We start from the raw sequence: 122,448 nt of genomic DNA on the forward strand, positions 1-122,448 counted from the left end.
GAAAAAATACTTCCTCAGGTACCCTCTATACTTTGTTTTAACCCTTATATGCCCTTGGTTTTAGATTCCTCTGCTATGAGGAAAAGTTTCCTATCACCTCCATTATTGGTATTCCTTATAATTTTGTACTGTATATCTCTATCAGATTGCAAGGGAGGATATTATGAAGGGTGGATGGCATTGAAGAGAAAAGCATGTAGCAGGAAATTGCAGAGGAAATGCTTCCTTAACAGAGGGTCGGGGGAGACGTGTCAGATGGTGACATCATGTAGATGGTGGAAATATAAAGACACATGCTCAACTTGTCCTTTAGTACCACCTGCTGACGGTATTCTATAATGACACCCTGGCAAAATAAAAGGGAGAGTACAATAGTACTATTGATGTGAAATTGTGATCCAAACTTAATATAGCCCTTCTCTGAGGTCTTGATCTTCAGTACCCATTTTCTCAATCGACTGAGTGGTGGAATATGGTGACAAACTAAAACAAAAACAGAAATTCTGCAAGAATTTTTTGTCAAGTCAAGCAGCACTTGTGGGAAGAGAAAGTAGTTAACTTGCAAATGGAAGAGTGGAATTTTCAAAGAAGTTTCAGGGCAGGAGATGAATTTTATTATCAGTGTCTATCTTTATCAAGAGGTGATATCCAAAATAAGGGGAGAGCTACTGCAACTCGACTACAGGGCTTGGGTGACCTTGGTTCTGAGATGTAGTCTGAGTGGGCTGAAAAGCTTCCCATTAGTTCTGAAGATTATCTCTACTCACACCTCAATGATTCTTCAGGTCTGTAATAGCAACTCATGGCTCATACACCTATAGCCCCAGGAGAACCAGGAAAGGGAGGGTGAACTTAGCAGGGAATAGTAACAGTAGTGCGATCACTCAAGTCAAATAAAATGTTCTCCTAAGGGATTATCTATTGCTAGGTCAGGCCAATCCAGGATCCACATATTCAGAGATACTTGGGTGGATTCCCGTAATGGAGAATGCTGTGTGTGACTTTGTTTCACATGGGGAAGCTGATTCATGGGCAGCCATCTCATGGTGCTTAATAGGTCAGGGTCAGGTCCAGTGGCATGGAATGTAAGGTGTCTGGGGACTCTTCACTGCTTCAGTCTTCCTCCACCTTCACTGCCATTGTGACGTGTCATCATCTTCAGCCATCTCCACAGTTGAGGTCTTAGTTGGATCGCTCTTTGTCTGGAACCTCCTTCTTGACCTTACCACTATGGGTGACTCTATTAGGAGCTAAGCGCCAGATCGCCAGATGGCTAAACTCCAGATGGCATCTCTCTCGGATCTCAGGAACTCACAAGCCTTGCCACTACAACAAGGTGACAATCCTTGGAGAGGACCGGAGGTAGAAAGCAAATCAATGCTAAGATGAACAATTCAAAAACTTCTTCAATTCACATTCATATAATTGCTTCACACATGAAGGAAGCTGTTTAGCTTTTCAAATCTACATTGGATTGCTAACAAAGACAAAAGAAAGCAAGGCAATGGAAGCAGATCTAGGATACCTAGTGCAGTAGATCAGCCATGTTTTTGAATATGATTTCTATTTCTTATGTTCTTATTACAAAACTGCCCTTCCTTCAGTGAAACACACACACAATGCTGGAGGAACTCAGCAAGCCAGGCAGCATCTATGGAAAAGCGTACAGTCGATGTTTTGGGCCAAAACCCTTCGGCAGGACTTCCTTCAGAGATCTGGATTTCAATTGAGCCCAGAATATTGACAAATTGTCAGTTCTAAATAAGCCTTGCAATGCAACCTACCAGGAACAATTTTGAATCAGCCATGGTGACAGATTAACAGCTTTCCAAAGATGTGCAAGTTCAAAGTCTGGGCAACAAACTGCTATGATATTCTGAGTTTCAAAAGATCTCTGCAGTGGATTTGTGCAGTGATGAAGAAACAGTCAATATATCCATCAATGTACCAAAAAAAACTGTTGTAATGTGAACAAAGTCTACCAGAGAGACACTGAAGCTAATGGATATCAAAGTGGCTTGTTCAGCAGAAAAGAGCAGCAGGCATCATATGGAGACCCTCTTGGAGGAAGAGGCCTGTCCAATTCTATAGTACATGGCATTTTATATGTTAAAGATAAAAGGACAATTATATATTTACCATGTATCTACAATGCTTCCTTTGAATTACATATAATTTTCACACTCCCACACTCCAGACACCCAAAATTAATGTTAATCAGCATTGTCTGGTTTTCAATTAACTGCAGTCCACAGCTCCAGGAAACAGGGCTGCATTTTAAAGTCAATCTACAATCCACATTCAGGTCTAAAGATTGTTTGCTGAGGTTAATATTTTTCTACATAACCTAAAGCTAGAATACATCTCAACAAAACTATCAGCAAATTCAGCAACATCCAAGGAGCAGATGGTTAATGCTAAGAATCACTTGCTGAACACTTGATTACCTTCATTTTGCAGCAACCTGCTTTGTTTCATTTATATATTGAACATTTTATCTGAGATTTGCAGATAAGTCTTGGAGGGCATTTATGGATCAATTAACAAAATTTTGTTTCCAGTGGCATTGGTGGAAAATGTGGATTTAAGATAACCAAGACAGGGACAAAAAGGATTGTGTCTCTGGAACTCTCTTCCTCAAAGGGTAGTAAGATCAGAAATTTTGAGGCAGAGGTAAATAATAACTTGATATGCAAGAAAGTTTGCTGTGGACAATGAGAATGTGTAGTTGATTTTACAATCAGATCATTCATGATATTAAGTTGTGAAGCAGGTTCAAGGCACTGAGTGACCTGTTCCTGATCCTAATTCATATCCTGTACGTATGGCATCCTGCAATACCTATCCCATTCAAAAGACTACGGAACTTAATGCTGTTCCTAAATCTCATGTTCATATGTTGATATATCTTGATGCAGGGTTTTGACTCAGTGTCGACAATTTCTTTTCTCCCACTGGTGTTGCTTAACTCACTGAGTTCCTCCAACAGATTCTTTGTTGCTGCAGATTCCAGTATCTGCTGTCTCTTCTGTTGCCATATTGACTCCTTTGATTCAGTGTCAGATTACATCTAATAAATTGTTTGGGGTTCTAGGTTATTATATAGATACAATTATGAAGTATTCTGGAATTTCTAAATCATTGATGTATAATTTGATATGAAAATTTATTGTAACAATGAAATTTTCAGGAAGATGTTTCCTGCTTGGCATTGCTGCCTGCGACACCTTAGGTCACAGAGCACTACACTACAGCACAGAAACAGGCCCTTCAGCCCATCTAGCAGCAGGGTCATCAGCCAGGGACCATCATTCATTGATGTTTTGCTCCCTTAGCCCTGGTACACCTCCTGTTTGCTCCATGGACGCTTCCCTGCCTCCCACTGCAGCTTCCAATTTCAGAATTACATAAGACGTACTATGACTAGACCCCACCACAAAGGCTGAGAGGACAGCCTTTTCTGTCCTTCCTCTTCAGCCACAGCCATAAGCAACACCACCAGCAGAGGCAGATGAAGCCCTGGGGAATATGTAAATGAATGGTAGCATGGGAAGTATATAACCCCATAAAAATACTAACATAATTTGAAACTTATCTCTCCTTGTAATAAAGATTAGAGTCCTCAGAATGTCATCTTTAGAATCTTAAATCTTCCAATCATCCATCACCTTTTGCATGCTTCCAAGGCTTTGCAGGCAGTGTGGGTGGTGCAGGAATATGAAAAAGTTATATTAATGTGATGAATAACATTCTAGATACCCGTGCTTTATTAAACATTTAAATGAGAATCTAAACTGTCCTCTGAGCCTTTGTGGTGGAGTCTTACTTTATTCTGAAAGTTGTTTTTTTAGCAGCAGCACAATGCCAAGGTATTAAAATTACAACAGTTCACAGAATAAATAACAAATGCAGAAAAGGAGCAATGGGGTAGTGTTTATGGGCAGTTTTGAAATCTGATGACGGAGGGGAAGAAGCTGTTCCTCAATCTTTACGTATAAGTCTTTAGGCCTCTTCCCTGATGGTAATAATGAAAAGTGGGCATGTCCCATATGGATGCCACCTTCTTAAGGTACCACCTCTTGAAGCTGTCCTTGATGGTGGGGGGGGGGGGGGGTGGTTTGTAGCCATGATGGAGCTGTCTGATTCTAAACCCTTTGGAGCGCCTTTCATTCCTGTGCAATGAAGCCTCCTTACTAGGCTGTGATGGCACCAGTCAGGCTGCTCCTCACCAAACAACTTCAGAAATTTGCAAGAACTTTTGGTGATATACAAATGTCTTGAAATCCCAAATGAAGGAGACGCTCGAACTTCTAGTAATGGCTTCCCTCCCACCTTCACTATTCCACTTTCCACTCTCACCTTATCTCCTTACCTGTCCATCACCTCCCTTTGGTGCTCCTCCCCCTATTCTTTCCTCCATGGCCTTCTGTCCTATTAGATTCCCCCTTGTCCAGCCCTGTATCTCTTTCACCAATCAACTTCATCCCTTCCCCCCTCCAATTACTTGTCACCATGTGTTTCTTCCTCCCCCGCCTTGTACCTTCTTACTCTGACTCATTTTTTCCTCCAGTCCTGAAGAAGGGTCTTGGCCCAAAATGTCGACTGTTCTTTTTTCCATAGATGCTGCCTGGCCTGCTGAGTTCCTCCAGTGTTTTGTGTGTATTACCTGGATTTTCCAGCATCTGCAGATTTTCTCTTGTTTGTGTTGAGATACTAGTGTGTCAAAGAACACTGAGGCTGTCTACAAGAAGGGTCAGAGCCGTCTCTATTTCCTGAGGAGACTGAGGTCCTTTAACATCTGCCGGACGATGCTGAGGATGTTCTATGAGTCTGTGGTGGCCAGTGCGATCATGTTTGCTGTTGTGTGCTGGGGCAGCAGGCTGAGGGTAGCAGACACCAACAGAATCAACAAACACATTCGTAAGGCCAGTGATGTTGTGGGGATGGAACTGGACTCTCTCATGGTGGTGTCTGAAAAGAGGATGCTGTCTAAGTTACATGCCATCTTGGTCAATGTCTCCCATCCACTACATAATGTACTGGTTGGGCACAGGAGTACATTCAGCCAGAGACTCATTCCACCGAGATGCAGCACAGAGCGTCATAGGAAGTCATTCCTGCCTGTGGCCATCAAACTTTACAACTCCTCCCCTGGAGGGTCAGACACCCTGAGCCGTTAGGCTGGTCCTGGACTTATTTCATAATTTACTGGCATAACTTACATATTACTATTTAACTATTTATGGTTCTATTACTATTTATTATTTATGGTGCAACTGTAACAAAAACCAATTTCCCCCAGGATCAATAAAGTATGACTACTACTACTTTTTGTGATTGCATCAAAATGTTAGGCCCAGGACAAATCCTCTCAGATGTTGACAGCCAGAAGCACAAAATCACTCACTCTTTCCATCATTGACCGCTCAATGGGGACTGGTGTGTTCTCCCAACTTCAAAGTCCTGAAATCCCTAATCAATATGTTGGCCCTGCTGATGTTGAGCGTTTGCTTGTTGATGGGACACCATTCAAATAGATCTATCTCACTCCTGAATGCCTCCATGTTGCCATCTGAGGTTTTACCATCAACAGTGGCCGATGTCATCTGCAAATTTATAAAATAAGTTTGAAATGTGCTCAGCCTCTGTAATGGCTTGCCCTCTTGTTCTAGAATTTTCAACTCCCACATTCTTTTGTCAATGTACTATGTTTCTGTTCACTGACCAGATATGAATAAGGAAAGCAAAAGGATGTAATTCTGAGGCCTTGTAAGACATTGGTCAGACCGCACTTGGAGTAATGTAAGCAGTTTTGGGCTCCTTATCTAAGAAAAGATGTGCTGGCATTGGAGGGAGTCCAGAGGAGGTTCACAAAAGTGATTCTGGGAATGAAAGAGTTTATGTATGAAGAGCGCTTAATGGCTCTGGGTCTGTACTCGCTGGAGTTTAGAAGAATGAGGGGGATCGCACTGAAGCTCATCAAATATTGAAAGGGCTAGACAGAGTGGATGTGGAGGGTACGTTTCCTATAATAGATGAGTCTATGCACAGAGGACATAGCCTCAGGACATTCATTTAGAACAGAAATGAGGAGGAATTTCTTCAGCCAGTGGGTGGGGAATCTGTGCAATTCATTGCAACGGACAGCTGTGGAGGCCAAGTCATTGATAGGTCAGGGCATCAAAGGTTACAGGAAGAAGGCAGGAGAATGGGGTTGAGGGGGATAATAAATCAGTCATAATGGAATGGTGGAGCATACAAGATGGGCTGTGTAGCATAATTCTGCTCCTGTGTCTTATATCCTTGTTTACAGGTTATCTCTCTCAGAGACTACCTCCCTTTCCCATGTTCCCTGCAGTCTTACTACATTCTTTTGCCTCCTTTTACTTCTGGCAAAAAGATCTCCAATCTCAAACATTGACTCTGCTTTCTCTTCCTACAAATGTCTCCTGACCTGTTGGATATTTTCCAGCATTTTTGGGGGTTTTTTTCCGGATATGTTTGCTTTATTCCTACTTATAATCAATGTAAATAACATTTATTTTGCTTATTCTTAAAAAGAGTGGGCCAGAAATAGTGTATACAAGTGAATTAAGGAAAGGCAGCCAATATTTATGCTCCAATAACTTGTATTTCACAATATTCCTTAAGTGAAAAGCAGGATGTTCTTATCTTAATGCCCTAATCTTCTCACAGTAGCTAATGTCAATTCAGGAATTCTATTCATTGGGATAGCCAAGATGGATTATTTTCATGAGTCCTTTTTTTTTTGGTATTTAATTGTTTACCCTAGTTTTTCTTCTATAGCAAAGTTAAGTATAAATAATTTTCTAAAATAAAAAATGAATTAACTGAATTTGTATTTCTTAAGGGATGTGATCTTCACTTAGTCAGAATATCATTGCTCTTCCCTAGTTACACTTGAGAAGATGGTGGTAAAAAATCTTCCTGAACCATTGCAGTCCTTGAAGCGTGGGTGTATCCACAATGCTCTTTGCAGGAAGAGTTCCAAGAGTTTTGACCCAGTGACGTTGAAGGAACAGCGGTGTATTTTCAAGTCAATGACCACAGTAAATTGATCAAATAATGTGCACATACACACACACACACACACACACATCATGCATATACATGTTTTACTGAAAAATTCTGTAGCAGCTGCTCCTGTCAAATAGTCAATCAAGACTGCATGATGACAATAATGGAAAATTTACAACAGAATTAAAGTATTGCCAAAGATTAAGATAATTTCTCACTGAACTTAAACAATACAATGTTCGGTTATATTATTCCATTCTCAAATAATTCTTGGCTCATTATCAATCTACAACTGTTTCCAGAACACTAATTTCGGCAACTTGAAATGTTAACTGCTTATGTGTAAGTACAACTTTGGGGCAGTTGAGAAATGCTTAGCTGCTGTAAATACTGCAGCCTCAATTCAAATGAACAGTTCATTTCATACCATCCTTGAACAAATGAGATATTTTATCCACTTCTTTCTTTCAGCTGCAGAAGTCGCAAGTTTTATTCCTCAGAATAGTTTCTCAGTCAAGCAGCTACAACAATTGTTTCATCCGCTTGTCGGCCTTGTGGCTAAAATGAAGGGAAAAGTATAAAAAAGTTAAGAATTTGCACTGGAAGACTATTAGGGATCATTTTCTTTTGTTAGAAATTATCTTAAGAATTCTTTTCTGTGCGACTATTATTGAGTTTGCATTAATAAACTTTACCTCAGGTGTGAAATAGTTTAAAAGTGTTAAGTTTCAGCATACCTTTACAAAAATGTGTGTGGGCAGGAACCTGCGCAACAGCTGGGTGGAGACAGCAGGAAACCGGGGCAAGCTTATGTTGAGACCTGGCAGCTGTTGGTACCCAGCCATGAGGGGATAGAAGTTGTACAATAACTCCTGTTCGGTGTCTGGAAGAATTCTTAACCGGATCTTCGAAAGAAAGCAAAACAAGTTAGTTTTAAGAGTAATCCGCTTTAAGAACTAACACATAAAGCAAACACTGTTAGGATAACCACTTGATTTAACAATACAACAAACATCTGAACCATGTCCCTCTCCCTCAAACTTCAGCCCATTTAGGTAAAATGTATGAGTTATAATTTGTACCTGTTTAAGACCAGAAAACATGAATGCATCATTGGGCTCCACAAAAATCTCCACATCCTGCACTAGTTTGGTCCTATTTTGTAACCAATATCTGACTGGTAATGACTCACGGACTCTGCCAAATGAAGGAAGATCTTTAAAAGCAAGAAAGGAAAGGTTAGTAACAGGCTTTCAATTTTAATTTAAAAGGTAAGCACATATTTATTAGATCAAAATAATGCATGTTTAAAGTCATAGAGTGTTACAGCACGGAAACAGGCTCTTTGGCCCAACTCATCCATGCCAACCAGGGTGCCCACCCAAGCTAGTCTAATTTTTACTACATTTGGACCTCTTTGCTATAAACCTTTCCTAATCATATACTAATCCAAATGCTTTTTAAAAGTTGTCTTATAGGAGGAAATAACAAGGATGTAGGATTTATGTATAAAGTATTTATCATAGGCTATTCTGGTAAAATTTAAAGTGAATTTTTAAGTAGAGACAGAGAAATCAATAAATGACCTTTCAAGTCTCCACTCCACCACAACTGTTCACATTTTACTATTACCAGGAATAACTTGTTTTTTTTTGGGGGGGGGGGTCCCATTTCTGATACCTCTGCAGTAATAGCTTCTAAGTAATCAAGTAATCACGCTTGACCCAACTTATGCCTGCTCTACACCTCTTGTAGCATTCCGACAGTAATATTCCTCCTTTCTGATCTACCCATGAGCAAGTATGGCTAGACCAGTAGATCCTGAGACCAGGTATCTGGAATACTGGCTTTCAGACAGCTCATGCAATCGGATCTGTTCAAGTGTCTCAGATAATCAGAATAACATTTACGTAATATTACTTTCAAATAAATAATAAAGCGTTAAGTGTCATTTACCTTTGATTGAAGGCCAGAAACCCCGTTAATTGATTATTACTACTCTGGGTGTAACTGGTATGCCTGGTGCAAAGGTGGCAGGCCTGGCTGCGAATTATAGCCATGTTTTTGCTTTCTATAGTCAGGAATTGGTGCTGAGCTGAGCAGTATGGTGGGAGATGAGATGTGTGTGCAGCTCCATAGAGTTGGTTTACTTAGCACTGCGTAAAATGCACATAATTGTTGCAAATTTGCTTGCCAAATTTTAATTGAAAATAATAATGGCAGGGAAATTATTAAAGATCCTTAAGGATAGGGCATACTCACAAAAAAAACTGCTGGCAGAACTCAGTGGGTCAAACAGCATCTGTGGGAGGAAATTCCACAGCATCCCACAAATGCTGTTTGATTCACTGAATTCATCCAGCAAATTGTTTGTTGCTCCAGATTCCAGTATGTGCAGTCCCATGTGTTGCCCCTAGGATGTGTTCTCATCTGGAAAAGTATGCACTTATTAGGGATAGTCAGTAAATCTTTGTGCGGGAAAGTCATGTTTTACAAACTTGATTGAGTTTTCAGGAGATTAAGATGATCAATGAAGGTAGGGCAATTGATGGCTTCTACGTGGACTTTAGTAAACAGTCCCTCACAGTAGGATGATCCAACAGATCAAGGCACCTGGGATCCATTGGTTGACTGGATTCAAATTGACTTGGCGTAGAGGACAGAGGGAAATGGTAGAGGGAAGTTACTCTGACTGGAGGTCAGCAACCAGCAATCGGGGACTTCTTGTTTGTGACAGATAATTTGGAATATAAGTGGGGTGACTATCGAGGCTGCAGATGTTCAAACATTGGTGGAGTTGTGGATGGGATGAAGTTTCTACAGCAGGATATAGATCAGTTGGAAATTTGGGTGGACAAATAGCAGATGGAGTTTAATACAATCAAGTGTGAGGAGTTGTACTTTGGAAGGCCAAATGTAAGAGGCAAGTATATTGTAAATGGCAGGACCCTGAGAAGTACTGGCACATAGAGGGATCTTGTGCATATAAGTCCATTGCTCCTTGAAAGTGGCAAAAGTAATGAGCAGGGTGGTAAAGAAAATAGATGGCACAGTTGTCTTTATTAGTCAGGGTATTGAGTATAGATATTGGGAAGTTGTGTTGCAGCTTTATAAAACTTTGGTTAGACCACATTGATATATTCTGGTCACAAACAAGAGAAGATCTAAAGATGCTGGAAATCCAAGCAATACACATAAAATGCTGGAGGAACTCAGCAGGCCAGGCAGCAGCTATGGAAAAAAGTACAGTCGATGTTTTGGGCTGAAACCCCTCAACAGGACAGGTATATTCTGGTCATGCCATTACAAGAACAATATGGTGCCTTAGGAGAAGATGCAGATGAGGTTGACTAGGATGTTGCCTAGATTAGTGTGTATTAGCTAAAACAAGGACTGAAACAAATTTAGATTGTTTTCTCTAGAGCAATGGAGACTGAAGAGCTTCCTAACAGAAATTAAAAAATAAGGAGAGGCATAGTTAGTTAGTTTGTGACTTTTTCCCCAGGACAGAAATGTCATGTACTAGAGGGCATAGATTTAAAGTGGGGAGGAAAGGTTAAAGGAGATTTATAAGGAAGAGAGTGATAGGTGCCTGGGAGACACTGCCAGTGGAGCTGGGTAGAAGCAGATACAAGAGCAACATTTTAGTAGTATTTAGACAGGCATATGAACAACCAGGGAATGATCACATGGAGGCAGATGTGATTAGTTTGGAATGGCATCATGATCAGTACACACATCACAGGCTAAAGAGCCTGTTCCTGTGCTGTACTGTTTTAATAGCAATGACATTTACTTCATCCTTCAATAATACATCTGTGTTTTCTTTCACCTTTGGAAATTGTACTCTCGTTTAAAACTAGTCCATTTAGGCATTAGTTGTGGATTTGCTCCTGCATTCTACATTCAACTTTAAAGCATTGTTATTTTAAAAAATGTGTAATTCACTTCACCTGCATGAACATAGAGCGGAACTGCCTCCACAATCACATGTGGCAATGTAATCATCGTGTTGACAACAGGTACACTTTTAGCAGCAGAGGAGCTTTCAAAATACCAAAGGAAAAGGCATGTTAGTAATTGTTTAGGAACTGAGGTGTTGTGTTTCAATTTGGAATACGAACAATACAAATTTCCCATTACTAAATTGCATAAATCTTTCAGCATCAATATTTTATATAGTTATCAATATTTTAAAAATTGCTTTCAAAACTGGAAGCCCAAGCTGAAAGCACTGCTCTGAATAAATCCTCTTTACCGTTTCCAAGAGATGATATAATGCCCTGAGGCAACTCCACTCTGATTGATTGGTGCTGGTGGACACTGCAAACAGAAGCACTCGCTGGCACTTTCTCCCGTCTGTAAAACCACTGCACAAATAATTTTGTTTAAGTGGTCAGTAACATACTAAAACAACAAATCACAAGTAGATTTTTTTCATTTCCATTCACCAATGAGAAACTGTTATCCAGCTCCCTGTCATTTTCGAGTCAAAGTTAAAAACTTCAGGTTGAACAAGCAATCCTTTCTTAATAAACAGACTTTGTCAGTAATTGGCAACAATGCGTCCACCCCAAATCCTTCCCAAAAGGATGCCATGGTTTCCAGTGGAGCATGAGAATTATTTTTCGTGAGTTAGCATTTGGATCCACAGTCTTCCTCAGTTGTGCATAGACTTGCCGATCTGGCAGGAGATGCTATCTAGCAGATCATTCAGCATCTATGCAACAAATACAAGATGGTGGGTTCAAATTCCATGGCGAAGGGTTGAGCATGAAGTAAAACTCTAAGGTGAAATTTCCATGCAGTACTCAGTAAAACTAGAGATTCCATTTAACACGTCCTCTCTGCTGTCTAAGGCTACATCCACACTACGCCGGATAATTTTGAAAACGCCGGTTTCGAGTAAAAACGACAGGCGTCCACACTAAGCGTTTTTCAAAATATCTCTGTCCACGTTAGATGGATATTTGGGCAAATCTCCTCCTACTGGGCGTGCGAGGGACACGTAGAAAACAAGCGAAGAGGAAACGGTATACTTGGTGCGGGTTTGTCCAGTTCCAAATTCCCCTCGGGATTAATAAAGTATATCTATCAATCTATCTAGAGTAGAAAAACTTAAAAGGAATTGCTCTTGGCTCTCACGCAGGAGGACTTAAAACTAAAAAAGACAAATACTGGAGCGTATGGAGGCAACCGACAGGGAGTTCACGGACAGTATGATCCGGCTGACAACAAACATTGAAAAACTGACTAACACTGTTGCATTAATAAAGCACCTTGTTAAATGTATAAAACACATCTTCATCAGTGTTATCTTGTATTTCCATACAATGTTACATTAGGCTGTTACACATCTATTGTCAGAGAAGTACTTGCATAGATAGGTAAACCACCTTCATACGGGGGCGGGGGGAGAGAGAGAGAGGGGGAGAGGGGGAGAGGGAGAGAGGGAGAGAGGGAGGAGGAGGAGGAGGAGGAGGTGATGATGAAATGCTACGTCATGACAGCGGTTTTAAAAAGCTCCGGTTACTCCGTACAAACAGCAACGGATATTAGGCGTTTTCAGATTTATTCACTCTGGAGACCGTTTCTGAAAATCTCCGTTTTCGGGAGATGAAAATCTCCGTTTTCGGGAGATGAAAATCCTGTTTTAGTGTGGACAGAGGGTCAAAACGAACAGAAAAGGCTTTGGTTTCAAAATTATCCGGCGTAGTGGGACATAGCCTAAGTTGAATGCAAATGCAAAAATTCCATGATGCTATTTCAAAGAGGAACTGAGACTTATCTCATGGACAATCTTTATCTCTGATGCGATCCTTAAACATGAGCTAATTGGCCATTAACACATTGTTGCTTCTGGAAGCAGGAATGTGCAAGTTATCACCATATCACAATTACAGCACGGAAACAGGCCATCTCGGCCCTTCTAGTCTGTACCGAACTCTTACTCTCACCTAGTCCCACCGACCTGCCCTCAGCCCATAACCCTCCATTCCTTTCCTGTCCATATAACTATCCAATTTAACTTTAAACGACAACATCAAACCTGCCTCAACCACTTCTGCTGGAAGCTCGTTCCACACAGCTACGACTCCCTGAGTAAAGAAGTTCCCCCTCATGTTACCCCTAAACTTTTGCCCTTTAACTCTCAACTCATGTCCTCTTATTTGAATCTCCCCCATTCTCAATGGAAAAAGCCTATCCACGTCAACTCTATCAATCCCGCTCATAATTTTAAACACCTTTATCGTCCCCCCTCAACCTTCTACACTCCAAAGAATAAAGACCTGACTTGTTCAATCTTTCTCTGTAACTTAGGAGATGAAACCCAGGCAACATTTTAGTAAACTTCCTCTGTACTCTCTCAATTTTATTGACATCTTTCCTATAATTCAGTGACCAGAACTGTACACAATACTCCAAATTTGGCCTTACCAATGCCCTATACAATCTCAACATTACATCGCAACTCCCATACTCAATGCTCTGATTAATAAAGGCCAGCATACCAAAAGCTTTCTTCGCCACCCTATCCACATGAGATTCCACCTTCAGGGGACTATGCACCATTATTCCTAGATCCCTCTGTTCTACAGCATTCTTTAATGCCCTACCATTTACCACAGGGTCCCCAACCTTCTTTGCACTGCGGACCGGCCGACCCGGGGTGGGGGGGGAGGGGGTTGCCAACGGACAAGAGTAGAGCCAAATACGTTGTTTACACAGAGACTACAATGACCATGAAGCCTTGCGCAGGCACCAGCGCGCATGCGTGTACGTGCCGATTTTTTCTACAAATTGTTTTTGGTGATTCTGTTGGGGGGGGGGGTATTAATCACGACCGGAATATAGGTGATAAGTGGCTAATACACTCAATTTCGTTTCTAAAAGGGTTTATCTAACAAATTTAATATTAAACACACAGCGCATATTTTCCTGGCATGAATATAGCAATAAGTCAATTATCAGGGAAGGACAGGGGAGCTTGAAGTAAGTGTTGAATGAACTTCCAGTAGAAGTGGTAGAGGCAGGTTCGATATTATTTAAAGAAAAATTGGATAGGTATATGGACAGGAAAGGAACGGAGGGTTATGGGCTGAGTACAGGTCGGTGGGACTAGGTGAGAGTAGCGTTCAGCACAGACTAGAAGGGCAGAGATGGCCTGTTTCCGTGCTGTAATTGTTATATGGTTATATAAGTAAGTCAATAGCATCATAACATTTTAAGTAACGTTTGGATATTAAACACACAGCACATATTTTCCCCATATGAACATATAAAATCATTGCAACACACCAATATCGCTGAATCAGTGGGAGTCCTGGGCTGAATGCTTGTTTCCCTGCAACAAGATGGTCCCATCAAGGGGTGATGGGAGACAGCGATACTCGAACGGGGTTCCTTATGTCCAGTCTATTATGCAATTTGGTTTTCGTTGCATTCATTGCAGAGATATGTTGGAAATGGAAGCAACGTTTTCAGTGCTTTCGTGGCTACCTCAGGATATTTAGCCTTGACTTTGAGATCCAGAATGCCGGCAGAGATGTTATGTCAAAAATACTTTTCAGCCCGCCGTCATTTGCAAGCTCGAGGAGTTGATCTTCTTCCCGCACTGACATGGATGACGCGTGGGTAATTATGTCGCATGCGTAATGGCTCAACAGTGGGCATGACAAACATAGAAACATAGAAAATAGGTGCAGGAGTAGGCCATTCGGCCCTTCAAGCCTGCACCACCATTCAGTATGATCATGGCTGATCATCCAACTCAGAACCCTGCACCAGCCTTCCCTCCATACCCCCTGATCCCCGTAGCTACAAGGGCCATATCTAACTTCCTCTTAAATATAGCCAATGAACTGGCCTCAACTGTTTCCTGTGGCAGAGAATTCCACAGATTCACCACTCTCTGTGTGAAGAAGTTTTTCCTAACCTCAGTCCTAAAAGGCTTCCCCCCATCCTCAAACTGTGACCCCTCGTTCTGGACTTCCCCAACATCGGGAACGATCTTCCTACATCTAGCCTGTCCAATGCCTTTAGGATTTTATACGTTTCAATCAGATCCCCCCTCAATCTTCTAAATTCCAACGAGTATAAGCCTAGTTCATCCAGTCTTTCTTCATATGAAAGTCCTGCCATCCCAGGAATCAATCTGGTGAACCTTCTTTGTACTCCCTCTATGGCAAGGATGTCTTTCCTCAGATTAGGGGACCAAAACTGCACACAATACTCCAGGTGTGGTCTCACCAAGGCCTTGTACAACTGCAGTAGTACCTCCCTGCTCCTGTACTCGAATCCTCTCGCTATAAATGCCAGCATACCATTCGCCTTTTTCACCGCCTGCTGTACCTGCATGCCCACGTTCAATGACTGGTGTATAATGACACCCAGGTCTCGTTGCACCTCCCCTTTTCCTAATCGGCCACCATTCAGATAATAATCTGTTTTCCTATTTTTGCCACCAAAGTGGGTAACTTCACATTTATCCACATTAAATTGCATCTGCCATGAATTTGCCCACTCACCCAACCTATCCAAGTCACCCTGCATCCTCTTAGCTTCCTCCTCACAGCTAACACTGCCGCCCAGCTTCGTGTCATCCGCAAACTTGGAGATGCTGCATTTAATTCCCTCATCCAAGTCATTAATATATATTGTAAACAAATGGGGTCCCAGCACTGAGCCTTGCGGTACCCCACTAGTCACTGCCTGCCATTCTGAAAAGGTCCCGTTTATTCCCACTCTTTGCTTCCTGTCTGCTAACCAATTCTCTATCCACATCAATACCTTACCCCCAATACCGTGTGCTTTAAGTTTGCACACTAATCTCCTGTGTGGGACCTTGTCAAAAGCCTTTTGAAAATCCAAATATACCACATCCACTGGTTCTCCCCTATCCACTCTACTAGTTACATCCTCAAAAAATTCTATGAGATTCATCAGACATGATTTTCCTTTCACAAATCCATGCTGACTTTGTCCGATGATTTCACCACTTTCCAAATGTGCTGTTATCACATCTTTGATAACTGACTCCAGCAGTTTCCCCCCACCACCGACGTTAGGCTAACCGGTCTATAATTCCCTGGTTTCTCTCTCCCTCCTTTTTTAAAAAGTGCGGTTACATTAGCCACCCTCCAATCCTCAGGAACTAGTCCAGAATCTAACGAGTTTTGAAAAATTATCACTAATGCATCCACTATTTCTTAGGCTACTTCCTTAAGCACTCTGGGATGCAGACCATCTGGCCCTGGGGATTTATCTGCCTTCAATCCCTTCAATTTACCTAACACCACTTCCCTACTAACATGTATTTCGCTCAGTTCCTCCATCTCACTGGACCCTCTGTCCCCTACTATTTCTGGAAGATTATTTATGTCCTCCTTAGTGAAGACAGAACCAAAGTAATTATTCAATTGGTCTGCCATGTCCTTGCTCCCCATAATCAATTCACCTGTTTCTGTCTGTAGGGGACCTACATTTGTCTTTACCAGTCTTTTCCTTTTTACATATCTATAAAAGCTTTTACAGTCAGTTTTTATGTTCCTTGCCAGTTTTCTCTCATAATCTTTTTTCCCCTTCCTAATTAAGCCCTTTGTCTTCCTCTGCTGAACTCTGAATTTCTCCCAGTCCTCAGGTGAGCCACTTTTTCTGGCTAATTTGTATGCTTCTTCTTTGGAATTGATACTACCCCTAATTTCTCTTGTCAGCCACGGGTGCACTACCTTCCTTGATTTACTCTTTTGCCAAACTGGGATGAACAATTGTTGTAGTTCATCCATGCAATCTTTAAATGCTTCCCATTGCATATCCACCGTCAATCCTTTAAGTGTCATTTGCCAGTCTATCTTAGCTAATTCATGTCTCATACCTTCAAAGTTACCCCTCTTTAAGTTCAGAACCTTTGTTTCTGAATTAACTATGTCACTCTCCATCTTAATGAAGAATTCCACCATATTATGGTCACTCTTATCCAAGGGGCCTCTCACGACAAGATTGTTAATTAACCCTTCCTCATTGCTCAAAACCCAGTCTAGAATAGCCTGCTCTCTAGTTGGTTCCTTGACATGTTGGTTCAAAAAACCATCCCGCATACATTCCAAGAAATCCTCTTCCTCAGCATCTTTACCAATTTGGTTCACCCAATCTACACGTAGATTGAAGTCACCCATTATAACTGCTGTTCCTTTATTGTACACATTTCTAATTTCCTGTTTAATACCATCTCCGACCTCACTACTACTGTTAGGTGGCCTGTACACAACTCCCACTAGCGTTTTCTGCCCCTTAGTGTTATGCAGCTCTACCCATATCGATTCCACATCTTCCCGATTTATGTCCTTCCTTTCTATTGCATTAATCTCATCTTTAACCAGCAACGCCACCCCACCTCCTTTTCTTTCATGTCTATCCCTCCTGAATATTGAATATCCCTGAACGTTGAGCTCCCATCCTTGGTCACCCTGGAGCCATGTCTCTGTGATCCCAACTATATCATAATCATTACTAACAATCTGCACTTTCAATTCATCCACCTTGTTACGAATGCTCCTTGCATTGACACACAAAGCCTTCAGGCACTCTTTTACAACTCTCTTAGTCCTTATACAATTATGTTGAAAAGTGGCCCTTTTTGATGCCTGCCCTGGATTTGTCGGCCTGCCACTTTTACTTTTCTCCTTACTACTTTTTGCTTCTACCCTCACTTTACACCCCTCTGTCTCTCTGCACTGGTTCCCATCCCCCTGTTGTGAACTAACCTCCTCTCGCCTAGCCTCTTTAATTTGATTCCCACCCCCCAACCATTCTAGTTTAAAGTCACCTCAGTAGCCCTCGCTAATCTCCCTGCCAGGATATTGGTCCCCCTACGATTCAAGTGTAACCCGTCCTTTTTGTACAGGTCACGCCTGCGCCAAAAGAGGTCCCAATGATCCAAAAACTTGAATCCCTGCCTCCTGCTCCAATCCCTCAGCCAAGGAATGAGAAAAGGTGCAGCTGACTCCTATCGCCAAATCATATTGTTTTCTCGCGGCCTGGTAGCGCATGCTTTGCGGCCCGGTGGTTGGGGACTGCTGATTTACCATGTATGTCCTATTTTGATTAGTCCTATCAAAATGTAGCACCTCACATTTTTCAGCATTAAACTCCATCTGCCATCTTTCAGCCTAATCTTCTAACTGGCCTAAATCTCTCTGCAAGCTTTGAAAACCTTCCTCATCATCCACCACGCCACCTATCTTAGTATCATCTGCATACTTACTAATCCAAATTACCACCCCATCATCCAGACCATTAATATATTTGACAAACAACATTGGACCCAGTACAGATCCCTGAGGCACACCGCTACACACCGTCCTCCAATCTGACACACAGTTATCCACCACTACCCTCTGGCATCTCCCATCTAGCCACTGCTGAATCCATTTTACTACTTCCATATTAATGCCTAACGATTGAACCTTCCTAACTAACCTTCCGTGTGGAACCTTGTCAAAGGCCTTACTGAATTCCATATAGACAACATCCACCGCTTTACCCTCGTCAACTTTCCTAGTAACCTCATCAAAAAGTTCAATAAGATTTGTCAAACATGACCTTCCATGCACAAATCCATGTTGACTGTTCCTAATCAGACTCCATCTATCCAGATAATTATATATACCATCTCTAAGAATATTTTCCATCAATTTACCCACCATTGACGTCAAATTCACAGGCCGATAATTGCCAGGTTTACTCTTAGAACCCTTTTTAAACAATGGAACCACATGAGCAATAAGCCAATCCTCCAGCACCATCCCCGTTTCTAATGACATTTGAAATATTTTTGTCAGAGCGCCTGCTATTTCTACACTAACTTCCCTCAAGGTCCTAGGGAATATCTTGTCAAATGCGGCAGGCGAATCCAGATAAAGTCACTCAGAGACCATACAAGTCCAAACTCTTTATTCCAGGCTTACTCAGTTAGTCGCTCAAACAGGAACAGTCTGTCTGTGACTGTTTCTACCCGATCCACCAACAAACTCACAATTCCCCCTACGAATGGATATATTCATTCAGATAGCCCCCACACATACCAAGCAAGTGTCAGACTTATCCATTGGTTGATAGTACCGACAGACAAATTACAGAATAGGCATAATGGCCTAATGCACAAAACAGACTGGAGCCGTCCTATCTCTACGCATGACTGCACAAGGAGCAGAGCACCTTGAACCCCTAGCTGGCTACCTTCAGGAAGAAATATTGCTCAGCATTGAATAACAAAATTAGCACATCTGTTGATCATCAGCTTTTTTTTTACAGAAAAACAGGCTGCTACTGTTTAACCAAGTGTCAACCCTTTTACATACTTTATCATCAGTACCCATCTGTCACACTCACACTGGGAACACCATGCACAGTTCTCATCTCGGTATCCATCCATCACACTCACACTGGGAACACCATGTACAATTCCCATCTCTGTATCCATCCATCACACTCACACTCTTCAAGTTCAGTAACAATGCAATGCATTGCCCAAACTGCTCCACTGCTTATTAAACCCAATCGGAAGATCAGATTCTAAAGGACAAGCAGACAGTGTTTGGTCTCAATCTGAAACCAGTTTCATCCTCTATTAAAAAAAAAGATGATTTTAATTCAGCTCAAAAACATTTTATGGTAAAGTCTTGTAGAAGAGAAGACTTTGCAAAGAGAAATGGCTCAGGCAATGAAATGGATGAAGACTGTGGAGAAGTCCAGAATTTGTGTGGCATAAAAATTATTACAAACACAAAGATCTCAGGTAGGAAGAGCCACAATGCAGCCAAACGTGGAGGTTTTCAGTATTACATAACCCGCAGATGTTCTTTAACATGGGTAAGTGCATCACCATAACACAAATATTGTCAGAAGCTAGTTACACAGATGGTTGGAGAAGAGGCAGGAGTGAGGTGCATTGGGAGGCCCTGCATCTGAAATTGAAGGCCTTTGTTTGGGGAAGGCAAGTTGAAGGTGAACAGATGAAAACACAAAAAGGCTTGGCTTTTATCAAAGTAATCAAGCATTCCTTCAGCTTCCCAAGGCTAGATCAACTTGTTAAAATATAAAGTAATCCCATTTTCTGGAAATTGGCTAGGGTCAGATTCAAGATTTTTAAGACTTGACTCAATCCCAATCGTACGCATTTTGGGAACTTGCATTCACCACATACTTTGTCAGGGTGATCATGCAAGAATGCATTCTTTAAAGTGGGTTTTTTTTGTCTGGTTTGGTGTCTGGAGAGAGGACAAGGCTGTCTGAGAAGGAAAGAGGGGGTGGTGAAGGAAGTGATGAAATTATCCTGGCAAGACTTACAAAATGATGAATTATCCCAACCAAGTAGTTACTAATCAGAAATACTCTGAATATTAGTGTGGACATCCCTACTGACAACCAAGCCTTCAGGCTTCCCAAAGGTGCCATTCCGCAATCCATATGTCAATACACTGAGTCAGTGTATTTGAGGACATACTGAGCTCTGGTCAATGTGACTTGTGAACTCTTGCTTAAATGGTGTGAAAGCATGTCAGATTCAGAAAAACAAAAGAGTTCTAAAACAAAAAGCATTAATCTACAAGCCCCTCAATTTGTACCTTGTGCCAACTGCGACTCCATCTGGTCAACTGAAATCATGGAAGGTGCAAGTTCTAGCTTACTGGTCTCAATAGTGAGTGCCCATGGAGATGCGCTCAGAATGTCCATCATTAAAAGGAATGAGATATCTGCAAACACCCGATCCATGTGTTCAAACTGCAAAATATACATCCAAGCAAGAGGAGGATTGCATTTCAAATGTATGAAAAACAACTGGTGATTTACAATTATATTACCACAATAGAAGGAATATACACTTGTTTCAAAGGGAATAATTGGAACTAACTTTATCAATTATATTTGGCTATGCTATTGCAGAATTAGACAAAAAATCAAAGTTTCAATTTTCATGCATATATTTTGAAAATTGATATACTGTATTCATTTAAATTCTACTGTTGCTAACAGAAAGTACTCTGAATACATGATGGTAAAGATGCTAATTGGCCTACACTTTGTCTATCATACAATAATTCTGAAATGGTTAAGTCAGCTGTGCATGATTATGAGCAACAGCCTTAGTCCACTTTGAACCCGACAGGCTACTTTTGAAATACTATCTTTTGGATGAGGTCTTAACATAGGGGTTCCCAACCTTTTTTATGCCTTGGACCTTTACCATTACCCGAGAGATCTGTGGACCACAGGTTGGGAACCCCTGTGCTAAAATGTTTGTAGTAACTAGCAAGCCAGGTAGCTCAAGAACAACAAATACTGGCATAGTCACCCACATCCCAGAAAGTAGAGCAGCCTACTCAATATGAAGTCAGATGGGAAAAATTTTGATTCAGTGCCATTAATTCTTTTAGCATTTGCTGAAGTTTCTCTCAACACTTCACAATTCATTCTCATCAATTCTGGCTGCCAAATAAAGTTGTACATTTTAAATGTGCATCTATTTTTATGAATATTGTAAAGTATTTCCCTTCCAGAAAAATTAGCTGAACAGAAAAAAGACTACTAAAAAGTCAAGAGAAACACTATGGGATGAATGGGGCTTCCCGGGATTGATAAGCAGATCCTCAAAACCTTCAAAAGTCGCTTAAATCTTTTTTCCCCCACTTTAAAATCAAAACAAATAAAATTATCTGTTGTACTTACTTTTGTGGAAACAAACTTTGCAGTAACATCAAATGGGACCACTGTTTCAATAGTAATGGTTTCATCCTAAAAGGTAAAAAAAATTAAGAACATTTCTACACTATTACCAATTATTAGGCAGACATGGAATTAAATAATATTATGTACGAGATGTATTCTTTCTATTGCTTCACATCATTCTAGTTGTGGAACCAGAACCATACTTAATAATCAAGTGCAATCTAACCACTGTTTTGTACAGCTGCAACAAGACATCCCATCTCTTCTACCACATTACTTTTAGAATTTCCAGTTAAACATCCTGACTAATTCTAAGTATTGAATTAGCACCAAAACTGGGTAGGTTCATAAATTAAGCTCTGAGGTACATTGAATATCATACACAGAAACATAAAGAAAGCCTTAAAGTTAAACGCAGCTGTTCACGACTTCAAAGGGATTGCTGCCAATTATGTACAAACCCCATTTCCAGAAAAGTTGGGATATTTTCCAAAATGCAATAAAAACAAAAATCTGTGATATGTTAATTCACGTCAACCTTTATTTAACTGACAAAAGTACAAAGAAAAGATTTTCAATAGTTTTACTGACCAACTTAATTGTATTTTGTAAACATACACAAATTTAGAAGTTGATGGCTGTTGCTGTGTTTTGGGAGAATTAGGCTGTCAATTTGTGTGGAGTCCCATGAACAGAAAGACAATGTGCAGATAAGTCATGTTAGTAATGTTATTTGAAGGAAAAATATTGTACTGAAAAGTAACAAGAATATAACCTACATTCCTTGAAAATAGTGCCACCCAAGGTAGAATATTGGACATGTATGGTATGTAGTGCTGGGCCTTGGGACTCCAGGTTAGAATAACACATCTGCTGCTGTATTAAAAGTGTATTGCCCTTCAACAAGCTTATAGATTAACATGGAAAAGAAAAAAAGCCAATACAGGTACTGCTTCAGGAAGACTTAGAAGATCACCAACCTTATGACATTTGCAAATGATCTCCTTGCCTTCAACAACTGTAGTAACGACATAGGAAACATGAACCAAAAACACTCTTGTTCCAATCTGTGTGCATCTGATGTAAAGAGGTTTCTCCAACTAGGCAAGATTTAAACAATTGGTTTCAAGATTAAATACCTCAGTGATAAAGGTCATCCAAAGTAAAACAACTTGTGAAGGTAATGATTTTACTTAAAAATTCAACATTTGCAGAGGAAAATTTGTGGAGAACTTGGACAGCTGCTTGGAAATTCTACAAGCTTAATAAAATGACATCAGCATAGAGTCTTCAATGGAGAATATACTGTAAGCAGCACAGGAGGATAACCAACTGAAGAAGAATGGGATAGATGGGATTTCTTTCCCAGCAGAGAAATTCCAGCCTCATTTTCCTTCTCCTCACTTTCCTGAACCGCTTCAACTGAAGTCCACAAGCACACCTTTGCTATTTTGCCAAATACCAACACTGGCTACAAGGCACACTGACCAATGGACCAATCAGCACAGCTTTGGATTTAAGTAAATGCAGAGTTAGTCATCAGAATATAAAAAGAAACCAAAGGAACAATCAGATATATAAAAAAAACACTACAATGCCATGGTCAAAAGACTACCAGAAGAAAAAAAAAGATTACACAACCAATTATACCTAATAACCTACAGGCCTTGAGAAGTTGACCTTGGTGTATAATACCTGAGGGAGTTTGTACAAATGATAACAAACTAAATAAAGTGGTCAAAATGTACACTTGTTCAATAAGTAAATTCCTAATTCCTAAATTTCCAATTCTCTGCTTCCCTACATATTGTATATATTGTATTCCAATACCTGGGCATCAGCATCTCAGAGAATCTATTCTGGGCTCAACACACTGCTGCAACCACAGAGGTAGCACACCAGTGGCACTACTTTGTTAGGAACTTGAGGATATTTCATCAAAGCCTCCTTCAAATTTCTGTAGATGTACAGTGGAGAGCATACTGAGTGATTGTGTCAAGAGCCTGGTATGCAGGCTGCAATGCACAGGATTGCAAAAGGCTGCACAGGGGTACAGACTCAGCCACGTCTATTGGGGCACAATACACCCCACTCTAGAACACAGAACATAGAATAGTACAACACAGTACAGGCCCTTCAGCCCACAATGTTGTGCCAACCCTCAAACCCTGCCTCCCATATAACGCCCCCCCCAACCTTAAATTCCTCCATATACCTGTCTAGTAGTCTCTTAAATTTTAGTAGTGTATCTGCCTCCACCACTGACTCAGGCACTGCATTCCATGCACCAACCACTCTCTGAGTAAAAAACCTTCCTCTAATATCCCCCTTGAACTTCCCACCCCTTACCTTAAAGCCATGTCCTCTTGTACTGAGCAGTGGTGCCCTGGGGAAGAGGTGCTGGCTATCCACTCTATCTATTCCTCTTAATAGTTTATATACCTCTATCATGTCTCCTCTCATCCTTCTCTCCAGAGAGTAAAGCCCTAGCTCCCTTAATCTCTGATCATAATGCATACTCTCTAAACCAGGCAGCATCCTGGTAAATCTCCTTTCCAGTGCTTCCACATCCTTCCTATAGTGAGGTGACCAGAACTGGACACAGTACTCCAAGTGTGGCCTAACCAGAGTTTTATAGAGCTGTATCATTACCTCGTGACTCTTAAACTCTATCCCTCGACTTATGAAAGCTAACACCTCATAAGCTTTCTTAACTACCCTATCTACCTGTGAGGCAACTTTCAGGGATCTGTGGACATGTACCCCCAGATCCCTCTGCTCCTCCACACTACCAAGTATCCTGCCATTTACTTTGTACTCTGCCTTGGAGTTTGTCCTTCCAAAGTGTATCACCTCACACTTCTCCAGGTTGAAGTCCATCTGCCACTTCCCAGCCCACTTCTGCATCCTATCAATGTCTCTCTGCAATCTTCGACAATCCTCTACACTATCTACAACACCACCAACCTATCAAGGACATTTTCAAGAGGCAGTGCATTATGGAAGCGGCATCTATAATTAAGCATCCTCAACATCAGAGGATCCTCATGTTGTTACTATCACTGGTGAGGAGTCACAGGAGCCTGAAGACCCACGTTCAATTATTTAGGAACAGTTTCTTCCCCTTTGCTCTCAGTTCATTTATTCTTATACCCAGTTACTCTTATATTGCACTATTTATTTCTGTAATTTATAGTAATTTTATGTCTTTGTACTATACTGGCGCCAAAGACAAATTTCATGACATGGAAGTCTGTGATAATAAATCTGATTCTCTTTCTTTTGATGAATGTTACATGGAACAAATTTTACTAAGTAACAGGGCAATTTCTAAGAAGAAAATGGGTGAGCTGAAAGAATTGCAGATAACAGTGAACATGAGAAAGTGTTGAAATAAATGCCTGAACTTTGAAAAACATCAGACTAACACTGATTAATACATCCATGTTGTACGGATGAGTTGCTCTAAGTTACTTTCACGTTTATTACAATGAAGCGAGAAATCAATGAGCAAAGTGAAATTTGGTCAAAAAAGAAGTCATGCTGTTGATTTTTACTTAAAATTTTATTGCCAAAGATTCACAGCCCCAAGAGGCTCGTTGTCTATTGCATTTGTTTTACAATTGATCCTGCTCTCTTCACTGCTATCACTCCTGCCTGAGGAGCAGGTTTACCTTTTCCCCTGGGAGCAAGTCTCCAATAGGAATATCCGGAAGCAAAGCAGGGCAAGAATCATCACACATCTCTGTCCCATCAAGGGTTATATGAGTTGTCTGAGTCAGGTTGGCATCCTGGCCTGGAAATAACATAAGTTGTTACTGTTGCTTCACAGAAACCTGATAAGGTTCATGTAAAAAGCAGCCCTTTCACATAGAAGACTCCAACCATTAAAGCAAACGTGGCTATATTTATCACAGTGTACTCAATACAGGTAAGCCCATAGCTATTTCTACTTTAGTTACCAATATACAGTTCCTTATGATACAATTTGGAAGACAAGGCTTCAAATCCTAGCAGGCACAATAACATAGTATGAAAATAATCATCTGTATTTGATACAAATATTGTACCAGATAAATATCATCAAATGCAGTGTCAAATTAATAGATGCTGATATTTGGAGGGTTAAGGGCAATTAAAATTCAGGCTTGGAATGCAAATATCTTTGTTAAGCAATAATTCACTTCAGCTTAGTGGTCATTTTCATAACTTCTCCCATCTCGGACCCTGTTTCACTCTATTTGCTGTTGGCTATCTTGCCCGTACTTCCACCCAGCATTATTCGTAAATATAATTGCTTGCCATTCTCTGCTTAACCTACACTAAGTCATATTCCATGATCATCCCAGTGTGAAACAAATTTTGCATACCAACATGCTGCAAAGTATCAGGATGTGTAATGACATTTTTAAAAATGTGAAATAAATGGCAACACACACACACACAATGCTGGTGGAACACAGCAGGCCAGACAGCATCCATAGGGAAAAGCACAGTTGACGTTTCAGGCCGAGACCCTGCGCCAGGACTGTTTGCGTGTAATAAATGGCAGTTGTTGGTCTTCCCCCAACAAAAATTTAGTTTTAAAATTCTTGTCTATGTTTTCAAGTCTTATGCCTTTGAATATCTTTCAGCCCTACAAAATTTATTTGCTTCTTCAACTCTGGCCTCTTGCATATCTCTAAATTTAATTGTACCAATGAGCTCCAGCTGCCTATGACTTACTTCATCCGCTTTAGCATAGTAAATACCAAAAGACTGTATATCATCGTCATCTTGCAAAATATCACACTCAGCTACAAAGTTATGCAATCAAAGACTCAGCTGAAAAGTACATTGTAAAGGAGCATGTAATTGGAACAGCATTCGTGGGGAGAGTTTCAAGCAATATTGACTAGAAATAACTCCACTGTCAATTCCTTGTTAAGGACATGTATCGATATTAATATTTTAGGGAATAAAAAACTCTCCACATAAATTATGATTCAACTTCAGAGTTCTTAGAACTGACAAAAACTAGAAGTAAAAGTCACAGAAGTTTGAGGAGGAATTCAACACAAAGATCTAATAAATGGGATAAAAGGAAAGACTGACCGAAAAAAGTAAAGGAAAAATTATAGCTGGCCCGAGAAAGCAAAAAAAACAAGTACTAGCCCGGCTTTCCAGAGTTAGAAAGAAAAGTAGTGATGGAGATATAAACCTAACCTTGCTTACCTGAAACTGCCACACCGGACAGGGGACGAGAATTAAAATCTCAAAATTCAAGGCAATTCAAGAGTTAAATCAGGAAGTAATTTCCCGTACAATAGACTCAGGCTAATCGAGTCAGCTGCTTAATCAGCATAATTCTTAAAGAACAAAAACCAATCAAGAAAATAGCTGAAATTCCCTTCGTTTATTTGCGACACTATGTTGTTTAATTGGGACAGGATACTGTTGCCGAACAGTTTCTAATTAGCGTCTGTTGCATCAATTACGCAGCCGTTAGTCACTACACTGTGCTTAGAGCGAACAGCTTTTAAGTAGCATCAGTTATGTGTATTTGTGTTCAAAAAACAGTGTTTTTTGTCACTGACAGTTGGAGAGATATAAGCAGTAAGACAATTCAGAACTGTTTTACTCAGTGCGGTTTCAAGCGTTCAGACTTGGAGGGCCAGAAATGGCCGGGAAAGAAAATGAAATGATTTCATGACGTCAATTACAAAGAATTAGAAGGTACTGACAATCATTTAGAATGTTAGAATGAGAATGAAGATCTGGAGGATGCAATTTTTGAAAACAATGCATGAAGGCAGTCCATTATCTGCATTAGGTGTCTGCACTGATTTTGTTCATTTACAGCCAATCAAAAGTAGATGGCAGTGTACACTGCATGAATTCCTCCATCGATAACTATTAGAACTAACACAGTTTCATAGTACATTAGTACCATTCTAATTTGTTCTGTATTTCATTTAAATATATAAAAAAGACTGAGTAACAAATTATATCATTTTAACAATTTCCATGAAACTTTGGCTAATTGGGGCAGTGACTTAATTGGACCAAAATGTACTAGTCCTGATGTGTTCCAAAGAATCAGGGTGGTGGAAGCTGGTTTCAGTTAAGCTCAAATTCAAGGTAAACACATAAGGAATTTAAATATGGGTAACAAAAGTAGGTTGTGTGGTAAAGTTGGTGCCAGGACTATTGTTTCCTTTTCCTAACACAGTTCATTGATTTGGATTTAATGCAGAGTGGTCGAATGTGCAGTTCTTTTCAAGTTAGGAAGAACAGTGGGAATCAAATGAGGTGGACAAAATAATTAATTTAATATTGAATGAAACACATCAAATTCTGAAAAAGCTGAATATTACACTTGGGCATAATGATATCACTTGACAACATTTACAAGTTATCTTGCAGCAAATCATTCTGGATGAGGCAGCCCTAATTATCTCCAAAATACTTATTTTCAAGAATAGCAAATTCAAATGCTTCACATGTTTCAGTGCAATTTTAATGGCAATGCTGTGAAAAGGCATGCCAACTTGGATCATAACTTCCATGTTTAGCAAAATACTCAAAGAGCAATTGTCCAAGTAATTCATTCACAGACAGCAAACTGTTTAAACATCATTTTTACTCTCAATGGAAGTTTTACTTTCATATAATAATCAAATCCTAATGCCAACTCAATAGTAATGAACCAGTCTTATCAAAAGTTATTAATATGCGCCACCACATGCCTGGCGAATTACAGACTGTGATGATACTACATTGCTTGATCATATGCTTAGAGACCCGTACCTGGTTTTAAACCTGCTGTGAGCTTCATATCCCTTGCAGTAGTGACTTCTTCTGACTGAACAGTAATTGCTAAGCAATACATTTCATTGGTCAATGTCGGTGGTTCATGGCGTAGCTGTACCGATAATCTTGGAACTCGAGAAATCACCCTTCAGTTACAAAAAGAAAAATTCTGAAAACAATTTTCTGGCATAAGTGAAATTTTGAGAGTACAGAGTTTGTTAGTTCTTGTCAGAAAAAAAGGCAAGGAAATTTAACAATATGATTCAAACACTGTATGCTAATTCTTCAGCCCGGGTATGTGTGGGAGGAGGTTTCTCAGAGTTATTTGACATAGGATGGGGCACACGACAAGGGGACCCTTTGTCTCCTTTAATTTTTACTATATCTATTGAACTGCTTGCACATTTAATGAGAAACTCTCCTCAGATCTCCCCTATTATAATGGGTATAACTTCACATTCGATATCACTTTATGCGGATGACATGCTAGTTTATATGGCAAATGTTCAACAAACTCTCCCCTATGTTTTAAAAACACTGGAGCAATTTGGATTTCTTTCAGGATACAAAGTTAATTCGTCAAAATCAGCACTGATGCTGATTAATATGGATAAAAGTAAGGTGTCTCCCTCTCCCCAGATTAAGGTTATAGATGAAATCCTCTACTTGGGTATTAAAGTTAATACTTCCCTATCATCTGTGGCTAAAACAAATTACTCTTTAATTTTGAAAAAAATAGAAGAAGATATTAATAGATGGAGACACCTGCCAGCATCAGTTCCAGCCCATATATCAGTCATTAAAATTAACATCTTACCCCACATTAATTTTATCAGCTCAATGCACCTCCAGCAGGATATTGGCAAAAACTGAACTCCTTACTGCTCCTTACTACGATGCTATGTTTGGAACAGTAAACGACCCAATATAAAGTGGTCAGCTCTACAATTCAAAAAGTTGGATGAGGGATTGTCATGTCCAAATTTTAAATTGTATCACAGGACATTTATATTAAAAAGTCTTAGCTATTGGATGGAGGAGGATAAAGTTTCATCACGGAAAAATATAGAACAAGAGCTAATAGCACCAATAAGGTTGAAGGACTTTCTCCTTATAGGTATGTCTACTAAAAAATGTGATTTGTATTACGGTCCAATTTTAACCCATATACTACAAGTGTTTAGAGCAGCAGAAAAATTCCTAAAATTTAGAAGTGTATGGTGCAAATCGCCTCCATTATGGAACAATAATCATTTTCTATCTGGGGGGAAACAATTCACTAACAGAACTTGGGAGGATAAAGGTATTACTACTCTTCAAGATATTAATGGGGCAGCAAGTACTATCCTTAGCTTTCAAGAACTGATATCTCGATATAATATTGATAAACACTCTCTTTTCTTCTGCTTTAGAGTAAGATCAGCTTGTAAAGCCTACAGCGCTCCCTGGGGGTCAGATTTAAAGGACCATCCCATTTTAAGTTGGATACAGAGTGCTCCAGGACAGATAGTGTCATATATCTATGATAAATTAAAACTCCCAGAAGTATTTGCCCACATCAGGAATGAAAGCCTGGGATAGGGACATATCTGAATTGGGACAAGACTTAGACTGGGATGCGATTTGGGATAATGTGGCCGATGCTTCGAAAAACCCAAATCATCGATATATACACTTGAAATTTTGTCATAGAGCATAGTAAACACCGAGAATTTGACATCAAACGGGACTGGTTCCTGACCCATATTGCTCATTTTTCCCCCACGGAACCGTTGGCTCTTTTATACATGTTCTATGGGAATGTCCAGGGGTTTTTGGTTTGTGGGGGAAGGTTATCAATACTCTTATAGAACTAACAGGGGTACAATTACCAATGGACCCCGCTGTAATCTTCGAAATGATGACTCCCACCTTTCCCTTACAGAAAAAACATGCAAAGTTTGGCTGGCAGGCCTGACTGCAGCTAAGAAGATTGTAGTCCAGCGTTGGAAACCTCCCCATGATATTTCAAATACTCACTGGCTTCGATGCTTTTTGGACATTTCTTACCTGGAACTTTCATCAGCAAGGGTAAATGATGCACGACCAAACACAATCTTAATGTGGACAAATTTGACATCTAACTTAAAAGATCTTTTGTTAAAATAGGAATGCTTTGTCTGTGTAGGCACTACTATTCAGTTGGTTGGTGGAGGGGAGAGGGATGGGAGGGAGAGAGGGGTGGAGGGGGGATGGTGATGAAGGTTGGGGGGTGGCTGGGTTAAACAGTCAAAATGTAATTGGCAATTGGTTGTATTGAATGTAATTTGTTGGTGTAATAAAAAAAGAATAATAAATAAAAGAAAAAAAGGCAAGGACAGCAGGTTTAGGGGACCTTGGTTTTCGAGAGATGGTTAAGCCCTGGTCAAGAAGAAGGAGGTTCGTAGCAGGTGCAGGCAGGACGAAGCAAATGAGGCATGTGAGTATAAGAATCACAAGAGAACATTTAAGAAGGAAATGAGTTGGGCTAAAAAAAGGCATTGGATTACTCTAACAGACAAGATTGAAGGAGTATCCAACTTCAACAAATTATATTGAGCAAAAGGATAACAAGGGACACAATTGGTCCTCTTGAAGATCAGAGTAGCCATCTATGCATGACACTAAAAAAAGGGAAAGATCTCAAATAGATTTTTTGCAGCTTTATTTACTTGGGAGACAGACACAGAATCTATAGAAGTGAGGCAAAGCCGTAGTGAGGTCATGGACCGTATACAGATTACAGAGGTACTTGCTGTCTCAACGGAAATTAGGGTGGATAAATCTCCAGGGCTTGACAAGGTGTTCCCTCAGACCCTATGGAAAACTAGTGCAGATATTGCAGGGGCCCTAGCTGAGATATTTAAAACGTCCTTAGCCACAGGTGAGGTGCCAGAGGATTGGAAGATATCTAGTTTTGTTCCGTTGTTCAAGCAAGGCTTTAAGAATAAGCTGGAAGATTATAGGCTGGTGAGTGGGAAAGTAGTGGGAAAATTATTGGAAGGTATTCTAAGGGACTGGATATATATAATTATTTGGATAGACAGGGACTGATTTAGAGTTAGTCAGCATGACTTTGTGCATAGTAGGTCACGTCTAACCAATCATACAGAGCTTTTTGAGGAAGGTACTAGGAAAGTTGATGAAGGCAAGGCAGTGAATGTTGTGTACTTGGCCTTCAGCAAGGCCTCTGACAAGGTCCCACATGGGAGGCTGGTCAAGAAGGTTAAGTCGCTTGGCATTCAAGATGAGGTAGTAAACTGGATTAAACATTAGCTTTGTGAAAGAAGCCAGAGTGGTAGTAGACAGTTGACATACTGACTGGAGTCCTGTGACTAGTGGAGTTCCACAGGGATCAGTGCTGGGTCCATTGTTGTTTGTCATCGATATCAATGATCTGGATGATAACATGGAAACTGGATCAACAAGTTTGCGGATGACACCAAGAGCGGGGGTATAGTGGACAGTGAGGAAGCCCAAAGCTTGCAACAGGATCTGAACCAGCTGAAAAAAAATGGAATGAAGAATGACAGATGGAATTTAATGCAGATATGTGGAGTTGTTGCACTTGGGTGGACAAACCCAGGGAGCAGAAGGGCACCGCAGAGTGCAGTACAACAGAGGGATCTAGGGATCTGGGAATACGGGTCTATAATTCTTTGAAAGTGGTATCTCAAGTAGTTAGGATTATAAAGAAAGCTTTTGGTACAGTGGCCTTCAAAAAATCAAAGTAACGAGTAAAAGAGTTGGTATGTTATGTTGAAGATGTACAAGACATTTGTAAGGTCTAGTTTGGAGTACTATGTGCAATTTTGGTCTCCTACCTGCAGAAAAAATGCCAATAGAATTGAAACAGTGCAGAGAAAATTTACAAGATGTTGCCAGGACTTGAGGACCGGGACTTTATTTCCCGGAGCATAGGAGAAAGAGGGGAGATTTGATGGAGGTATGCAAAATTATGAGGGATATAGATAATGCAAATGCAAGTAGGTTTTTTTCCTACTGAGGTTCGGTGAGACTAGAGCTAAAGATCATGAGCCAAGGGTGACAGGTAAAATGTTTAAGGGGAAAACAAGAGACAACATCTTCACTAACAGGGTGGTGAGAGTGTGGAACGAGCTGCCAGCAGAAGTGGGGAATGTGAGTTTGAGTTCAACATTTAAGAGAAATTTGGATCGGTGCATGGATGGGAGGGATATGAAGTCCCATGGTCTGGGTGCAGGTCGATGAAACTAAGCCGATTAATAGTTCAGCACAGACTAGGTTGGTCGAATGGCCTGTTTCTGTGCTGAAGTGTTCTGTAATTCTAATTGTTTCTTTTGGCAGAAGGGAACAATTTAAGCTACAAATACTGAATTCAAAGCAGTAGTTCAACATAGAACACAGGTCACAGGGGTCAGAAATTTACTTATAAAATACAGTGGTTAATTTCTGCAAGGGAACTTACCCAACTTAACTGTCCAAAATAACCCCTTCCCCCACCCAAACAAAATAATCAGGAAATTGAGAAAATTGACTACTGCATCACTGAACTGTACAAGTGTACAAGTTGTACTACAGAAACAATTCATGCAACTCATCATTAAAAAAATGACTATATTAAAATGTCTTAAGCTCTGATATGGATTTAGTTAAGATGCAAGAGATTTGCCAGGTAAAACTACATAACATTTTCTACACACACAGCAAATGAATTAACAAAGTACAAAAAGTTTTGCCATTCCAACATTCAAGTTAACATTACTTACGACTGGAGTGATGAAGCATTTAGTTTGATGGGCCAACTTTGAGAGTAATTCATTTGACATCACCAGCAAAATTCTGCTAACTTGACAGGGATACTTAAGCAGATTTAGGGAAACACTCTAGTGCAGCTTCATGATGAAGAAGTTTGAAATACAGGCTGATATATGCACATGTAATTTTATTTCAACCTGAATGTATTGAGGAACTGTCAAGTCAGTAAGAAAGTTAACACCTTCTTTCCTTAAACAAATTCTTTAACATCAATTCTTCATTTTAGAATTACAATGCAACAGAAAGGAAGCGACTGTAGATTAACAGAAGTGCTCTTTCACTACGACACAGTAGCTTTTGCTGTAATAAACAAGACAACCCTTTCCTATACTCACATGGTGCTTGCTTGTATTGTAATACTGTCCCAGCATACTTCATTATCCGGCAGCTTTGGTCGTCGTTTAAAGGATCGACTAGCTTGCAAGGCCTCCTGGCATGATGCAGCATCGCCCCCACCACCCCTCCAATTCAGAATCACACACCTGCCAGTATCGGTACCGAGCACAAGGTCTACAGAGGTAATCTACGGAAAACAATGGCATAACCCCCTTAAAACTTTTAAGGTAACTTTGGTATTATTTGCACCAAAAATACAAAGCAATCATGGAACTTCTGAAATAATAAAATAATTGCATTTAATATCGTAATAAGAACAATTCAAAAGCAGGTTGTGAAGATTCATCATTAACTGAAAGACACAATTTCATTTCACACAAATCATTTTTTAAAAAATCAGACGTCTTCCAAACAGCCTGCCTGAAAATTTACCTCCACTTTCTTTCCAACATCTTCGGTCCGAGCAACAAATTTGAAAATGTACTGCCTGGTTTTACCAGGAACTAAGCACATGGTGCCCTGGGATGAGGCTTCCAGAATGTCCGATGTTTGATAAGTTTCCTCGACCACACAGTATTGGTTGTACTCCTTTAAGTAAAAGAAATATAATTGTCAATAGCAAAGTAAATGGAGACTGAAATTAGATCTGACAATCACATACAAGAGATCAGGCCTGTTTTGGTTAGCTAAACAACATACCAAACCCATGATTAAGAGTTTCGCTTAGAGTGGCTCACAGTTCAAAGAATTTTTTAGGTTGGAATGTGGAATTTTCTTCCACAAAGTGTGGTTGATGTGAAGTTTAGACACAGGAGGCAGCTGATAAGGTCACATATAATAGTTAAAGTCCAGGACATCTTCGAGAGGCAGTACCTCAAGGTGGTGATATTCATCATTAAGGACCCTCACCACTTAGGACATGCTCTTTTCATGTTACTATCATCAGGGATATGGTCTACACTCAATGATCTAGGATCAGTTCCTTCCCCTCTGCCATCAGATTTCTGAACCATCTATGAACCCATAAACAATACCTTTTTTTGCACTATTTATTTTGTAAGTTATATTAATGTTATGTCTGCACTGTACTATTGTCACAAAATAACAAATTTCACGTCATACAAGACATTGATAATCAAGATGATTCTGGAACTTTCAGTTGTTGAGCATTTTCAGGTCAAATCGCACGGGGTTTCTTGCCACTCTGAATCAAAGAATGCATAAAAAGGGAGGAGTAGATGACCAAACATCATATTACTATGACTAACCATTCTACTTATGTGAGTATGCAAAGCCAACCAAACACTGGGACAGAAACCTTGCCTTTATAGCAGATAAGACTTGCTTCAGAACATATCTTACCTGGTTGTTAAAACGGACACAGAGCTTTGAAATCCGGAATGGATGAGGGCAATCAGCACGCAGATACACATGAAGTTGTACAGGGTCATCAAGATGGAAACTTGGGGCCAAGAAACGAGCTTTACATTCAACTTCATGGACAATTGGGCAGAACAAGCAAAACAACAATTTAGTTTCTGATTTTATTTTTACTTACTGAACCTATCTTTTGCTTATCAGAATCAGTTTGGTAGACATAATAAAACACAAAATAACTGCATAAAATTATCTCATATCCTTGTGTTTCTTTAAAAATAAACATGGCATAATACAAATGTCTCACATTTCAAATGGTACATCAGCACACATAAGAAATAAATTTCACATGATCACTATAGCAAATCTGAAAATAATCTTAGAAGTCAATTATATAAATGGAAAAAATAGAACGCAGAATATTCTCTAAATGAAAATATAAATCAGAAAATACAGGGAAAACGACTGAATTACCTCAGATTTAAAGCATCTGCATTTCTTTGATTTTCATTAACTAAATGTATTGGATCAGGGAAGTGACAATATGCAGAGAGGCCTGGGTGTTCTTATGCACCAGTCAATGCAAGCAAGCATGTAGATGTAGCCGACAGTAAAGGTCGCAAATGTTATGTTGGCCTTCATAGCAAGGGGATTTGCGTACAGGAGCAGGATGTCTAACTACCATGCTATAGTACCTTGGTGAGACCACCCTTGAGAACTGCATGCTGCTTTAGTTTCGTTACCCAAGAAAGATATACTTGCCATTGAGGGAGTGCAGAGTGATGCTGGAGTGGCAAAAATGTCACACGAGATTAGGTTGACAAGGTTTGTATTCACTATACTCCAGAGCTTAGAACAACAAGAAGCTACCTCACTGAAACCTAATAATTGGACTCTGATCCAGGGAAGGATGTTTCTTCTAGCTGGGGTCACAAACTCTAGAGTATAGGACAAGTGATTTTAAACTGAAATGAAAAATTTCTTCAGAAGGAGGTGAACTTGTGAAATTTGCAAACAAAGAGGGCTATAGAGGATGATAAATGTATTTGAGAAAGTTAAACATAGGCATAAAAGTAAATTGCTAATTAAACAAATTTTGTTTGAAACTTTAAAACTTACCAAATGGAACATAATCTTGCATTTCAATGGTAAACACATTACTTCCCGCTAAAGAAATACGATCTGCCCACACTTTCTGAGCAGCTTTGATGGCCTTGGGATCACAGTCGGGCTCCGGAACTGGGGTCTCATTCTATTGTCATGAAAAAATAATCATTGTAATATCATTTATTTTGTCGTTTTAAAAAGATTTTAAAAGCTGTTTTCACAAATACTTACCATCAACACTTTAATCAGGTTCTTTTCTACACGGGATTTCTGTTCATCGCTTAGTGTGGATGCTGTCTTATCAGTAAAGGGCCAATCTTAGAAAAAAGAAACTTAGCCTACAGGGACTACAGGGAAATAACAATGGCTTCTATGAGACATACTTGTTAGCAGAAGCTGAGGAAACAAATAGGAACTAAGAAGTAGCCTCCAAACTCATTAATAAAAGTTAGAAAAGAGAAACAGTTTTGCCAGAATGTTACCTATAGCTTCTGATCAGAAATCAGTTTTTGGTGATATCATAATAAACTCACTTATCTCGGTTCACACATGGCAGCCAGATTGAAAGATCAAAGGGGTTCTAGTATTCACAGAATGAATCCTAACAAAATTACCAGTTCACAATAGAAAAGGTAAAAAAAAATTGGGTAAATCCTACGACAAAAGATTCAAGTATTTCTTAATAAGTTTACTGTTTCACTCAACATGAAAAATAAAAACACAAATTTCTGCAATAAAATAAATTTCTGAGAACACAAGTCAGTTTTGGCTTAGATTATAAGATATTAAAAGTGAGCGCAAACTAGACAAAGGTTTGTGCCAGTTAGAATCTGCATTAAAAGTGAAAAGGGCCACCAACTTCATAATCCCTGAAAAGTTCAGCTGATAGTTTGGAAACCACAATGACTTGGCCATCTCTTAACTGTAGCCTACATTGTATCAGAAAGATTTAAAAGGCAAGGAAAAGTTTAAATTATGGTCGTGCTGTTAGACAAAACTGCTATGAAAAGATGGTGAACATACACATATCCTGCAACATTAAAATATTTCAATAAACACTACAACTCAAATCTGATGGTCACAAACTATCTCCTTTTTGCAACAGCAAGGATACACCTCCCAAGCAGTTCCAGAGAATAGGTGATGTAATCTTTGATTTGACCCATTAGGTAAGCACATTTAAGAGCGGTACTCAAAATGAAGGTAAGCAGCTTCCACCAGCGCTCGCTGCGATAATCACACATCACGTAATCCAACAACCTATTTGTGGTGGGGGGTGGAAAAACATTCAAAATATTGAATTATAGGAGGGAATATATGCATTATTCTATATTCTCCTATTTTATTGACAACAAAATTAAACCTAGAAGGAGGAGCCAACACATTCTGAAATGCAGAATTCAATCAGGAAGAGCAGTAACTTATTTTGTTCTGTGTTACACAATGTAAAAACAAAACAGATTATGGCATTAATCCATCTTAAAAACCAATGACCCAAGTACTTGTATTGTACTTCAATATATCATTCATAAATTAGAAAGTACAAACTGTAAATAAATGTTTGCTATTTGTGTTCTAAATAAATGCAACTTGATTTTTTTTTAAACTTTGAAACAGTGGTTATCATATTTAACATAAAACCGTAAGATATAGGAGCAGAATTAGGCCATTTGGCCCATTGAGTCTGCTCCACCATTTTTCCTCTCAGCCCCAATCACCTGCCTTGCCCCCGTATCCCTTCATGCCCTGACCAATCAGGAATCTATCAACCTCTGCTTCAAATATACATGAAGACTTGCCCTCCACAGCTGCCTGGTTGGAATTAATTCCCCAGGTTCACCACTCTCTGGCTAAAGAAATTCTTCCTCATCTCCATTTTAAAAGGACACCCCTCTATTCTGAGTCTCTGTTCCCTGGTCTCAGACTCTCCCCCATAGAAAACATCCTCTCCACATCCACTCTATCAAGGCCTTTCACCATACCATAGTCACCCCTCATTCTTCTGAATTCTAGTGAGTACAGGTCCAGAACCATCAAACGCTCTTCATATGACAAGCCGTTCAATCCTGAAATAATTTTCGTGAACCTCCTTTGAACCCTCTCCAGTTTCAAATATCCTCTCTAAGGGGTCCAAAACTGTTCCAAAAGTGAGGCCTCAGCAGTGCTTTATAAAGTCTCAACATTACATCTTTGCTTTTATATTCTAGTACTCTTGAAATGAATGCTAACATCACATTTGCCTTCCTCATCACAGGCTCAAGCTGCAAATTAACTTCTAGGGAATCCTGCACAAGAACTCCCAAGTCCCTTTGCACCTCAGTTTTTTTGTATTTTCTCTCCATTTAGAAAATAGTCTACCCTTTCATTTCTTCTACCAAAGTGCATGACCATACACTTCCCAACACCTGTATTCCATCTGCCACTTCTTTGCCCATTCTTTTAATCTAAGTCCTTCTGTAGCCTCTCTACTTCATCAAAACTATCTGCCCTTCCAACCATCTCCATATTGTCTGTAAACGCTGCAATAAAGCCATCAATTCTGTTATCCGAATCATTGACATATAGCATAAAAAGAATCGGTCCCAACACAGATGAGTCACCAGCAGCCAATCAGCCACTGCTTTATCCAACCTATAATCTTCCTGGTAATATGATTTATTTGAATTCCATTTGTTTCTAATGTTAGATTTATATCTTCCAAATATATAAACAGTCTTCTATGCATTCATAACAACATCATATGTCCAGTTTGGAAGTGTATTAAGGAGAGTATTTTTCTTTGTATGTAATTTCAATAGTCAAAAAGCAGAACAATAACTGTCATGGTATGTGTGGAAAAAGTTGGCGGAGTATCTTCCACATAGTTCTGAATGGGAATAACTTGCAAATAGATGAAATCAAAACATTTAAATACATTATATAAATAATCCAAAGAAAATAGCTAAATATAAACTGTCTAAGCAGTATATTGATGTGTGTTTTCTTATAATTCGTAATTATTTTGACAGTGCTGAGAATGGAATTAAAACAGTCTGCTTTTTGAATAAAGTTGTATCAAAATTTTGGAAATACATTTTTGACGCAAAACATCAACCATCCATTTGCTTCCATAGATGTTGGCTGACCCACTGTTTCTTGTTCCAGGTTCTAGCATCTGCAGTCTGTGTCCTTTGATATTACACATCAGGACTGAAAATACCAAGGTACATAGAACAATACTGCTACTCAACAATGCAAAAATAGTTAAAGTGACTCCAAATATTTTAAGTCTCTGTTAATAATTTACATTTTAAATAGATAAAAGATACTCACTTCAATGCTTTGCTGTAATCCTTTGCATAATAATACTCTTCACCCATTTGAACCACTAAACAAAAGAAAGCATAGCAACAGAAAATGTTTAGAGAAGGACAAGTGCTCCTATTAAAAAGTATTCAAAAACACAAACATAATCAAGCTCTGACCATTAGAACAGTACAGGTGTCCCCCGCTTTTCGAACGTTCGCCTTACGAAACCTCACTGTTATGAAAGACCTACATTAGTATCCTGTTTTCGCTTTTGGAAGGTGTTTTCACTGTTACGGAAAAAAATCAGCGCACGATAAAAGGCAGCACGCCGCTCGCCCCAAGCAGCCGCTCTCCCCAGATTTGGAACTGCATTCTCGCCGGCATTGCTTAAACACGTGCCTGTGAGCAGCCGTTTGCAAGATGAGTTCTAAGGTATTGGAAAAGCCTGAAAAAGCTCGTAAGGGTATTACACTTAGCGTAAAACTAGACATAATTAAGCGTTTTGATCGTGGTGAATGAAGTAAGGACTAAGTGAGTTTGGCTTGTGGAAGTTGACGAACATGATGTTGAAGAGGTTTGGCATCCCATGACCAAGAACTGATAGATGAAGAGCTGATGCAACTGGAAGAGGAAAGGATAACAACCGAAACCGAATGCAGTAGCAAACAGACCGAAAGTGACTGCGTGAGATTTTCACTGCAATGATAAAGTACGACTTTAATTTTGAAAGGGTACGTAGGTTTAGGGGATATTTGCAGGATGGTTTGAATCCTTCCTTATAAAGAACTGTATGATAGAAAAATGCGCGAGGCTCAGCAGTCAAGCAAGCCTTCCGCATCAACTACAGCAGACGACGAACCTCGACCTTTGACATCGAGGCAGGCAGTCATAGGAGAAGATGAGCTGCCTGCTCTAATGGAAACGGACGACAAGATGACACCCCAGTGTCCAACCACCCTGCGATTCACAGAGAATGTAGCAGTAGCCGGGAGGCACACAGCACATCTTTAAGAAAAAAGCCGAAACAAACGTGCTAATTAATTAGGTGCCGCCCGACACGTAATTAATTAGCATGTTTATTTCGGCTTTCTTCTTAAAGGTCTGCTGGATGCCTCCCGGCTACCACTGCACCCTTGCATGCTTCGCGGTTCAGTATCTGTCGGCAGCCTGGGGGATGGGGGCCACTGCACCACCCAACCTGCAACGACTCAGTCTAACACACCATCATCAGTGTGCTCGGCGCTGAACCAATTCCGGTAAGTGATACCACACTGTACGTACATTATTTCTACTTTATATAGGCTGTGTATTTTTATGTGTTATTTGGTATGATTTGGCAGCTTCATAGCTTAAAGGTTACTGGAGAGTGCTTGCACCGTGTTTTTGCCAACAGTGCTTGCGTGAGATTTTCTGCCGACGGCACTTGTGTGAGATTTTCGCTACGGAGAACAGTTCGGTAATGATTGTGGAAAAGTATTCCTACTTTATATAGGCTGTGTATTTATCATATCATTCCTGCTTTTACTATATGTTACTGATATTTTAGGTTTTATGTGTTGTTTGGCATGATTTGGTAGGTTATTTTTGGGTCTGCGAACGCTCACAATTTTTTCCCATATAAATAAATGGTAATTGCTTCTTCGCTTGACAACATTTCGGCTTACGAACCGTTTCATAGAAACGCTCTACCTTCGGATGGCGGGGGAAACCAGTATTAATCTTAAAGTCATTACTTACTCAGATGGCTCTTCATTCGAGGGCATTTATATTTCTTGAACTGAGCCACTGCATTACTCAAGAGTGTAATTATCAGTTCCTGCAAAATGATAATACTCTCACAGTAAAGTGCTGATCTCAATTACAGGAGATTAAAATGTTAGTCAAAAAACATTGCTCATTGCGGTTACATTAGTGTACAGGTGTTCTTACTGGGTGGTCAACATCACGCTCTTTGAGCTGAAGTGCCAAAATGCCAACTTTCTCTTTTTCAGGGTCTGGTGGTTCAATACCTGAAAAAGAAAGTTTGTAATCCATTAAGTATGAACAAAAATCAACAAAATTGGAAACAAATTTTGAAGACAAACTGTGGAGTGGCCAATGGTTAACAATTTCACAAACAGCAAAAACTGAGCTTCAGTTATTACAGCAATTCAATTAAAACCGGTTGTTACCATTGTTGCCATGGGGACGGAATGTTTTCTTTTAAGGAATCTTTGGAGAGTTTCATACTCATTATTACCTTATGAATTCTACAGATAAAATGCACTTACTTAACCAACTATTATCAACGTAGAAGAAAAGTTAAATTGGACATGATCACCTGACTTTATATCCATTACATACTTTGAGCAAATTATACTCAGCGAATGGAATTCATGCCCTGCGACAAGATAACTTTTGTTTACAACACAAGCAAAAACTTCCAACTTGCTGAATTATTCCTATTGTTCCTTACTTTGATGACTTTGCCGCCAGGGTCTTTGCCCAAAAAAGTCCATTACTCCAGAAGTGGTCTCCAGTGGGTCAGGACTAGGATAGGTGACAGATGACTATGAAGAACAGAAATTAATGGAAGGTTAAATGCAGAAACTATCCAGGGAAGACATACTAACCCGAAGAAATTAATATTGTCAGACAAAGGTCAACATAACTCATCAAGGTGGATCAAAATGAAACTCCTGGCATACACAAAAGGCCTATGTTGAGAGAACAATTTATGGACCCTAGGCTGAAGATCCCACTTATGTAGAATAATGCACTATGCTTCGATTCCACTTAAATCATAAAAAACATTAATTGAAGCATTGTTCCAAAGAGGAATTATCTCATTAGTATTTGTCCATAACAGATTCCCTCAAAACCGAAAGGAAATCTTACAAACTAGTTAAACAAAGATTCTTAAACACAAGGAATTCTGCAGATGCTGGAAATTCAAGCAACACACATCAAATTTGCTGGTGAATGCAGCAGGCCAGGCAGCATCTCTAGGAAGAGGTACAGTCGATGTTTCGGGCTGAGACCCTTCGTCAGGACTAACTGAAGGAAGAGCTAGTAAGAGATTTGAAAGTGGGAGGGGGAGGGGGAGATCCAAAATGATAGAAGACAGGAGGGGGATGGATGGAGCCAAGAGCTGGACAGGTGATTGGCAAAAGGATATGAGAGGATCATGGGACAGGAGGCCCAGGGAGAAGGAAAAGCGGGGGGGGGGGAACCCAGAGGATGGGCAAGGGGTATAGCCAGAGGGACAGAGGGAGAAAAGGGAGAGAGAGAGAAAGAATGTGTGTATATAAATAAATAACGGATGGGGTACGAGGTGGAGGTGGGGCATTACCAGAAGTTAGAGAAGTCAATGTTCATGCCATCAGGTTGGAGGCTACCCAGACGGAATATAAGTTGTTGTTCCTCCAACCTGAGGGTGGCTTCAGCTTTACAGTAGAGGAGGCCGTGGATAAACAAAGATTTTTCGCATGATTTAGTTTGTGCTAGTGACCAAGTTCAGATTAATAAAACAAAACAGAGTGCTAAGTAACTACATCAATTCATCCTTTGGAAACATTACATACATCATGTTTGCACAGTTGGTTCGCCAATTGTTTACGTTCTTGAGCATAATACGCTGCCTGTTGGTAGTAAAATCCCGGGTTCTGGGTTTGAATTGCTGTAAGACCAAGTTTAATGGCTTCATCAAACAAATCCCCAAATGCCTGAAATCTTAATAAAGGAAACAACACAAATAACTTATTAGAAATATTGCTTCAATCGTCATTAAGAGAAACAATAAGCAGTATCTAGAAATCACAAGTGCAAAGAATAAACCCAAGAAAGTCTAAAGACACTGGAAATCCAAAGCAAGACATACAAAATGCTGGAGGAATTCAGCATGTCAGGCAGTATCTATGAAAATGAATAAACGGTCAACATTTTGGGCCAAGACCCTTCTTCAGAACTGGAAAGGAAGTGGGAAGATGGTAGCATGCATTTTGGGGGGAGGAGGAGGAGGATAGCAGAAGATGATAGGTGAAGCCAAGTGGGTAGGAAAGATAAAGGACTGGAGAGGAAGGAATCTGTTAGGAGAGAAGAGTAGACCACAGTCGATAGGGAAACAGAAGGGATCCAAATGGGAAGATGATAGACAGGTGAGAACACGTAAGAGGCCAGAGAGGGGAATTGAAGAAGAGCATAGGGGAAGGGATTTTTTTTAAACCGGAAGGAGAAATTGATATTCATGCCATCAAATTGGAGGCTACTCAGGCGGAATATAAGGTGCTACTCCTCGACCCTGATGGTGACCTCATCTTGGCACAAGAGAAGGCCATGGACTGACATGTCAGAACTGAAATGGGAATCTGAATTAAATTTTTTTGCCATTGGAAAGTTCCACTTTTGGTGGATGGCACAGAGGTGTAAAGAAATAAGGTTTTCATGTTCCACGGATCATAATTTCTGTACATAATAGGCTATATTATAATAAAATAATAAAGAAAGAATACAATTAAGAGTTGAAAAAAATCAGTAGGATCATACTGTTTAGACATCCAAGCAGTGTGTTCAAATGCCAATTCTGCACTTCCTATCTTCTTTTTACACAAATCCACATGTTTACGAAACTGGGCAATGGCATCCAACGGAGCATTGTGCTGGAAGCATAAGCGACAGATCTGGAGAGAGAACCAAACAGGATGTGAAAGTTGCCTCCTTTATTCAATTTCAAGATATTTATGTCACTAACACCAGCTAGCAACTGCTTGACCCCTATAAATGAGCTTTTATTTCAGACTGTTGAAGCACCCACACATCTCATCATACATCCAGATGTTAATCTGGACCCATGTGAAAACAATAAAAAAAAGGTGTTATTGTGATTTGGACAGATTCATGACAGATTCACTATGCAGGTAAATGTGTGGTTATCTAGTTCGGTGGCAGAATCCAGAAAGCAGATTACTGAATGGAGATATTTTAAGAAAGGGCAAGGTGCAATTACACCTGGGTGTCTTTGTACAACAGTCAGTGATAGGAAACATCCAGGCCTTCATGGTGAAAGCACTTGACTGCAGTAATATCTTACTGCAATTGTACAGGGTTTTGGTCAGACCACGCCTCAAACTACTTTGTGCAGTTTTGGTCTCCTTTTCCAAGGAAAGATGTTTTGATTGGAGGGAGTGCAGCCAATGTTCACCAGAACAATTATGGGATTGCACGGTGTGATGTATGATAAGAAATGTAGTTGTGTTGATAGTCAACAAGGAAATGTTATTACCTATCCACACTGACTGTGGTCTTCCAATGAGAAGTCAAGGATCCAGTTGCAGTGCGAGGCACAGGGCCCCAGGCTACAAAACCTGGTTATTAGTACTGGGAGAATGATGGTGTTGAATGCTGAGCTGTAATAGATAAACTATAGTCTGGTGTACCTCTTTGCTTCAAAGGAGAGTGAGATAGCCAGTGAGACTGCATCTGCTGTAGACCTGTTGCAGCGGTAGGTGAATTGTAGTGGGTGCAGGTCCTTGCTCTGGCCGAAGCTAATTCTGGCTCTTGAAATACTTCATGACAGTGTATGAGTGCTACTGGCAATAGTCACTGAGTCAGCTCATTCTGCTCCTCTTGGGCACTGGTATGATTGATGCCCTGCTGAAACAGGTGGGAACCTCAGACCGCAGCAGAATGGTTGAAGATGTCCTTGAGTACTCCAGCCATTTGGTCTACACAGATTTGCAGCACCCAGTCACGTACACTGTCAGGGAGTAATGCCTCGTGAGGGTTCATCCTCGTCAAAGATTTGTGGACTTCAGCTTATGAGACAAAAATCACAGGGTCACCAGATGCTGAGGGAGTTTGTGCATTCTCCCTGTCAAAGCATGCATAAAACGCACTGAACTCATCAGTGAATTAAGTACTTCACTGCCAGATGTTCCAGATCAGGGGAAAACCGCCATGTCTGTGCACCACAAACAGATAATCATCACCAAGCACCATCGCCTCTGTCGTTACCATATGCCACTGTCCAGTCCATACTGTGGATGGTTAATCCTTTGGACTGGAGAGCTGTCTCCACAGTGCTGGAACAGAGCCATATCTCTGCAAAGTAGACTACCCGATGACCCTCTGGTACTGCAGTCTTGCTCTGGGGTCTTCAGTTTTATTTTACGCTAGCCAGGAGGACAGTTGATTGAATGCAAGGTTGTTCTCAGTGGTGGGGAAGTCCCAGATCAGATCTTATAGATTCAGGGCATGCAATTCTGAACTGAGATAGCAGAAATTCTTTAATTCAATATCTGATGAACTTGTGGAAATCTCTACCAATGAAGACAATTGAGGTTAAATCGTTAAAATTGAAGGAGTTAGACATAGTTCTTATGAATAAAGATCAAAAAGGCATAGAAAGCAGAAATGGGGCAGTGAATAGCCTAGTCCCATTCTCTCTGCTTTTCTGTTTCCTACTTTCTCTGAGAGATTCTGTAAAGCCTGCCAAATACTTTTGGAGTTTTCAGTTTCCCTGCCACAGCAGTTTTTCCACTTCTCAGCCAATCGCAGTTTCATCACTGATGCCAGTATGTGAAATTGTAGCAAACCCTAAGGATCTATAGGTCATCAGACATTTCTCTGCTTTTGTTATGGTGTTTCATTAATATCTTCACAATTATGAAGCTGTTTTGCTCTGAAAAACAGTTTTTTAGCTAGATTGAAAGTACCTCTAGTACATTCAACTCTCACAATGCTCAAACTTGGTAATAAGCAAGCAAAATAATATTTTAAGTTGTATAATCACCTTATAGTTGATGAATCCAGCCATAGTCTTGATTTCAAGCATGTTGTTCTCATGGGCTCTAAGTTCATGTACGAGGTTGTATGCTGTTCTATAGTTTCTGAAATTAATATGTAAACAGTCCCTTAAACTGCAATATTAACATTAAGCATGTTTTTTTTTGTTAGACAGCAACATTATATCATACCCAACCATTCACTTATAAAATGCAGGCATTATCACCCATGGGTTGTGAGAGAAGTTGTGGAGAGATATTGCAGAAAATTCTCAAAATGACAACTGAAAAAGCAGGAAATTCAATCGTATATCCATATCCTGGTCTGTGAATGAAGAGATGAACTTTTATTTTCCTGATCTGATGAGTACTTTTGTTTTTATGTATACATGTTGAGTAGAGCTTGGAAATTTCACCTCAGTTTTCGCACATCACAAAAGTGAAAATACAATTGAGATTAAAGCTGAGACAACGTAGTCCAGGTCTGAAGTAACTAAAAGAAAATTCAATAAATGAATGGTATACTCATGAGCTACAAATTTGCTCTAGGGTTAATTTGTGTTCTCTTAGAATTTTGAATAAATGCTATATGACAATGGAAGAAATGCAAAGTACAGTGGATTGTGGTTCATTGGAACACATTGGGACCAATACACTTTGGTCCAATTAAGTTTCTGCCCCAATTAGCTGAAGTGTAATGGAAATAGTAAAAAGGTATAAAAAGACAAAATGATTGACAAATTATTTAACTAAAATACAGAACAAATTAGAACACTACCAATAATACTAAAGCACCTATAAAACTGTGTTTTAGTTATCAGAGGAATTCATCCAGTGTACGTAATGAACAAAATCAGCGCAGAAACCCAGTGTAGATAGAGTACTGCCTTCATACAATGCTATTGACAACTGCATTCTCCAAATCTTTATTTGCATTGTAACATTTAAAGTTATTCTTGATACCTTCAAATTCTTCGCAGTTCCTACTTGCTAAAGTATTAAAATCGTTCTATTTTGATTCCCAGCCATTTCTGGCATCTCTAAGCCTGCATGCTTTAAACCGCAGTGAGCAAAACAGCAGTGAATTGTCTTACTGTTTATTTCTCAGCAACTATCGGTGACAAAAATCACTGCTTTTTGAACACAAGCACACAGAGCTGACGCTATTTAAAATCTTTGCTCAAAGCATGGCATAACGTCTAATGGAAACACAAGTGTGCACAACTAGCGCAAGTCAGAAACTTTTCAGCAAAAGTCTCTTGTCCCAATTAAGTGGCAGTGTGTCCCAAATAAACGGAGAGAATCTTGGCTATTTTCTCAGTTAGTATTTGTTCTTTTAAGAGTTGTCCCAAATAAGCGCTGCCCCAATTGACTGATAGACCAACTAACCAAACTTTACTGTGTATTATCATATTTCCCCTTGCACTGAAAACTTGAGGAATTGTCCAAGTTTGGTTACAATACTGTTCCAAGCTTGGGCATAATACTGTCCCTTTACATTCATTTAGCTTGTTAATAAGTATGCATGTGTATGGTCATCAACACAAAAAGTTTTAACTTGAGATCTTCCAGCAGACCAAAATCATTCTACTGGGATTGAGTTCAAGAGCCATGAGGTAATGTTATGGCTATATAAGACCTTGGTTAGACCCCACTTGGAATACTGTGTTCAGTTCTGGTCACCTCACTACAGGAAGAATGTGGATACTATAGAGGGAGTGCAGAGGAGATCTACAAGGATGTTGCCTGGATTGGAGGGCGTACCTTATGAGAATAGGTTGAGTGTACTTGGCCTTTTCTCCTTGGAGCAATGGAGGATGAGAGGTGACCTAATAGAGCTGCATAAGATGATGAGGGGCATTGATGTGTGGACAGCCAGAGGTTTTTTCCCAGGGCTGAAATGGCTAACACAAAGGAGCATAGTTTTAAGCTGCTTCAAAATAGGTATCAAGGGGATGTCGGGGTAAGTTTTTCACACAGAAAGTGGTGGGTGCATGGAATGCACTGCCGGCAGCGGTGGTGGAAGCGGATACAATGGGGTCTTTTAAGAGCCTCTTAGATAGGTACATGGAGCTTAGAAAAATAGTGGGCAATGTGCTAGGGAAATTCCAGGCAGTTTCTAGAGTAGGTTACATGGTTGGCACAACATTGTGGGCCGAAGGGCCTGCAATGTGCTGTAAATTTCTATGTTCAGACCAACAATTTAAAAGTCATTAGAATTTAGAAAAATGAGAAATCATTTCCCTTCAGTCAGTTTGCTGATGAAATCATTTGTTATACAACTGAATACAAAGAAACTACTTTCAGTATTACATGTCACAGATGTTAAGGATGAGAAAAAAAATTAAGAGTCTTACTTCAATGCATTTTGTGTATCTTGCTTTAATTCACTGAAGAAAGCTGTTTTAAACTGATGCCTCACAAATAACAGCTATCAAAAAACAAATATGATAAACTGGTTAACTTTTAGATCAAAATGATTAAACTTTATAGTATCTAAATACACAAAATTAATATATTAAACATTTTGAGGAGTTTTTAAATGAGTTATGTTCAAGTACAATGCTTCGTAATCAACATCATTACAACAGCAATAACTATTAAATCACTTATTGCACAGCAATAGGTTATGATGTTGCTAATATGCTACAATTTGCCAAATTTGCTATTTTAAAAAGATAATTTGGCCAGCAACAGATTTTTTTAAGCAAACAATTGTCCTCTAAACTTTGTTATAACAACAGTGGATACTGGTTAATTGAAACACATCGGGACCAGTACGTTTTGGCCCAATTAAGCAGCTGCCCCAATTAGCCAAAGTTTCATGGAAATAGTTAAAAAGGTATAAAAAAGGCAACCTATCATTTAACTGAGTAACAAATTATGTAATTATGTGAAATACAGAACAAATTAGAATACTACTACAATACTGTGTAACTGTGTATTAGTTCTAATAGTTATCAACATAGGAATTCATGCAGTGTACACTGCCATGTTCTTTTGATTGACTGTAACTGAAAAAAATCAGTGCAGACACCTAGTGAAGATTATGGACTACCTTCATACTATGCTTTCAATGATTGCATCCTCCAAATCTTCCTTTTCATTGTAACATTCACAATGATTGTTGATACCTTCAAATTCTTCATAGCTCCTGACTTGAAGTAGTGAAATTGTTTCATTTTCTCTCCTGGCTGTTTCTGGCATCTCTAAGACTGAATGCTTGAAACCACAGTGAGCAAAAGAGGGTGCTGTCCAAGTCGCATGCCATCTTGGACAATGTCTCCCATCCACTACATAATGTACTGGGTGGGCACAGGAGTACATTCAGCCAGAGACTCATTCCACCGAGATGCAACACACTGCGTCATAGGAAGTCATTCCTGCCTGTGGCCATCAAACTTTACAACTCCTCCCTTGGGGGGTCAGACACCTTGAGCCAATAGGCTGGTCCTGGACTTATTTCCTGGCATAATTTACATATACTATTTAACTATTTATGGTTTTATTACTATTTATTATTTATGGTGCAACTGTAATGAAAACCAATTTCCCCTGGGATCAATAAGGTATGACTATGACTATGAAAACAGTACTGAATTGTCTTATTTCTTGCCAACTAACAGTAAGTGACAAAAATCACTGCTTTTTGAATTAAAACACAGGAAACTGACATTATTTAAAAATTATCCATTCTATGCACAGTGTAGTATCTAATAGGCATTAGGTGCAGGAGTAGGCCATTCAGCCCTTCGAGCCAGCACCACCATTCACTGTGATCATGGCTGATCATCCACAATCAGTACTCCATTCCTGCCTTCTCCCCACATCCCTTGACTCCACTATCTTTAAGAGCTCTACCTCTTTCTTGAAAGCATCCAGAGAATTGGCCTCCACTGCCTACTGAGGCAGAGCATTCCATAGATCCACAACTCTCTGGGTGAAAAAGTTTTTCCTCAACTGCGTTCTAAATGGTCTACCTCTGTGGCCTCTGGTTCTGGACTCCCCCAACACCAGGAACATATTTCCTGCCTCTAGCGTGTCCAATCCCTTAATAATCTTATATGTTTCAATCAGATCCCCTCTCATCCTTCTAAATTCCAGGCCACACAGTGACTGACTGACGCTAGTTAGAAACTGTTCGACAACAGTGCCCAGCCCCAATTAGCTGCATAGAGTCCCAAATAGACAAAGGGAACCCTAGTTATTTTTCTCAATTAGTTTTTGTTCTTTAAGAGTTGTCTGAAGTAAGTGGCTCCCTCGATTAGCCGATGGCACAATTAATACCCATGGTATTTGAATTCATGCAAGAAATCTTTAATCACTAGCCTCAAAAAAAAGGCATGCTTAGTAACAGGCTCAGCTCAGCCATTCACTATATAGAAAGTAAATTGAGTCAGCAAACAATCCCCAGATATGTTAAGTCTTTCAATAACATTATGACTTTGCAATCATCACATAGAGCATAAAATTATTCACACTCGTCACCAGTCTAGACTAATGAATATAAACTGTAGTATTAAAACATTTACATTGAGTATTAGTTACTATCCACTCCTACTCTTCTCCCTTTCCAACCCACCACTGTCATTCATTAATGTTCCAATAATAATTACCTGATGAGTGGTTTTATTCAAGAACTCTTTATGTGATTTAACTCTCCGGATCTCTGTGTAGTAATACGTCTGTGCATGCTCATAAAAAGCATTCTCTAGCCTACAAGTAAAACCACGTATATTTTTGAAATTAAATATTTCATTGAGCTGAACAACAAGTCAACATCCAAAGCAATGATTTGAATTATTAGGAAAAATAAACAGTGTGAATTAGATTTTAATTATAATCATTTCTGAACTTTGATCATTGTAGAGAGTTACCAGCTTGAGACTATTGGAGTGTAAACCAAAGCTTACATTTACGGCCAAATAAGCAGTAAGAAATTGTAATTAAGTTCAGAACAAATGAGATTTGTTAATGTCAATTAGCACATTAGTGCTACTGAAAGACAAAATTGAAAGGCTACCTTAGCCATTCTTACAGCAAAGACCTTCTCTTAAGGCAGGAGTTCCCAACCTTACCATACCATGGACCAATACTATTAAGCAAAGGGACCCCAGGTTGGGAACCCCTGTCTTAAGGTGTCTACAATCAAGGGAGCTTCAATGTAGAGAACACTTTCTCAATGCAGTTGGCCTAAACTGTGATTTCCGTAGAGTTGTGGCTCAGATTTAGTTGTTTTTTTTTTAGTTCTTATTAGTTTCATAGAGATGGTTTTGAGGACAGAGAGGGGAATGGGGCTCAGGATAGGGCTTAAAGACAAGGATGTGGGAGAAATTAGAGGTCAAGCCGGAGTATACAAGTCTGTAATCTGTAACACGGACGTGAGACATTCGCAAACTGGTCCAGGATGTCCAGCCAGATGCTGGGCCTGCAGATGTGTGGACAAGGGCTGGTGGCCTCCCCAGAGTCAGTGAATTGTCAGCAAGTTCCAGAGTTGGAGCTCCATGCAGGCAGAAAGAATAAGGTCCAATGACCGCCTGGGTTTGCGAATTAGTGATACTGGAGTTCAAGGCCTAGTGTTTGGCTCCCATCATCTGCAAATCCATAGTTCGAGTCCTAGTGTTCAATGATCAGTTGGTCCTTCTGCGTTGATGCTGAGAATCAAGGCAGGGTTGAATTGGAACTCTGGAAGTTGAGGCCCATTGGCCAGAACCCCATGTATGCGAAACTCTGCAAGTCCGCTGAAGAAGTCAAAGTCCAATGCATGTGAGCTACAGTCAGTCTGCTGTAGGTTGGAGGCCAAAGAAGACAGCCTATTCTGGGGTTAGAGGACTGTGTATGTGTGTTGGGTGGGAAGAAAGGGGGAAAGGGCTTGTTTTGCTGCTGTTGTTGTTTTGTTATTTGTTGTGCTCTGTGTTGTTCTGTCGAGCATTGTGGGCATGCTATGTTGGCACCAGAATGCGTGGCGATACTTGCGGGCTACTCCAGTACACCCTCAGGTGTGTTAGTTGTTAACACAAACGTCACATTTCACTGTATGTTTCGATATACATGATACATAAACATTAATGATGAATCTACAATTCATACAAGCAAAAATTAGAACCCTGGTGTCAACTTTCTTCAACATTCATTTCAATCTGAACTTGTCTACTGACATAGTTTATGCCTAGTGCTGGAAGTAAATGGTGACCTCAAAATTCTTTCACAGAGCAATTGTTTATATTAATCTCATTCATGACCACAATGAACAAGATTCCATAAAAGAAAATCCAAAAAAAATCACCTGAGAATGTATACTATTCCAAAACCTAGCATTTCAAGTCTTTCTTTTCATTTGCATTGTGTACTAAAAATGCAATATTGTTTTCATCATGTAAAACTCAAAGCTACTATATTACTTTAACTCAACTTTTTTTCCAATACAAGTTCATTACTTGCACTTGATTTTTAGATTCCACCTTGAATAATGGAATAAAAAATTCTGCTAGCTTTTGTTTCATGTCATCAACCTCCAAACAAGATGGGATCTCAACCAGGTTGAAAGCAGCAGGGGCAGAGTGATTTGACTGAAGTGACCTCCGGCAGATTAAAGCAGCACAAAAAGAAAAACCTCCAATAATCCAGCATCCAAGTGTTCAAAATTCCTGCTTTCCTGATTAGTCCAGAGTATGAACCAGAGACCCGGATTGCAAGCAGAGTCTGTGGTCAAGAGCTAGGCATCCTTCGTGAGACCAGGCCAAGGTCTGAACTATGGGTCAAGATTGTGTCTTGAGTTGGGGAAGGGGCCTGAAACACCAACAGTCAGGAATGTGGGCAGCACGTAGCCAGAGCCTGGGTCCAGAGTGCTTATATATTTCATGTTCCTTTTAAACTTCAAACTTGGTGCTGTAAAACATGGACCAAGTATTTTCAAAAAAAGTGTTCAGGTATCCATATGTTTTGCATTAAATAGTCTGGAAAATCTAGTAATCTAGCACTATCAAAGTCTCAAGGTTGACAGATGTTCAAAGTTACAGATTACCAAATACCTGCCTGGTTACAAAATGAAAATCAAAATAACAGCAATAGATGCTTCAGATCCTGAGATTGGGCAGCATTTGCAGAGGCATAAAATGAATTATTGTATTAAATTATAAATTAGTTGATGCAAGTATTTCAGTTTGATAACCCATCTCGACTTCTTTCTTTGTAAATGCAGCCTAACCTGATATGTTTTGATAGCATTCTTTGAGTTTGACTGCACTATCTTCTTTGCATTCCTCTACAGTACAACTCCAGCTTTGAGTACTTGTTCTTTGAAATCTGTCCAGTAGCTTCTAAAGACAACAAATTGCGCACAGATTTGCATTTCACTTTACAGATGCAGCATTAGTAAATCAAGGGAAAATGTTTGACTCAAATGCAACATTATGATTTGGGAGCAGCGAAGGGTGATAAATGCAACCACCTTACCTGATTATGTATCCCACTAGATGATCTGTGTGCGGTAGCACAAATAAAGACTTTCCCGAAAGATCACAGGCATTGCACAGGGCTGCCGCTCTTTCTGAAGCGATTAAGTCCTCACCTAGGAAACAGTAAGTGAAAGAATATTTTGATCCAAAATAAAATGATAATGTTCAGCATCTTTCCAATTGCAAGTTACTTGTTAATGAAGTTACAGGAAGCTCTTAAAACTCATTACAAGAGACACATTTTGACCGTATAAGAGTAGAAAATGCTGGGAACACTCAGCAGATCAAGAAGTATCTGTCAGAAGGTTCAATGTTTCAGATCAAGGACCCTTCATCAGAGTCAACATCATCATCATTATGTGCCATGTTGTATGCCATGGGCAATCATAGTCTTTGACCATGGTTGTTCTTGGCAAGTTTTTCTACAGAAATAGTTTGCCATTGCCTTCTTCTGGGCAGTGCCTTTACAATAGAGGTGACTCAGCCATTATCAACACTCTTCAGAGATTGTCTGGCTGTCATCAGTGGTTACATAACCAGCTATCATAGGACCATCCACCACCTGCTCCCATGGCTTCATGTGACCCTGATCTTTGGGGGTGGTGCTAAGCAGATGCTCCCTCATGCCAAGGGTGACCTGCAGGCTAATGGAGGGAAGGAGCATCTTACACCTCCTTTGGTAGAGATGTATCTCCACCCTGCCACCCAGTGCATCGGTATAGGAAGTAAGAAAACAAGCTGCAGAGCAGGGTGAAGAACATAAGCAAAATGTCTATGATAGGGTGCAGACCAAAGCGGACAAGGTAATAATTACCGTAAATCAATGATAGTTGGAGACAAGAGAGAGAAAATAAAAGGAAAAGCTGTAACAAAAATCATATTTGTGAAGAGAAGAAATAAAATGGGTGGCTACTCAAAATTCATTATCAGGTTCCAAGTGTTACAATGTGTCGAGAAGTTTAAAAAAAAATCCTGGAAGAACTTAACAGGTCAGGTTGTATCCAAGGAAAGAGAAACAAGAGTTAATGTATCAGATTGAATATTCCCTCATCAGAAATGAAACAGAGACAAAAGCAGCTCATAAATCAGCACAGAGGGTGGGGAGGGGCATGCCTCTGATAGTGTGAGACCAGGGTGGCCATGAGGAAAATCTGCAAACAGGTTATCTGGTCAATGAGCGGAGGGAAGCAGTCAGAGAATGAGAACATACACAAGGGAACATAGAATAATGTAGGTTTGTGAAATACACAGCAGGAAAACATTCCAAGCAGGTCAGCCTGGGTATGTGCACTCCCAGAAAGGGGGGAAAGAGGTATAAAACGAAAAAGGAAAAAAATGAAGAAATATCACAGATGGATGACTAATAACCGATTGAGATACCAAGCTGTGAATTCAGTATTGAATCTAGAGACTATAATGTGGTCAAGCAGTTGGGGTTCTGTTTCTCAAGCTTGCTTGGTCCTCACTGTGACAGTACAGGAGGCTAGAGATTGGTGGGTCAGAGTTAGGAGTGGGATAGTGAATTAAAGTGACAGGCAATGGCAAAGGAACTGGCAACCCTCTTCTTTTCCTGCGAGTGGAAGACTTTTCAGAAATGTCGCTCATTCATTTTCCTCCACAGATGCTGCTTGATTCACTGAGTTCCTCTTACACTGTTTTTTGCATTATAAAAATTTGTTGACAGCCAATTAAAACACTATTATATATTCGCTTTGGTACAGACTTATGATACAACACGGCAGATCATGAAGTAATAAAAGTCTTCCTCGATGTCTCATAAGAAATAGCAGCAAAGACCCCAAACTCAGAAACAAAGCAGAAAGGCACAAAAAAGCTGAAACACAAGAGATTCTGCAGATGCTGGAAACCTTGAGCAACACACGCAAAATGAACTCAGCAGGGTGGGCAACCTCTACAGAGGGAAATAAACAGTCTATGTTTCAGGCCGAGACCCTGCACCAAGACTGCAAAAGAAGGAGACAGAAAACGGCATAAGAGTTGGGGAGGGGAAAGAATACAAGCTGGCAGATGACAGGTAAGATCAAGTGAGGGGGAAGGTGGGTGGATGGCATAGAGGAAATGAAGCAAGAAGGTGGAAGGTGATTGATGGAAGGGAGAAAGGGTTGAAGAAGAATTAATCTGATCAGAGAGAACAGTGGATCATGGGAGAAAGTGGGGGGGGGGGAACCAGAGGGTGGTGATGGGCAAGTGGAAAGAAGAGAAGGGGTGAAAGGAGAAATTCCATTTCCATTAGCTATCCAGTGATTTTGGAGATGAAGCAAAATCATCTTTTAATGTAAATTTTGTACACAATTTGGGCACGCCTTTAATATATTGTGCTTGCAGCCAAGGTATACACGGCCTTTTACAGCTGTGCTGAAGGGTCTACACTCTCAACAGTAAATAGCTGTTCATTTTTCTGCCTGGTGCATGCCCCCAGCATTTTCAACACTTAAAAAACTTTTCTTCAATACCTTAGGAAAGCTTGCAATGAAATACCTGGAGGTAAGGGAGTTTTCTTCTGTATCAGAACAACAGCAACCTTTGTGTTTCTTCCCTGTAAACTTTGCCTGCAACCCCAGAAAAAAGTTTGACATGGTGCAGAACAAATCAAACAATCATATAGATTTACATGCAGAAGTTAAGAATGCCAAAACTTGGACAAAAGCCAACATATTTAGTTATGCTTTTGTAATAATGATGCTAATTAATGAAGCCAGAAAAAGACAGTAACATCATGAAGGATCCACTCACCTTGCTCATGGACTGTTTGTCCATTACCATCAGGGAGGCTACGTGGCATCCATACCAGGACCACCAGAATCAAAAACAGTTACTTTCCCCAAGCAGTAACACCTCCACCCACTAACCCAACCCTTCACATCCTCTACCACCACTACTTCATTATTTCCTATCAGAGTCATTGTATTTGCAGATACCTCTGCATCTAGTATCACTTTCTGGATATCAATATATATATATGTAAGCTATCTTATGTATTTATACTTAATTGTTTTCTTTTGTGTTCTTTACCTTACTGTATTTTTTCGTGCTGCATAGGATCCAGAGGTACAACTATTTACTTCTCCTTTACACTTGTGCACTGGATACTCCATAGTATCCAACATATCTTCAAGGAGCGGTGCCTTAAGGCGGCGGCATCCATTATTAAGGGCCCCCACCACCCAGAACATGCCCTCTTCACACTGTTACCGTCGGGAAGGAGGTACAGAAGCCTGAAGGCACACATTAAGCGATTGAGGAGCAGCTTCTTCCCTTTTGCCATCAGATTTCTAAATGGACATTGAACCCACGAACACCATTACCTTTTTTATTTGTTATTTTGCACGACTTATTTTAACTTAACTATTTAATAGACAGATATATATTTAATGTAACTCAGTTTTTTTCCTCCATATTTATCATGTATGTCATTAAACTGCTGGCGTAAAGTTAACAAATTTCACGACATATGCCGGTGATATTAAAGCTGATTCTGATTCTGGAAATTACATTAAATAAACTTGAATCTTGATAATCCATGGTAGAATTTTACAGATTTTTACACCAACAAGTACAATCCTACACACCAATCTAAAAAAATACTCTTCCAAGAAACACCCACTCTCTCAGATTTTCATGCAATCTTTTATTTTATCTATTACATTGTGCGCCTTGTTTCATACTCTGCATAATAGCAATTTCTATTATTCGCACACTGTCAGTAAGAAGTAAAGAAACTCTGAAAAAATCATGCTGTTCTCTGATTCTTCAACCAGGTGCTGTCGAGCATCTGCAGATTCTCCGTGTTACTGAAAAATACTTTTGTATTGCAGACAGTCTCACTTCATGCACTTTGTCTACCTTACTTACTCCAATCTTGTCTCCTGCATTCAGTCTCCTAACACGGCCTTCTCTGCACTGCGAGACAAAGCACAGATTTTGCAGAGCACCTAAACTTCCTCCATAATGGCCATCCTGAGTTCCTGGTGCATGCCATCTCAACTCTCATTACCATTCCCACACTGACCCATTCATCTTTGGCCTTCCCCACTGCCAGGGTGAGATCCAACAACTAGAACAACACCTCACAATCTGCCTGGGTAGTCTACAACCCAGCAGTATGAACACTCAATTTCCAATTTCAGCTCACTCTTACCTTTTTTGTTCCCCTCTTTGCCCTTCATATCCACCTCTGGTCCTCCCATGTTTAACCCTTTCCCATAATGTCTCTTCAATAGAGCACGGAAACAGGACCTTCCGGCCAAGCAACCCTGCGCCGCCTAATTACACCCATGTGACCAATTAACCTACTAATTCATACATCTTTGGAGCATTGTAGGAAACTGGAGCACCATAAGGGTACCCACGTAATCACAGGGAGAATGTACAAACTCCTTACAGACAGCAGCAGGAACTGAACTGCAGTTGCTGATACTGTAAAGCGATGCACTAAATCTTACACTACTGTGTCTCAGTACCCAGTTTTATCCCACTCTCCCCACACCCCAACAGTTCCATCCTCTTATTACCCACAGATTTCACCACCAGATCACAGTAGCATAGCAGTGAGTGTGATGCTATTCTGTAAGACGTCTCTGTACGTCCTCCCCGTGGAAATGTGTGGGCTTTCCCCCAGGTCCTCCAGTTTCCTCCCACAGTCCAAAGGCAAACTGGGTAGGTTAGCTGGTCACTGTGAATCGTCCTGTCATTAGGTTCCGGTTAATCAGGTTTGCTGGAGGTTGCTGGGAGCAGCGTGGCGGGAAGGGCCAACTCCTTGCTGCATCACTAAGTCAATCAATCAATCCTTTTCCCCATGTAGTTTCATCTGTCCATTATCTCCCCCTTCATTATCACCATCCTTACTTATCAGATTCCGGTACTTGTAGACTTTGTTCTCCCTCCTATCACCCTCCAGCCTCCGACTCCACTTTCATTCTCTCCTCCCCCAACTGGTTCAATTCCCCCCTTCCCCATCTCCACACAAGCAAAGATGCACCGACATTATCCTTTTGCTTCTTCCCTTCTCAGCATCCAGTGACCCAAACACTCCTTCCAGATGAAGCAACAACTCCCTGGCACTTCTTCCAGTTTAGAGTGCTCAGAATGGGAATCAGACACAGATGGCATTTGAGTGCAATTGAGTCCAAAAGGTTGGAACATGTCTGGTTTCTCAATGAGATGCCATTCCTCAAACTTACACTGAGACTCAATGGGATACCATAGGACAGTGGTTCCCAACCTCCGGGCCGCGAAGCATGCAGGGTGCAGCGGTAGCCGGAGCGCACCCAGCACACCTTTAAGAAAAAAGCCGAAATAAACAAGCTAATTAATTAGGTGCTGCCCAGAAGCCAGTCTTCATTAGAGAAACTGAGATGGATAGGGTCAACAACTTTAAATTCTTTGGCATTAAGGATTGACATTTCTCCCTCTGCAAAGTGCCAGAGGATCTGTCCTGGGACCAGCACATAACTGTCATTACAAAGAAACCACGGCAGCGCCTATACTTTATTAGAAGTTTGTGTAGATTTCAACATGTCACCTCGATCCTGACAGCCCTGTCTTTTCAGCCTGTCTGGGCTGGCATTTAAATTAACCAAACAATGGAACAGCTAAAGGCTCCAGCGCCCTGGAAAGAGGAGTGAACATCGCGTAGACCAAGTGAAATCGGCAATCGCCTCTGATCTGGGCTGACATTTATGTGCTGGGCGGCACCTAATTAATTAGCTTGCTTATTTTGGCTTTTTTCTTAAAGATGTGCTTGGTGCGCTCCGGCTACCACTGCACCCCTGCATGCTTCACGGCCCAGAGGTTGGGGACCACTACCATAGGATACCGAGCACCGACAGGTAGAATAGGAATATGTTGGTACGAGTGAGATGGCATTCAACAAAAAGCTTCAGATCATGCATGGAAAATTGGAAGACCAAAAGCAGAATGACTGAATACTTTGAATACCTGTTCCTCCACTAGTGTGACCTCACACCCACTGTATATTTCCAATATTTTTGAATTTCATAATTATGATTTATGAAGTCACATTCTATTCACTCACAGAATATACAAAGGTTATATTACGAAGGGGGTAAGGTACCTGACAATTTCAACTCTGGTGGAACACTCAGATTGTTTCTCTTTCCACTGGGCCTCATCCCAGTCCAGTTCATAAAAGACCACCACTAGTGCAGGCACGAGGTTTAGATGTTTATTCATCCAGCCTGTTTTAAGGATTCCTTTTGGAATGTACCACTCATAAGAAGTCCTCTGTAAAAGGAAGACAATAATTAGCAAGGAAACTCCGTTAAACCAAGAATGTTGAAAGCACTTTAATGTTATGAGCCAGACAAATATGTTAAGTCTATGAAGTCTCAGGCTTAACAATACATTTAGAAGTTTGGTCTATCAATTTGAAGTTTTCCAGTAATACATATCAGTGCTATGATTGATGATACAACCAACACGAGTAATTTACACCTGTGCAAAATAATTTAGTCAGGGTAAGAGAGAAGATGTAATGTTAAAATGAAGTTTATTTTTCACCTGATTAAAACAAACTACCCAATTAATATGGTGCCTTTTATAAAATAATGCAAGGTTTCAAAGCTGGAAAATAGAAATGTCATGACTGCAGTCACATAGGAAACCTAAAAGAATAAAAAAAGCCACAGCAAACACCACATTTTCACTATTCCTTTTGATTGAGCAGTACATCTTCAAAGATCTCAACTGCAGTCCCTCCCTCCAGATTCCTATTCCAGTGAACTCCCAAATATGACATGTTGTGTTCTTCTGCAGCATATAAAGCCATACCCATTTCTTTGGTATGGAATCTGGATCCCCGAGTGTCAACTCTGCCATGTTCAGAAATGGATCCACCTGAACTTGCCCCACTGCCCTCTTACCCTTTCCAAATGTATTCATCACTAACTGTAGACATGGAACTGACTGACTCAATGTTTTATTTCCTTTGTTCATTCTAACCAGTCCCCTCTTGTAGCTTTCTGCATACTATGGAAAACATTAACATTGTCACCAAAGGCACTGGAGGAATTCAGGTAACATCTATGGAGAGAAATTGAACAGTCGATGTTCTAGGTTGAGACCCTCGTTAGATCCTGATGTTTTTGTGATCCAAGGTCCTCGGAGTTCAAAAATGAGGGATAAATCTTGCTGCTTACGATCACCTTATTAAGTGTTACAAGAGCAAAGAATAGTAGTGAGGAAGCATTTTGAGAAAGAAAGGAAGAGAGCAAACGAAAGAGAAAGGCAAAGTGGTCAATTATATGCACTAAAATATATAAACAAGCATAAGAAAGTTAAACTACAAGAAAAATAACAATTCTACAAACCAACCCAATACCCTTCAACAAGACTGGACAGAAGGGAAAAAAGCCAATTTTTAAAAAAGTTGGATGGGCGAATGGTGGGAGGGGGCAGAAAGGGGTGGACCAAGAGTGGTTGATGGGGGAGGGAGGTTCGATAGGCTGGCAAGGGAGGGAGGAGAATAGAATTGATGTAAGAAGGTGGAAGTAACAAATGGCTGGAGTTGGAATGTGAAAGATATAAGACCATAAATATAGGATCAGAAATAGGCTATTTGGCCCATTGAGTCTACTCTGCCATTTTCCTCTCAGCCCTAATCTCCTGCCTTTTCCCCATAACCCTTCATGCCCTGACTAATCAAGAATCTATAAACCTCTGCCTCAAATATACCTAATGACTTGGCCTTCAGAGCTGCCTGTAGCAATGAATTCCACAGATTCACCAATTTCAAACTAAAGAAATTTAGAATGAAAGATGAGAAGAGTGGACCACAAAATAAAGGGAAGGGGCTAGGGAAGAGAATCAACGGGAACAATGCATGAGAATCAATGGAAGCAATTTCAAGTTCCCGGGTGTCAATATCTCTGTTGATCAAACCTGGTTGCAATATATCAAGCTGGCTATAAAGAAGTCAAGACAGCAGCTACACTTCACTATGAGTTTAAGGAGATTTGGTTTGTCACCTAAAACACTCTAAATTTTCTACAGATGTACGGTGGAGAGCATTCTGACAGGCTGCATCACTGGGGCGGGTTACTGCACAGGATCATAAGAAGATACAGAAGATTGTAAAATTCCTCAGCTCCATCATGGGTACCAACCTCCGTAGTATCCTAGAAATCTTCAAGGAGCGGTGCCTCAGGAAGGCAGCTTCCATTATTAAGGACCCTCATTACCCAGGACATGCCCTCTTCTCATTGTTACCATCAGGAAGGAGGTATAGAAGCCTGAAGGCACATACTCAGTGACTCAGGAACAGTTTCTTTCCCTCTGTCTTCGGATTTCTAAATTGACACTGAACCCATGAATGCTACCTCACATTTTTTTTCTGTTTCTGCACTATTTTTTAATTTATCTATTTAATATACGTATGTATACTTATTGTAATTGATTTTTTTCTATATTTATCATGTATTGCAAAGTACTGCTGCTGCTTTATTCTAACAAATTCCATGACGTAGGCCGGTGATATTAAACTTGGTTCTGATCCTGATTCTGGGTGATGGGTAGATGGGGAGGGTGGGAATCCATAACATGATACGGTGATGGAGAGCCATGAGATCAGGAGGAGAACAAGGGTGGGGTTGGGGTGGGGGGGGGGAGATGATAAGAGGGGAATGGTCACAGGTAGTTAAAAAATTCAAAGTCCGTGCCAAACACACATTGTCATCAGACCTGCTGATGACGACATTTCAGTGGTCGGTCAGCAAAGTGAAACTAAATGTTATTTACTGATACCACCTACTGAATTGAGGACTAAATACGCTCAGAGACCACTTTATTTAGATACCTCCTTTACTTAATAAAGTGGCCACTGAATGTATGTTTGCAGTCTTCTGCTGCTGTAACCTATCCACTTCAAGGTTTGATGTATTGCGTGCTCAGAGATGCTCTTTTGCACATCACTATTGTAATCCGTGGTTATCTGAGCTACCGTTGCCTTCCTGTCAGCTTGAATCAGCCTTCCACTCTCCTCCAAACTCTCTCATTAACAAGGTGTTTTCATCCATAGAACTGCCACTCACTGAATGTTTTTTTTGTTTTTCACACCATTCTCTGTAAACTGTTGTGTGTGAAAATCCCAGGAGATCAGCAGTTTCTGAGAAACTCAAACCACTCCATCTGGCACCAACAATCACTCCACAATCAAAGTCACTTAGATCATGTGTCTTTCCCCTTCTGATGTTTGGTCTGAACAACAACTGAATCTCTTGACCAAGTTTGTATGCTTTTATGCATTGAGTTGCTGCCACGTGACTGGCTGATTAGATATTTGCATTAATGAGCAAGTGTACAGGTGTACCTAATAAAGTGGCCACTGAGTGTATACTATAATATTACATACAAGGCCACTGTCTCCAAGATGATCGCTGACTTAATTTCCTCAGGAGATCTTCTCTCTATTTGCCTTCAGCCAGAGTCCTTAAGGCCACCACCACCATCTCATTGCACCTTTCTCACCCCTCCCTCCCACCTCAAAGTCCACATGCTGGACTGTTTGGAACGTTGAGACACTAGAGACAGCAGATGCTGGAATCCAGAGCAAAAAAAAACTAGAAGTATTTAGCAGTTCAAGCAGCATCCACATATGCAATAGGATAGCTAACACTCTGGGTCATTGGGATATGGCCAGTGAGTGGGTTGGATAACGTCCAATTGCAGGAGTTAAAGTGCATGACGGGTACATTGGGGAAACTAAAAGGAGGAAATTATCAATGTTACTTCCTGCAATAAAGCCATACATCAACAGTTGGTGGGGTCCCACTGTGACAGAGATGGGAAGTGCTTCAGCAATTAATACTAATTCGAGCAACTGAATAGATATAACAGTAAAAGTGAGTCAGAAGAGATCATTTAGAGGAGGTGGAAATGCCAGGGCAGAGGACCTGAAAAGGATGAGATTTAGTGATGAGCCACACCACCTCTGCATTCATGTTAGATAATCTAACCTTTACAGTATAATGCTTTACAACAACAGCTGTAAGATCTGGGTGAATTCCTGCCACTGTCTGTAATGTGTTTGTATATTCTCCCCATGATTGTATGGGTTTCCTTTAGGTGGTCCGATTTCCTACCATATTCCAAAAACTTAAGAACTAGGATTAGTTCATTGTGGGCATGCTATGTTAGTACTGGAAGGAAGCGTGGCAACACGTGCGGGTTGCCCTCAGCACATCATGGACTGTGTTGGATGTTGATGTAAAACAGCGTACTTCACTGTAGATTTCAATGTACATGTGATAAAGTTAATTTTAATCTTAAACTTTTTACATAATACTCCATTTTACTAAATAAGCCAAACTCACAATCTTGTAATATATAAATGGCAGACACTATTAAAAAGATTCTTACCTTTGGTCTACATTTTGGGTATTCATGATCTCCGGGAAGTACTTTAAATGATATTGGGACCCTGTCAGCCCGTCTATTGGCACAAAATGCATCCCAAATGGCTCGATGTACAGCATTATAGGTCACATCAAGGCCTGTGAGAGCTACAAAAGCCATGGGCCGGCAACAAAGCTCCAAAGGAAAGTCCCACTGTGCTGACCTCATTTTCCAGATTAGCAGCAGACAATCTAAAATAAAAATGAACGTAACTCTAGTAAACACAAATAGGTGGGTAGGAAAGCCACAGTGTCACAATGGGTTTTTAGCAATTGCAGCTGACTCAAAGACCAACATTAACTCATCTCTGGAATATGACATCTCGTTTGGCAAGGCGCACATTTAGTAGAATATACATCTCAATATTTGTAGCTCGAGCATACCTGAGTAAAGAAAAAACATCACTGATCCATACCATTTCTATATTATGTAGCAGCAATGGCAAAGAGATAAAAGCATTATCACGGAATCTGAATTGAGTTTCCTTGAGTTAATACAAATCCAGTTCAAAGCACTTCTGCTATATTGCTACAATACATGAGAGCTGGAGCTGTCATCCAGGATTTATCTGGCTCAGAGCCTAAATAACACATTTGTAGAACAAGCACTTTAGCTGAGAGCCCAGAATTTTTGCAATGAAAGTTAACATTAGCATTTGCCTCCTTTCCTATCGTACCATTACCAGTACATCAGCTTCCAGTGATTTGTATTCAAGGACATGCCTCTGAATATCAATTCATTTTAGTATCTCACCACTTAAAAACTACTTTCCTTTTCTATTTTTCCTCTCAATATGGATGACCCCATTATATTTTATCTGAAAAATTCTGAGCTGATAGTGCTGCATGGTGGGGTTTACACTAGATTTGCAGGGGAATGAGAACCAGAGTGCCAGAACATTTAGTAGAGAGGTTGTGGAGGCAGATGTCGTTAAGACCTCAGACAAAGTCAGGAACCAAAAGGTTGAGCATAGTGCGACTAATGTCCTGAGCTGTGTATATCTCAATGCAAGTATCATCATAGAAAAGGCAGGTGAGCTCAGAGCATGGATCAACACCTGGAATTAGGATATTGCAGCCATTAGTGAGACTTGGTTGCAGGAGAGGCAGGACTGGCAGCTGAATATTCAAGGATTCTGTTATTTTAGATGCAACAGAGCAGGAGGGATTAAAGGAAGGGGGTGGCGTTACTAATCGGGGAAAATGTCACAGCAGTGCTCAGTTAGGAAAGACTGGAAAACCTGTCTAGATGCTGCGTGGCCTGCTGAGTTCCTCCAGCATTTTGTGTCTGTGAGGTTGCTATAGTAGGTGATTTTACCTTTCCACATATTGACTGAGGCTGCCATACTGTAAAAGGACTACATGGGATAGAGTTTGTCAAATATGTTCAGGAAGTTTCCTTAATAGGTACAGAGAAGTCCCAATGACAGCGTGTGATACTTCATCTCCTATTAGGGTATGAGACATGGCAGGTGCCAGAGATTGTGTAAGGGAACACTTTGCATCTAGTGATCACAATGCCATTAGTTTCAAAGTAAATATGCAAAAAGATAGGATTGGTCTTGGGTTGAGATTGTAAATTGGAGAAAGGCCAACTCTGATGGTATCAGAAAGGATCTGGCAAGTGCGGATTGGGATAGGCTGTTCACTGACAAAAGTGTACTTGGTAAATGCGAGGCCTTTAAGAGTGAAAATTTTGAGAGTACAAAGCCTGTATGCACTTGTCAGAATAAAAGCTAAAAATAACAGGTGTAGAGAACCTTGGTTTTCAAGAGATATTGAGGCCCTTGTTAAGGGAAAAAAGGAAGTGCATAATAGGTATAGGCAGGTAGGAATAAATGGTGTGCTTAAGAAATACAAGGGAACATTTTAGAAAGAAATCAGGCATGAGGATGGCCTAGCAGATAAGGTGAAGGACAATCCTATGGGAATCTACAGATACGTTAAGAGCAAAAGGATTGCAAGGGACAAAATTGGTCCTCTGGTAGATCAGAATGGTACCGTATGTGTAGAGCCAAATACTATGGGGGAGGTCTTAAATAATGTTTTTGCATCTGTAATTACTCAGGATACAGACACAGAGTCTTTTGAAGTGAGGCAAACGGCATCTACTTTATGGTTCCTTTACATATTACAGAGGAGGAGATGTTTGCTGTCCTGAGGCAAATTAGGGTGGATAAATCTCAATGGTCTGACAAGGTTTTCCGTCAGATCCTGCGGGAGGCAAGTGCAGAAGTTGCTGGGACCCTAGCAGAGATAATTAAATTATTCTTAGTGACAGGTGAGGTACCAGAGGACTGGAGGGTAGCCAATGTGTTGCGCTGTTCAGGGCTGTCAAAATAAACCACCAGGATATTATAGGCCAGTGAGTCTGACATCAGTTGTGGGAAATTATTGGAAGGTACTCTGATGGACCGGATATATAAGTATTTGGAAAGACATGGACTGATTAAGGATTGTCAGCATGGTTTTGTGTGTGGTAGGTCTTGTCTCACCAATTTTAGTGTTTTTCAAGGAAGTTACCAGGAAAATTGATGAAGACAAGGCAATGGATGTTGTCTACATGGATTTCTAACAAGGTATTTGACAAGGTCCCACATGGAAGGCTGGTCAAGAAGATTCAGTCACTTGGCATTCAAAATGAGGTAGTAAATTAGATTATATATTGACTTTGTGGGAGAAGCCAGAGAGTGGTAGTAGATAATTGCCTCTCTGACTGCAGGCCTGTGACTAGTGGAGCGCTGCAGGGATGGTGCTGGGTCCATTGTTGCTTGTCATCTATGTCAATAATCTGGATGATAATGTGGCTAATTGGGTCAGCAGATTTGCGGATGACTCCAAGACTGGGGGTGTGGCGGGCAGCGAGGATGGCTATCATGGCTTGCAATGGGATCTGGACCAACTGGAAAAGTGGGCGGAAAAATGGCAGATGGAACTTAATGCAGACAAGTGTGAGGTATTGCACTAAAGTACTGGGTACAAGAGATGGGATGTTTTGTCGAAGACATTGGTGAAGCCTAACTTGAAGTATTGTGTGCAGTTTCGGTCACCTACCTACAGGAAAGATGTAAATAAGATTAAAAGAGTACAGAGAAAATTTACAAGGATTTTGCTGGGTCTGGAGGACCTGAATTATAAGAAAATATTGAACAGGTGAGGACTTCATTCCTTGGAACACAGAAGGCCAAGAAGAGATTTAATAGATGTATACAGAATTATGAGGGGTACAGACAGGGTAAATACAAGCAGGCTCTTTTCCACTGAGCCTGTGTGGAACTACAGCCAGAGGTCATGGTTTAAGGGTTAAAGGTTAAAGGTGAACATTTTAAGGGGAACATGAGGAAAAACTTCTTCACTCATAGGGTCATGTACAAGTGATGCATGCAAACTCAATTTCAATGTTTAATATAAGTTTGGATAGCTGCCTGGATGGTAGGGATATGGCGGGCTATGTTCCTGATGCAGGTCAATGGGAAAAAGCAGTTTAACTGGGTGGCCAGTGCTATCATGTTTGCTGTTGTGTGCTGGGCAGCAGGCTGAGAGTAGCAGACACCAACAGGATCAACAAACTCATTCGTAAGGCCAGTGATGTTGTGGGGATGGAACTGGACTCTCTCACGGTGGTGTCTGAAAAGAGGATGCTGTCCAAGTTGCATGCCATTTTGGACAATGTCTCCCATCCACTACATAATGTACTGGTTGGGCACAGGAGTACATTCAGCCAGAGACTTATTCCACCGAGATGCAACACAGAGCGTCATAGGAAGTCATTCCTGCCTGTGACCATCAAACTTTACAACTCCTCCCTTGGAGGGTCAGACACCTCGAGCCAATAGGCTGGTCCTGGACTTATTTCCAGGCATAATTTACATATTACTATTTAACTATTTGTGGTTTTATTACTATTTATTATTTATGGTGCAACTGTAATGAAAACCAATTTCCCCCGGGATCAATAAAGTATGACTATAACTATGACTATGACTATGATTTGACATGGACTAGATGGGCAAAGCATTGAATTACAGTATTGAAATATATAAAGTATATAAAGTATTATATAAAATATATAAAGTATTGAATATAGGAGTTGGGATGTTATGGTGAGGTTGTTTTAGACATTGGGGAGGCCAAATTTGGAGTACAGGTGTCCCCCGCTTTTCGAACATTCGCTTTACGAAACCTCACTGTTACGAAAGACCTACACTAGTACCCTGTTTTCGCTAAGAGAAGGTGTCTTCACTGTTACGAAAAAAGCAGCGCGCAAAAAACATCAGTGCGCAATTTAAAAAAGAATCAGCGCACGCCTCGAGCAGCCGCTCTCCCCCGGATTCGGAACTGCATTCTTGCCGGCATTGCTTAAACATGTGCGTGTGAGCAGCCGTTTGCAAGATGAGTTCTAAGGTATCGGAAAAGCCTGAAAGAGCTCGTAAGGGTGTTACACTTAGCGTAAAACTAGACATAATTAAGCGTTTTGATCGTGGTGAACGAAGTAAGGACTACGCAAACAATAAGGACTAAGTGAGTTTGGCTTGTGGAAGCTGACGAAGATGATGTTGGAGGTTTTGGCATCCCATGACCGAGAACTGATAGATGAAGAGCTGATGCAATTAGAAGAGGAAAGGATAACAATCGAAACCCAATGAGTAATGATAAAGTACGACTTTAATTTTGAAAGGGTACGTCGGTTCAGGGAATATTTGCAGGATTACAGTGCTTACAAAGAACTGTATGACAGAAAAATGCGCGAGGCTCAGCAGTCAAGCAAGCCTTCCACATCAGCCACAGCAGACGACGAACCTCGACCTTCGACATCGAGGCAGGCAGTCATAGGAGAAGAAGAGCTGCCTGCTCTAATGGAAACAGATGATGAGATGACACCCCAGTGTCCCACCACCCCAACACCCAGGCCACGGATAGATACCAATTTGCGGAGAATGCAGCAGTAGCGGGAGACACACAGCACATCTTTAAGAAAAAGCCGAAATAAACATGCTAATTAATTAGGTACCGCCCGACATGTAACTGTTGGCCCAGATCAGAGGCGATGCAATCGGCAATCGGCACTGATCTAGGCCGACAATTACGTGCCGGGCGGCACCTAATTAATTAGCATGTTTATTTCTGCTTTTTTTCTTAAGGATGTGCTGGGTGCCTCCCGGCCACTGCTGTACCCCTGCATGCTTCACGGACCGGTATCGGTATGGGTATGGATTCGCTGCCCGGAGGGTGGGGGCCACTGCACCACCCAAACTCCGACGACTCAGTCTAACACACCATCATCAGTGTGCTCCGCACTTTCCCAATTCCGGTAAGTGATACTACACTGTACATACATTATTTCTACTTTATATCGGCTGTGTATTTTTACCTGTTATTTGGTATGATTTGGCAGCTTCATAGTTTAAAGGTTACTGGAGAGCGCTTGCGCCATGTTTTTGCCAACGGCACTTGCGTGAGATTTTCGCTACGGAGAACAGTTCAGGCAATGATTGTGGAAAAGTATTTCTACTTTATATAAGCTGTGTATTTATCATATCATTCCTGCTTTTACTGTATGTTACTGTTATTTTAGGTTTTTTGTGTTATTTGGCACGATTTGGTAGGCTATTTTTGGGACCGCTAACGCTCACAAAATTTTTCCCCATATAAGTAAACGTTAATTGCTTCTTCGCTTTATGACATTCCAGCTTAGAAACCGTTTCATAGGAACGCTCTACCTTCGGATGGCGGGGGAAACCTGTATTGTGTGCTGTTCTGGTCACCTAACTATAGGGAGGATATCAGTAAGATTGAAAGAGTGCAGAGAAGATTTACTAGGATATTGCCCGGTCTTCAGGAGTTGAGTTACAGGGAAAGATTGAACAGATTAGGACTTTATTCCTTGGAGCATAGAAAAATGAGGGGAGATTTGATAGAGGTTTACAAAATTATGAGGGCCATAGACAGAGTAAATGTGAGTCGGCTCTTTCCACTTGGATTAGGAGAGATAAATACGAGAGGACATGGCTTTTGAGTGAAAGGGGAAAAATTTAGGGGGAACTTCTTCACTCAGAGGGTGGTGTGAGTGTGGAACAAGCTGCCAACTGACGTGGTAATTGCAGGCTCACTCTTAAGTTTTAAGAACAAATTGGATAGATACACAGATGGGAGAGGTCTGGAGGGTTATGGACTGGGTGCGGGTCAATGGGACTAGTAGAATAAAGTTTCAGCACAGACTAGAAGGGCCGAATGGCCTGTTTTCTCTGTAGTGTTCTATGGTTCTATAAGAAGTTAAAGCGCTTGATTCTGTGCTGCACATTTCTATGACTCTATTCTAGGTAATTTATTTTGTCTACCTACATCTCCTTAACTTCCCTACATCCTGTTCCTTACAATTCACATTGCCACCCAGCTTTCTATTATCGGCGAACTTGGATAAACTACATGTGGTCCCCTAATCCAAAACACTAACATCAAATGTAAGTAGCCAGGGCCATTGCGTGGATGCCAGCTGTACTCTGCTATTCAGAGCCTCAGACTGAAAATGAGCAAACACTCACTTTAGGTTTCTTTCTTTTAATCCACACCATTATATTACCCCAAATCTTAAGAGTTCCAGTTCTGATTTGTAACCCCTTGTGTGGCACCTCAAAGTCCAAATACACCACACCTATTCTGCTAGCTACAATCTCAAATAAACTAACAGATCAGTCAAAGACAGTTTCTTTCATAATTCCATGTTAGCTGTCCCAGAGCTATTACTGAATGCCCAGTTACCACTTCCTTAAATAACAAGCTGCAGCATTTCCTCCACTACTAACGTCTGGTTGAACTGACCTACAGTTCCCCATTTTCTCTCTTTATCTCACCTGCCCAGCCCCTTTTCATACTTGTTACAATACAATCTGCAGAAAGCATTGCTCCCTCTTTCAAACTTGATGGCCTGCATCAACTTCGCCAATGCTTTTTGTTAATCTCCGGTCAATTTCTTTCATCCCAGAATTGTTCTTATCCACCAGTTTTGGAGAGTTTTGTTGTGGACTTCCTCTGTGAAAACCAGGTGCAAAATATTCAAAATGGAGACAGAAGCTACTAAGTTTCTCTGGCAATTTTTAAATACAAAATATTTCTCTGTTATGCCTCAATATGATTCCTTCAGTCTCCATCTGTAAAGAACATGAACTTTTGTTCTTTTCCTTCTTTACAAAATGCATGGAGGTTTTTGCAGTTTCACTTTAATTTTTTGGCAGGATTGCCACATTTAACTTTTCTATTTCTTAGTCAATTATCTACAGGTTTCAGTTATTTAAGCTCAACTAAGATTTAACATCAATTATGAAGGCACAATGCAGACACATTACAAAAATAGCAGTATTTTGCATTTACATGCCACCTTTAGCATAATGTTACAATATCCCAAACATTTTACAGTTATCAAATGAATGGACTTATTCGAGCTGGAGTTCCACTATTAGTGATGTTCCGCAGGGATCTGTGCTGGGATATAAATGACCTGGATGGAAATGGAGACGGGTGGGTTAGTAAGTTTGCAGATGATACCAAGATTGGTGGAGTTGTGGATAGTGTAGAAGACTAGCAATACAGATCAGTTGCAAATATGGGCAGAGAAATAGTAGGTGGAAGTTAACTCAGATAAATGTGAGGTGTTGCACCCCGGTAGGGCAAATGAAAGAAGACAGTACATAGTTAAGAGCAAGACCCTTAGCAGTGTTGCTGAGCAGAGAGATCTTGGGGTCTAAGTTCATAGCTCCATATGAAAGTGGCTACACAGGTCAATAGGGTGGTTAAGGCAGCTAATGGGATGCTTGCTTTTATTAGTTGAGGCATTGAGTTCGAAAGTCAAAAGGTTATATTATAGCTTTATAGAACTCCAGTTAGGCTGCATCTGGAGTATTGCATGCAGTTCTGTTCTCCCCACTATAGGAAGAATGTTGAGGCTTTGGAGAGAGTGCAGAAGAGGTTTACCAGAATGCTGCCTGGTGTAGAGGGCATGTGCTATCACGAGAGCTGGACGAACTTGGGATGTTTTCCTTGCAGCAATAGAGGCTGAGGGGAGATCTCATAGAAGTTTACAAGCTTATGAGATGCATAGAGAGAGCAGACAGGGAGCATCTTTTTCCTGGGGTAGCAAATCCTAATACCAGAGGGCATTGATTGCATCGGCACTGATCTGGGCCGACAATTACGTGTTAGGTGGCACCTAATTAATTAGTATGTTTATTTCGGCTTTTTTCTTAAAGATGTGCTGTGTGCGTCCCGGCTACCGTTGCATTTTCTGCGAATCGGTATCTGTTCGTGGCCTGGGGGTTGGGGTGGTGGGACACTGGGGTGTCATCTCATCGTCGATCAGGACAGGCAGCTCATCTTCTCCTATGACTGCCTGCCTCGATGTCGAAGGTCGAGGTTCGTCGTCTGCTGTGGCTGATGTGGAAGGCTTGCTTGACTGCTGAGCCTCGCGCATTTTTCTATCACACAGTTCTTTAATAAGGACTCAAACCATCCTGCAAATATCTCCTAAACCGACGTACCCTTTCAAAATTAAAGTTGTACTTTATCAATACTCATTCGGTTTCGATTGTTATCCTTTTTTCTTCCAATTGCATCAGCGCTTCATCTGTCAGTTCTTGGTGATGGGATGCCAAAACCTCTTCAACATCATGTTCGTCAGCTTCCAGAAGCCAAACTCACATTGTCCTTACTTCGATCACCACGATCAAAATGCTTAATTATGTCTAGTTTTACCGTAAGTGTAACACCCTTACGAGCTCTTTTAGGCTTTTCCAATACCATTTTTTATTTTTTATCGCGCGCTGAGTTTTTTTTCGTAACAGTGAAAACACCTTCTGAAAGCGAAAACAGGGTACTATTGTAGGTCTTTCGTAACAGTGAGGTTTCGTAAAGCGAACGTTCGAAAAGCTGGGGACACCTGTACAAGGGATATGGACATTGTGCAGGTAAGAGAGATGAGTTTTTGGGAAGGGGGGGGTTGATTTTCTTTTCAGGCGCTCAACACAACATTGTGGGCTGAAGGACCTATCGCTATGCTCTACTGTTCCATGTTCAATGCTTCTAAATTAAGCATTGCTAACATTAAAGATTAAAGTCTGTCACAAGCCTTGTGGCCCATCAGGCTGGTGCTTATGCCAGTTTCCGTGGTGTGAAGCGACTGAGAGTACGAGACTCCCCCCCACAGAGAGGACGCCAGTCTATCGCGAGGTTAACCCCCAGCATTTTTGCCGGTACCCATTCTCAGCTGGGTAGACTGGAGCATTGTGTGGTTAAGTGCCTTGCTCAAGGACACGCACGCTGCCTCAGCCGAGGCTCGAACCCACGACCTTCAGATCGCTAATTGGTAACATGACAGATGGTTATTAGGATTAATAACTCAAAGCACAGTTCCACCATGATTTTAAAGATAGTTTTCTAGAGGAGAAAAAAAAGACAAGCAGAGTGGAGAGTTTTAAGATCAGCATACCACTCCCACAATCAGAATCACAAATGAGGCATGGTCATACAACCATATTCTAGCAGGGCCGAATCTGTCATCAACAGAGGGACAACGACAGTCCCAAGTCAAGAGACAGTTATTAATAACAGGACTCAAGCTCACTCCCACCCTCCAAGGGCAGTAACATAATGAACTAGACTCACTCCCTTACACCAGAGACAGTCACTGAGAGTGGGGCAGGGTCTCCCTCCCCAGAGAAGGTCACTGACAATGGGGCAGAATCACCCATCCTCCGCCCAAGAGATAGAGAACAAGGTATCCCTCACTCCCCCAAGACAGTCACTGACAGTGGGGCAAGGTCTCTCTCCTTCCCTGGAGACGGTCACTGACAGTGGGGCAGGGTCTCTCTCCCTCCCCCGGAGAGGGTCACTGACAGTGGGGGAGGATCTCTCTCCCTCCCCGGAAACAGTCACTGACAGTGGGGCAGGGTCTCCCTCCCTCCTCCGGAGACCATCACTGACAGTGGGGCAGGGTCTCTCTCTCCCTCCCCCGGAGAGGGTCACTGACAGTGGGGCAGGGTCTCTCTCCCCCGCAGTCACTGACAGTGGGGCAGGGTCTCTCTCCCTCCCCCAGAGACGGTCACTGACATTGGGGCAGGGTCTCTCTCCCCCACCCTGAGAGGGTCACTGACAGTGGGGCAGGGTCTCTCTCTCCCTCACTCGGAGACAGTCACTGACAGTGGGTAGGGTCTCTCTCTCTCTCCCCCGGAGACAGTCACTGACAGTGGGGCAGGGTCTCTCTCTCTCCTCCAGAGACAGTCACTGACTGGGGCAGGGTCTCTCTCTCCCACTGATAGTGGGGCAGGGTCTCTCTCCCTCCCCCAGTGAGAGTCACTGACAGTGGGGCAGAGTCTCTCTCCTTCACCTGGAGAGGGTCACTGACAGTGGGGCAGGGTCTCTCTCTCCCTCCCCTGGTGACTGTCACTGACAGTGGGGCAGGGTCTCTCTCCCCTGCAGACAGTCACTGACGGTGGGGCAGGATCGATCTATCTCTCTCTCTCCCTCTCCCTCTCTTCCCCCAGTCACTGACAGTGGGGCAGGGTCTCTCTCCCTCACCCGGAGACAGTCACTGACAGTGGGGCAGGGTCTCTCTCCCTCACCCAGAGAGGGTCACTGACAGTGGGGCAGGGTCTCTCTCCCTCACCCGGAGACAGTCACTGACAGTGGGGCAGGGTCTCTCTCCCTCACCCGGAGACAGTCACTGACAGTGGATGAGCAGGGTCTCTCTCCCTCCCCCGGAGACAGTCACTGACAGTGGGGCAGGATCTCTCTCCCTCACCCGGAGAGGGTCACTGACAGTGGGGCAGGGTCTCTCTCCCTCACCCGGAGACAGTCACTGACAGTGGATGAGCAGGGTCTCTCTCCCTCACCCGGAGACAGTCACTGACAGTGGATGAGCAGGGTCTCTCTCCCTCCCCCGGAGACAGTCACTGACAGTGGGGCAGGATCTCTCTCCCTCACCCGGAGAGGGTCACTGACAGTGGGGCAGGGTCTCTCTCCCTCACCCGGAGACAGTCACTGACAGTGGGGCAGGGTGTAGCTCTCTCACCTGGAGACAGTCACTGACAGTGGATGAGCAGGGTCTCTCTCCCTCACCCGGAGACAGTCACTGACAGTGGGGCAGGGTCTCGCTCTCTCACCTGGAGACAGTCACTGCCGGTGGGTGAGCCTCCCTCCCTGGAGATGAGCAGGGTAAAGTCTCGCTTCCTACCCTAGAGACATTGACGAACAGTGGGGATCTCCTTCCCCCCGGGAGTCACCGACAGAGTCTCAATGCCATCACCGGACACGGTGATAGCTGATCCCTGTTCCCACCCGATACGCGGCCCTGCAGCACAATACCTGGCCCAGCCGATCACCTCAGGACTCCACCCGTCCTTCCTCAAGCTGAAACTATAGGCCTCCCCAAACACTGCGTCAAGACGTAAAGCGTCAATAGGGGAGGCTCTTCTTGGAGTGACATGACCGTAATCCAATCAGTGGCCAAATGTGTTCCACCCGCCCATGGAGCCGTGTGTTACCCCAGTCAGGTGATTTCACAGAGTGAGAGCACAAAGAATGAACATCCTGCTGCAGCCCCCTCTACGGATGGGAGGACATGAATCAGAATCAGAACCGGTTTGAATATTAAGTTCAATTGTTACTCAACCTTACACATGAAAACGGTGTTCATCTGAGTTCAAGGAGCAAAGCACAGAACAATCACACAGCACATATTGCACATGTAATTATGATAGCAGAAAAAAACATAATTACAAAACAAAATTAAGGACTATAATATAGCCCAAATCCTTTAGTGACATGGCCTGCAGATTTATGGTGCGTAGATGTTGTCCTGGGGCTACGTTTCTGCAAAAACAGGCCACAGTAGTGCCTCAAGTTGCAGTGTGCAGCTGTAGATGACAGCAATCCAACTTGTCTCCCTCTGAGTGAACACTGGAGAGCAGCACTGACCGGAGGAGGAACCAGCCCAGAATCCGTGGCACACAGCCATTTCAGGCACCGCCTTCCTCGGTGGCCTCAACAGGCGACCCTAAGGCATGAATTATGCTTCACTTGTTGCTCTGGATGCCAGCATGGTATCTTTCATGTCTCCATTTCATGAATGTTTGCTTATTATCAACTATCTCTTGGCTATATGTGGGAATTTTCATGATTTCATGCCTGATATTTATATTTTAATGGATTGTGTCATTTGTTTTCACTATTTGTGCTGAGGTACTTGATGGCCAACATGAACATGATAGGCCACAGGGTCTGGTCCTATGCTACATGAGTGCAATAGCATACTTCCACAAGGTTTTCTCTCCATAATGTTCTCACACCTTCAAGGGGGAATATCATAATTATTACCACATACCCTAAGGTAGCAGAACTTGGGCAACCTTGATAATTGTTCATAAATGCACAGGGACATATCAACCTATGATTCAGCACTAATTTGCATTGGATTCACAGTCTTGATGGGATCACATGGATCATAGAGACACCTCTTGTGGTGTATGCATAAATCCTCCACCATTTGAAAACTCTGGAATCATTTGACTACCATCACTTCAGTCTCTAAACCAGCTTCATGCTTCAGCCTGCCTGCATCTATGTTATCCTATTGGTGGACATCCAAATTTAGTTGTAACCTCCCTTGTGTTGTCTCCTGCAAATCCATAATCCAAATTAGTTCTAAAAATAAAATTCACATCTTGTTCATTCAGAAGGAGGAATCTGGAGCAACAAATTATCCGCTGCAGGACTCAAAACATCGACTGTCCATTTCCCTCCATAGATGCTGAGTTTCTCCAGGTTTTTCTTTTGTGCATATTGCCCTAAATTCCAGTATCTGCAGTCTCTTGTATCTCTAGTCTGCTAGGAGAACTCCGCTGGCTGAGGACTTCTGTTAGGGCAAGAGATTGTCAATGCTTCAAGTCTGCATTATCTTTTCAGGTGTTCATTTGAATATCTTCATTTTCTCTCCCTGGTCCTTTTGCTTCGTTCAAGTAACTATGTTATATTTCCCTACCCACTACCCATCTCTCCTTTTGTCTAAGCTGCATGCAGACCACCAATGCATTAGCTACAGAATGCTCAACCAGGAGCATATGCAGCCAAGATGTTGAACGAGGATGTACCGATACCAGGTGTGAACTAGGTAACCTGCTCACCACTGGGGGACTATTCAAAGTCAAAGTCGAGTTTTGTCATATGCATATACAATAAGCAACTTACCTGCAGCACATCACATAGCATCATATACAAATATATAAAATATAAATTATACACATTATACACATTCTTTAGAAGAAAGAATGCAATTTTTTCCAAAAGAAGAGGTTGGTTCTATAGCGCTGAGTGGTGCAACGGCAACCACCTCTCACTCAATGTCAGCAAGACCAAGAAGATGAATATTGACGTCAGGAGGAGGAAACCAGAGGTCCTGGAGTCAATCCTCATTGGGGGATCAGAAGTGGAGAGGGTCAGTAACTTTAAATTCTTCGGTGTTATCATTTCAGAGAATCTGTCCTGGGCCCAGCACTTAAGTGCCATTACAAAGAAATCACGGTAGCACCTCTGCTTCTTAGAAGTGTGCGAATATTCAGCATGTCATCTAAAACTTTGACAAAATAGATGTGTGGTGGAGAGTATATTGACTAGTTGTATTTTTGTATAGTAGGGGAATTAAGGGTTATGGGGAAAAGGCAGGTAGGTGGTGCGGTCAGATCAGCCGTGATCTTATTGAATGGTGGAGCAGGCTTGACAGATGGATGGGCTGCTTCTGCTCCTATTTCTTATGCTCCTATGTTATCACTGAGCACTGTCTTACGAAAGCAGCATCCGTCATCGTCAGTGACCCTCACCATCCACAACGTGTTCTCTTCTCATTGCTGCCATCAAGAAGTAGGTACAGGAGCCTCAGGACCTGTACCACCAGGTTCAGGAACAGTTATTACCCCCCAATCATAAGGCTCTTGAACCAGAAGGGATCATTTTACTCATCTCATCACTGAACTTTTCCCGCAACCCATGGATTCACCTTCAAGGACTCTTTATCTCATGTTCTTAATATTTATTATTTATTTATATATGCATGTATGTATGCATTTATTCCTTTTTTCTTTCTTTTTGTATTTGCACAGTTTATTGTTTTTATGCACATTAGTTGTCCATCCTGTTGGTCTTTCATTGATTTTATTGTGTTTCTTGTATTTTCTGTGATTGCCCTCAAGAGAATGAATCCCAGGGTTGTATATGGGGAAATATATGTACTTTGGTAATACATTTACTTTAAACTTTGAATTAGAACAGGGACAGGGAAGTGTCTGTCCAGATAGAGTCGACGGAGTGGGAGACCTGCTCATAGCTGTCGGTGAATACCTGAGGCTATAATCATGCTAGATGCCTGTCACTAAACGAAGGGACCCCCGGCCGCATTGAGGGAGAATGGGAGTCCGATCACGTGACACTCGCAGGCGACCGTACAAAATAAGCAATTGATTGGCCGAATATGCCGCCGTCGCGACCAATGGAGTGCGGCGCGAAGGGGTCAAAGGGCAAACAGGGGCGAGCAGCCAGGCCGGGCGGAAAGGAGTGCCTGTTGCCTCCGGTGGACGCGTTGCTGAACCGAGCCCTCCCGGGGTGGGTGGATGGAGGTTGCTCGGCTCTGACACCGCCTGGTAACTGTGATGGCAACCAACGAAGACCAGACGGTGAGAGCCGCCGCGCATCGGAGCCGCACTGCGGCCACCGAGTCCGACCTTTCGCGTGCTCGGGCCGGCCAGCTGACAGGGTCTCTCCCCAGTGCCGGGGGCTTGGCGACTCTGCCTGCCTGTTGCTTCACTTGGTGGTCCCTAGGGCTCCGAAGGTCACCCGGTCCGCGTACCACATGGTTTCAGTCAATGGCTAATGTCAAAATGCCAGCGGTGCGAATACAGGAACTTTTCTGATACATCCCATTGCTGGAAATAAGACCTGAAAATGCTCCTGACAGCTACTGTGGAGAGTGGAGCAGAGTTAGCGTTACAAATCAATAACCCCTTCATCGATTTGGAAGTGTAATTCCCTTTCTCACTCTGCAGATACCGAGTGACTCCACCGTTTGCTGCTCTGTTCCCGGATTTCTAACATCCTCAATACGTTGGTGCTGCATCTCAAAGCAGGGCAAATCAAAGTTGGAGTCCGCATGCTGCATTTTTCCCCTCGTACTGTAGTTTCCCCGTTTGTTTCTTTCCACCGCTCTAGTACAATATGATTTCTTAAACTGAACAAGTGAAGAATTTTGCTCAGAATTGGTGATGATTGTTGGTTTTGTAACTAGGTCAAAACCCTTTTCTCACATGGACACCTATGATTCAGAAAGGGTGCCTCATTTCCACCTTTGCAAGACCAATGAATCGCTAAATAAGTGGAGACAATGTAACAACCTCATTCACCTATTGAACGTTATGTCCAAAAAGTCAGGATCACGTGAAAATTGTCTGTGTAGATTTTGCTTAATTTCCAGCTTGTCCTTGTATGATTCTGAAAGAGAAAAATCACACTGTGGTACATTGTTTATGGACGTTTATAGAAACTTGCTAGAGATTTATGGAAGATGCTTAAAATCTCAAGGATAGACTGTCAAAATTCAATTCAAGCTACATCTGAGGAAAGAAAAACAATGTTTATTAGATTTATGAATTTGTTTCTTGTGCTCATTAAATGCTATGAAACTTCATTCAAATAATCTAATTTGGGGTTATGATTTTACAGTTAGAGGGTTTGTGTCATTTTTAATAATATTGTAATGAGATTTTTATTTTCAGATGGAGCTTGAAGCTCTGCGCTCCATTTATGAAGGAGATGAATGTTTTAAAGAACTCAGTCCAACATCTTTTCAGTATCGGGTGAGTATAGGATGGATTTTGGTACAACTACCCTATAAGTATATAGTATTTAGTGATTATAAGTTAATGTTTTTGCTGATTATTGATTCTTTACTTCATTGTGTTGTATCTTCAGATTCTACTCGTATGCTGGATACATTAGTGAAAGATTCATTCTTGTAGCTGACGTAGCATCCATCAATTTAATAGTGACATGAATCAAATAAATTCATATTGGAGTGATTGTGAAGTATGGGTGTAATTAGAAATATATATCTATCAAAATGATCATGAAGTATGGGTATAGTTGGAAAAAGGATTAAACGTAAGCACACAATATTTTTGAGATTTTTCTCAAAACACCTATTTTGTACCAAAAACAAAAGCTTCCTACAGCAATTCATCAGAATAATTTTGAAGTTAGGCATCCGTTAGTCTCGTGAGACCATGGATTTGCACCTTGGAAGGTTTCCAGGGCACAGACCAGGGCGAAGGTTGTATGGAAAACGGGCAATTGCGCATGCTGCAAGTCTTCCCTCTCCACGCCACCAATGTTGTCCAAGGGAAGGGCACTAGGGCAATGTGTCGTCACAGAGCAATGTGTGGTTAAATGCCTTGCTCAAGGACACAACACGCTGCCTCAGCTGAGGCTCAAACTAGCGACCTTCAGATCACTAGACCGACGCCTTAACCACTTGGCCACGCGCCAACACACATTTTGCAGTATAACTAAAGCAAAGTATAACAGAGAAGCATAATCTGATTTTAATGGCTACATTAACACATTTGGTCTCGTACTGAGTGTTTATTTATTAGGTTCTACCAACCCTTCTCATTTTCTCTGAAAGATAACTTTCTTTCTTTCTCGGTTTTGATGAAGGGTCTTGGATCTTCAATAACACACATAATGTGCTGGAGGAACTCAGAAGGTCAGGCAGCACCCATGGATGGGAATAAACAGTTGATGTTTTGGGCCGAGACCCTTCATCAGAATCTTCAGTGTTATGTTTCTCTTTCCATTGGTGCTGCCTGATCTCCTGGGTGTTTCAAGTGTTGTTTTCTTTAGGAATGCTTTTTTATTTCAAAACCACTAACTTGTCTAAAAGCATTCCCATGATAATTGACCATAATTGTTACCAATTGCTGATGTTTGAGCATTGTCACAAGAACATAACTTGCCCATTGTGGAGCCAATTATTTTATTTTTACTACTTGTGGAAAAAAATGACCAGGTGGGTTCTGCAGCATGAATGTGATTTGCTGCACTGGATAATTGCCTGGTGACAAAATTGAAATTCCAAATACTTCTCTCTCCTATCTTCCAATTTTATCCTTCTCTTAATTATTTTACTTGATTGTAATAGAGGAAAAGTTGCGGGGGGGGGGTAGTGTAACAAAATGGTGATCATTATGCAATAAATAACTGGAGCTGGATGATAAAAGTTCTTAAGAATATCCAATGTATCAATAATTGTTGACAAAAAATGTTGTCTCATCATATCTTCACTTCACTACCAGTATCAAATTTAACTTTGATTTCTATTTTGTTTTGTTACATTTTAGATAGGTAACCTTGGCGACCCTAAAGCCTTCCTGCTAGAAATTTCATGGCCTGAAATGTATCCAGAAATGGCCCCAAACATATCATTGAATGCCTTCTTCAATAATAGCATGTAAGAGTTCGAAACTAGTTCAGTACAGAGTTCTAAATGACATGATCTCACTTCAGTTTCTAAAGAATCTGAAATGTCCTTAGTGAATTAAAATCTAGTGGTAATTTTTGAACTGAATTGCTCTCAATTTAAGAATTATTTACTTTTTTTAAAAAGTATAGACATAACAGTTACTATTTTGATAATAGATTTTCTGCTCCATATGTTGCAATAAGGCCAGTCCAGTGTAACTTGTTGACATATTATGAAGTTATTACTGATGTACAATGTAACTGCTCAGCAGTGTGGTTTATAACTATCCTTGTACAAACTTTAATGTATACAAAACATATTTCCCAAAATTTCACCCATGTATGCAGTGGTGTAAATGAATATCTGCCCATTCAGTTAGGATTGTCAACTGTTTTCTATCCTGTACTTGACTCAAGTTTAGTCAGACTTTGTGCCCTGTCTCTGTTGAATGTTGATTTTGATGTCACTTGCAATGGTTGGAAGCTTTTATAAAGATCTGGCAGAACTTATTGAATTACTTTGTTAATTAAAAACCACAACTTGTATTGGAATTGTATATTACTCAATATGGTAAACCATTGGATTATATCTTTTACATGTTTTGTGTATTCATCAGTTCTACATCAGTGAAGCAAAATATAATAGCCAAACTGCAGGAGCAGATTGAAGTAAATCTTGGGACAGCCATGATGTACACACTGTTTGAATGGGCTAAAGAGAATCAAGAGCAACTCATGGAAAACCACCGACCAGTAGTCAATACAGTCGTAAGTCTAATGTAAAAACCCTGCAATATATAGTCTTTCTTTTAACAGGAACAATTCCTGAGTGATCTGGTGCTGCTAAAATGTAATGTTATGGACTTGGACTGTGATAATATAGTCACATTTATGCATTTAATATTTCTGTTCATAGGACAAATGACACTGAAATGTAAGGTGATTTATGAAATACTGTACTGTCAGGCTTTAAATTGTGTGCAGAATCAGTCAGATTTATTTTCACTGACTTATGATGTGAAATTTGTTGAAGGTTCTCAGTGTCGGGTGCAGTCACCTTGAGGCACTGCCACTTTAAGGTGTTCTCAATGATGGGGAGTATTGTGCCATGTTGGAGCTAGTTAACACTACAACCCTCTGCAGCTTCTCTTGTGATCCTGTGCATTGGAACTTCCATGCCAGGGTGCAGAATCAGGATCAGCTTTATTATCAGCGTGTGTTGTTGAATTTGTTAACTTAGCAGCAGCAGTTCATTGCAATACATAATATAGAAGATGATGAAAAAATAAATTAATAAATAAATTAATTACAGTATATGTATATTAAATAGATTAAAAATCATGTAAAAACAAGAATAATATGTATTTTTAAAAAGTGAGGTAATGGATTCAAAGTCCATTTAGGAATCTCATGGCAGAGGGGAAGAAGCTGTTCCTGAATCGCTGAGTGTGCGCTTTCAGGCTTCTGTACCTCCTACCTGGTAGTAACAATGAGAAAAGGGCCTGCCCTGGGTGCTGGGGGTCCTTAATAATGGAAACTGACTTTCTGAGACACCGCTCCTTGAAGATATCCCGGGTACTTTGTAGGTCCATACCAGACAGTGATGCAGCCTGTCAAAATGCTCGCCACGGTACATCTATAGAAGTTTTTGAGTGTTTTTGTTGACATACCAAATCTCTTCAAACTCCTAATGAAATATATTCGCTGTCTTGCTGCTTTTACAGCTGCCTCAATATGCTGGGACCAGGTTAGGTCCTCAGAGATCTTGACACCCAGAAACTTGGTTGCACACTCTCTCCACTTCTGATCCTTCTGAGAATTGGTTTGTGTTCCTTCGTCTTACCCTTCCTGAAGACCACAATCTGCTCTTTCATCTTACTGGCGTTGAGTGCCAGGTTGTTGCTGTGACGCCACTCCACTAGTTGGCATATTTTGCTCCTGTATGCCCTCTTGTCACCACCTGAGATTCTACCAACAGTGGTTGTATCTTCAGTAAATTTATAGATGGTATTTGAGCTATGCCTAGCCATACAGTCATGGGTATAGAGAGAGTGGGCTAAGCACACACCCCTGAGGTGCACCAGTGTTGATTGTCAGCAAGGAGGAGATATTATCACCAATCCGCACAGATTGTGGTCTTCCGGTTAGGAAGTCGAGGATCCAATTGCAGAGGGAGGTACAGAGGCTCAGGTTCTGTAACTTACCAATCACGATTGTGGGAATGATGGTGGTGGTGTTGTGATGCAAGAGGTCAGAATGCTGTCCATCATACACCTGTGACATTTGCAGATGTCTTTGGTGATATACCAAATCTCCTCAAAGTCCTGAATAGAGCTGTTAGGGTGCTATCTTCATCAATCCATTGGACCCAGAATAGATTCCCTGAGATGTTTATGCCCAAGAATTTAAAGCTGCTCTCCTTTTCCATGGCTCACCTGTCAATGATGACCGGTGTGTGGTCTCCTGACTTTCCCTTTCTTGAAGTCCATAATCATTTCCTTGGTCTTGCTGATATTGAGTGCAAGGTTGCTGTTGTGATGCCAGTCTCTCACTCCTGCATGTTCCTTGGCACACTTGGTCTTGCCTTTAAGCATTAGGTCGTTTAAATGCAGGAAAACAAACTTACATTTTTAAAGTGGATTTCACAGCCATAAGACTTCCTTATGTGATACAATTGAATTGTGCTTTTTTGTTAGAGTGTGGAAGATAACAGCCAGTTGATACACACAAAAAATTAAATTTATTAAGGCTATTCATTGTGTAATAAATGCATTGTGCATGTATTAAGCAGAAACAGACCCCTCACCAGTTTATTTTTGGAAAAATGTGTAGAATCACTGAAGCAAATGCTTGATGTTCAGTCACTCATTTCTGTATGTGAGATAGAAGAGAGACTACAGATGTCGTAAGTCGGGAGCAACACACCAAATAATGGCAGAACTTAGCAGATCAGGCAGCGTCAATGGAGGGAAATACACAATTGATGTATTGGGTCAAGATCCTTTATCAGGATTGGAAAGAAAGGATATAGCCTGTATATTTAAAAAAAAAAGTTGGAGAATGTAGATAGGGGAGAGGGAAGGGGTGAAGCAAAAGCTGGCAAGTGTTAGGTAATTCAAGATGAAAGCGGATTGATAGGAAAGTGGGGGGAGAGAGTAGGAATGATGTATGAATCTGAGTTAACAGATGGAAGTGATAAAGTGGACCATGCAATAAAGACAAGGAGTCAAGGATTGCAGTGTGTTCAGAGGGGCTAAGGCTGGAGTAGCTGAGGGGAGTAGTGAAGTCAAGGTAGTTAATGTCCCATCAACTGTTGGAGATGAAAGTATCCAGAGCAGCCAACCACTCCACAAACTTGCACATCCATAATCTCATCCACCATCTCCAAAGGCATCCCACCATGACCCTCCCCTCCCCTCTCTTTCCACAGGGTCAATCTCTCTGTGACCGCTTGTCCATCTTCACTCCCCACTGATTCCCCTCCAGGCACTTATCCCTGCAACGGTGTTATGAGTTACATCTTTCCCTACTACACTGTCCCTCACTGCCAGTTAATGCCCCCAAAAACCCATCCCAGTGAGACAGCACTTCACATGTGAATCCGTTGATGTAATTTGTTGCATCTGATGTAACCTCTGCATGGGTAAGACTTGATGTAGTTTGGGGTGTAGTTTCATTGAGCACCTTTGCTCCGCCTGCCATGTCAGCTAGGATCTCCCAGTGGCCAGCCATTTTAACTCCATTTTCCAATCTCATCAACATGTCTGTCCTTGGCTTCTGCCAAATTGAGGCTAGATGCAGATTAAAGGAACAGGAGCTCATATTCTGCCACGGTAATCTCCAATCTGACAGCATGAAACAAGTTTTTCTTATTTATGGTAACTACTTCCTTCTGTCCATTTTTAACCCTTAATCCAAACCTCTGTCCATTTTTGACCCTTTTTTCCCACTGGCCCCATCCCTTCTGTATCCCTCTCAATCTACCTTTCACCCACACATTCCTCCTTCCTGATTCTTGTTCTCACCTCTTCCCTATTCCATGGTTCACTGTCTTCTCATCAGGTTCCATCTTCAATCCTACTTCCATCATTCCCATTCTCCCTCTCCTTCACTTTCCTATCATTCCTCTCTTACCTGGATCCACCCTCCCCACCCCCACACCTTTGCCCACCTTTTTATACTGCCTACCCTCCCCTCTTTCTTTCCAGTCCCAATGAAAGATCTCAACTGTCTATTTCTCTTCATAGGTGCTCGCTATGCTCTCTTCCTCCAGCATGTTGTGTGTTGCTCTGGACAGGAGATAGCGCCTTGATGTTAGTAGTCATTTGTTATGGAGAAGATGAAGAGGATTCGTTAAATGATTTGGTATTAATATAAAATTTAATTTCTCTGTAGACCACGTCAACGGATGAAAATTCTGTAACTACAAATATTTCTGTGGCTAAGAAAAAAGAGAAAAAAGAACACTTGTCAAAGTCGCAAAAGAAAAAGTTGGCTGATAAAACAGGTTTGGAATTCTGCAATGATACATTTATTAAATGTTGTGTGCTCGCAGTTGTGATATATCACTCATTGCTTCTGCAATGCAATTGGGAGTTAGGAAGATGATGTTTTAAATAATATTCCATATTTAACTGCAAAGTGATTATTATAAAACAGCTCTACCAATCAAGTACAAATTTTTCTCTAGCAGACATCTACTTGGGTTCTGTTGTATCAGCTGCCGTTACTGAAGTTGGTTCCCTTCATTCTATATCTGCTAATAGGAACTTCCAAGTATACATTTTCTTTGAGTCTCTGCCTGTGTGAATTTGTTACTAAAAGGAGCTCTGAATTAACATTAGCATCACAAACACAAGGAAATCTGCAGATGCTAGAATTTCAAGCAACACACACAAAAGTTGCTGGTGAACGCAGCAGGCCAGGCAGCATCTCTCGGATCTCCCCCTCCCCTTCCCACTTTCAAATCTCTTACTAGCTCTTCTTTCAGTTAGTCCTGACAAAGGGTCTTGGCCTGTGCTGCCTGGCCTGCTGCGTTCAGCAGCAACTTTTATGTGTAGTTGTCTGAGTTAGCATTAGCATGTTCCATTCTATATTGAATTTGTTCACATGCTATTTTCTGATCCCATACCAGCTTAACTCTCTCCTGGACAGTGATCATTCAGCCATTGGAAACATTTTTAACCCCTTCAAAGCCCTTCTCAATTTTAAAGAGCTTTATCCAAATTTGGGAAATGAATCCTTAGGGGAATAACCCCATTTTCTCCGTATACCTACGGATCTAGAATCCCTTGTTCTTGGAACTTTATTCTGCAATTTTGCCCAAGTACTGTGCTTGGAACTGTACATATTACTCTTCTTGAGCAATACCTGCCACATTTCCACACTGCATTTTAGCTGCCACGAATTCACCTGTTCGATCAGATTGAGTATGCTGCCTTGACATTTCTTTGCCATATTTGCGAATTGCCATCCATTTGCAAATTTTGCAATTTTCCCTTGTATCCCAAATCTGGTAATGCATTTATCAGAACGTTATCATTTTGATGAATCACGCTGTTTTCCTCCCTTAAGCCCAAGAGGTGCAACTTTATTTTTCTCTCCCTATCCAGTTCTGTCCCTATAAAAGTATTGTCCCTTTTAACTGAATGGTTTCAATTTTCCTTATAACCCATCTATTTTAATTTTCTTTGTCATTATTAAAGGTCCACAGTTAAATCTTTTGTTCACAAAGGCAGTATGGGCCAAGCTCATTGCAGATCCCAACTGACAAAGTAGATGGAGGCTACTGTAGAATTCTTTGAATTGAACTTCGATTTAATGTTCTCAAAGTTGTGTAGCTCACTAAATTCACATTAAATATTAGCCAGGTATGGGGATGGTAGAGCTGACTGAATTGGCAGAGTTATGAAAATTTCCAGAGGAAGGAATGTGAAAGAAAGAAACGCAGCTGCTTGAATCTTGCAGTGAGAATAATTTTAAGTTCTGTCTCTGACTTTTCCATCAGATAACCGAGGGGAACTGCCACGAGGATGGAATTGGGTGGATGTCATTAAGGTATAGCATTGACTTTTTGTTAAGAATTTCAGCATTATAGAGACTACACATCTGACTATAGGATGAAAGGGAAGCAATCAACACATTGCACAAAAAGTTGTTAGATATGATTAAAAATAAATGAAATTTATTGCAATTGCCAAACTTTTAGAATTGTTTATCAATTATAAGCATTTCAATTACTGATTTTTTTTTTATTTTCTTTCAAATATCTGTTGTCTGATGGATGTCTTTGTTCCTGGACATGCAGCATGTAAGTCTTTATTTGTTTTAAAATATGATGCACCGGAAGTAATTTATCCTGTGCAGGCTGTTAGGCTCAACTGGGCTAACCTCGTAAATATTGCATTTATAAAAGCAGTTCAAGGGATTGGTATCCTGAAGGAAGGGAATTGCTTCCTAACACCTAAAAGCCCTCTACACTTTACCAAGAATAAATCAGAAGTCAGTGTGATATACTCTCCTCTGGCCTGAATAAATGCTTCTCCAAATATTCAAAGCCTAACTGCATGCATGACTAGGCAGCCTATTTAATTAGCACCACAGACATACATTCTTCCTGTCTCTTTTTATAACGCGGTTGTAACATGTACCAACTTTTTAAAAAAAAAATCAATTCCTCATCAAGGCTGATCTGACAGTAGCTCCCAGACCCACAACATCTAGATCAGGGTCAAAGTAAGAAGGTGGTGGGGGGGTGTGGAGAGGGAGGAAGAAGTTCAAGGTGGCAGATGATAGGTGAAACCAGGAGTGGGGTGAAGTAACCTGCCCGTCACCTGCCTCTGGTGCTCCTCCCCAGTTCCCTTCTTTCATGGTCCGCCTTCTCCAGCCCCTTACCTCTTCCACCGATCAACTTCCCAGCTCTTTTTTTCACCCCCTCCCCCTTTCCCAGTTTCATGCATCTCCTGCCACCTTGTACTACTTTGTCCCCTCTCCCACCTTCTTATTCTGACTTCCCTTTCTTTCTAGTCCTGATGGAGTCTCGACCCAAAATGTCGACTGTTTATTTCCATCCATAGATGCTGCCTGACCTGGTGAGCACCCCCAGCACACTGTGTGTTTTGCTCTGATTGTTCACCCTGCACTTTACATTTTCCCCTCCTGTTTGCCTCTTGTATGGCCTTTATCCCAACTTTCATTTCTTATTGCTGCACTTCCTTGTTAAGACAGATACGGCTATTTAATTTGGAGAAATGCGAAAAAGTGCACTGCAAAAGTATTGAGAATTTTCAGGGTGGAGGGTGCAAAAATTCTGAAAAAATTACAATGATCAAATCTGGAGGCTTGCTTTAAAGCAAAATGAATTTAACTTCTGAAAATTCAGTTACACAGAACAGTGCATTAAATTTAGAATTGTTCTCAAACCTTTCTGATACTGTACTTCAGTTTCCTTTAATCTTTTCTCATTTCATTGGTTTGCAGTTGAGCAAAACTGGCTGCAAGGATGATGAGTAACCCAAGTTTGTGGATTGTGGATTGGCGTGATCTTAGTGTCAGATTTCATTTGCTGGAGCACATTCATTTCCCGTGTTTCTGTGGAACATCTGTTTGGTAAAATAACAGCACCTTTGGTATAAAATTGTCGTTCTTTTAACTCTTGCAAACTAGCTGCGTATTGCAAAGATGCTATCATGCACTAAACTGGTCATCTCAATCAATCTATTTACAAAGATTTTTTTAAAAAAAGCTGCTGACTTGACCACAGAGTAACATAATTCTAGGACAAATATTTTTATTGATTAGTATCTCAGTTAAAATGGTTTTTAATTATTATGCCCTGACTCAGCATTTTTCTAAACATATGGTAACAATATTGAGTCATCTGCAATCATGCTGTTTCCCTGTTTTAATGAAGCCAGCATCATGTTATGGATTGTCCATCCCATGTTTGATATCCATAATTACCACCAAGGGAAATAACCCAGAAACATTCAGGTTTTTGGGAATATTCAGGGTTTTAATAAAGATTTAAATATTTTTATTAATGTAGACTCCTTTATTATAAAGTAAGAAATCTTGCTTGCATCACATAAATGTGATTACTGTAATATCTATATAGGTTTCAGCATATTATTTGTCAATAAATAGTCCGACCCATGACATGGATGGAGAAGTATTAAAGTAGATGGTCACTTAGCTGTTTGGCAGACCATAATGAACTAAATCATGGACAGGTGGGTTTCTGGCAGCTGCTTAAAATTGAAGTAGAACAAGGTTCATTGTTGGAGGCACTTGGTAGGTGTAAATTTTGTGAATGGATTTAGAAAAAGGAATTTTGCCCAAAGTGTTAGAGTTTAAAAATATGCAATTTGGCAGCAGCGTCAAATGTTAACAACTGATATATACTGTAAGTGTTCATTAGGATCTTTCCAGCATGAGTTTTAGCAGGTGTCGTTTAGTACATGGATTGCAATACTTCAGCAAATAGTGATAATGAAGAAATGTATAAAGCTAGTTTTGGCAGATTATAGTGACCATATTATAGCCAAAGTTATGTATAACTTGAGTCCAGATAAGACGTTTTAAAACTCTGGTGCCTGGACGAAACTAAATACATTCTGCAGATGCTAGAAATCCAGAGCAACGCACAAAATGCTAGAGGAACTCAGCAGATCAGGCAGCATCTATGAAGGAGAATAAGCAGCTGATGTTTCAGGCCAAGGCCCTTCATCGGTACACTATTATTAGGACACTCAATACAGTTTTGATCTCCATTTCAAACTTGATATTCAATTATGGAGGGAAAAAATGACAGACTCTTTCTCCTTATCTCAAGTCTTATTCCTTATTCTGGTAATCTAATACTGGCACGTCTTCCTTCAATAGCTTTCTTCAACATTGTCATTTCTCCATCTGGTTTATACTTAAATATTATTTCACAAATATTGTTTCAATGTAACCTTAATTTCACAGTTTGAATCTAAGTTTATACATCAGGTAATTGCATCAATATGTACCACTTACTGAAGCATTGCTTTGTATCCAACTAAATAATGGGAAGACTGGAAATGTGATTTTTGCCTCCACTGCAAACGTCATTCTTAACCTTTTGACTCCACTACCTACTACCTTTAGAAAAATTACCTGATGCTAGACCAGGTTGTTTACAACTTTGGAATCTTATTTGACCCAGAGATGAGTTTTAAATTGCATATCCTTGCCCACTTTCATCTTTCTTAACTTGAAGCATCAATGATTTATCTCCTAAACTTGATTACTCTTACTCACTACTTCCCTGAGCTCAGTATTGATTACACTCAAATATCTGCAGTGCCAAAATTTTGGCCAGCTAAGTATCTGTGATTTCATTCTTTGCATTCTTGGCAACCATTGCCTTCAACAGCTTAACTTTCGAAGTTCCCTCCTTAAATCTTCCTGATTCTTTGAGGTTTTACTTTAGACTTTAATCAATGGTTTGATAGTGTAAGCCGTCAATCACATTGAGGTTAGCAACTTGATTTTGTTTTTTTCACTCTCCCATCAAATCACCTGGGATAAAACTGTATATACATACATACATAAAAAAGGTACTGTAAAAGTTCAAACTGTTATTGAAATTGGGTGGGGAGAAAAGGAAACAAAGCAAGAGTAAAATAGATTTTAGATATTGAGAAGGAGAATTATAAAGATTTTTAGCTGTGAAATCCATAATTAATTTGATAATTATTCATAAGGCACCTTTCATGCATTAAGATTCAGGCTCAAGGTGCATTATGTTGATTGTAAAAATAAACCAACATATTCATAAAAATAAGAGAAAATTTTAAATCGTAAGTAAAGGCAAACATTATATGGAATAATGTATAATCTAATATATCAGATTATATAAACATAATCAATATCAGCATGCATTAAGTAGTCCTGTAGGTAGGCCAAATTTTTTTTAAAATAGGCCTTTAGAAGAGTTTGGAAATGTTCCACAATACTCACCTGGCATACCTCAGTCAGTAGAGTATTCCATTTGTTTGCTGCATAAAAGCAAGAAAGTCGCATCACCAGTTCTTGTATGTTTGACTCTAGGAACACTAAGCAAACCAGTATTTGTGGATCTAAGATTATGATTAAAGATGGACTTCATTGCGTTACTTGGAACTCAGCATTTTTTCTCAAATGAACCTAATTTATTCAGTCACTTTTAATGTGTTTCTATCATGTAGAACTGGGTTAATTGATCATGACAAATGCCTTTTTAAAGAATCAACATCAGTTTTTCGTATTACCAATTATCAAAACCCTTCAGGCCTAACTAGATTTATTTGATTTGTTTTAATGTAGTAATATACTGTGTTTCATTGACCACACTTTTCAGTTCACGTCCATTGGAACTATTGGACAGTTCAAATATTTGCTGTGTAATTTTAAGTGGCATGTACAGTGGAATGTGATATTACAAAAGGGAGCATAAATGGAATTTAATTGCATAATATATAAATGTCCTTTTTTGATGAATTATGAGCCATACTTCAATTGCATCATGAACTACTGATTTGTTTTAAAAAAAAATAGCCACACAAAATATTTCTCCATAGTTAATAAAGATGTTCTTATGGTCCTCAATATGTCCTCTAATTTATCTGATGTTTGTATTTTCCTGGTGAATATCAGTAAACCCTAAAATTTATCACAGTATTTTAATGTTGTTTTCTATGACTCTCCCATGGTCATAGAGTACTGCATCAAGAAAATAGATTGTGGCCCATCTAGTCCATGCTGACCCGATCTTCTGCCTAGTCCCATCCACCTGCATCTAGACCATATCCCTCCAAAACTCTCCCATTCATGTACCTATCTAAACTTCTCTTAAATGTTACAATTCAAACCTGTATCTACCACTTCCACTGGCTTGTTCTGTACTTGGACCATCCTTCGAATGAAGATTTGCCTTAAATAGTTCTCATTTCACCGTTAACCTAAGACTTCTAATTTAGTTTCACCCAACCTGATGGGAAAAGACGTGTATTCAACTTATCTATACCCCTCATAATTTTATATACCTTTAGAGGTCTTCCTTCATTGTACTACTCTCCAGGAAGTAAGGTCCAAAGCTATTCAAGCTTTCCTTATAACTCAGGACTTCAAGTCCCAGCAACATTGTAAATTTTCTGTATATTCTTCCAAGCTTATTGACATCTTTCCTGTAGGTTGGTGACCAGAACTGCATGCAGTACTCCAATTCTGGCCACACTGTTGTTGTACAACTTCAACATAACATCCCAACTCCTGTACTCATTGCCCTGATTTACGAAGGCAGATGTGCCTAAAGCTCTTTACAGCCCATCCTACCTGTGAAACCACTTTCAAGGAATTATGGATCTGTATTCCCAAGTCCCTTTGCTATATAATATACCTCAGCGTCCTACCATTTACTGCAGTTTTACACTGATTTGTCCTCCTAAAGTGCAACACTTCGTACTTGTTTGCATTAAACATCAGAGTAGGATAGATACCAATGTTGCTTTCTACATTGGGGGTAAGACCAGATGGTGTGTACATGGACTTCAGAAAAGCATTCACCAAGATCTCTTGCAGGTCAAACCAGAAGATTAAGGTGCATAGGATATATGGAGACATGGTAGATTGCATTCAAAATTGACCTGGCCATAGAAGACAGAGGGTAGTTGTGGAGGAGTGTTATAGTAACTAGAAGTTTATTACCAGTGTGTTTTGTAGGGATCAATTCTAGTAACTGTTACTGTGATATATTATTGGGATGAAAAGGTAGGTGTGCTGATTAGTAAGTTTGTAAACGATACAAAAATTGGTCAATAAGGAAAGTTGTCAGAGGATTCAGCAAGGTAGAAATTGGAAATATGGGTGGAGCAATGGAAGATGTGTTTAATTCAGGTAAGCATGAGGAAGATGTACAGTAAATAGGACCCTATGAAGTACTGATGTACAGAAAGATCGTGAGGTACAAGTTTATAGCATTTGGAAAGTAAAAACACAAGTAGATAAGCCTGTAATGACAAAGTACGGTATACCTTTCTTTATCATTCAGAATAAAAGTTGAGGAATCATATTGCAGCTGTATGACTTGGTTATGCCACATTTGAAGTATTGTGTGCCATTCTGATCACTGCACTGTAGGAAGGATGTGAAGACTTTGGAGAGGTGCTGAAGAGGTTCATCAGGATGTTTCAAGATTCAAAATTATTTAATGCCATTTCCAGTGCACAAGCTTAAAGGAGAGCAGGGTAATTGTTACCCGGGATCTGGTGTAGCACAGAAAAGCACAAGATAAAGAACACAATAATAAAAATCGCAATAAATATAAATACATAAGATGGCTTTGATTGTACTGTGGTTGGTTCTAGAAAGTTTGTGAACCCTGTAGAATTTTCTTTCTGCGTAACTATGACCTAAAATGTGATCAGATCTTCACGCAAGTCCTAAAACTAAATCTAACCCAATTAAATAAATAACACAAAAAATATTATACTCGTTCATTTATTTGAGACAAAGATCCAGTATTACATATATTTGTCGAGAAAAAGTACGAGAACCTTTGCTTTCAGTAGCAAGTGTGGACCCCCCCCCCCCACCCTTGTCTAGCAATAACTTCAACCAAACATTTCTGGTAACTTGATCAGTCCTGCACATTGGCTTGGAGGGATTTTAGGTCATTCCTCCTTCAAAACTGCTTCATCTCTGGGATATTGATGGCTTCCTTGCATGAACTGCTTCCTCCACAACATTTCTATAAGATTAAGGTTAGAACTTTGACTTGGCCATGCCAAAACACAAATTTTCTTCTTTTTAAACCATTATGTTGTTGATTTACTCTTGTCTTTCAGATCATTGTCTTGTTGCATTATCCAGCTTCTATTAAGCTTCAGGTGACAGACTGCTACCCTGGCACTCTCCTGTAAAGTGTGTTGATACAATTTTGAATTCATTGTTCTGTCAGCAATTGCAAGCTTCACAGTTGGGATGGGTTTTGGTGTTGGTGCGTAGTGGCATTTTTCACTCTGAATAGAGCAATGTGCATTTCTACCAAAAAGTTCAACTTTGTCTCATCTGTCCATAGAACATTGTCCCAGAAGTGCTGTAGAGCAGCCAGGTGGTATTTTGCAAACTTGAGGCTTGCAGTAATGCATTTTTTTTGGAGAGCAGTGGTTTCCTCTATGATGTCCTTCCATGAAAACCATTCTTGTTCAGTGTTTTGCTTATAGTGACACACGATTAGAGATTTTCGCAAGCTCTAGAGATTTCTGCAAGTCTTTTGCTGTTACCCTTGGGTTCTTTTTCACCTCCTTCAGCATTGCACGTTGTGCTTTTGGTGTCATTTTTGCAGGATGCCCTCTTCTAGGGAGAGTAGCAACAGCACTGAATTTCCTCTATTTGTAGACAATTTCCCTTACTGTGCACTGATGAACACTCAGGTCTTTAGAAATGCTTTTGCAGTCTTTTCCAGCTTCATGCATCTCTATAATTCTTCTAAGATCCCCTGAAAGTTGCTTCGGTTGAGGCATGGTGCACATAAACAGTTCTTTTTTGAGAAGAGCGGGCTCTGTCAGAAACCTGACTTTGTGTGTCTTGCTTATAGTGCAGGGCACCTCTACAACCAACACCTCTGATCAATTCTCATTGATTAGAACACCTGACTCCAAATAGCTTTTGTAGAATGCATTACCCCAGGAGTTCACATAGTTTTTCCAACAAACATGTAATATTAGATTATTTTTAAATAACTAGATGAACAAGTATGTTTTTCACATTATTTATTTAATTGGGTTCTCTTTATCTAGTTTTAGGACTTGTGTGAAGATCTGATCACATTTTAGATCATATCTATGCAGAAGAGGAGAAAATTCTACAGGGTTCACAAACTTTCTAGCACCACTGTATATCCATAAAATGACGCTAAGCACAGGAGTGTCTGTATACTAGGTGACAAACAGAAAATGATAAAATATTGGTGACTTTACTGCTTGGGGAAAGTAACTGTTTTTGAGTCAGGTGCCCCTGGTGTAGATGCTTTGAAGCCTTCTCCCTGATGGGAGTGGGACAAATAATCCATGAGTAGGGTGGGTGGGATCTTTCATGATGTTACTGGCCTTTTTCCAGAACCTTTCTACACATATTCCTTTCATGATGGGTAGGGTGCTGCTAGTGATGCATTGGGTAGATTTGATGCATTGTGGAGCCTTCCTGTCTGCTGCAGTGCAGTTTCTATACCAAGCAGTGATGCAGCATGTTGAGATGCTCTGTACTGTGCATCTGTAAAATAATGAGTATAGATGTGCATGTGTTTTCAGCCTCCTCAGAAAGCAGAGGTGTTAGTGAGCTTTCCTAGTAGTGTAGAATATGTTCTGGGACCATGAGAGGTTGTGTGTGCTCTGCACTTCCAGGAGTTTGAAACTGCTTAGTTTCCACTGCTGTGCTGCTGATGTGAAGAGGGATGTGAGTGGTACAATTTCTCATGAAGTCGATAACCGTCTCCTTTGTCTTGTTGACATTGAGGAAGAGGTTATTTACATCGTACCAGGCCTCAAGCTCTTCCACCTCTTCTCTGTAGGCCATCTGTTCGTTGTCAGTGATGAGCCCCACCACTGTCATGTCATCAGCAAACTTGGCAAAGTGATTACTTAGCTGTTTCGCCATGCAGTCATGTGTGAGCAGAATGTACAGTACAAAAATGAGTTCAGCACACAACCCTGGGGGCACCCATTTTGAGGATAATAGGGAGGAAAGAGCAGTTGTGCGTCCTGATTACCTGAAGTCTGTTGAGTAGTGTTAAATGCCGAACAGAATTCCAGAACTGGGTGTGTCAGGATCAGATGCATGACTGATGCTATGGCATCTGTCGTAGAGAGGTGCTGTTGGTAAGCGTGTTGGTGAGTTTTGATATTAGATTATGAAGACATGCAGTCCTCTTTTATTGTCATTTAGTAATGCATGCATTAAGAAATGATACAATATTTCCTCCGGTGTGATATCACAAAACTCAGACAGACCAAGACTGAAAAAACTGACAAAACCACATAATTATAACATATAGTTCCAACAGTGCAACAATACCATAACTTGATGAAGAAGTCAATGAGCACAGTAAAAGTTCAAAGTCTCTCAAATGTCCCACATCTCACACAGATGGGAGAAGGAAGAAAAACTCTCCCTGCCATGCCGACCACAGTCCGACTCTGAGTCATCTGAAAACTTCGAGCCTCTGATCAGCTGTCCGACACGGAGTACTGAGCGCCATCTCTGTCTGAACGATTCAACCTCAATCTAGGTCGCCAACAGCAGGCAAAGCCGGGGATTTTGAAGCCTTCCCTCCGGAAGATTCCTGACCGCACAGTAACAACAGCAGCGAACTGGTGTTTCAGAAATTTCTCCAGATGTTCCTCTGTGCTTTCACGGCCATCTCCATCAAATCATTACCAGCCGTTCAAAGATTCATGATGATTGGTGTCATTGTCACTGGGCGGTAGTCACTCGGTTCTGAAGGTGTACAGTTCTTTGATACAGGGATGATGCTGCATGATTTGAAGCATGTGGGGACGGCAGCCCTGGAGGAGTTGAAGTTTATCCATTGGAGAGTATTAGCGTGACACAGAAGCTGATTTTATGTGGATTGTTCTGTCTGCAGTGCTTTTGGGCTGAGGATCTAATGGAAGTATAGAAAATTGAGGGGCCTAGATGGAGTTAGACAGTTGCACTTCCTCAGGTTGAAAAGTCAAATGTGAGAGGACATAGCTTTAAGGTTAAAGCAGTTTGTTTGACACAGTGGTAGATGCTCAGAAAGTACTATCAAGGAGAAGTAGTGGAAATGGATAGTAATGCTCCAGAAGCATTTTGACAGGTATGTAAACTAGCAGGGAATGTTTAGACAATGTAAAGCACAGCCACATTTTTTAATGTTGCTTTTCCAGCAGGTGGCACCATAGAATGATCAAATCTTTACTCTGGCAAATGAATGAACACATTCCTAAAAATGTTGCGTCTTTTTAATTTGGACTACTTATGGCCTGGTGATAGCATTTTCAGGATGAGGGTGATTCGGGGCTGCTAGAGGCTGTAACATGGAACATCTACAATTTTGTCCCTTGGCTAGATATCCTGTTCAAAGTTGAGAGGTCTTCAGTATGTAATTTTATCATGAGTATCAACTGAAAATGTAGTGTCTGCATGCCTTGATAAAAGTTGCAAACACTTCTGGGGTTCCAGTTTCATGTGATTATCCAGAGACTCCTTTCATATACCTGCATCATATTCGAACCTTGGACAAAGTCCATTATTGTTCACCCGGAATGTGGTGTAAGCAATTGCAGTTGGATTATGGGTGTCTTTTAGCCTATGGAATAATACAGGAACAATATAACTGATTTTCTTTGGAAATCTGAATGACTGGACATCAGTCATAATGCCACACCTGGACCAATTCAAGTGTGTTAGCTATGTAATTCAGATTCACTTAGCACATGCAGAGTGCCTATAAAAAGTATTCATTTCCTTCCACCCCCCCCCCCCCGGAAGTTTTCACAATTTACTTTACAACATTGAATCACAGTAGATTTAATTTGGCTTTTTTTTTGACACTGATCAACAGAAAAAGACTATTTTGACTCTAAATGAAAACAGATCTCTACAAAGTGATCTAAATTATTCACAAATATAAAACACTAAATAGCTGATTGTATAAGTATTCACCCCCTTTAAGTCAGTATTTAGTAGATGCAACTTAGGCAGCAATTACAACCTTGAGACCATGGATAGGGACTTCCGGTAGCGCTCATGGAGTGAAGTCGCGTTCTTGACTCGCTCCATTACCTCTGAGTTTTTTTTTCTCTATGGTCAGCTATACTTTAATTAACCATTAAGGCATCAATTTTTACAATACTTTGAATTAAACTGAATTCTCTGACAATTGGATGATACTTAGATCTGCTATGTCTAAGAACGGGAAAAACGGCAAGGATGGTAAACCTCCGGTTAAACCGAAAGCTACGGATCTCCCCCCGACTGAATCACCGGTGACTTTGAAAGCGATATCGGAGTTAATTCAGAGGGAAATTTCAACCTCTGTTAGGGAGATGATTCGTACGGAAATTGCAGGCTTTGTTAAAGACCTGATTCATACGGAAATCTCAACTAATTTCCAGAAAATTGCCGATTTAATTGATAAGATGCAAACATGTATTGCGGAACATCAGTCGGCTATATCTGATCTTCAAAAATTCGCGCAACAAAGTGAGCTTAAGATGGGGAAAATCGAAGAAACAATTAATGTAATGAAGAAGAAACTTGACTTTTTGACTTTTAAAAACTCTGACTTGGAATCTAGAATGCGACGGCAGAATTTACGAATGATTGGCGTGAGGGAAGCTGTTGAAGCTAATAACCCCATGAAATATTTCTCTCAACTTTTAAAAGATGCATTCCCTACTGTATTTCCTGACCAACCACCGCTACTGGATCGTGTTCACAGAATCCCATCATACTCGTCTAGGTCAGATAGACCTAGGCATGTTACGTTTTCATTACTTTCAAGACAAGGAGAGACTGTTTCGATTCGCTCGATCTAAAGGTTTCATTGATTTTTCGGATCTTAAGTTCCGATTCGTGGAAGATTTCAGTAAACAAATCTGGGACCAACGGGTCCGTTACAGATCCGTGATGTCGGAATTCTATAAGAAGGATTTAAGACCAGCGCTGCTGTACCCTGCACGTCTAAGGATTCGCATGTTAGATGGAGCCCTTCGTTTTTTTGATTCTCCATCGGATGCCCAGAGTTATCTGGATCAACTTTCATCTTCAACATCTTAATTGCCTTTTTTTTAATTATCTCCGTTGATCGGAGGCTGTGAATTGGTTGGTTTTAACTTTTCTGTGCCCTATTTGGGCAGAAAAGTTTACTTTTGATTTCTTAATATGGCTGCTAAACTTTCTTTTTAACTGCGTCATTTCTTTCTTTTCCCAGGGGATTCTGGGTGGTTACTTCCCTTTTGTCATCTTACGTATTTCCTGTGCGGCCTTAAATTTTGTAGTTTTTTTTTAATTTTATTCTGTTTTGCTTTTTATAATCACTTTATGTTAATAATCCTATTTTTTTTGTTGCTGTGTCTATTCATGAGTTTGAGGTTTATTGTGGGTTTTTTTTAATATATATTTTCCGGCTTTTGTTCTGTTCTGTGTGTATTCTAATTGAGCTAACTTTTTTTTACTTATTTTTTTACTGGTTTACAATTAGCTGATCCTTTTCATATTTATACCTTTTTTTTTAGGGAGCGTATACCGGAAGTCATGGGGGTAGTTTTAGCGCTTGCTTCTTTCTGGCGGGTCTGCTTTAGATTTTGCCTTGGGGTCTTGGGGTGGGGGGTGGTGGGCGGGGCTTCACGTTTTAGTTTGTTTTTCTTTGGGCTATATACATTATTGAAGTACTGGTTGCGTCCTTTTCCCCGGTATCTTTTGTATGTTCTGTTTCCTCTCCGGGTTTGTGGGTCGCGCCTATTGTCAATCCTCCTTGTTGTGGGTTGACTTTAGGATTTATGGAGTCTATTATTAATTTTGTCTCCTGGAATACTAATGGTCTTAATCATCCTATTAAAAGAAAAAAAGTTTTTAAAGTGTTCCGGAGACTTAAAGCACAAATTTTATTTTTACAAGAGACCCATGTACGGAGGGGGGACAGACTACGTTTTTTCAAATTCTGGAAGGGACAACAATTTCATTCGAACTCCAATGCTAAGATTCGAGGCGTCTCTATTTTTATAGATTCCTCAGTTACTTTTATACAACAGGATATTATCTCTGATCCGAATGGTAGATTTTTATTGGTTAGTGGTTTACTATTTAATAAAAAAGTAGTTTTGGTTAATGTTTATGCTCCTAATATGGATTGTCCGGAATTTTATAAATCATTGTTTGATCAGTTTCCGAATTTGAACGAGTTTTCATTGATTTGGGGCGGAGATCTTAATACCTGTTTATCTCCAGCTTTGGACCGTTCGGCTCCTTTACGGACTTTACCTAATAAATCTGCAAATTTGATTAATTTTTTCCTTTCTGATTCTGGGTCGACGGACATTTGGCGTTTTCTGCATCCTCAGGAAAAAGATTTTTCCTTCTTTTCACATGTTCATCATTCCTATTCAAGAATTGATTATTTTTTCATTGATTCTCGTCTCATTCCTTCAGTGATTAAATGTGATTATGATTCTATAACCATTTCGGATCATGCTCCACTTAAGCTTTCTATTAAAATTATGGCCAATATACCAAACAATAGACAATGGCGTTTTAATTCGCTGTTGCTTCAGGACTCGGACTTTGTTAATTTTATGAATGAACAGATTGAGCTTTTTTTTTACAATTAACCATACAGAAGATATTTCGGTTAACACTCTTTGGGACACTTTTAAAGCCTATATTTGGGGTCAGATTATTTCGTATTCCGTTGCTTTGAGGAAGAAACAGAAGCAGGAGGAGATGGCAATTGTGGACAAGATTAAAGAAATTGATAAGAAATATGTTATGGCTCCTTCTGAGGAGCTATACAAACAAAGAACTGAACTTCAAATGGAACACAGTTTACTACTCTCGTCCTCGATTGTAAACCAATTAAAGAAAACAAGAAGTGATTTTTATGTTCACAGTGATAAAATTGGCAAGCTGCTGGCTAATCAATTGAAATCTAATTATGTTAAATCTCAAATCAATCAGATTTATAACCAAAATGATCGATTGATATTGGATCATGTGGGGATTAATCAAACCTTTTGTGATTTTTATTCTTCTTTATATCAATCAGAGTCTCCTCGAGATTCTAAATATATGAATGATTTTTTAGATAAGTTAGACTTCCCTCAGATTTCACAGGATATGTCTTCTTTATTAGATACTTCCATTACAATGGATGAGATTAAGAATGTTATTTTTTCTATGAATCTGGGGAAAGCTCCTGGCCCTGATGGGTTTACCGTTGAATTTTATAAATGTTTTGCTTCTTTATTGATTCCTTGGCTCTATAAGGTTTTTGAGGCTTCTTTGAAACTTGGTAAACTTCCGGAATCTTTTAATAGAGCATCAATTTCTTTAATACTAAAGAAGGATAAAGACCCTGCTCAATGTGCATCTTATAGACCAATATCTTTATTAAATGTTGATTCTAAAGTTTTTTCTAAGTTATTAGCAAATAGACTAGAAAAAGTACTTCCTTCTATTATTTCGGAAGACCAAACGGGTTTTATTAAAGGTCGTTACTCTTTTTATAATATTCGTACATTGTTAAATATCGTTTATACTCCCTCACAAAATGTTCCTGAGTGTGTTATTTCTTTAGATGCCGAGAAAGCTTTTGATAGAGTAGAATGGCCTTATTTATTTAAGGTGCTTGAAATGTTTAATTTTAGCTTGAAATTTATATCCTGGATTAAACTGTTATATCACTCCCCTGTAGCCTCGGTTCGTACTAACTCCTTAAACTCACCTTTTTTTCCTCTCTTTCGTGGTACTCGACAAGGCTGTCCTCTTAGTCCCCTATTATTTGATATTGCATTAGAACCTCTTGCAATTGCTATTCGAGAATCTTCAAATATTACTGGGATAACTCGGGGATTAAAGTCCCATAAATTATCACTCTATGCTGATGATTTACTTTTATATATTTCTAATCCTGAGAGATCCATTCCTGCTGTTTTAGAGTTATTAGCACAATTTGGTCTTTTCTCAGGTTATAAATTAAATCTTAGTAAGAGTGAACTTTTTCCGATTAATAAACATCTTCCCTTATATTATAAATTTCCATTTAAATTGATTAATAATTACTTTTCATATCTTGGGATTAAAATTACTTGTAAACATAAAGATTTATTTAAGACTAACTTTTTACCATTAATAGACCATATTACTCAACTTTCATCTAAATGGTTTCCCTTATATTTAACTTTGATTGGTCGTATTAATGCAGTTAAGATGTTTTTTTTGCCAAAATTTTTATGTGTTTCAGGCATTACCAATTTTCGTTCCTAAATCTTTTTTTGATAAAGTTGACTCTAAAATTTCTTCATTTATTTGGCAGAATAAGAATCCGAGACTGGGTAAAATACATTTACAGAAAGCTAAGAGAGATGGAGGTTTAGCATTACCTAACTTTAAATTTTATTATTGGGCTATTAATATTCGACATATGAAATTTTGGTTACTTGACCGGGACATACTATCTATTCCTAAATGGGTAGCATTGGAATTACAATCTGTTCAGGGTTATACACTTGGTTCTATTTTAGGTTCCTCTCTTCCTTTTGATTCGAAACGCCTTAAGCAGGTCTCTAACCCGATCGTTAAATATGCTTTGCGTATTTGGTTTCAATTCAAAAATTTTTTGATCTTAATCAATTCGGGTTAGCGATTCCTATTTTAGGTAACATATTTTTTCCTCCCTCTTTTACGGATCGCGCTTTTCAAACTTGGAAGACTAAGGGTATTTTACGGTTTTTGGATTTATTTTTAGATGGTTCCCTTATGTCTTTTGAACAATTATCTAATAAATATAACTTATCAAGAATACATTTTTTTAGATATTTACAAGTTAGAAATTTCCTAAGTACTATACTTTCTTCCTTTCCAATGCTTCCTCCTATATATATTTTAGATTCGATAATTAACCTTAATCCATGTCAGAAAGGTGCATCGGCTATGATTTATAATATTATTATGAAACTTAGGAAAGCTCCATTTGATAAGATTAGGGTAGATTGGGAACAGGAATTGGGGCTTACCATTTCTGTGGATGATTGGGGGCAGATTTTACAATTAGTTAATACTTCCTCTATTTGTGCTAAACATTCCCTAATTCAATTTAAAGTGGTTCATAGAGCACATATGTCCAAAGATAAGTTAGCGCGTTTTTACTCGCATATTAATCCTTTCTGTGATAGATGTTCGGGGCAGATAGCCTCTTTAACTCATATGTTTTGGTCTTGCCCTACTTTGGAAACTTTTTGGAGAGATATTTTCAATATTATTTCTAAGGTATTAAATATAGATATCTCTCCTCACCCTATTACTGCTATCTTTGGACTACCTAAAATTTCTAGTAATCTTTCCCCTTCAGCCCGTAGAATGATTGCATTTCTTACTTTAATGGCGAAAAGATGTATTTTACAACATTGGAAAGAGCTTAATGCTCCAACTACCTTTTTTTGGTTTTCTCAGACGATTTTATGTTTGAATTTGGAGAAAATTAGAAGTAACCTTTATGATTCTTCATTTAAATTTGAACAGATTTGGGGACCTTTTATTCGATATTTTCATTTAATGTAATATTTACCCTTCTTGTTTTTTTTTTCACTGTTTTAATGGAGGTCGGGATTGAGGACGTGATTTTAAGTTTAACTCTGTTTGGTTTCAAGTTAGCCCATTGCTTTGCTTTGCTTTTAGTTAGCTGCACGGTGGGTTTTTTTTGGGGGGGTTTTTTTTTCTTTTTTTCCATTGATATATATAAAATCTAGTATACTATTATGTTATCTTGGTTTCTTATGCTTAAATTACATTGTTTGTAGTATTTTCTTTTTGGTATTGCTATCTTTTGGAATTTTATTATACTTTAACATTGTATTAATGTTTATATGGCTTACCTTTCTTGTATACTTACTCAATAAAAAGATTTAAAAAGAAAGAAAGAGACCATGGATAGGTCTCTATCAGCTTTGCACATCTGGACACTGCACTGTTTTCCCATTCTTCTTTACAAAACTGCTCAAGCTGTCAGATTGCATGGGGAGCGTGAGTGAACAGCCGTTTCAAGTCCAACCACAAATTCTGAATTGGATTCAGGTCTGGACTCTGATATGGCCACTCCAGGGCATTAACTTTGTTGTTTTTAAGCCATTCCTGTGTAGCTTTGGCTTTGTGCTTAGGGTCATAGTATTGCTAGAAAACAAATCTCCCAAGTCGCAGTTCTCTTGCAGACTGCATCAGGTTTTCCTCCAGGATTTCCCTATATTTTGCTGCATTCATTTTATCCTCTACCTTCACAAGTCTTTCAGGGCCTGCGGCAGTGAAGCATCCCCACAGCATGATGCAGCCACCACTATGCTTCACAGTAGGGATGGGGTGGTTTTGATGATGTGTGGTGTTTGGCTAATGCCAACCACAGAGTTTAGTCTGATAGCCAAAAAGCTCAATTTTGGTTTCATCAGACCATAGAACCTTCTTCCAGCTGACTTCAGTGTATCCCACATGCCTTTTGGCAAACTCTAGCTGAGATTTCATGTGATTTTTTTTTTGAACGGTAACTTTTTTTTTGCCACCTTCCCATAACGCTGTGACTGGTGAAGCACTCGGGCAACAGTTGTATGTGCAGCCTCTCCCATTTTAGCCACTGAAGCTTGTAACTCCTGCAGAGTTGTCATAGGTCTCTTGGTGGCTTCTCTCACTCGTCCCCTTCTTGCACTGTCACTCTGTTTTTGAGGATGGCCTGCTCAAGGCAGATTTACAGCTGTGATATATTCTTTCCATTTCTTGTTGATTGACTTAACTGTACTCCAAGGGATATTCGGTGACCTAGAAATTTTCTTGTTTCTGTCTCTTTACTTGTGCTTTTCAATAATCTTTACATGGAGTTGCTTGGAGTGTTCTTTTGTCTTCATGGTGTAGTTTTTGCCAGGATACTGGCTCACCGGCAGCTGGACCTTCCAGATACAGGTTTATTTTTACTACAATCAAGTGAAACGCCATGACTACACACAGGTCTTCATTTAACTAATTATGTGACTTCCAAAACTAATTGGCTGCAACAGTGATGATTTAGAGTGTCATTTGGGGGGGGGGGTGCGAATACTTATGCAATCAATTACTTTGTGTTTTATATTTGTAGTTAATTAAGATTTTTTCTAGAGATCTGTTTTCACTTTTACACAGAAGTCACTGTTTCACTGACTTTTCACTATTGATCAGTGTCAAAAAAGCCAAATTTAATCCACTGTGATTCAATTTTGTAAAACAATAAAACATGAAAACTTCCAAGGGAGCGTGAATATGTTTTATATGCACTCTATATTCAAACATACAGTCAAGTGTGTTGTTTGTGGCACAGGATGTGCTGGGAGCAGCCTATAAGTGTCACTATTCATTCTGGCACCAACATAGCAAGATCAGGAGAACAACAGCAACACCAAAACAAAACTGCGACGGCAAAGCAAGCCCCTTTTCTCCCTTCCACTTACCCACTCTCACACAGAGACACATCTGGGCCTCCAACCTACACTCTGTGGCCTGGACACAGACGTTGGATCTGACTTCCAGAATCCCTGTCCCCACCCTGTTTAATTATATTTCCATGGGTATAATTGATAATGAACTAATTCTTTAATTTCTAGAATGTTGGAAAAGGACTTCGAATTTTCTAAGCAGATGGGGTTTAGGCTTACATTTATATCAACTGGGCAGCAGTTAATGAAATAGTTGTGAATTGGGTTCCCATATATGGAAATAATGTAATCTAAATAATCAATTAAAATTTAAAAAAGACATTGGATTACCAGAGAGGCAGGCATCTGAGGAGAGAACAACAGTGCTAATGTTTATGGGTGATGACCTTTCATAATTTTAAATTTCAATTTTAGTATCATATGGAGGATGAAACAGATACAGTGCTAATGAGTCAGTTTGAAAATCTGGATTCAGTGCACAACTTAATTACTGATTACCACAATTTAATTTCTTTTGAAGTTTTGTTGGGAAATGTGCATTCCACAACAAACATGAGCTAAACTGCTATTACCGCCGACAATCCTAACTTGGCCATGGCTGTAGCCTGAATATCCTGCCCAAAATTGCACCTAGTATTTTAATTAGTACGAATTGAGATCAGAATGCTGTCTGTAGCATTAGAGAAAAAAAACTGAATCAGTATGATGTGGTTCTACAGAGTATTTCACGCACATAGTAGTGCAAATCCCCGAGTTGCATGCGCTGTATCTGTACAGCGGGTACATAGGAGCGTTTCGGAGACCGGCGGATTTGCCGGCTTTGAATAGTTGATAGGAATGGAACCCCGCCCTAGGTAGACTGAGGGTTGAAATTAGAAGACGAGAGCTGCTGTGATGATCCAGTAATACTTTTTCTTGGAGTTAAGTGGTACGACCGAGTAATGTCGGAGATGAAATCTAATTATTTTTTGTAGTTCAACAGTGTAAACGAAGTGATTTATTTAACATTTTGAAAAGGCGCCAAAGTGGAGTGTTCATTGCCACCATTATTAACTGTTTTCGTACCAAAGTTAAGCCCGTTTATCATTGTACCTGCTTGAAAACAAACCATACAAGGGAGGACGTTCTGGAGAAAATTATGCCTTTAATAATGTTACAGTTTCTCAGAATTTAAACTCATGTTTGATATTGAATTAGAATAGGGCGAGGAGAAAGGATATTTTAACATAACCGCATCATTACAAGTCTGTGGTCGAAGGGTCTCTAACCTGAAGCGTTGACTCAGTTTCTCTTACAAACATCTGTCCTGTTTGATGTTTATAACAAACAGGACAAACTTCATGTTTTTGTTTCAGATTTACAGCATCTTCAGTTTGTGTTTCTCTTCAATATATATATATATATATTAGCTACTTTATATTCTGGTGAACACCTGACCAGCTTTTATGTTGCAAAGTAGGGATAACATTAATGCAATCCGTTGTCTTCAGCAGTTTCCCTTCATGCAAGGTAAGCACCGTATACAGATTTTTTTTAAAGTGCCGGGGATCTAAACTTGGATAATCATGGAAGGACCCTACGTCCTTTGAATGAATAAAAGGGAATGATAAAGAGGAGATGGCTGAATAAACGAAAGCGTGGGAAATTCGGCAGTAGAAGGCTCCCGTCGTAGTTTTTACAGAAGACCCTCGCCTTACGGATCCATCGGAGGACCACACCGTGATACCGGTTCACATCTGTTTGTGGCTGCAGCGGCTCCGATCATCCACCACCTGTAAATGAAAGTCGTTAAGGTTCAAAGGCTGTAAAACGTCAACTGAACAGGGGAGACTCGGGACTGCAGATGCTGGAATCTGGAACAAAATCAAGCCGCTGGAGGAACTAATCGGGGCGAGCAGCACTCGACTCTGGATGCAGTGTCTCATTCCGAAACGTTGACCATTTTCTGTTCAATCCACGGAGTTCCTCCAGCAGTTTGCTTTTTTTTTGCTAATATTAAGGTAAGGTGCCGTTCTTTGAGATTTATTGCACGAGTCAAGGACAAAGAGGCTACTGTAAACAAGGATTGTTAATGGCAATGCCTGTTCCTTTTGATTAACACTTGCAGGAGGTCTTTCATCTCGGTCTCTATCTTTGGTGTGTGAATCTGGTTTCCATGGCAGTGTCTTTGAATGTTCTCAATTATACAAAAGTGTACAGTGCCTTCCCCCGAATGGGGCCCTAGTTCCATCACATTCATTCGAGTGCTACTGTTGCTGTAGCGCGTTTGGGGTCCGTTCTGCTGTCCAGAGGATCTCATCGCTCCTCAGAGCTGCAGGCTTTGCCGAGAGGTCGCAATCTAATCTATCGCGCAATCCCAAATTAGTTTGGCGTGTAATTCTTCGATGAGAGAAACTCGTTTAAACATGTCATTCGTGGATGCTTAAAAGCGACATTGGCAAGGATCTATGACCAACTGAGGCCAATTTTCCAAGGTAACTGATCAGTAAAATACAACTAATACAAAGTACAAGCTGCATTTCCAACTAAGCTCCCTCGCTTCCATTCTGTGTATGCATGTGAAATCCGTTAAATAGACTGAAGCCTACTCCTTCGTGTGTTTCTTTAGAAACAATGAATGTACCAGCAACTCACTTGAGTAAGTCGTTTACAGAAATGGGGCAACATCTTTTCATTCCCTTCGCGCAATAAGTGAAACAAAAAGGTTTCTTACATTTTTATGCTCAGTCTGTATTGGTAAATTCACTCTGCGAGTCCAACCGGGACTCTGTTTTAATTCACTGACGGTATACAAAACAACGGAAATGATACGCGTGTCCTTCACGATTACCGAGCATATATTGATTTAGTGCTTGGAATCGAGGGAGCTTTACCGCATGTGACACCAAAAGAAAGAACGCGTCGCAAACTTGCGTGCCATCCTTGCCTGGGGACCTCGATAATCTCTACACCATTACAATTATATTTAAAACGCGGGATTCTGGGGATTATAAATTAAAACATCGTATATTGACAGTAAGAAACACCAGGTGGAAAACTTTCAGCGTCAAGTATTACAGGAAAAATAACTCGGAGATTATTAAACCGAGAAGTAGTCATGTATACTAAAGGTTTTTTTTTCAGTACATAAAGAATAAAAGGGAGGTGAGAGTTGATATCGGACTAGTAGAAAATGGTGCTGGTGAGGTAGTAATCGGGGACAAAGAAATAGCAGATGAACTTAGTAAGTAATTTTCTTAAGTCTTTATTGTGTAAGACACTAGCTGTATGCCAGAGGTCCGTGGGCGTCAGGGAGCAGGAATGAGTGCCATTGCTATTACAAAGGAAAATGTGCTAGGCAAGCTCAAAGTTCTTGAGGTGGATAAGTCACCTGGACCAGATGGACTACATGCCAGAGTCATGACAGAGGTTGCTGAAGAGATAACGGATGCATTGATCATGATCTTTCAAGAATCACTTGATTCTGGCATGGTCCTGGAGGGCAGGAAAATTGCAAATGTCCCTCCATTCTTTAAGGAGGGAGGAAGACAAAAAAAGAGGAAATTATAGGCCAGTTAGGCGAACCTCAGTAGTTGGGCAACACATACAAAATGCTGGAGGAACTCAGCAGGCCAGGCGGCATCTAGGAAAAGAGTACAGTCAATGTTTCAGGTAGTTAGGAAAGTGTTGGAGTCCATTATTAAGTACGAGGTTTCGGGGTACTTGGAAACTAATGCCAAGGTCAGTGTCAGGTTTGTTTCTGTAAAGACAAATTGTCTGAAAAATCTGTTTGAATTTTTCAAAGAAGTAACAAGCAGGGTGGACAAAGGAGAGGTTGTAGATGTCATTTACTTAGATTTTCAGAAAGCATTTGATACGGTGCCTCACATGAGGCTCCTTAAGATAAAGTCCCTATGGCGTTATAAGACATATACGGACATGGATAGATGAATGGCTGACCGGCAGGAGGTAGCATGTGGGAAGAAAGGGGGCTTTTCTGGTTGGCTGCTACTGACTAGTGGTGTTCCTTAGGGGTCAGTATTAGGGCCGCTACTTTTCACATTGTTAATGATTTGGATAGTGCAATTGATGGTTTTGTGGCAAAGTTATGAAGATAAGTGGAGGTGTAGGTAGTGCTGAGGAAGCAATGATATTGCAGCAGGACTTATGGACGATCTTGAAATTCAGATTGGCAAGTATGACTTTGTGGTCATCTCTGAAACTTAGCTAAAAGATGGCTGCTATTGGGAGCTGAATGTCCAAAGATATATGGTGTATCGGAAAGATATATGGTGTATTGGAAAGATAGGTTAGTGGTGGGGGTGGGGGTGGTGTGGCCCTGTGTGTAAGTAAGAAATAATATTAAATCATTAGAAAGGGATGACATAGGATCGGAAGGTGTAGAGTCTCTATGGGTTGACTTAAGAAATGGCATGATAAAAGGACCCTAATGGCAGTTGTATACAGGCCTCCAAACAGCAGCTGGGATGTGGATTACAAATTACAGCAGGAGATAAAAAAGGCATCTCAGAAGGGCAATGTCATGATAATCGTTGGGGATTTTAACATGAAAGTGAATTGGGAAAACCAGGCCAGTACTGGACCTCAAGAGAGAGAATTTGTAGAATGTCTAAGGGATGGCTTTTTAGAACAGCTTGTTGTTGAGCCCACTAGGGGATCGGCTGTGCTGGATTGTGTGTTGTGGAATGATCTGGAGGTGATAAGAGAGTTTAAGATTAAGGAACCCTTAGGGAACCGTGATCACAATATGATTGAGTTCACTTTGAAATTCGAGAAGGATAAACTAAATTCCAATGTTTCGGTATTTCAGTGGTATAAAGGAAATTACAATGGCATGCGAGGGGTACTTGCCAAAGTTGACTGGAAAGGGACACTAACAGGAAGGAAGCAGAGAAGCAATGGCTGGAATTTCTGCAAAAAATAAGGGAAGTGCAAGACAGATATACTCCAAATAAGAAGAAATTTTTGAATAGAAGAAGGACACTAATGTGGCTGACAAGTGAAGTCAGAGCCAAAGTAAAAGCAAAAGAGAGGGCATACAAGGAAGCCAAAGCTAGTGGGAAGATAGAGGATTGGGAAGCTTTTAAAAACTTGCAGAAGGAAACTAAGAAGGTCATTAGGAAGGAAAAAATTAATTATGAAAGGAAGCTGGTGACTAATATCAAAGAAGATACTCAAAGTTTTTTTAGGTATATAAAGGGTAAAAGAGAGTTGAGGGTAGATATAGGACCAATAGAAAATGATGCTAGAGATATTGTAATGAGAAACACAGAGATAGCAGAAGATCTGATTGTGTATTTTGCATCAGTCGTCAGTGGAAGACATCTGCAGTATACTGGACATTCAAGAGTGTCAAGGAAGTGAAGTTTGTGCAGTGAAAATTACAACTGAGAAGGTGCTCAGGAAGCTTAATGGTCTGAGAGTGGGTAAATCTCCTGGACCTGATGGAATGCACCCGCAGGTTCTGAAGGAAGTAGCTGGAGAGATTGCAAGGCATTAACAATGATCTTTCAAGAATCGATAGATTCTGGCATTGTACTGGATGTCTGGAAAATTGCAAATGTTATCCCGCTATTTAAGAAGGATGGGAGGCAGCAGAAAGGAAACAACAGACCTGTTGGCCTGACACCAGTGGTTGGGAAGTTATTGGAATCGATTGTTAGGGATGAGATTACAGATTACCTGGAGGCACATGACAAGATAGGTCAAAGACAGCATGGTTTCCTGAAAGAAATATTCTGCTTGACTAACCTACTGCAATTTTTTGAGGAAACTACAAGCAGGGTAGACAAAGGAGATGCAATAGATGTGGTGTACTTGGATTTTCAGAAGGCCTTTGACAAGGTGCTGCACATAAGCCTGCTTAGCAAGATAAGAACCCACAGGGAAGTTACTAGCATGGATGGAGCGTTGGCTGATCAGCAGAAGACAGAGAGTGGGAATAAAGGGATCATTTTCTGGCTGGCTGCCAGTTACCATTGGAATTCCACAGGGGTGTTGGGACCGCTACTTTTTACAAAGTATGTCAATGATTTGGACTATGGGATTAATGGATTTGTGGCTAAATTTGTTGATGATACAAAGATAGGTGGAGGAGTGGGTAGTGTTGAGGAAACAGAGAGCCTGCGAAGAGACTCGATAGTTTAGGGGAATGGGTAAAGAATTGGAAAATGAAATACAATGTTGGAAAGTGTATGGTCATGCTATGGTCTTGCACGTTGGTGGAAGAAATAAATGGGCAGACTATTATTTAGATGAGGAGAGAATTCAAAATGCAGAGATACAAAGGGACTTGGAAGTCCTTGTGCAGGATACCCTAAAGGTTAACCTCCAGGTTGAATCAGTGGTGAAGAAGGTGAATGCAACATTGGCATTCATTTCTAGAGGTATAGAATATAAGAGCAGGGATGTGATGTTGAGGCTCCATAAGACACTCATGAGACCACACTTGCAGTTTTGGGCTCCTTATTTTAAAAAGGATATACTGACATTGGAGAGGGTTCAGAGGAGTTCCACAAGAATGATTCCAGGAATGAAAGGGTTATCGTATGAGGAACTTCTGGCATCTCTTGGGCTATATTCCCTGGAGCTCAGGAGCATGAGGGGGGATCTCATAGAAACATTCTGAATGTTAAAAGGCCTGAACAGATTAGATATGGCAAAGTTATTTCCCATGGTAGGGGTGTCCAGGACAAGAGGGCATGACTTCAGGATTGAAGGACATCTATTTAGAACAGAGAAGCGGAGAAATTACTTTAGTCAGAGGGTGGTAAATCTGCGGCATTTGTTGCCAGGAACGGCTGTGGAGGCCAGGTCATTGGGTGTATTTAAGGCAGAGATAGATAGGTTCTTGATTAGCCAGGGCATCAAAGGGTATGGGGAGAAGGCAGGGGAGTGGGGATACTGCAAGAATTGGATCAGCCCATGATTGAATGTTGGTGCAGACTCGATGGGCCAAATGGCCTACTTCTGCTCCTATAGACAAATTGAAAGAATGGGGAAAAATGTGACAGATGGAATAGTGTTGGGAAATGTATGATAATGCATTTTGGTAAAAGGAACAATTATCTAAATGGGGAGAAAATTCAAACATCAGACATGCAAAGGGTCTTAGAAGTCCTCATGCAAGTTTCCCAGAAGGTTAATTCACAGTTTGAGTCTGTGGTAAAGAAGGCAAATGCAATGTTGGCATTTATTTCAAGGTGAATAGAATATAAAAACAAGGAGATAATACTGAAGCTTTATAAGACACTAGTCAGACTGCACTTGGAGAATTGGCAACAGTTTTGGACCATTGGACATTGGAGAGAGTCCAGAGGAGGTTCACGAGGATGGTTCCGGGAATGAAGGGATTAACATAGGATCATTTGGCAGTTTTGGACCTGTACTCAGTGGAATTTAGAGGAATGCGTGGGATTCTCATTGACACCGACCAAATGTTGAAAAGATCAGATAAGGTCGATGTGAAGAGGATGTTCCCTGTGGTGAGGGTATCCAGAACTTGAGGGTACAGCCTCAAAACTGAGGAGCAACTGTTTAGAACAGAAGTAAGGAGAATTTCTTTTTAGCCAAAGAGTGGTGAATCTGTGGAATGCTTTGCCACAGACTGCGGTTGAGACCAAGTCCGTGAGTATATTTAAAGTGGAAATTGATAGACTCCTGATTGGTTGGGGGCATCACGGGATATGGTGAGACCGCAGCGTATGGGGTTGAATGGGATCTGGAATCAGCCATGATGAAATGGCAGAGCGGAATCAATGGGCTGACTGGCCTAATTCTGCTCCTGTGTCTTATGGTCTTATAGTGTTTCGAAGTGTAGACACCAGAGAACTGAAATTATAAACACAACTGATTCTGCAGATGCTGGAAATCCAGAACAGCAGACACGAAACGCTGGAACTCAGCGAGTCAGGCAGCGTCTACGGCATTGACATTTCGGGCCGAGAAACATTCTGCTGGAGGAGCATAGTGGGTCGAGCAGCTTCTGTGGCATGAAAGGAAAAGTCGTCATTCCTGATGCAGGGTTTCAACCGGACATATCCAAAACTCACCCCCCATTCCCCACAGATGCTCTTCGACCCACTAAATTTCTTCTGCAGAATGTTTTCCTGTTTCAAAGTGCAATCGATATATGGTTCATAGTTATCGAGGCCAGAAGGGTTGCATATTCATAGAAACATAGAAAACCTACAGCACAATATGGGCCCTCTGGCCCACAAAGCTGGGCCAAACATGTCTTTCCCTTGGAAATTACCTGGGGTTACCCATAGCCCTCTATCTTTCTAAGCTCCATGTACCTATCCAGGAGTCTCTTAAAAGATTCTATCATAAATGCCTGCACCACCATCACTGGCAGCCCATTCCATGTACTCACCACTCTCTGCGTAAAAAAACTTACCCCTGACATCTCCTCTGTACCTACTTCCAAGCACCTTAAAACTGTGCCCTCTCATGCTAGCCATTTCCGCCCTGGGAAAAAGCCTCTGACAATCCACACGATCAATGCCTCTCATCATCTTGTACACCTCTATCGGGTCACCTCTCATCCCCCATCGCTGAGCTCATTCAACCTGTTCTCAGAAGACATGCTCCCCAATCCAGGCAAAATCCTTGTAAATCTCCTCTGCACCCTTTCGATGGTTTCCACATCCTTCCTGTAGTGAGGCAACTAGAACTGAGTGCAGTTCTCCAAGTGGGGTCTGACTAGGGTCCTATATAGCTGCAACATTACCTCTCGGTTCCTAACTCAATCCCACGATTGATGAATGCCAATGCACCTTATGTCTTCTTAACCACAGAGTCAACCTGCGCAGCAGCTTTGAGTGTCCTATGGACTTGGAGCCCAAGATCCCTCTCATCCTCCACACTGCCAGGAGTCTTACCATTAATACAACATTCTGCCATCATATTTGACCTACCAAAATGAACCACTCCACACTTACAAAAATCATTTATAAAAATCACAAAGAGTAGGTGTCCCAGAACAGATTCCTGAGGCACACCACTGGTCATCAGCCTCCATGCAAAACATGACCCATCTACAACCACTCTTTGCCTTCTGTGGGCAAGCCAGTTCTGGATCCACAAAGCAATGTCCCCTTGTATCCCATGCCTCCTTACTTTCTCAATAAGCCTTGCATAGGGTACCTTGTCAAATGCCTTGCTAAAATCCATATACGCTACATCCACTGCTCTACGTTCATCAAAATGTGTAGTCACATCCTCAAAAAATTCAATCAGGCTCGTAAGGCATGACCTGCTTTTGACAAAGCCATGCTAACTATTCCTAATCATATTATGCCTCTCCAAATGTTCATAAATCCTGCCTCTCAGGATCTTCTCCATCAACTTCCCAACCTTCATTGTTCCTTCAATAATAACTGGTAATGATCACTACACACAGAATGTTGGAGGCTTAGAGTTATCCAGACTGGCACACAAAATTCTGCTGAAGGGTCATGGCCTGAAACATTGACTGTACTCTTTTCCATAGATGCTGCCTGGCCTGCTGAGTTCCCTCAGCATTTTGTGTGTGTTGCTGTATTTATAAAGAGAGTTTGGATTGACTGGGTTTCCTCTCACTGGAATGTGGAAAGATGAGGAGTGACCTTTTTAACAATGATGAGGGGTGTAAAGAGAGTTTTCTACACTAGCATCACGTGCAAAACATATCAGTTTAAACTTTGGTATTTAGAGAAACCCTCAATTGTTGTCAGCCCAAAATATTCAGTTACTAAAAGCATGCATCATTGCATAGAAATACCAAAACGCTTCATGAGCTAGAAAATTCCATTAGTCCAACTATCCTGTGTCTACGGACTACCAACGTAATTAACCATTAACTGCCCACATTCAAGGGTAATTATCAGCTGCATCCATTCACTTCCAGCTGTATGTGAATTAATGGGCTGTGTAAAGCATGTTTACCTCAAGAGGTTTGTTTACTGTACAGACTATTAACACAACTTTCATTTTCTGGAGATGTGAAATCATGAGAATTAATTGAAAGATTAATCGCAACTAGAAAATCAACAACACATTTTTTAGCTGCCCAAAATCTGTTGGTTTTCCAACGTAAGGAAGTGCTCACCTGCAGATGTTGCCAACTGGCACCTTCCAAAATGCAGCATCTCGTGCCGAGGGGCACTGAAGCTTGGTGCAGCTGGCATGGGCAAGGGCCTCAGTCTAAGGTACAATTGCCTCTGGAAATTGAAAGACTGTGCCCTGTGTAATAACCTCTTTGCTGATTCTCAAATACATTATTTAAGAAAGAAAAAAAACATGATTGGCATTGATGCATTGTAAAGAAATGTATTAAATTTCTGGTACAGAAAATGTAGATTTAAAAAACTCCCTTAGGCTATTTACTATACATATTAATAATACAGTATATTTTTGAAAAAGTAAAAATAAAATGAAAAGGCAATTTCTAAGTCAAAGACTCCTCAAGTGAAATGAAATGTGAATTTACAGGCAGGCAACTCAAGAGCAAAATTTTCAATGACTTCCAGTTGCATGTGCTTTATTAAATGGTGATGAATTTCTTTTTGATACTCAATCCATTGGAAACAAACAGACATGAATTCAATGAAGTAAAAACTACTTGGAGGGCTTTTTGTTTTTCCACTAAGGAGTAGGGGAGCCGAGCTTCATTAGATTGGATCAGCAGCTTTCACTGCTCCCGAAGGCTACATGGAATTGGTGCAGAGAAATTACACAAGAGCCAAGGGATCAGGCGGGGAAAAATGCTTCAACTTGAAAGATTTTGGTCAGCATGCAGTGAAAAGAACAGTACAAAAGGTAAGGATAGTTATTGTTCTGCAAACATTACTTGATAGATCAATGACCTATTAGCAGAACTAACATGCATAACAAATCAAATATATTTAAAGTTGCAGAGGGAGGGATAGAAAGAACAAAAACAAAAATAACATTTATGATGGCTGATCTGACTGGCAGAGCTGTAATTAGCAGCTGACCAGGTTCAAGTAGAGACAGGAAAAGGTGCTGGAACTGTTCTGAGGAAAGATCTTCAACCTCAAACATAAGTCTTTCTACAGATGCTGCCTCATATGCTGAGTGTTTTCAGCCTTTTTTGTTTTTATTTCTGATTTTCAGCACCTGCAGTTTTATTTTTGAGTCTGACCAGACCTTTCTGTGCAGGACCATAAAAAAAATCTTGAATACAAGGACTGATAAAGACAACAATTGGTCATATTTTAAAATAGAAGATGCCAATTTTATCAGCATTATAATAGTATTCCAAAGAGTGGATATCTATCTGTGAGCAAAATTGATCAGTAAAATAAATACAAGAGTATATGGTGATTGCAATGGGATTCTTCACTGAAAGATTTAACCTAACAACAGAAGCGGGACAAAACCAGTATGGGCAGGTAATTCATATCTGTGAAAAGGTGGCCAAAACAATTTGTATGAAGGTGTTAAGCTGACAGTCTTAGCAATATAACCATGCCAGTATGAAATTTACTACTTTCCTCCACCTGAAAATGCACGAATCTTTAATTACTACTCTTACATATTACACAAGGATTGATCAAAAGACAAAGGCAATAAGGTTAGGGGATTTTAGATGACAGAAGATGTTGAAGGCTTGATCAGGAATAAAAGGAAACATGTGGCAAGCATACTTAATTGGGATCAAGGGAGCCTCTTGAAGAATTGTGAATGAATAGAAGAGAAATTAAGAAAAAAAATAGGAGGGCAAAAAAGGAGCATGAATATACTTGGCAAATCAGATCAAGGAGAATTCCAAGACATTCATGGATATTTAAAAAAATTGAAAGTAGCTGGGGAAAGAGACACTTGGTTCCTAAAAGAAGTCATCTATACTTGGATCCAGGCAATGCTGTATTCACCAAGGATATGCACATGGAAGATGGTGGCCTCAGGGAGGAGTATGTGGATAGTCAGTGTTCTATAAGGAAGAGATTTTCGACGTCCTGGAATGCAACACTTTATAAATTCTCAGGACAAGATGAGATCTATCCCAGGTTGCTATGGGAAGAAAGGAAGGTGATACTGCGGATTTGATGGAGATATTTTCATCTTTGTTAGTCTCTGTTGAAGTGCAAGAAAAATGGAGGTGAGTTAATACTATTCCTCTATTTGGGAAGTATTTTATTGCTAAGTCAGGTCATTATAGGTTAGTGAGCCTGGAGAAAATGCTAGGTTACAGGAAATATGTACATTTGGAAAGTCAGGAGCTGATCCATCATAGTCAGGGCTTTGCAGAGGGGAAATCCTGCCTCACTGATTTGATTGTGTTTTTTTTTAGGAGGTAACTAAGGAGATTGATAAAGCTAGGGTGATAGACATTCTATGGAATTTAGTATGGCATCTGATAAGGTCCACTGTAGGCTTGAATAGAAGATTAAGGCATATAGGATCCAAGGTAAATTGGTTAATTGGATACACAGTTGGCTTTGTGATAGACAGTGGGTAATGGTAGCAGGATGTTTTTTCTGATTTGAAGTCTGTGACCAGTTGAATGTTGCCAGCAATAGTGCTGGAAGCCTTGCTATTTGTGATATACAGTATATTACCTGGTTAGATGTGAATATCAGAGGTATGTTGGTGGTGTTGTGGCTAGTGTTTAATAATAAAGCAGGATATGGATTAGATGTAAAGTTCGGCAAAACATTCATAGATGGAATATAATTATAGCAAGCATTATATTTCGGGATGTCAGATGGGGTATAATGTATACAATGAATAGCATGGCAGTAGGGGATGTTTATAAACAGAGGGTTCAGAAACTTAGGCTTCATAGTTTCCTTGAAGTGCAACACATAAGGCATTCAAACCTGCTTGCCCTCTTAGAATATAAAAGCTGGGACATTGTTTTCACTGGTTAGGCCATCTTTGGGCTATTTTGTGCAATTCTGGTAGGCATAATATAAAAAAGATGTGAATATTCTGATAAGAGTCCGGTGGGGGGTGGACTCATCAGGTGTTATCTAGACTGAAGGTTTTTAGTAATGGTGAGAGATTGAATAGACTGGATTTGTTTTCTCTAAAGGAAGGACAGCTGGGTGACTTGAACATCACGTAAAGTTATAAGAGTTATAGGGTAGATAATCAGAACATTTTTTTTCAATGGTAGGGTATGAAAAAACTGTGTACGTATATCTACTGATGCCTCTGGACACATCTTCAGTGATGTTCCTGGAATCATCGGGTGTTTCGGGTCTTTCAACATCATACAACCTCCTCCAGGTGACCCAGCCGGGGCTGATCAGAGCCCAGCTTGTGTCCAGATGGCTAGCTATTTATGACTCCATGGCTCCCCTCTTTTGAGCCACAGCCATCTTGAGGCCCTCTCTGCCGCAACGATGGTACTGCGGATGGCTCTCCTCTTCCTCTCTCCCTCGATGCGCAAATTGCTGAAGGCTCTAGCTAAGGAACGGGCTGCGAATACATCTTCAGCAAACTGCTTCCCCAGTGAAGGCTTGTTAGCTGCAAGCCATTTGATCCGCGTTAGAGAGATTAGTTTGCAACACTTGGAGGTTCCGGGCACTATGGGGTGACTCCGGGACTGGAACCTCCTTCGTCTCACCAGGTTGGACACCTGCGCGTTGTGCTGCTCCTGCTACCGCCGGACACTTCATCCTCGTTTGGTGGATCTTCAAGCCGCGATCGTTCTTGCAGATTTTGCCACATGCACACTGCTTCCTCATCGTCGTTTGTTCATTGCCTGGGTCTGATGCCGTTGTGTCCGTCCGACTGGGGTGCTCATCCTCCCCCCCCCCCACCTCGGGCACCCCTGGGGGTATCTTTCCCTTAGATTCATCGTAGCTTTTGTGGGGGTCCTCCTCGCAGAGGACACAGATTGGGTTGCCAGCCCGTTCTGCCCCGGTTGCCGGCTCTCCAGGCTGTCACTGATTCTCCAGTCGTCACAAAAGACGGTGTAGGTTTAAGATGAGAGGAAGGAATTTTAAATGGGATTTGCACGGATGTTTTTTAAACAAAGAATGGTTAATAGCTGAAATTTACTTTCAGAAGAGGCTATGGAGTCAGGTACAATCATTACAGTTAAGAGATTCCTAGGCATTTATTTATATAGACAAGGCACAGAACGATATAGACCTACTGAAGGCAAACAGGATTAATGCAGATGGCCAAAAAAGTTTAACACATGCTAAAAACGTAAAGGAATAAATGCTTCTAAAATTTAAAAATGACGACAGAGAGTTGGGAAAAGGGCTGAGAAGAGTGGGGAAGGTGTTGGTTGCTATGGGACTGGTGTTACTGTTTGGTGTTGTAGTTAAGTGTATTGTAAGGATTGGGCCGGTGACTCGCTGAGATGTTTGTTTTGGCTTTTTCTGCAATAGAGACGGGCCTTCTTTATTTGGAATACTAAGCCGCTTAAAGTCGGTGCGATGGACCAGCGATCCTGGAAAAGGTGCAACGACAACGCAGCCACTGCCTCTCCTGTTTTTTTTTACTGGACTCCCCTCGCAAATCCGCCAGATTATTTCTGAAATTGGTTAGATTTGAGCACCGACAGAGGCAAGCTCCTCTTTAACCAGATTTCGTTTTCTTTGTTTTCAAGAACTTGACTCGAGTCTGTGTTGAAAGCACCAAGCGAAAAAAGCAACACGTGTTATTGGTGTACGAGAAAGAGAGTGATCGGACGCAAACCCCGCAACAGCGTACGATGTGGACCTCTTACATGAACAGGATCCTACCGCAGAAGCAATCGTGCAAAGTAACCAGCTATTTACTTTTGTAACTTTTCAAAACTTATCAGTTTATATAACCTTGGGGGAGGGGTGTTCCTTTAAGGATCTGGGCATCGCGCCTATCGGAAGTTTTGAAACAAAATCAAGAAAAGCTGGAAAAACTCATCCAGTCAAGCAGCATCTTTAGAAAGAGAAAGCGGTTTAGGTTTGGGGTCGTGACTGGTGGGGAAAAAAAATGGAAGGGTTTTAGGTTTTTTCCCCGGTCTCAAGGAAGGGATCCAGTGATTACCGTATCCTGGCCCATTACCTTAAGGGATAACTGTTGTTTTCTCTTGTAATGAACACTAGTAAACGATCACTTCTCTCGCTGAAATCTGTAGGAACTTGATCAAAGTTCAAAGTAAATGTGTTATTGAAATACATGTATGTCACCATTTACACCCCTGAGATTCATTTTCTTGCGAGCATACACAGTAAGTCCAAGAAATACAATATAAACAATGAAAGGCCGTGCCCCACAGAACGGACAAACAACCAGTGTGCAAAGGACAATTAAACTGTGCAAATACCAAAGAGAAAAAGTAATAAATAAATATTGAGAACATGAGATGATGAGTCATTGAAAGTGAGTCCACAGATTGTGCCGGTGAAGTTATCGGTTCTGGTTCAAGAGCCTGATGGTTGAGGGCTGATAACTGTTCCTGAACCTGGTGGTGTGGGTCCTGTACCACTTTCGTGATGGCAGCAGCCAGAAGAGAGCATGGCCTGGATGGCGGGGGTCTTTGATGATGAATGCTGCCTTCTGCCATAGTGCTCCATGCTGACGTGTTCAATGGTGTGACTCAACATATGTCTGCAAGTTAAATCTGACTAATTTAAAAAAAACTGCGGGAGAAACACAGCCGGTCAGGCATGATCTGTGGAGGGAGAGCAATGGCTGACATTTCAGGTCAAAACCCTGAGGGTGTACAGAAAAGATAGACATATAAATGGAGGGAAGGAGTGAAAGTGATAGATGGACCTAGGTAGACTCCATCTTCCCCCTGCTTCATTCCCCACCCCCACCCCTTTATACTGGCAATCCTCTAAACATTTCTGATGCATGGTCTCAACCTGAAACGCCGATCTTTTCTTTCTCCCCACTGATGCTGCCTGACCAGCTGAGTTCCCCGGCAATGTTTTTTGTTACTACAAGTTTTCTGTTCTCCCTAGAGTGAATTAATTAAGCATTTGACAAAACAAAGAAGGGTAGGCCGTTTCTACAGTCAGGAGAGTTGGTGGATGAGGTTGAAATAGTAAAATAAATGAGGAGCAAACCGTGCATGAGCTATGTGTGGATTGTGAATGTCTGGATAGAAGGGTCATGGTATCAGCCATTCGGGACTGAAATATAAATTGTGGGCCAAGATTGAGGCATTGGTCCAATTCTCATGACAGCTGTGGCCACTCAACTTCTGAATATATTCAAGATAGGCATTGATAGATTTTTAGGTATTAAGGGTTTTGGGATTAGTGGGAGAATGTGGAGCTGAAGTAAATTTTTAATCATGGCCATATTGAATGGTGAAGCAGACATATGGAATTAAATGGCCTAACTCCTGCCTCTGTTTCTTATGCTCGTGTCATGGTAACCAGGACCCAGATTTAGGCTAGTTGACAAGAGCACTGCAAAGAAGATGGGGCACTTATTTTCAGGCAGGTGATGAAGGCAGATTCAACAAGTTTTCAATATGCTTGGAATAGAATAAATGGAAATCTGTGGTGAATTGATACAGGAATGGGCCTAATTAGATAGCACTTTCAAAGAAAGGCCCATGTTAGGTAAGCTGAGTGGTCTCTTTCTTGCAGTGGGG

The 122,448-nt window shown here is 40.6% G+C and overlaps 2 protein-coding genes across 2 annotated transcripts; one reads left to right on the top strand and one right to left on the bottom strand.

Annotated features, from left to right (window-relative positions):
- Nucleotides 1–6,456: 6,456 nt before the first annotated feature.
- Nucleotides 6,457–75,606, bottom strand: trappc11 (trafficking protein particle complex subunit 11). Its single transcript, XM_063049424.1, has 30 exons — nucleotides 75,481–75,606; nucleotides 64,094–64,320; nucleotides 59,793–59,962; nucleotides 56,198–56,268; nucleotides 53,697–53,811; nucleotides 50,858–50,957; nucleotides 48,599–48,672; nucleotides 46,250–46,346; nucleotides 44,005–44,138; nucleotides 43,044–43,191; nucleotides 41,936–42,029; nucleotides 41,410–41,489; nucleotides 41,218–41,296; nucleotides 39,505–39,559; nucleotides 37,307–37,452; nucleotides 36,424–36,485; nucleotides 36,205–36,337; nucleotides 35,071–35,201; nucleotides 34,141–34,296; nucleotides 33,708–33,895; nucleotides 28,555–28,703; nucleotides 25,440–25,561; nucleotides 22,746–22,865; nucleotides 21,766–21,831; nucleotides 20,664–20,820; nucleotides 11,297–11,408; nucleotides 10,992–11,083; nucleotides 8,121–8,254; nucleotides 7,776–7,943; nucleotides 6,457–7,596 (listed from the first exon to the last, which is right to left on the bottom strand). Exons 2-30 carry the CDS (start codon nucleotides 64,295–64,297, stop codon nucleotides 7,552–7,554), a joined length of 3,402 nt encoding a protein of 1,133 aa, XP_062905494.1. The 5' UTR covers nucleotides 64,298–64,320; nucleotides 75,481–75,606; the 3' UTR covers nucleotides 6,457–7,551.
- A 3,071-nt stretch (nucleotides 75,607–78,677) lies between these two features.
- rwdd (RWD domain containing 4) lies at nucleotides 78,678–87,818 on the top strand. The gene is made up of 6 exons (XM_063047698.1): nucleotides 78,678–78,839; nucleotides 79,935–80,015; nucleotides 81,558–81,667; nucleotides 82,296–82,446; nucleotides 86,074–86,185; nucleotides 87,686–87,818. The coding sequence occupies exons 1-6, from the start codon at nucleotides 78,816–78,818 to the stop codon at nucleotides 87,739–87,741; spliced, it is 534 nt and encodes a 177-aa protein (XP_062903768.1). The 5' UTR covers nucleotides 78,678–78,815; the 3' UTR covers nucleotides 87,742–87,818.
- Nucleotides 87,819–122,448: the final 34,630 nt, after the last annotated feature.

The sequence above is a fragment of the Mobula hypostoma genome, chromosome 5 (genome assembly GCF_963921235.1).
Source record: "Mobula hypostoma chromosome 5, sMobHyp1.1, whole genome shotgun sequence".
Classification (NCBI taxonomy): domain Eukaryota; kingdom Metazoa; phylum Chordata; class Chondrichthyes; order Myliobatiformes; family Myliobatidae; genus Mobula; species Mobula hypostoma.

What these genes read in the sequence shown, in the direction of transcription:
- trappc11 (XM_063049424.1), bottom strand. Translation starts at nt 64,297, where the DNA reads ATGAGGTCAGCACAGTGGGACTTTCCTTTGGAGCTTTGTTGCCGGCCC. An exon ending in AGCGTGATGTTGACCACCCA is followed by an intron (nt 41,297 to 41,409) that starts GTAAGAACACCT and finishes ATCATTTTGCAG; the next exon opens with GAACTGATAATTACACTCTT. An exon ending in TCATTTGCAAATGTCATAAG is followed by an intron (nt 21,832 to 22,745) that starts GTTGGTGATCTT and finishes TTTACCTTTTAG; the next exon opens with GATGAAACCATTACTATTGA.
- rwdd (XM_063047698.1), top strand. Translation starts at nt 78,816, where the DNA reads ATGGCAACCAACGAAGACCAGACG. An exon ending in GCCTTCTTCAATAATAGCAT is followed by an intron (nt 81,668 to 82,295) that starts GTAAGAGTTCGA and finishes TGTATTCATCAG; the next exon opens with TTCTACATCAGTGAAGCAAA. An exon ending in GACCAGTAGTCAATACAGTC is followed by an intron (nt 82,447 to 86,073) that starts GTAAGTCTAATG and finishes ATTTCTCTGTAG; the next exon opens with ACCACGTCAACGGATGAAAA.